At 46.2% G+C, this 140,926-nt stretch overlaps 1 protein-coding gene across 1 annotated transcript; it reads left to right on the forward strand.

Annotated features, from left to right (window-relative positions):
- Positions 1-15,611: 15,611 nt before the first annotated feature.
- On the forward strand, positions 15,612-121,330 carry MARCHF4 (membrane associated ring-CH-type finger 4). The gene is made up of 4 exons (XM_048309473.1): positions 15,612-17,872; positions 85,137-85,292; positions 94,163-94,355; positions 112,925-121,330. The coding sequence occupies exons 1-4, from the start codon at positions 17,411-17,413 to the stop codon at positions 113,284-113,286; spliced, it is 1,173 nt and encodes a 390-aa protein (XP_048165430.1). The 5' UTR covers positions 15,612-17,410; the 3' UTR covers positions 113,287-121,330.
- The last annotated feature ends 19,596 nt before the right edge of the window (positions 121,331-140,926 follow it).

Here is a 140,926-nt window from a genome sequence, read left to right on the forward strand (position 1 = left end):
TAGACTGGAGGGGGGATCTGTGAGATGGGTAGGAAATTGGCTCCCAGGCCACAGCAGAAGGCAGCAATCAATGGGTTTTATGCAGGCTGGCAGCCTGTCACAAGTGCTGTCCTTCAGGGAACAACACTGGGTCCCACGCTGTTCAACAAATTACACTGGAAGAGGTTTCATCTTGATATGAGAAAGAAATTTTTTACATTGATAACAATCAATCATTGAAATAACCTCCCCAGGGACATAGTGGGGTCTCCATCACTGAAGGTTTTTAAGATCCAATTGGACAGGGTGATAGATAAAACCTCATCTAGGCTCCGTTTCCCACAAAGGGTAGGATGGTGTTTCGAGGTGCTTTCCAGTCTGGGCTGGTTTATGATTTTGTGAACATCTTCAAAATAAGGTGATTACTCATATTTGCATCAGTTAAAATAAAAGGGCCTCCCAGGGTTTTAGTTTTACATGGGGCTTCGTTATACACATCGAGATGCCCTTCCTGAACAGTCATGTTTACCATGTGTGTGACTAGAGCAGTAATTGAGGAGTAACTGCCCTGGGGAGCACCATAACCCCCTCCCATCTCAGAATTTTACTACCCTGCCCAGTGGCAGGCCCAGAGCTGCCATCCCTGTCCCCAGATACAATTTTCTCCCACCTGACTGGCCCTTTTGCTCGGGACACTGAAGTCAGCTGGCTGTTTCACAGTTTATTCATTCTTCCCTCTGCTGGTTAATTAGAAAAGGTTATCATTAGATTGCTTCCTGATTAAGTCGCAGTGACTGCCATTAGTCAGCAGCTTGTCAGCTCAAGAAAGACAAGGCAAGCAGGAAGAGCGAGGTGCAACTCAACACACACCACAACCCTGGGAGTGCTGTTCCTCACCTGGGAATCACACACAGACGTGAGCGCACCACATGCACACAGGCACTTGCAGACACACCATTTTTAAAGGAAACCACAAGCTAAGGAGACGTCTGGGTCCGGGGTTTTGTCCCAGCTTCTCTCAAGCAAAAAAATCAAACCTTTTTGTATGTTCCAGGTCCTCTCGCTGCAGAGTGGGTTTGCTAGGAAAGGATGCACAGCCCCATGGTCTCTGTCCAGATCTTCTGCCTTTGCCCTTTCTTCCCTTGCATGCCAGCAGTCTCCAGGTGGCTACACAGCAGAGAGAAAGGAGCAGATGAGAGACCTTTTTTCTCTCTTTCTTGTTGCACTTTTTACTGCCCAGAGCTAAACCAGATCCCAGTGTCACATATGGACAAGAGAGAAAGGGAACATGCAGAGCATAGCCCCCCAACTGTTTCCAGACGCCTTCTCCCTGCCAGCAGCTATCCAGTTCCAGGTGTCTGGCAATGGCTCCTTATGCTTTGGGAGATCTTATGGGGGAAAAAATAAAACAATTTGGGAAGAGCAGAGAAAAACCCCATCCAGGGACTGTCCCCAGCTGATGAAAATGTTGAGAGCAGAGCATTGTTTGCAGGGAGATCTTGAGTTGCACAGTCAGACAGACATAGACAGACATTGAAGCATTTGCTCCATATGGCACAAGTTCAGCAAGACACAAGGAACAGCCCGGCCATGCAGAGAACAGACCTACAAAATGAGAGGCTGCTTGCAAGCAGTTTGCTGGTGCACTCCAGGTGTCCTTTCAGTCACAACATGCTTCCAGCAGTGGCTTGGACTCACCCTCCACATACTGGGTCAGGGGGCAGAGATGCAGAGTGAATATCCTGGGAGGAGTGGGAGGGACAGCACACCCCAGCTCTGCTGCAGAGGAAATGGTTCACCCCTTCCGAAGAAATGCTCCCATCAGTGAAAAAAATTAAGAAAATGGGATTCTCAAAGCTGTTCTTACCAGAATCTTTCCATCATTTGGATCATGCTCTAAATAGCCTCTCATGGACTGGGCTGGATGACTGCTCGCTCCAAATAAGGCAGAACTGCCTGTGTTGTACATCTTATATGAGCAGCAGCTAATATTGAATTATGAGTCACCCAAAACTCCAGAGCCATTCTGGAATCTCATGGATTATCCTTTGAGGGGTCTTGAACTGCTCTTTAGAGGTCCTACTACTGTCATATTGACTATATTTGTCCCATTTCACCACCTTGCCAACACACCTTGGTGGTTGTCCACATGAACAGAGCTGGCTTCCTTCCTCCTGGATGTGTGGCCAGCCTGCACTCTCTGCTGGGGCTGAATTGCATGCAGGGCTGCTGTGTGTATCCAACAGAGGAAATCAGCCCAGGCTAAGGGTCCTGAGATGCCCCAGCTTCTGGGAGCGTTTTGGTAGCCCACACCGAGCTCAGACACACCATAACCAGTGCCCAAATGCACCAGTCTTTGACTGTGGAGAACTTCTAGTTGCACCTTCTAAAATAAATTAATCCCATGTTCATGAGCCTTATCAGTTCCTATCCAGCTAAGACCAGTCCAGTGGTTGGACTAGGGATATACAGGTCAGCTTTTAAGAGAAGGTTGTGGTGCAGGAGAGTCAGAGAAAGGCTTCTGGACTGTCAGAGCTTCTTCTAGTTGGAGAAACCTTTCTTTTGGGCTGCTGGGGTCTGACCTGAATACATATTACAGGACCTGTCCTGTGTAGGCTATGGGGTTGTGCTTCCTCTGCTCTGGTTTGGGATCCTCAACGAGGTCTAAGCTGCCTAATGGGGAACTCAAGCCCTGGGCTTGGAGGACCAGGATGTGCTTGGGTTTGGGGAGATGCTGATCCTGCATCCCCTACCATTCCCTGGATTTCTTTTCTTAGTCAACAGTTAATCCCCTCTACTTTCTCTCTGCCATTGAGGCACATCAAGAACCATGGCCTGCTGGCCCGTTTGACAGCTCAGGCCCTTTCCCTGAGCATCTTTGTAGGACCAAAGACAAAATTGAGAATTTGCTGTGTCCTGCTGTCCTTGAAACTCTGATAAAAGAGCATCTGCAGAGGCTTTTCTGTGAGTTTTTCTAGCATGAGAAGGTTGCTCCCCTCCTCTGACTGCCAGCTCAGTGAAGACCACTTCTTTTTGGCTTTTTGGACACCCAGTGCAAGAAAAATTAGTCACCCTCCATTCTTTTGAAGCAGCCTCTTTTATCTACACAGCTTGTTCTTCCCTGGCATGCTGAAGCCTTCCTGCTCTTGTTTATAGTACAACCCCTCCAACAGATTGCAGGGTCTCTTTTCTGCCTTCTGTCCTTCTTGGCTGGATTCCTCTCCACAGTTCCAGTCCAGAGCAATGGTCTGCACAGCACATGGCCCCCGCTTCGCTGCCAGGCCACTGCCTCACTCACAGAGCTGCTGCAAAGCTCAGTGTACTCGTGATATTTTGTGTGATGCAGCCCAGGTGTGGGGGGCAGCTCACTGTCACCCAGAACAAAGATTTATAAGAGAAAAACCCCCACATCCTACATTGAGATTCAAACAGCGTTTCCAAAGCTCCTGTGTTGCCAGCATTTAACACAATGTGAGCTGTGATCCAGCTGGGGTGAGGGCACTGGCAATGTGGACTCTCCAGTATCTTTTGCTTAAGGTCAGGGCAGAGCACACCCCTCTGCTCTACACAACTGGTTGGGATTTTTTGTTCAGATGCTCAACAGAACTTTGTGAAACACAGTTGAACTGGTAGAAGGGTCCAAAGTTAGAAGGAAAGGCTTGTGTGCACACAGAGACAATTCAACTGCATAAGCTTTATTTCTTTAGGAAATGAGGTTAAACAAACCAAAGTTGCATTCCTAGTTCTATTCTGGAGCTTAAATTATTGGCCTGGTTTTCAAGCTCAGAATAAGCAGCTAATCCTATGGCCTTAGTATTTATATGAAGCCAAGTTTTGAGATCCTATTTGTTAAAGCTAGCCACAGTTCTCTGCCATTTCTCCTCCTGGAGCATGAGGGACCCAGAGATATGGAGATACCCTTGAAGCAGTAGAATCAGAGGTCAGTGGTGTGGTATTACACCAATGTAATATTAATGGTCCTTTGCCCTTTCACAGGAGCAGCATCTTTCCTTGAAGGATCTCAAAGCATACTCCAGACCAAAAGGAGTTGGCAAAGTACCTCTGGAGTTCTGTGGGGTGCAAGGTCTGATACCAAAGGGTCTTCCAAGAGACAAATCCAGACCTGTGGCATGCTCAAGACTTTCCTAAAAGCCCTGAGCTTACAGTGGGGTCTGATAAAATTGTTTGCCATCATCTGCTGTGACTTAGATGGGAGCAACGTAAGACCACTGCTTAAGTCAGGAATGTGGACTCAGCAGAGAACTCTTCTACCCCAGTCTTCACTCAACCAATGATGCAGGAATGTTGCTCTGATCTTAGAAACCTCTGTGAATGCAGTTCTTGGAAAGTGAGCCAGAATCTGGCCTTGACAAACAGCACTCTTAAGCACATGCTCAACTTCAAGTGTGTGCTTAAGATTGTTAAGCCTGCTCCTTGAACAGAGAAGATTTTCCTTTGTGTTGGGAGTCTCATCTGCTACAGAAGGGGGAAGTCACAAGGTGATTTGTTTATTATATTTTGTATAGCAGCCTGATCTAGAAAACACTTGCTATCAGCTGCAGTATTTTGCTACCAGCTTGTCTCAGTGACTTCCACTGGGCTCCTTGGGATAGCAATTATTCCACAACAGGGAGTGCTCTTGAAGTGTCAGGGCAGTGTACTTGTGAGGGAGGTACTGCTGCAATCTGCCCATACGTTTCCTATTATAAACAACAAGGGTCACAGGCAATGGGAGCACATGTGCTTTGTTTAGGGAGGGCATTTCCCCTTTTTGATCATAGTAAAAATTGTAATAGCCAGATCCTCAGAAGCAGCCATAAAGGTTCTGTTTAAAAAAAAATGTGACTACAGAAAGCAGATGCTCATCAAGTTAAATAAGGAATTTAATTAGCCAGCATTTTATCTTGTTTTCAGCAATATGATGACAAATTGCATCTTAATAAAATAACATTAGGGAGCAGCACAATTCCAGTGCTTCAGGAAATGAGAAGCAGTATAAGTTATAGGCCTGTTCCCACCAAAGAAGTCATTCCCATTCAGAAATCTGACATGCTGTTAAGATGGATAGTGTTTTAGCAAAATGGTCCTCTGGTGTTTAGAAAGATTTACACCACTTTTGGCTTTAAAAGGCTTAATACAGGGTGGTGGGGGAGAAGGAGTGGCATGAATAGCTCAATGGACTGGTAGTGCAATTAATATTTTTTTATTCCTGTGGTGGCACAGGTATGCAGGGTTCTTCACAGGTGAGTAGAACAAAGTTGTACTTTCCTCAGTGGGGCTATAAATAAACATAGATGTTACACATTGTACAATAACTAACAAATTTAGTGTTTGTCATGTAGTCAAATATGTCTAAATTCAACTACAAGCTCTCATTTGATGTTTTGTGTAACACCCTGCTTCTTGCCTAACTCTGAGAAAGGTATATGAAGGATCCACAGAAAGTTTGCTCATGACCTGGTTTGAGAATTGAAAAAAGTCTAAGCTCAACTTCTGGGACCCAAGAAACTACAGTTGTTTGGGATATTTATGTCCAGTAAAAGGATTACAAAGCATAAGAATGACAACACTAACAGATGAGGAGAATTAGCTTAGTTATACAAGAATAAAGGAACTACTTGTCCCATTCAGCATGGCTGTCCACTGAATCCTTTCTTTTGTCTGTTCCAGGGATCAAACTCATGTTTTAAGTGACAGATCATGTGATTATCACATAGCTGTCTACTATAAAATGCACATTTTGATCCTAGATGATATATTGAGGCAATACATTTCCCTTGCTGATCATATGTTTTAACAACAGTTATTTCTGATGGTCTATTTGACATTTTCCATTTTTCATATTCAGAAGTTGCTCCATAGAAAGGAGAAAAGTGCAAGAGTTGTCTGATTGGATCTCTTTGTCATGCAAGGGTGCACACATAGAGCGACAGTACAAATACTGAGTTTATTGAATCAAAGACAGTGCAGAAGTGTGGGTTGGGAGTGGGTCTCCTCTTTTAACAGGCAAGAAATTCCTTTTAAGATTATCTTACAGGAGCCTGATTTAAGACTGAGTGTGGAAGAGTGAGGTTTTCTCTTCTCTCTTTCGGTGGAAAAAAAATTGAAATGTATTGACCTGGAAAATCCAAGCTCAGAAGCAGCAGCTGGGTTTACAGCAAGTCCCTTGATTCTTTCCCTGTCATCCATCTGGATTCACTGTAACACAGAGAAATCAAGCACTGCCTCTGAGGTCAAGTGAAGTTTGGAAATGGCCACCATTTCCATGTAATTTTGCCAGGATGGGGGATGCTGCTCCATGCTCAGAGAACGCTGCTGGAAGTCCAGGTCTGTTCCAATGGTGGGGATGACTTTTCTCATTTGCAGAGCTGTTTGCAGAATTGGACCCTAATCCCTCCTGGAGCGAATTGTGAGGCAATGCACAAATCAAATCAAGATGCTGACTGAGATTGCATCACGGCACAATATCATGCTTACAGAATTTGAGGCTAAAAGCAGTAACATTCATGTCCTGCAACATCTAATGCATCATATGGTTGTAAAGTGACAACTGAGTCCTGGAGGACAAAGACTAACCCTCGTGTGCCCTGCAAATACTTTCCAGTCCACAGGCAAGTTAAAGACCAGGTCTTGAAAATCTTGTGATCAGCGCCTGAACTTGATCTCTTAACATCAGAACAGGTAGTTCCCTCTGAATTTGCAGATGCTGTCAGGTTTTATTCATGGGCATGACACCTTGCAGTATTATTGTTCCGTGTGGATGCAACAAACTTTTTTTTATAGATTTTCCACACTTTCATTAATTAGTTAATTGGCACACAGTAGTATAAGAATTGAAGTGTATTCCTGTAGGGCAGTCATACTTCAGACAGGCACCAAGCTATGTGCAAGGTGAATTAAAAACAACTGGGAAAAACATTTTCAGTTGTCCTTGCTTCATCCCCTATTTCAGCAACAAAGCTGATATATTTCCAGGTACTAATCCCACTACCTGGGATTTGTCCAGGTTGAGAACTTATTAGCATTTATTTGAGGAAAGAGGGAGAGAGAGGGAGAATACAGCTTGTATAAATCAGATTAAAGTATTGACAATTCCTAAGTAATGCTCATTCCAAGAACAAGCTCCCTATATGATAACACCACTGCTATAAAAGAAGTGTATTTTGAATGCATGCCACCCTGCAAATACCTGGTGGGTCATGAGTTCTTGAGGCTCAGTTCCTAGAAGAGAAAACAGGATTGCCGAAAAAGGTAAATACTCTAGATGGAGATTGTCTAAATGATTTAATATGTGGGAAAATTAACACAGCCACTGGACCCTGCTCTAGTTGATGATTCAGAGCCATCTTGGATCAGAGTAAAGTAGAAATTATTACAGGTGATACAGACTAAATGAAAAAATCCAGGTCTTGGCCCAAGCCTAGTGAGCAAAGAATTCCACTGTGCACCATGATTAACCTTGGCTTGCACATTTCAGTGGGAAGGCATGGTTAAATGCAAACCTAAAAGTACAAACTCCCATCTCTTCTCTCAGTGTGGCTGCTGGATGTCACAACCATGAAATACAATACTCAGGGTGTGTTAAGAGTCCTCCTCTCTGCCTGGTCCACAGGTAATGTACATCTGTCTTTGATTTCAGCCACAGAGCTCAGCTCAGGCTGCAGACACAGGTGCTTTTCTCTTGGGAGCCCTCAATGCAACCAGCAGCAAGGCAGCTTTGACACTAGTGTTGAGTCAGGGCTTGGCTTCCTGACTGTCACCCTGGCATCTTGTATAAGCACTAAAAAGCCCTGTGTTATTTTTATTTGATGCCTTTTTTTTTTTTTTTTTTTAAATTGCCACAAAGCAGAACATGAGCAATGGATAGCAGGGTAGTAGGAAGGAATGGGTACAGCTACAGTTGCAAGTAGAGAGCTCTTTGGTGGCTCTACCAGTATTCCAACCCCTTTCCCCATCCCTCTTTCACACACACACAGAGGCAGCTGAGCAGTGGCAGATGGGGAAAGAAAATAGATAAATAAAAGTGTCAGCAGGATGGATTGATTTGCACTTGGTCTCCTCTCATCTCTCTGCATATGTCTGCTGGTATGTAAAGATCACACAAGCAAGGGACTTAGCACTGACCTGGAAAATTTATACCACTGAACATAAAAATGAATCAAGAAGAAAAATGTAGGAAGGAGGTGGCCAGGGAAGAGAACAAAAGGAGATTACTTTTTTTTTACATCAGGATTTCATTGGGACAGTGATTTTACGGGATCACGTGGTGCCAGTGCTACTTGCAGGTGCAGCTCTGCTTCAGAGAAAAGAGACCATGTAGGCAGTATCCTGTGCTGAGATCCCTCAATCCTTTTCTGCCTAAATGAGGGTTTCCCAAAGGACATCAGAGCTAGTCAGGGGTGTGCTCAGCAACAGAGTCCCAACACATGATGGCTTAAGATAGAAAAGACTCCATCTCTGTCTGCGAGTTCTCCTGAATAGCACACACCCAAACAACTTCAGGGAGAGCAGGAGAATATATCTCAGTGTACTCTGGGCCAGTTCTCCTGTGATTTTCCAGTTTTTCATTAAGTCTTGATGCTTAGCATGAAGCCATACCCAGGATCACACAGGTTTAACAGTGGAATGAGGTTCAAATTTGGCCTGTGTTTTATGCACGGAAACCTTCATTTTTAGAAAATGCTGGAAACTTTTTTCCTAAGGCACTATCCTCTCGGGCATCCTTGCCTCCTTTTCATTGCTAGTTTCTACACAAATGCAGGATCTTTGGTGCTTAGTCACTCTACTGTTCCTGCTGTTTATTGCCTCCAACGGGCATAATTCTCTGCTTAGGAGACCTTTGTGATTTGCTGTGGAGGAGCCGTGGGCTGTTGTCATCCCGTTTCCAGGGGGCAATAAACAGGAGCAGTCAAACTTGCATGGAAGAAAGATTGTGCGATTATTCAGTCATAAAAAGAGGGAAGAAAAATAGAGATATATTGCATGCATTCTTATTTGCACATCACACAAGGATGTGCAAATTGCTCTCAAAGAGAACTGTGCTATGAGGTAAAAGAGTTACCTACACAGCACTTTGCTGCTGACTCGAAGGGAGAATTCACCTGCCTGTGCCTCAGTTTCCCAACACAAATCAAAGGGGTTGTAGCTCTTCCCATCTAGCTTAGGTGCTTTCAGGACCAGGAATTTATTCACATCCTTACAGGACAGGTCAGGAAGGCAGGGTTGTGAGTTTGGGGATGATACAGGGAAAGAAGTGTTTCCTGGGGTTGACAGCTTGTGTTTTCCCCCTCTTCTTGAATGAGAGCAAACATTTGTCTGGGAGGAAGATCCAGAGAGACCACACTAGTCTTAAGATGGATAGGGCTGGTATTAGAGTCAGCCCATCACCACAGTCATCTGCATTATGGCCTGAAGGTTAAAAAACATCACCAGAGAGAGCCCAAGCCTGTCAGGAAGGAAAAGCCCCTTTAGCAGAATGGAAGTGCTGCCTACATGCAGACACTGGCTCAGAAGCCAGTGCTTTTGAGGGTTTCCTTTTAGGGTCTGTGAGACTGAGTATTTCAGTCTACTGGGAGCAAGTCATTAGGAACTTCATGAGCCCAAAGACCAGAGGAGATTTCCAGCTCATCAGCACTGAGGATTCTTCCCACAGAGAAACCCAGGCACTCACTACCTTTATGGAGGTGTTCAGCTTGTGGCAGCATCCATCCCTAAAATGCTCCCCCACAATAAAATGTAATTACAAAACTCTTTAACTACATAAGCTTCTAAATCAGTTAATTATCTTGGCAAGAAAATGTGTATGGTTTTGAAAACTCCCTTTAATTAACATAAAGTGCATTAGGAAGCAGTAGATCTGGGCCATCACTTGGATGTAGCAGTCTCTCACTCCTTGTGCTCCTGAGGCCCTGGGAGAGTATCAATGTGATGTTTAAGCTCCCTTTCAAATACTGTGTCTGGGCTACATGCAAGGCCAAGACCTCCTTTTCAGGACAGTTTCCATTCTGATGTACTATCAGGGGATGCTCCTTAGAAATGCAAGGGTCAAAAATCAATTCCTGTTTCCATGGGTGTAAATCCACTAACTTTTCCCACTCACCGCTCTTCTATTTCCCTGTTCTTTCATTGTCTGCACCATGCCACCTCCAACAGCCCTGCCTTTAAATCCACACTCCTCTCTTTCTGATGGAATCTTCAGTTCATTCACTGACAGACACTACACTTGTGCCTTGTGCAAAGGTGCAGGGAGAGGTCACCAAGGAGAGTGACACCTGCCAGTGGAATCTTTGTGCACTTATTAGCAACAGTTGGGAGCTTTCTTGTGTTTCTGATGTGCTTTGGAGCATACTCAAGGCAAGAGAGAAAGACAACACAGGATCTTAACAGACTGTGGGTCAGCCCAGTGTTTTGTACCTGACATTTCCAGGCAAATGTGGAAGCCTACTGCCTTCTTCTGTGAAAGTGATGTGGAGCCGGTGCACATGGTGGGTAATTCTTCAGCACAGGGAGACACTAGGATGTCCTCCTGCAATGTATTTCAGTGTGCCTTTCTCTGATCTCCAGTGTCTCTGCTCTTCTCAAGACCCATTATATGCAATGGAGATCGCTTAGGAGGCACCTAAAAAGGTCTTCTTCTCATGTCTGTGTCTTGGCCTCTGCCAACGTGGAAGCTCACCTACTACTGATGAAACGAAGAAGGTTAACTGGCTGTAAGCAACTTCACTACCTGCACTCTACTTATGCAGTATGTGTGTATCTGCCTGCTGATCCAGAAGCAAGCTGCTGTAGATGGGGAGGTTAGCTGGGCAGCCTAAGATATTAAATCCTAAGATACATACTGGTAAGAATTTGGAGAAACAGTCTCAAATGTCCAAAATGTTTATTATACTGAAGGAGAACTGTTGCTCAAGAAGGATCTCAGCTCAGCACAGGATTCACAGTATTCATAGGATCAGCCTCCTGGACATCCTGGTGTGGTGTATCCATGCATGACCCCTTTATGCCAGGTATGGGTCCTCCTGCAGACAGACATTCAATCTTCCTATACAAAACTGTTGCTTTTTTCTGAGTATGGCAGTGTTGTGCCAGATGATGGTCCTAGAGGGAACATCCTCAGTGTCACTGTGTCTGATGATGAATCCCAGTAACTAAGCAAATGCCAGATGACATGCTAGATCCTTTCCATTCACCTGGATTTGGAGAGCCAGGAATATGTCTCAGGATCAGCCCCTAATGGGCTTGTTTAACAGCATTGTTTTTTCTCTAAATCCCCTGTCAGACAAGTGTAAGCTAGTTCTAGGACTGTTGTGTGTTGCTAAAATAACACACATGTGAGAATGCAATTAGAGACTTGAAACAAATTTGACTTGACTTAGGAGAATACTGGAAATATCCAGGGGACTTTTGATTACATACTTTTTTTTCTTTTTTTTAATGTCTAATTTCCAGGTCCTTTTAGGCTTGCGATTTCATGACAATTACAACATTCCTGGATAGTTAAAACCACTCAGCATTTGGCTGAATGCCTTCTGAAGATATCCTGAAACACACCATCTATTGCAGCTGCTCTATTCCAGTCACAGTTCTGACTAGTCATCCAAGGGGACAAGGAATTCCTTTTGTAGGAGGTAGTGTAGGACTTGTTACCAGGAAAGCTCCATATTTGAGGTTGTCTAGTCCTGAAGAGAAGTACTGTGGCATTGCAAGTTTGAATTTTAAATCCAGAGCCTAAAGGAGGAAAGGTGGGGGCTGTCCTCATCAGCAATAGTATCTTCTTACCCACATTCTCCTGCACATTGACTGGCCTCAAGCCTGCTTGTAGGGAAGGCTCAATAAAACAAATACCTGGATTTCTTCCTGAACCCAGGGAAAAAGATGTGCAGTTGTACTTTGCTTTGCTTGGGGTCCTGTTGCTGGACATGACTGATTTTTCAAAACAGAACCAATCCTTTTCTTCCCTTTGTTGAGAGCAAGCTGCCATGGAAGTAGAAAAAATTTCTCTGTATCAACTCAGAGACAGACCATGATTTTTCCAGGAAGAGAGCAAGTGGAAGTTCAGTCCCTGTTTGTGGAGAAAGCAATAGCACAGGAACTCCCTGTGTGCAGAGTGTGATGACTTTTGCTCCAGTCCAAGACAGCACATATACCAAGGCACAACACAGTAGAAATTATTTGTGATCTCCTCTGAGAAGATCATTCCAATCAATATGTGGATTATTTCTGAATGTTTAGAAGATGCATAACCCCCACCTGCTCAGCCCAGCTTTCCAGCAGCAACATCCTTTGCATCAGCACTTTGCAACTGCCCAGAAAGAAAGAAAGACCCCAAAAAAAGTGACAAAGCTCCCTCCAGCCCCTGGCTGCATCTGCCCACAAGCTTCCTCAACTGAGTTATGGTAATTACATCACTTGAGATTTCTTTAATATCTCCATCCGGGAAAAAGAACTAGAAAAGTCTGGCTGTGACAAGCAATCAGAGGGTACTCAGCTGATGAGCAGCTCCCCATCACTGAGAGAGCAGTAGGAACCTTTGATGTATTGGATTTAAGTAATGGTTTGCCAGAGGGATGGGGCCCACACCACGGCAATCAAAGCTCCTCCACACCATTAAGGAGCTGTAAGTGGAGCAGGAGGCGCAGTGCAGCTATTGACCGAGTAGGTGGGCATGAAAATGGGTTTAGGTAACTGTTTACTTCCTGAGAGATGGAAAACACAAAGGAATGTTTCTCTGGCAGCTTTCTGGCTCCCTGATCCTCTCTGTCCACATCAGCATTTATATTGTCTGTCTCTCACGTGTTTGTGCACAATGACTGGTGTGCTGAGATCGAGCTGTTCAGCTGCAGTCCACATAATGCTTTCCTGCTTGCATTTGCCCTCTCACTATCTCTGCCATTTTTTTAAAATCCCTGACCCAACAGCATGGAAAAAAAATTTGCTGGTATGATTTTATATCAGGCTGCCACACAGGCAGATCAAGTATTGATGCAGCTCTAGCCACTCTTTTTCTTCCTTCCTCCACCCCCTCTGCACCGAGCGATGGCTTGTACAGAGAGGTGAAGAGGAGGCACATGAATAGCAATACTTTTTTCGTCCTTGTTGAGGGAGTAGCTAAGGGCAAATGGGCCAACACTGTGCTTTAGATAACCAGTGTTAGTGTCTGCTGTGAGACCGACCTGCAGCCTGACACCTGAATCCTTTTATAACGAACAGGCCTGCAGGTCTGCACCAAGATGCCTGGATGTCTCCCCACCTAATTTCCCAGTCAGTAGCTTTGATGTAAGCAACCAAGAGGAACGAGCTCTCCACTCTTAGCTGACTGAGTTGTGTTTTTTCTTCCTCTTTCTGTACCTGAGGAGGGCAGAGGTAGTATCTGCCAAAGCTGATGCCTCCCATACTTATCCTCCCAATGTTAACCTCTTGCCTGTTAGTGGGCTCAAGAGACAATGGATCAAAACTCCCAGAAATAGGCCCTTCTGCAAAAGAAGGTGCTGCCCATCATTTGCTGCACATTGCTTCTTGTGGAGAAAAATGAGGAAGGCTGAACTGGCTTTCTAACAGCTCCTGACTCTCACTGGGATCTCACCAAAGTGTCTTGGGCCAGCTCTTTCCAGTGCAAGTGTTTTAAGCAAGGCGCCTTGATCCATACCAAGGAGCCTAAATGCAGCATCCAAGTGTGAAAACATTGGCAGCTGTCCCATTTACCAAAACAGTAATAATAGTACCCACTCACCTCTGGGAAGCATAAGGAGCACCTCCGATTTATTATTTGTTTTATTTATTTTGTCACATTTATCAGCCATTCAACTCTCTGGGCACACAGCCCATACATTAAAACCCAGAGATCTCCTCTACCCTGAGAATATCCTTTCTGTAAAACCAGGCATGGGCAGGAGAAAAGGATGAAAGATGCTTTACACAAGCAAAGGATGACAACAATATTTTTTTCTCCAATTCTGTTATTGATGGAACCATTCTGAAAATGTTGGTGACACCAAGACAAGAAGATGAGAGCAATAAAAAGCATGGGGGGTGGTGGTGGAAAGCCATCCACCAGCCATGTAGCATGGACACAGAGGCTCGGCCTCTAGCCAGCCTGTCTCACACACAGGAAGTCTCTAAAATGCTCTTTCCATTATTATTTCTCTAATGACCCCATTAGACACATACGAAATTCTGAGAAGCCTTAAATATATTGTAGACAGCCACACTGGCAAATCTGCCCAGCTTTTCTGAGGAATGGCAGGCTGCCTTGATGAATGTTTTAAAGCATCCCAATGTGTAATTTATTTCCTGGAAATCAATTGTATATGCTGGTTTCATTTTCCTGTAGCAAATAATCAGTCTGCTCCTTTTTAATTAGGTAACAACATAGATTCCTCTTCTAATCATGACACGGTGGTTTATGCACGTCGTGTCTTTTTCTACGGGAAACAATTTTAAATCCTTGTCCAGGGTCCAGCACAGCTTTTAAGAGACATGAGGTTATTTATCAGTGGTATTGCCTGGGTCACTGCCAATGAAGACCTTGTGTACAAGACCAGCTAGAGAACCCAAACTGGTGCGTGCAATGGCCTCCTGAGGGAGAAGTTTAAGGAAGAAACCAAATTAAGGAGACTGAAATTTCAATGGCATTGACATGATGTCAAACCCAGGCACCAAGAGGTGTGTCCCATCTCACAGGTATTCACTGGTTCCTGAGCTGAGACATTGCACTGACATTAGCCATATTGCAAAGACTGACTGTATCGATAATCTGTATCAATAATACTTGTGGTCCACATCAAACTCAGCACCTTTGTCAGCTGTTCCAGCTGGAATGGTAAATAGCAAGCCCCAGTGGAGACCTAAGTATCCCCTTGCATTCAGAGGCTGCATGGGTCTGCATGGACACATATAGTTGGATGGTGTGGGGAAAGCCACTTCTGCTGATGATTGCAGAGAAAAACTAATGGCCTCCAGCAGCTGCTACTTAAAATTTTCTAACAGGCTGAGAGAGTAAAAACTATTGGCCTTGGCATCCATTCATTACTTGCAGCAAAACTCTAATTAAGCAATAGTGTTCAGTCATATTTACCCTCCATTGGGCTACAAGGAACCCATATTTCTACTGAAATACATGCTACTGAAACAAAACAAATCTATCAGCAAAAAATGCTGCTGGAGTAAAATGTAATAATAATATCATAGCTATTAGACCGTGAAATCCTCTGCAACAAATTAATCTGCTAGGGAAAAGTTTGTTGGGGGGATTTCGGCTTCCTGCTGGGAACCTGTAAAACCCGCACCACTCCCCGAGACATCGCCGCACTCGCGGCCTCTGCCTCCTGCCCCTGGAAGTTCCCGTGTGTCACAGGTCCCCGCAGCGGCCGGTGGGAGGTGGAAACCCGCCCGGAACACGCCGGGGCGCAGAGGCTTCGCCGCCTTCCGGCTGCCCCTCGGCGGCGGGGCCGCGTTCCGCAGGGCCGGTGCGGGGCTCGGCAGGGCCGGTGCGGGGCAGGGAGGGGGCGGCGGGCGGGCCCGGGCGCAGCGCCGGCGGAGCCTCCGCGCCCCGCCCCGCCCCGCCCCGCGGAGCTGTCCGCGCCCCGTGGTGCTGAAGCCGCAGCGCCCGCCCAGCCCCTTCCCCGCCCCTCCTCCCTTCCTCCGTGGCGTGGGCTCTCGCAGGCAGCCGGCAGCCCGGGGCATCAAAGGTTGGGAAGGGCTCCATTCCTCGCTTTGATTCTCCCCCTCTCACCCCGCCTTTTTGCTTCTTCTTTCTCTCTCTCCTTTTTTTCCTTTTTTTTTTTTTTTTTTTTTTTTTTTTTTAAGCCGGGGGAGGGAGAAGAGCGCGGCCACGTCCCACCCCTCCCTTCCTGCAAATCCCCGCTCGCACTGCAAACAATCTGCCTTCCCCATTGCATCCAAGGGAGATAGCAACAGCAACATCATCACGGAAAGCCGGATGGGAGAGCGGAGAGGAGGCTGCTGCTGAGGGAGGAAGGCACACACGCACACACCAGGTCGATGTTGCCAAAGCGGTAGGAACCGCACGGAAAATAAGCCATGCTGCCCCATGTGTCTGGCGCATTGTGCTCCATCCGAGCCTTTTAGGAGGAAGAAGAGAATTATCTGCTCGGATTTTTTTCCCTGCCAGCGAGAGTGCGACAGACTTGCGATGGTTGAATGTCAATGCCTGTGAGAGAGAGCAACAGTCAGAGCAGGAGGAGGACAGAAGGGGAGGAAAATGAAGGTGGGGACGGTGGTGGAGAGAAAGAAGGAGCCTCGTCCAATGCATCAAAAGGAGGTCCCTGCAATTGCTGATAGAGCCCTGACCGCCTCGCCATCCACAATGGTCTGTACAAGCTGCCAGTGCGTTTGATGACGTTCCTGTTTTGTGAAAGGAGGAAAGGAAACGTGACCATGTAAGATCCACGTTTCCCCGGTCAATTACATGCGAAGAATAGATCCGATTTCGACGTGGGTTTTTGGTCCAGGATGGTAACAGCTTAGGGAATAATATAGCCGCCTTCCCTCATCAATTTCGCTCTATTTTTTTTTTTTTTTTGTGTGGTCCAGACAGCTGCTGGAATAGAGAAGGTCAGAATATATAAATATATATAAAATATATATGATATATATATTATATATATATAAATATATTTGTCTCAGTACATCTGGGATTAAGCTCGTTGAATGCTAATCATTTCTTTCCGGACTTTTAATATTTACAATGAAATCTTTTACAGGCAACGGTAAAATCTGAAGCCACCTGGGAGTACAGTGTTGAAAACGTAGGGTGTTTTCCCACAAACAATGTGAAGGTCTTTTTTGTCAAAGAGGCAATTTTGATAATAACAACAGCTACCAGTTTTGCATTTTGATAGCCAGACCAGCTGCTATTTTGTCTGGATGCACACCGGGATTCTTGTGATCGGGTTTTACTTTTTAATTGAAAAAAAAAATTATTATAAAATAGAAGAAAAAGAAAAATTACTTGAGATGCCAAATACTGTCGAGAGAACCATATTCTCCCTCCTCTCCACACCCACCGGAGACGTGGACCCTTCGTTTTTACAGGCTTAGGAGTTGCGAGAGCTGATCGGGGGCTTTCTCCCGAGCCCGCCGCCTGCGCCCCTGGACCCTCGGGCGTGGGAGATTTATTTCCTCCTCCCGCTGATTTCTAAGCAAACTTGTGGAGGGGGGGAAAGGATCCCCCGGCAGCACAGAGTCGGGTTTTTTTTTCTGGTGTGGATTTTTTTTCAATTGCCGTCCCCGCCGGGTTGCAGCGGGCTGCCGGGGACTTGGCCCCCTCGCCCTCCGGCTCTGCTTTTGTGCGTTCCCCGGCGGCCAGCGCAGCCCTCCCGGCACTGCGGCCGCCGCGGAGCCCCCCCGGCCGCGGGGCGCCCGGCTCCTGCCCTTTTCTTTCCCCCCGTGCCCGCCTGCCAAGGAAAGGCACATGTTAATACCACCCGGCGCGGGCATTTTCTGCTACTGCTGCTGCGGGCTCCTCCGTCCGAGACAGATGTTGCGAAACCAAGGCCTCCTCAAGTGCCGCTGCCGCATGCTCTTCAATGACCTGAAGGTCTTCCTGCTGCGGAGACCCCCCGCGCCGCCGCCGCCCTCCCCGCCGCCGCCGCTCCCCATGCCCGGCGGCGCAGAGGCGGCGGCGGGGGCCGCACCGCCCGGGGGGCGCGGGCCCGGCTGGCGGGCGGCGGGCGGCGGCGGCGGCGGCGCGGGCAGCCCGGCTGCCGAGGAGTGGGGCAGCCCCGCCGGGGAGCCGCCCGCCTCCCTGCCCAGCAGCACCTCCTCGGATGACTTCGGCAAGGGCAAGGCCGAGGACCGCTACTCGCTGGGCAGCAGCGTCGACAGCGGCATCCGCACCCCGCTCTGCAGGATCTGCTTCCAGGGGCCCGAGCAGGTGAGCGACCGCGGGCGGTGGGCGCTGGGGTGGGGGCCGCGACGGGCCCGGTGGCAGCGATGCTCCAGCCTGAGGGAACCGGGGCCTGGTGCTTGCGGGGGTGTGTCCCTGTTGCCCGGAACGGGACCCCAAACTCAGAGGGGGCTCTGCCTTCTGCCCGGGCCCCGGGCTCCAGGATTTTGCACCTCGGTAGTATTTTCCAATAGGTGTGGGGTGGAGGCGTGCTCCATTCTTTCTGCTGCCAGCCTTGCCCCGGGCACTCATGCCCAGCGTCAGAGCCGTACAGCTGTGGCATGGGAGGAGGGACACGCTGGCACCTTCATGGAGCAGAGCACATCTCAGCAAGGGAGGCTGTTTGGTGCTTTGTGGGTACCCGGTTGCGATGATTCCAAAAGTGATGCAAAGGAGGAGTTTAATGTGCTCTTTGCTTTTAAAAATACAACTTCAGTCTGTACAAAACACGTGGCAGGAGACAACCCCACTTCAGTGGTTCCCGGGGGATGGCTAGTAGGAGCTGTGCAGGTGCTCCACTGCTCCCATGCACCCAGTTGCACTATCTGCAGGAGAAACACGGCTGGCTACAATTGTACCTGCTGAAGCTGCAGCCTTGAGATGCACCGTGGTACAGATTGAGGTTAGGCCAGTGAAGTTTCCCTTCACCACACAGGAGAATGAAACAAATGCAACCATAATAGAACATAAGATGCTGCCCTAGAGCATTATTCTCCATATTTAATGACAATTAAAAGCATCTTGTGTATTTTCAGGCTGGCAACTTCCTTACAGTGAGGTACGCAGCAACATTTGTACCTGACATGACACAGCTTGCAGGTGCAAGGAAGGCTGCAGACCTCTGCTTGTGAGATCAAGCCCATATGCGCAGATAACCATTATTACTCAGGATAATTCCATTACCTGTCATAATAGGGGATCCTTGCATAAGAAAGGGTTGGAAAGTTCAACTTGACTATTTCTATTTTGGGCACAGATTCTGGCATGTAAGGTGGTACATTGAAATCTTATGCCGAATGGATTTTACCTCAGGTCTTCTTTCCCCTTCGTGGACCTGTGTGCTCTGCTAAGGAGAAAGGCAGTTCTCATTTGAAAGTGGCTGTGCTCAGGTACACATCCTGCCTTTCCCAAAGTTGCCTACACCTGTAATGCAATGATTGTGCCTTCCCTTATGTTAGTTTGAGGATAGTGGCGATAAGTGGGGAATGGGCTTCCATTCTTCCTTGGGAGAAGCCAGGCCTGCCACCAACCGATCCCAATATCCACAGCCCTGCTGGATGTGTCATACCAAGGGTTCCATAGGTCACAGCTCCGTATTAAATGGACTGTAGCCTTCTCTAATGGTTTATGCAGCTGGCAGATAGCTGTGAAACACAGTTTTCACCATAGGCTTTCAGATGGGAGTGGAGGAAATAATTCTTTTTTGGAGATACTGTATACCTTCCTCTCTTGCTTGTCTTGTCCTTGTCTCTTCTAAAAGTTGGAAGCCATGCAATTCACTTCCTGGGAATTTGCATTATTTCACATTTCTAGTACCCTTCCCTGGCTTGCCATTCTGCCTGTGTACACAAGACGTAGCACCTGCGAGATTGGCTTACGTGTCAGAGCAAATAGAGCCTAAGCAGAATTAAAATAGAGGTAGCTTGCTTCCTTGGAGAACATTAATGCTTGAAAATAATTGGATGCTAATTTTCACACTGAAAACCAGTGTAGGTTGCATTGTAAAACTGAGACTATTTGCTGACCATCTGCCAGTGTACCTGAGTGAGGAGCTGAGCAGACGTGACTGGCATCTCATAAGACTTTTACCAGGATTTCTCTTTTTTGATTCTCACAGTTCCTGACCAATACAATAAGATACTTGCAGCTGGGTTCTGCTACTTGTCCTTGAGCAGTAGCTTATTCCACAAATAATTTTTTCTTCATCAGCATGGCTTGAGAAGTATTTGAAACCTTTTGCCCTGCAGCAGCTGGGAAGCACAGGTCATTATGGAAGCCCACATTGTGGGGTTTAAAGCACAGCCAGATCCTGACACAGCTTCCTGGAAGTACAGTTCAGAATAACTGAGCACTGAATTGGTGCAGCTGATGTCAAGACCCACAGTTTGGTTTATTTGGCCCTTATGTCAATAAAACTCCAACAGGGCTAAATCCCACATTCCTTGTTCCTTTTTGTTATGGTGTTTATTACTGATTTAGCCTTTTATTTCCCATTTGTTTTACAACTCAACAGCTGACCAAAGACTTTCATGTTTTGGACCCTCACAACTGTAAAAGTCGCAGATGCACATTCTTCTATACCACCCCTGCCAAGACCATAATGAAAATTTATCTGCTTGGAAACAAAATATAATTGCTAGTTCTTTACTCTGCAGATGAATAACAATGACAGATCTAAACAGTATTTTATTTACCTGTCAAAACCATCTGAATTTGCTGCAGCTGTGGGCAAATTTGCAGGGCTGCATCACAGTAACAAGAACAAAAGCCTTCATTATAAATTGACTGTTAGGCGCTCTAAGCTTATTTACTCAGATAAAATGACAGTGAGTCTCCAAAAGATGTTTTAATCCTGTTTTGATGTAAAAAAAAAAATCCCAACCAAAACAGCAGCCAAAAAGGTTTCTTAGTAGTCTGGCTTTGCAAGTAGGGTTTTATTTAATATCTAATGCAAAATAAAATTGGTAGGGATTTTTGCTTTAAATTTATGATCTCCCAACATGCATGATACTTCAGGCTACTGAATTGCTTATATCTTAAGCTCCTCGTGTTGGTTTGTGGCTCTTACGGGTAAGCTGACTCTTTCATTTAAAAATGTACTGAAGACCCTAGGACGGAGGAAAGCTCATTATTGTGAGACTGTTCTGATCCTTGCATGTTAGTCAAGAGAAACCATGGATGCAGGCAAGAAAAGAGTGGATCTGATGACCAGGGGATTGCAGCATCTGGGCTCCTGTTTTGAGGGCATGAAGAGCAAATTCTGTTCAGGTCTGACAGTTGAAAAAGGCAGCTGCTTTCATTGAAAATGAGAGCTAAACATCGTGAAAGCTGAGGGACTGAACTCAGCACTTGGCAATAGCATTTCCTTTCGGGGACTTGCTCGGCATTTTCAAAGGTTTCAATGACTGAACGTCCTGCACCATTGTGTCAGCAAATTCTGAGACCCTGGATTGAGCAGCAAAGCTCTGGGGAGAAAGTGAGAAAGAGAAATGCTGGAGTATTTTCTTCTGTTTTGCTTAATGCTTAGTGTTTGCAGAATTTTGTCTGCTTTCCTGGATCTCTGACAATGTTCTGCAAGAGAAAGAAACTAAGATGAGCTCCTCTCTCACAAATGTTTTACAGTATTTGGTATGATTCCAAGCTGAAAGCAAGTCATGGGGATTAGCAGGAGAAGACATGGGTGGAAAGTCCCTTTGCATCAGGGGATAAACTGTCTCCCCACGTCACAAGGAGTTAGCAGTACTGTGGAGTTTAGGATCTCAGAAGTGGTGCTAGCTGTGCTGGAAATAAATAGAAAAACATTCTTAAATGAAACTGAGATAATTTGGAAAGCCATATGTTTCAAGGTTTGCTTGTTACATTGTCAGTTAGAATATGTGCACATCTCTCCTTACCTATCATTTTCAGTCTGCGTTTCTCTATTTCTCGTTTTGGGGAAAGATACTGTAAAGATGAGATTTGAAAAATCAGTAGGGATAGTTTGGTTGGCTATGGAGGATCAGAGAGAACAGATTTTGGACTCTAACGTGCAGGCTGATAGCTTGGACTTAGTATTCAATAGAAATGCTTGAACATAGACTATTCTTCCCACCAAAGTCCCCTCTAGACTTTTGGGGCACCAGCTCCTTAATATGGGAACATGAAGACTTTCAAGAAAATTGGAAGGGAAGACAACTTACAATGGATATTAAGACATTCATTTCTATGTGATATGTGGTTGGGCTGTGGAGCTCCTTGCTGCAGGACAAACAAAGAGCTAAAGTTTAATGAAGGATTATAAAGCCATGTGATTATTATGGATATTTAGAGTCATCACAATTAATGATAACACTTCTGAAAGTGAAATTCATGCTTCACATCTGAAGCCAATCCAGAGATCCAGGTAAGACTGGCTAGGAGCAGGGCCGCCCTGGGACTGGTGTCTTGCCCCACAGCTCACCAGCCTCCTGTGCCTGACCAGTGAGATCCACCCCTGCAGGTGCATGTCTGGATTTCATGCTCATGTAAGGTAATGTCTTCAGTGTGTAGGCAGCTGCCATGTTCAGGACTTCTCTAGAATTAAGTTTACCCCAAATTACTCAGTCTGTAATAACACACATTTTTGGGGGCCATGTGTAGGATCAGGGAATGGTCAGTACCATTGAAAGGCTGGCCATTAGCATGTGTGTCTTGACATAACTAGTGAGAATCTCAACCCCTGCCTGGTATGGACACGGGCAAAGAGCATCATCAGCTCCCTGCATGGTAGGGTCTGCAGAGATGGCATGAGCTAAGGTCAGGAAATACTGCTACTTTACAGACTGGTCTCTCAGCAGCACAGAGGAGTGGAGGTGGTGTCTGGGATGTCTGATTTCTGCAAAATTGAGGAAAATGAGGTACTAGAGTGAGACAAAGAGGGAAAGAGGCAGTCTGTGTCAGAATTCATGGCACAAGTATGATAATGATGAGTGAAAGAAGAAACAACTGTGCAACCAGCATCACAAGCACATCCAAAGCCCAGAACTTGGGAGTAGAGATGCTGGTATTTCATAGGGTCTGTCCAAACCAGCTAGAACATCAGGACACTGTTTTCAAACATATTGAATCATATAATGACAGTGCAGTCATTTTCATAGGTGTGTTCCCTCAGTATTCATTTACTTGATGTTGGAAAACAGCCAGTCCTGCTAAAACCAGAGAATAGGAGATACTGGGCTGCAGCTGTTCAGATTTCAATCAGTATGTTGTAATTTATGATAGAAAGGAAGAGAGGATGCTTCCTGTGACATTCAGTCCACCTCTCTGCCTCCCAATCTTTGAATCTTAACACCTCTATAGCTACCTCTCCTGTTTCACCTGTGCCAGGATCAAATCTGTACTGTGCAGGCAGAACATTCTTGGCTTTGGCAAAAGCTTTGTTTGAGCCATCAACTGAATGGAGCCCAGGATGTCATCTATTCTAGATTTAGTCGCTGTTGCCACAGAGTTGATTGGCAAAGCTCCCATTAACTTCAACAGCAGAAGTGTAGGCATCCAGTAGCAGGGACCTGACCCCTGTATTTCAGTAATGTTGTGCACACAGCAGGGCTCCTATAAATAATAGTGAAAGCCACTAATCCCATTGACTTTTAATTGCTCTGGAAGACAAGGTTTTCACCTTTTGTGCCTGCTGAAACTCTGATGCCTGACCCATTTATTTCAGTGCCACTAGCCAGCCAGAGCAGCAGTTTTTCTTTTCTTTCACTTTTCCCCATATAAAAGGCTTCGTGAAGGAACTTGTCTATGTTTGTGTCACTGTTTCTTAAATATACATTTCAGGCCATGATTAACAGTGGTTGATGTCAGTTAGTGACAGAACAAGCGATGCAAAAGCATGTAGCTCCATTGTTTGCCTCTGTAGAGTCACTGTTATTTCTACAAAGGCAACACTTGCTTCTCGAAGGGCTCTGTTCATACAAAACTGAATTGCATTCAGGTTGTCTTTCAAGCAAAAATTCATTCCCAGCAAGGACCTCCTCTGTGGCAGCCTTTTGCTCACATTGGTGTTTTTCCATTCAAGGCTGGCCCAGTCCAGAAGTCAGAAATGGTTGTGCCAAAAATCCATGATACTGCACGTCCTATATGTCTGCTGCACGTCTCCATTCCTCCTAGGCCTGTAGTAAGACAATAAGATGTACTGTAATTGTTAGTGGTCCATATTTGTGGCCGTCCCATCGTTTTATTATCTGGTTGCCAAAGGAATAAAGCCATGTGATGGTGTTAGCTGTTACAGGTTATGCTCATCAGCCCTCCTCTAAACCTACTGGCTAATGTCAGCCACAGCTGGCAGAGAGTGGAGATCTGAAAGGCATTAAATTCCTGTATGTTTCATGAAAACTAGCTGGATGAAGAAGAGGAAAGCTAGAAATGTCCTGCTGAGGGAAAGATTATAGCATTGTCTGTGCTAGACACTGCAGAGACCATGGAGGACAGAGCTTCAGATGGAACAGCAGCTGTAATAGGAACGTGTATCCCATTAGACAAAAAAAGAATAACCCCATCATGATATGGTTTCCATGGGAAACCAGACTTACAGAATAGCTTGTTAACTTTTTATCTTTCTCCTTTTCCTTTGTTAATCAGGATTGCTTACCTAAAATGAATTGCTTGATGCTGAAGACTTTCTTATCTTCCCCCATCTTTTCACAACCTACCTTTTATCTTTTTCTGATTTATCACTGGTTACAGTAGAACAGATTACATTGTTGGCAGTGGAGAGTGATGAGTGATGACTTTCTTCTGGTGAAGAAAATAACAGCAGGACCTGGAAACTTATGTAGATAATAAATGGATTGTCCCCATGCCCCTCTGTGAAAAGTGATGAGATAAGGCAAAATCAAGGTGAGCAGACTGGTTCCAGTGACAAGGCCCCTATACTGAAATTCTCACACATCTTATGTCATGTCATTTCTTGTTCTTTACAGTCTTGGGTGGTTTTATCTCACCTCCTCTTCCTTCTCTTCTTCTTGGCCAAAGTCAACTGACACATCAGAGCTTGGTTCCACCCATCCTATCTGGCTCTATCTGCACAGGTTCTCCTATGGCCTAAGTACCATCAAATCCCAGCCTCCTCTCTGTGCAGCTGGAACAGTGGTGACATCACTCACAACAGTCACACAAGTTTAACTTGCTTGCCTGGGTGATGAGTGAGGGGTGGGATGGTACAGAATGGGAGAATGATAACCAAAAAAAGGGGTTACATACTGTTTTATTATTGTTTTATTATTTCCTACATCTAGTGCTTCATGTTTATCAGAGAAACCAGCCTGTGCTTGGGGAAAACTGTGTAAACCCCATGGAGGATGGGGTAGTTCTATCTTGAAAGGATCCCTGAGAAGGTTTTGTCTCCTCTGTAGAAGAACTTTATAGGGAACTTCCATTTTGGTTGGACAACTGGACTGTCAGACATACTTTTTTCCATGGAGTCACAGACACATACAAAACAACTTTGCAGAACAGGACAGAGAAAATAAACTTGATATTTCACCAGTTTGGAGATCAAGGACTGCTATGGACTTTGTGGTGTCTTTGCCACATTGCTCTTCGCAGAAGTTTACCAAGGACTGCTTGACTGACCCTGTGTTCACATAAAAGGTGAGGCCATGAGGTCTCCTTTCCCATGCAAAAAGTATGTGCCATTAGCCAAGAGGGCAGTGCTAGAGGTACCTCTAAGGTTTATAGTGCACTAAGCATTTGGAGGTGTTTGCCCTCACCATTTGCAGACAGTCCTGTGGCTGCAGTCTCTGTCAGGTCATTCCCTGGGACTGCCATTGTAACCTCTGGTACTGTGTAGGTTTAGTCTCTGTTTATTAATGCATGCACTGATCGTGCCCAAGCATGGGTTAATGCCGAGGCCTCAAGAGATCTACCCATCCAAAATACTGACAGAGGCTGATCTAACCAGTTCTTAAGGGTGGGCATAGTTGGAGAACCCATCTTTCCTGCTGCAGCTCATTTCTTCTTGCCCTTTCCTTTTTTTCCCAAGAAGTAAGTTACTGAAAATGTTTTCCAGTAGTTACATGTAAATATAGTGAAAATTCATCCTTTCAGGACTTCAAAGTTTAAGTGACAACTGAAGCCATAACACTCCTTGTTCTTCTCTAGGCCAAACAATCCCAATTCTGCCTTTGCTTTTATGACGTGTTTTCTAGGCTGCTAATCATCCTTGGTGTTACCCTCTGGACTCTTACCAAATGGTCCATATTTTGCTATGAATGCACTGGAAACTGAATCCTTGTCAGTTCTGAGCAGGCAGAAAGGTTTTCAATCCTGTTTAACGAGTAGCAGAAGTCATCCATTCCAGGCTAATGTTTGCCCTCTTTATTTATTCATTTATTTAGGGAGCACCAGATGATTATTGATTATTACTCAACTCATGATCTCCACGTCCTTCAGAGCTGCTTCTTGGCCAGTCCTCCATCCTGGCTCTGTGCAGTTGGCATTGCTGCACTGATGGAGGAGCTGCATTTGGCCTTACTGAATTGCATCCATTTTTCCCCAGTAGCAGCCCCTTCCAGCAGGGCCTGCAGATGCAGTAATCATTAACTCTGTTGAATCTTCAGGTCATTAATGACTTGAGCTCTTCTGCCTTGCCTCCGGAGGAGAGCTGGGAGGAAAAGGCTGGAGGAGCAGTTGTGCTTTTCCTTAAGGATCCCTTGACTGCCATAGATAACACTTATGGCTGGGGCTGGTCCTGTCACTGCCCACTTACAGCCATGTGGGGGAGGAGCAAATGGATCCTCATTACTTCAGTTCAGGTATCTGCTCTCTGTCCCAATTAAAGCCACTCTCAGCAAGGCTGAATATGACTTTCCTGACAGATTCAGGCCTCTAGCCAGTCCTGCTTGAAATGTTGCCCACGCCACCCACTTCTCTCCTGCTTCTACAGTCACTTTTTGGATGGGGTGGCTCACATTTCCTCCGCCTTCTTGTGCTAGCACTGTCACTTGGGGCATTAACCCTATGCCCAGCTTGAGCTTATTTTCTTTCATATCCCAGCTGCGTAGTCATGTTGTGCCTTATTTTCTCTCATATCCCAGCAAATGTGTACTCATTTGCTTTCTTTAGGGTAGCACAGACACTTGCTCAGATCCTCATTTCTTGCTCTCATTACTGTGATCCCTTCCTCTCCAATTTCCCAGCACAGGCATTGTCCTGCTTCAGTGGAGTCAAAACCAAGAAGCTCACTTCTTTGACTGGTATCTTGATGAAAGAAGGGGTTTTCTAAGAACTTCCATGTGCATCTCCATCCCCTTCAGTGTTCCCTGTCCTTACCCAGATAGGTCCTGTGTAGTTTTTTTACTCCAATTCTCAGTGTTTGGGAGAGCTAAAAAAAGCCACGTGGAAGGATCTGTTGAAGACATAACACACAGCAGCGGTGTGCAGGAATCCTGCTGGCACTTCACCCACATCACATCAGCACCTACCCTGGCAATTTCCTGCAGGTGCTGAACTAAAGCTCAATGGATGGTTTGCACTTCCTTCCTGCAAGTACAGGGCCATGGGCTAAACCTGCCCCTCCAAACACCCCAGTGCTTTTAGCTTTATCAGGTCTTCTTCTCTGTCTGATGTCTTGCATGACCTTGCACTGTCTGATGAATTAAGCACTTCCCTTTTCTTTTTCTCCTTTATAAGCATACTAGGACCTGTCAGGGCTTAAAGTGCTGCAGAAGTACAAGAATATTATTATCCCATTCCAAGTGATATTAGAAGAACATTAAGATGGATCAGATGAGCATTCAAGAAAAATAGGTAATAATAAAATACTGTATCAGAGAGAAATAGCAGTTAAGTAATTAAAGAGAGGGTTTCCACAAGAGGCAGAAGGAGAGTTATGGGTGCTTCTGGCCTCCTGACCATTCTTTATTTTAATACTATGGTAACCTTTACAGGATGTCAATATGTCAAGCGTTGCACCAAGAAGGCTTTTCTTGCCCTACAGAGTTCACATTTCAGGACATAAAACCCCAACATTTCCTTAACATTGCAGAGACGGGCATTCTTACAAGATTTAGGGCCAGAGGGAGTTACTGGGGTAGTCTACTCTGAACCTCTCTGTAATAGCAGTGAAATAAGTTTCCTCAGTGAAATTCCTGCTTGAAGCTTAATAGCTGTGCAAGGACTGGAGAAGAAATATTCCTTCTTGATTTTCAGACCTCCAATAATGGGAAATCGTTGCAGTGCCCAAGGAGAAAATCTGGGGAAACAGAAAACTGAAACTGTCTTTGCATATCACCTTTTGTCTTTTCTGTCACAGAAAGAACTGTGTACTGTGTGCATCCCTAGAAACCAGCTTCAAAAACCCTTGGGCTAGCTGGCAGAAAAGATTTCCTGCATGGAAGAAGTTCTGTGTTTGAAGACAGTTTTATTCCACATCAGATTAAAAGCAAGAAACTTTCAGCTTGGAAAAACACTCACGGGATTCAGCTAGTTAGGAAAAAAGCAGTTCATAGCCTCCTCTGACATATGAGAGCAGAAGTGCTGTCACCTACATTTAACCCACATTTGGAAAATTTTTCTTTATAGACTGGATGGCTACATCATTTCTAAGAAAAACATTTTTAGAGCCCCCATAGCCTGAAGTAAGGACTCCTTCATGAAGTCCAGCTTGCTAAACTGTCATGACCTGGCCCAGCTGCCGTCGTTATTCCACTTCCCACTCCTTATGATTTATTTCTTGCCCTTATCACAGACATGTGAAACCTGCGGGAGAGTTCTTGGCCTTCCCATCCTGCAGCATTCATGAGATTTCTTCTCTCATCTTCTTCTTAGTGATGCCAGACAAGAGTTTCATCTCTTTAAAGGTGTGCTCAGGCATGTGGTGCAAATGTCAGGTGATGGTGGCAATTCTGAGAGTAATAACTCAGGTCAAACAAAATCACACAACCTCAGAATATTTTAGGATTTTAGGGAGGCTCAGGAGATCATCTTGTTCAACTTCTACTCAAGCAGATCTGACCAAATCAGATCTCCAGATACCCAGAGCTGGATAACTCCAAGGACAGTTATTCCACTCAGGTCTCTGGACACCAGGTTTAATATTTTACCTCCCTTGCAGTGAAAGTGTGAGGGGGTTATTTTTGATTTTTAATCATAATTTCTTGTGTTTCAAATTTTATGTTTCCTCTTGTAACCGTACACCTTCGAGAAGAGTCTGACTTTTTTGGTGTGCCTTTCCATGAGGTGGCTGAACATAGCAGTAAGATCTCCCCTTAGCTTTTACAGTGATTTTAGGAGGAGCTGTGTAAAAGAAAGGATTAAATGTCTGCTCTGACTCCCTGGAGTGGATTTGGACAAGGGCTGAGATTTTTGTAATGGTAGTCAGATAAACACCAAGGGAAAATAGCTGCCCATCTATAGCTTGAAGAATGAGAACAAACATTGCTAATAATAGCAAAGGCTCAGTTATTTCTCTTTGTCAAAGCCAGGACGTTTCTTGGTCCAATAATCACTAAACCTCAAGGAGGTGATACTATGTCAAATCTGAGTCTTACAGAAATACTAGTTGTAGAAAAGCTTGATGGAGCAAGAACCACTTTTGTTTAAATTGAACAGAAGGATGAGCAAAAAGAGCTCTGTAACTAAGGTTTTCAACTTTACAGAGGCAGATTTTGAAAGATTTGGAATTTTAAAAATATGCAATATAGCAGAAATTTATTATACATTGTCTTATTACTACCAAAACAGCCATTTGTGTCTTTATAACAAACAAAAAGTGTTCTGTTACAATTGCTGCTTTCTGGAATCTTACAGTAATTCTCCCTTCTACAGGCCATTTTTGTTTTCTGCCTTCAATTTATTTGCCTGGAAAGCTCTTCAAAACCTGTCCCAAGATGTGTTTTAATACAAATGAAAAACTCTTCCTCTTCCTCTTCCCCTTCCCCTTCCTCTTCCTCTTCCTCTTCTCTCTTCTTCCCTAAGCATCAGTACTTATCCATGTCAGTTCTGCTTATAAGTTGTTCACAGGATACACTCAGTGACATTTAAACTTCTCTGCCAAACCCAGCCACCTTTGATAAATAAAGGCTGCAGAACTCCTAAGCTCTTGCGAGTTGCCTGAAAATGTGTGGCCAGGTGGGGCGTACTCCCCGCACTGGGTTTGTGATGTCACAGAGGGGAGCTGTCATAAGAGGCCCACCCCTACTAGACATCAAAAAAGCCACCTTACTACCAGGTACAATTCAGGGGGAGCCTACACACTGTTTGGCTTCATTGCTCTGAGAACTTCTGGTTTTGCTGTTGTCTTTGCTTTTAATTCTCTTTACAAAAAGGCAAGAAAAAGATCCACCTGCCAGCAGAAGCGGAACTAGCAAGTTTGAAGTCAGTACTAGAATATTTCAGAAAACTGTACATTTAGGAAACCCAGGGAACTGTATAGTAAAGGACCAAGAGGCTTCTCCATTAACCCTAGTCCAGGATCTGTTATTTCAGTTGGCCTCTTTCAAGGGCACTTCACAACAGGGTGGTCACACACAGCCAAGTGGGGGGACTTGCCTTTCAGGCAGCACGAGCAGGGAGGATGTTGATGCAGCACTACCTAGGACTGCTTGAAAACCTGAATGAGCACCTTTGGTAGTTGGCTGATGGCAGCAGCTCCTCCTCAAGCCTGCAGAACCCTATGTGTCACTCCATGACTGTAGAAAACTCAGCTGGAGTGGAGAGCCAGGTGATCAGGGGGAGGACTGTAGTTAAGTGATCATGAATGGCAGGGAGAATATCAGAAATAATTCTGCGCAACTTAACAAGAGGAGGAACTTTGATCAGAGGCATCTGAAGTGCGTCTGTCAGTAGGAAAGCAAACTAAGCTGCAGGGACTCTTCAGAAGTTCTTATTGCTGTAGTAAGCCAAAGGGGATGAAGAGGCTGCTACAGGCTTATGGATTTCCACGGAGCACTCCAAGAAGCTCCACATCAGAGATTATTTGCAAACGCAAGGCATACAAATGTGTATATCTGTGTAACTGAGTTGCTCTGCCTGTGTTTAGGAGGATCAGAAACATACGGAGCAAATGTTGAGATCTCTGAAGGTGGCAGGAGGTTTTCTACCATAGCATGGCTCTGCTTCGTGTTTGTATTGGATCCAGTTATTTTTCCCTGTAATGGATGTGAGAAGGCCTCTGAGATTGGGTTTCTATGATGAAACAGAAGATGGAGAGGGATGATCTTGGGATGGATGAAAGCTGCAAAACACGTGCTCTGCTTCTCTGATCAGCACAAGATTCTCTTGCACCTTATGGAGCCTCATTCATTCATTCCTGCAATCCCATTGTCACCAAAAAAGCCTTATGGCATTCATCAGCTCCTTGCTTCTTTGCATCCCGATTCTGCATTGCCCCATTTGTGTGTTTCCTTCCACAGGATTTATAACTTCATCCCTCTCCACTTGGTGTCTATCCAACAGGGCAGGGTAACTGTCTTTTCTTACCAGATAATCCTTTGCCCCTAAGCACTGTGACTGGAGCAGCAATACCAGCCCTCCTAGCCTACAGGGGAGATTTTCACCTTCTCTAACTACATCCTGAATGTTCCCAGTTTTTCAGCATGCTCTGCATTTTGGCCTGATTAGGCTGTTTGTTCTGTTGTATTGCAGAGACGAGGAGTGGTGCTTAGGCACAAGAGAGTATGTTCTCTCTGTATCCTGTAAAATAAGAGAAAATTTGCTCAGCTGGAAATGAAACCACTTTGAGTTCAAAACTCACTTCGACTGACAACTGCTTTGCATTTTCATACAACCATCAGTACAGGCCAAGGTCTTTACCCCTATGTAAATGCTCCTAAGGCCCTTAGCTATTTGTATCCCAGAGATATTGACGAGTCAAAAAGAGGCTGTACAAATGCATGGAGATAGGGAAAACCATCCAGATCCCCCCCATTTGGTCTGCCTTAGAACAAATACTCACCCCGAGTCCCCTTTCTCAGACTGCCCTGTCCTCGTGGTCAACACTGTTTGGTACCCTCTGACACAGCTTCACATGTCAGGGGTGGGTTGCAGCATGAATAACAGCCCTTCCTGTGACTTATATCCTAGAGAGAGAGAGGGTTTTGCCAGATATCCATCTACCTATACATGCATATGGCATAGCTACTGGGACACAGCTGCACTCATGTGACTGTCTTTAATCTGTTTCCTTTTAAATCACTGTGTCTACATTGCCTTGAGCTGTTTTTCTTCCCTCCTGAAATGTGCACAGCAGCATCGGCGGTCGGTATCTCCAGTGCACTGCTCTGCTTCTGGACTGCACAGCCTTCGGGGCTCTCATGAGATGGTCAGAGGGCCATGGGAGTCAGGGACGCGGGCTCCCATTAACACACTCCATGACCTCTCTGTTTTCAGAGGTTCTGTGTGATTCCCAGGCAGCAGCCAGCCCGCAAGCACTGCGGCAGCGTGTGCTGATCCCAGCGCTCACCACTGAGCAGGGACTGGCTGTACGTGTGTTTGTGGCAGTGTGGGAGAAGGCAGATGCCACGTGGCTGAGCCAAATTGGATTGAGAAGGAGATTAAGTGGTCATTTGTGGGTCATGTTTTCCTGCAGAGGGCAGATTGATGCCATGATGCACATCTGGGCTGTGGAGCAGATGCAGCAGTTTCAGCTGCTGCGAGGCACTTTCCTGGAGATTCTGCAGCGCTCACTACACGGTTGGGAACACAACACACCAGCCAAGAGCCCTCCCAGCCGGGGATGTCCCTGTGCAGAAAGTGAGCCTTTGGAAGGTGGTTGCTCTCTGCTGTTATTGGTACATTTGTAGTGAGAGATCCGCACTTCACCTGTTTCTCCAGTAGTGTGTGCATGGCATGGCCAGTGCAGTGTGGTGATACGCAGTGTATCACAACTGTGCTGAATCACAATGGCTCACAGATCAGGCCTCCATGTCTCATGTTTTTTCAATCCACTTACCAGTGTTCTGTGTCCATCCACTGAAAAAGATCTTTCCGTCTGACTGGTCAGCCGTAAGTTCACCGGGTCGTGGAAGCAGGCTGACCTGGAAAGATTCGGGATATGAAGATGGCTCAGAACTTGATTTAGGCTGGAGTACTTTTCTGACACTGGGGTGTCAGGGCTGTGACTGTGAAAGAGTAGTGAGCCCTTGCTGGATAATACAAGTAGTAAAGAAAACTTCCACAGGCATGGCAGTATTTAGCCCATGTCAGAAGATCTCTAAGCAAACGGCACACTGTGATATGGAGGAAAACCACATGGCCTGCCTCCATGAGTGTGTGGAGAGGGCACCTCTGCTTTCTGCAGAGCCAGGGTTTGCCTTTCTGCTAAAGGAAAAGAAGTAGACTAAAAGTGTGGGGAACTGAGCAGCTAACACAGTCCTCTCAGATGAGAGTTACCCTAGGAGATCAGAATTAGCAAACCCCAGATTTTAGAGTCAGTGTGGCAGCTGGGTCACTGGACAACAGGTCCGAACCCAGCTAGAGGGTTGGTCTCTGGCTCTGAGAGGACGCATTTAGAATATTTCTCCCACTGTGATGGCTTGACTAGAGGAGGTTCCTCTTCCAGTTCAAGTGAATGAAAGTGGATGAGCAGCAACCAAGGATCTCAGCCTCTCCTCTGAGCTTTGTAAACAAGCTATGATTCTGGGCACATCACCAAGGTGGGACACAGCTCTGAATTGCAGACACCTCAATGTGAGTGTCACAATGTAGGTGTCTGCATGTGGACTGGGTGTCTAGGCAGTGAAAAATCAAGAGCTTGAGTCATGCCCACGCAATGATTTCTTAGTGGAAAACATCTTGAGGTAGGTAATTGTGCCCCTAGTGAATGCAGGCAGTGGAGCTGGAGAGCCAGACACCTACATTTGCTCAGCTGACTCACTCCCAGGACTCAGCTGTCATCATTGACTAGACCTTCATCGATTCTGCAGGAACAAGGGCATCCAGTGCACACAGAGCTGCTACATCTACATACAGTACGTAGGACCCTTTCATGCCTCCATAAAGCAGACTGGAAACCCTTCACTTCTAGGAATGCTGTAAGGGATCCTTGCTCATCTACAAAACACTGAAACCACTTCAAAGCTAGGTGCTATGCAAATGCTGAGTGTTCACATTATTATAAGTAAACAGCAATTTGGAAATGCGTGCACAACACTGAAGAGAAGTAAACAGATGGGAGAAGTTGCCAAGTAAGGCCACGCTGAAGCGATGAGCAAAAATAAGTGTTAGAGACAGTCTGACATTTTTATAGCAAGACAGACGCAGCCAGGATTTGAAGCATATAGCAATGAAATGAGATCAAGGAGGTGAGCTGCCTTTTCTTGGCCAAGCTCTTCTCGTGTTGGGCAGTCCCTTCTGTGCTCAGGCAGCAAGTGCTCCTCATTGTTGGCCTGTCTAATCAGGATAATCATGGTGCAAAATGGCTCCAGTGGACAAGGCAGGAAAAGTGATACTGTTTGTGGTGAGCTGTCGTGTGGGAGAAAAGACATTTTAAATACAGCCTTGAAGTCACTGAGTGACACCAGCACTGGGCTGACTTGAACTGACAACTACTAATTACTGAGAGAAAAATGACTCACTAAAAAACAATAATTGTCTTACATCTAATGGATGACTTACAGTCAAACAGAAAGCTACAGTCTTGGCATGGGGGACATGCATAATGTGGCAGACAGCCTGCAGCCTCACATATCTTTTACAGAAATAGAGTTCAAAAGTTGTGCAAGACGTGCTGTATTTTAATTAACCAAGGCCCAGAAAAGCTGCTGTGCAACCCTAGGCAGAAACTGCATGAGGACACCTTTCTCTTGGCAAAACACTGAAAATCCAGTCTGATGTTGATAACAGCAAAAATCCCGTGGCTTCTGAAAAGTCATTGTTTTCCATTTTACAGTATCCAACTGTAATTGCTGCCAGAAACTCTCCTGTGGGGAGGGGAGAGCATCAGCAGAAGGGATCTCCAAAGAGAAATAGTGAAAGGGAGCAATTTTTGGGAATGATGCAATACATATGTGACAGGCACTTCTGAAAATTCACATTCCTGTCAGAATTGATGAAACTATTTCCTGTTGGTGTGATAAGAATGTATTAAATATTTGTCTGGGTTTACATAAGCATGGATTATAAGGAAAGCTCTTGTATTTTAAGGGATTATATACTTTATTACAGTATATGCTACCTAAGTAATACTGGGAACAGTTCTCACATGTGTCTGTGCTACAGGGGAACAGTAAGCAAAAGGCAAATGGTTGATGGTGGTCTTAGGTGTAATTTGGATGAAGCCGCATGATTTTCCTATTTTTGGAATTCAGAATGATCTTTTCACCTTCATAAAGTGGCCTGAAGTCAGTCTGAAATCTGGTGGTGCTGAAGCTCTCATCATTTGGGTGTAAGTGGCTCCACCACGCTTCTCGGGCATGGAAGCACAGGGGATGTGTCTCTGGTTCTCAGATCACTTTTTATCCTTCAGCAGGTCATTTCCGATCTCTGTTTGGGGAGGGACAGTTCAGCAGACCTTGGCTCTGAATTTCAAGCTGCTGGGCCTACTCAGCAGACAAAGATGTCTGATGGGGAGCAAGGCAGTCAGCGTCTCTGGAAACAGCACCATCAGTTCAATGTAATTTTTATTTCTTTAAAGAAAAAGTTGGCTTGGTTGGCGCTTGAGTTACTGTTCATTATTTTCCCATGTGCATGTTATTAATTCCTTGTTATTGGATCATTTCTCTGTGTAAAGCATTTTGAGTACAGTTCAACACCAGGACATGCAATTCCCTAAGACAGTGGTGGCCTCCTGTTCACTTCTCCTTCTCTTTTCCTCTTTCTCTTGCAATCACTTGAAAGCTCCCTTGAACCCTTGCTTAGCTGGCTCACCCTTGACTCTAAATAGTAACAGCCTTAATCCAGGGGACTTCTCAAATCCTGGGGTTGGAGCGGGAAGCATGAGTGATTGCTCTGAGCAGCAAACCCATTTATGCAAAGTGTTCCACTCTCTGAGCAGCATTCTGAGGAAGGATGAGATTAGAAGGATATCAGTGGCAAAGTGACTAAGAGATTTATCTTATTCATAGGCTTGGCTTGTACTTAAGGAATTTACATTATTGAGATTTTTTTAAATCTGAGCTGGCTGAATCTATCAGGCTTCCAGCTGTGTCATAGATATCAAAGGCTTGTTGTTTCCTTCCTGGTTCATACCTTGCAGCATCTACACATTCCTCCCACTGCTTTCTCTTGTTGCTTTTCTACACCTGTTTCCATATGCCAGGAGTACCAGAGCCTCCCCCAAATCCCTAGGAGAATATCATAAGGCAACTCAGTGTCAAGACACTTTCCCAGGTATTCAGTTTGTTTTTTCTTTTGCTTAATTAATTTCTTCATTATTTGTCTAGTTAATAATTAATTATTAATGATTAAGAGGGAATGATTAAGAGGGATGCATCTCCCTCTGATGCGGATATGTCTGGATATTTATAATAAAGAAGAGTTAATGTCCTTGAAGCTTCTAAATCAGTGATTCCCCTCTGGAGCAGGAGCTGAAACAGATCATAGTATGGAGAAAAGTATTTCTGTGCATTTGTCCTGAGAGAAAATCCTCAGGAGCTCAGACCTCAGGGAACCCCTACCCCAGCTGAGATTGGCAGTGCCAGCACGAGTGCCCCAGCCCACAACACTGAGCAAAGGCCCGGAGTGCCTTTTTTCCACTACAGCTGTGAATTCAGCCAGACTACTTGGGAAATTGTATCAGCAAAGCCCCACACTCCTCTGCCAATGAAGACTGACACCTTGCTGGGGGCTGGATGAGGAGGGGGAATGGTTGGCACAAATGAGTTGCACTGGGTAAAGGCTGCATCAAACCAGACATGCAATGCTGGAAGGCAGAAAGTCCATGGCGAGCATAGTCAGGCTAAAGCCAGTTCAGAAAACATGTCTTCCCAACGTGGTGTCTCCCTGCACAGCAATTCAGACGGGAGCAGCAGGGATATTCCCAAGGGAAAGAAAGGGGCGTTACTGAGGTTGAAAGAGAAGTCAGTGTCATTGAAAGAAGGTAAAGTTTTATCTACAGACCTTTCCTCATGGTAAGGGTGATTGTCCAGTGTCTTAGTGATGTGTGTTTGTGAGCAAGCTGAGCCAGTTCAAGACCTTGCAGCTATAATGAGCAGCAACCTCAGCTCTGCATTTCCGCCCTCTCTAAGCTCTAGCACCAGCAAAGCACTGGTAAAGGGGCAGGGCAGCACACCTGGGAGGGCAGTGGGAAGGGGGAGATGGCAGCACAGACTTAGGCATAAACTGTGCATAGAATTGCATCCCAGTACCAAGAACTGGGCAATTCCCTTCTAGCAACAATGAAGTATAAGGCATTTGAAGATACTCTGCAGCAGTTTCAAGGGGATTATTCTATATTCAGCCCAGAGATAAAGCAAACTTCAAGCTCAGCTCTTGAAGAAAACAAGCTCCTTGCCTGGTCTGACATCTGAATATCTGTCCCAGGAAGGAGTTCCTTTTATCTCTGTAAAAGGAAAAAGCCAGTGACACTTTTAGGCATGGAGCCATGCCATTTTTGTTCTTACACACTTTGCAGTTTTTCCCAAGTGACACTGAAGTTGTTCCCAGCTCAGGGATGCAATGTCTTCTGGTCATCCTGGGAAGAAGGGCTGTACTAGGGCTGTATGAGGTGGTTGCAGGCTGCGGTTTCAGAAATTTCTTCCCTGGTGGCCAAAGACTCCCACAGCACAAAAGAGAGATTGACAATCTGGGCTAGTCCAGTGCAGGATGCTAAAGTGCTAAAGGGACAGAAGCACATTATGTGTGAGGAGAGGTAGAGAGATCTGGACTTGTTCAGTCTGGCAACAAGAAGATGAAAGGGGAAATCTGCTGACTTCTTCTACTTAAAGTCAGAGTATAAAGACCACAGAGCCAGAGGGCACAGCAAAGAACTAGAGGCAATGGCACAAGTTGCAGCAAGGGAGGCACTCATTGGATATACAGAAATGAAGTTTCACAGTGAGATCAGAGCAGCCCTGAGACAGGGACCCAGACATATGGTAGAATCTCAGTCCTCTGACATCTTGAGGGTTGGGCAGAATGAATCCTTGAGCAGCCTTGAAGCTAGTCCGGGTTTGAGCAGAAGGTTGAACTAAAGAAATCCAGGGACCTCCCAACCTAAATTCTGTGACCTTACAAAAACCAGTGGGTGAGGGGACTGAGAAGTGGTTGCAATGTCGCTGCTCATGGGTTTTAGCCTCCTTGTTCTGAGGAACGGTGTTACAGGGAGAAGATCCTTACACACAGAGATGTGAGTCCACCCACTTGCCTGCCTTCAGACATGACTGTGCCTGCAGCCATCTCAGTGTGTCCCAACTTCTGTCTGATTGACCTTTGAACAACTGAGCTGGCCCAGCATGAGAGCCTGTCCTAATGAGCACAGCAAAGCCACGGCCCCTTGAACTGGTGGCAGCAGTCAGTGCATGACTGATGCCCAGGAGTGCCTGTGCTCCCCACTCATGTTGCAGGGGCTGGTATTGCCATCCTTTACTTGATGCACCTTGAGATCAAATTAATGTCTAACTAGTGAAAATTTGGGCTGGAAAAGGCTGGACAGATGTGTTGTCTATGCCCACCATCTGCCTTACCTGTACCTCTGACATGGCTCCTGCTCTATTCCCTGGATAACTCCCAACCTCCCATATCATCCTGCTTCTCTCCACCCCATGGCCCCTAGCTGGTTCCCCATCTCTCACTTTTCTACTTGTTTACAGGCATTACTCATTTTTCATCCTCTCTCCCTGAGACCTGGTGCTCTGACATGGACAGAAGATCCCTTCTGTCCTCCTTGGAAACAGCAGCAGAGCCTCACTTTGGCATCCACTTAGATCCCGTAGTGAGACCCCCCTCTTGTGAGCATGAGGACACATTCGGTGCCTTGTTTTCCTGATCCCCTCACACACAGCAGAGATGGAAACAGTGTCCTCCAATCTTGTGTCATTCGTGGGACCCTGGAGTGCCTGGACAAACTGTGTGTCCATGCCTGTCCCAGCACTGCTTGCTGCCTGTTTTTCATCAGGGAGCAAAGAGGGGAAATCAGCCAGGAATGAAAAAGCCCCTTTTTGACCAACCTGGTTTACTGTAGGTTATGCCAGGTGCCTCCAGTGTGACATCAGACCCCTGCTCCCCAGATATCAACCTCTTTACTTTCAATATTGTTCTCCACCCCATCTTGCTGAGGCACCCCAGCAACCTGTCTCCAGTGACTATCACCTCAGATCCCCACTTAGCAGCACCTTTCTTACACCCCCACTTCCCAGAGCCTTCCCAAGCTCAGTACTGCATCAAACTCGTGACCACCATCACACAGGGCTTTTTCTCCTATGGCACATCCCCACTCCCCTTTTCCAGTAGCTCTCCCAGGCCAGCCTCTAGAAACGGTCCTTGCAGGTGCCTTCCCTTCATCTTCACCTTCCTCACTGGCAGGAGTGTGGGAGGAGAAGGCAGGCAAAACCTCTCCCTTAGAGTGGGTGTGCTTAATTTGGTGTTTGTTTTCCGTGCCGTCTGCTCATCACTGCTTAATGGATTTCATTTATGACGTTCAAAAAATGAAAAAAAAAAGAGAAATATCCCTGCCTCACTACAGCACCTTCTTCCAAGGGAAAATACCTTCCCTGTTTGCCTCTGGATGCTTGTTTCCGTCTATGGGGTTCAGCTATCAAGAGGCATGAGTGTGGTCACCTGACTCATGCATTGAAATGCTGCTCATTTTCTCTCTCAAGAAAGTAGATGAAAGGTTTAAATCTGGTGCTGTTCTGCCATGGGAGAAAGTGATGATGAAATGCAGCCTGCCCCAGTGGAGGAGCCAGGTGAAGAGGGAGCTCTGGACAGGCAGATGGACTCAGCTGGTCAGGTCTGGCTGCCCTGTGTCCCCTGAGCACACCCAGTAACTGCAGGAAGGACCTTTCTTCCCCACCTCCTTTTGCTGGGGACAGAGCTAGAGAACCCCTGCACTGGGGATGGCCAGGAAATCTTGACCAATTACTAGCCTGCCCTCAAGTCCAGGCTACTTGAGACTTGTTTGGTTTTGTGTCCACAAAGTCCTTTATTTAACCAAAATCAGGCCTCCAAAAATGTGAAATAATTGATTCATATTCCTTTAAATAGTTACTAATTTCCTCTTTTAAAATTTCTCTCCTGTTCTCCTACAATGAGTTAGGGTTAGGTGCCATAGCTGGACAGGGTAGGCTTTCCCAGCCTCCTCATGGGGCTTGGTATCACATTGCTGGTTTGCAGAGGAGCCATTTTCCTGATTGTGGCACTGGCTCTCACTCTTATTTAAGCTGCTGTGAAAGGAGAGGCATTAGGGAACAGCTATCAGGTCTCCAGAGAGCCAGACCCAAGCAGAAGTGTGAAACATCACTGTGCCTGTGGGTGAGAAGGAAGAAAGTGTGTTAATGCTTTTGAGAAGCACCATCAGGCCATAGACTTTATTTCTCAGCCATCCACCTCACAGTCCTCTTAGCAAACCGCAAATAGTAACACCTCCCTCCATCCCTCCCTCCCTCCCAGGAGCTGGGAGGCAAAATTAACTATTGGAAAGCCCTCTGGGTGCATGAAATAGAGTCCAAAGGGTCTATGAAAAAGCCTTTCCACAATGCAAATTCTCACTTGTGACGTACTTTGGGTTTTTCATGGGATTAAAAATAAAGCAAGACAAGCCTCCTCCCAGCGCTCGGAGCTGGGGTTGTGTGCAGGGAGGATTTTGGGCTCAATGCAGATACTGCTTTCCCCAGCACGAGTGACTTGAAGGAGTGAGCCCAGCCTCGTATTGTGCTTTTAGCACAAAAGGATGGATTTTGAGGCTCAGTGCAAAGAAGCAGCGCTGCCTTTCCCTGCCACCCTGCTCCCACCTTCATTATGGCACAGTGTGCTGCCAGGAGCAATTAAGGAGAACGAGTTTTGTTCTCCCAAAGAGCAAGAGCTCTCTCATGGAGCAGTGCTTCTCGCTGCTAAAACGTGGCTCAGCTCAGGAATTTGCCATGGCTTTTGAAGGGGTGTTGCCAGGCGGGGTAGGACCAGCTGGTTTCATTAGAAAGGGGCTGAATGCGAAGCCAGAGAGGGGCATACAGGCTGGTTAAAGGAAGGAAGGATGGTGCCAATACGAAACCTCTCACTTGGCATTTGGAAGCCTGTGGCAGAGATCTCTGCTCTGCCAGTGTGTCCTCCAGCAAGCCTCTGCCCACACACCAGCTCCTGCCTGGGCATGGGGGACACTGTGCTGTCCCTTCTCCCCAGGGAGACCATCAGGGTGAAGGCATTGACAATTATACCCCCTCAGACAGTATGAAAGAAGGAGATACAGGCGTACATGCCCAAGATAGCCGCTATTCACTTAGCCTCATTTTATATATTTTTACAGCTGCTGCAGATGTCTCGGTGTCTCCCTGGAGGGATGTTAGGTACTTACAGCCCTTTCAGCTCAGACAGAGCTGCCTACAGGAGCTGACGGCTTTGGCCCCAGCTCCGCGAGGCTCCCTCCTTGCCGGGAGGCTGGTTGAAGTCAGTTGAATTGTCCCTGCTCTGAAAGGGACTTTGCAAGAGTGCGGCTTGGTTTCGGCAGCTGGGTGAGGGCTGGCAGCTGCTCGCCCAGATCTGACTGTAAGCTCGGGACAGAAATAAGAGGGTAAATAAGAAAGGATGTGCTGGGAAGCCCTACAAGAGGAAATAAGGATATTATTATTGACTAATACAGATAATAACAATAGTAGTTATCGACTCGATCTTGCAGCATCGGGCACACCGGCCATGTTGTGCTAATGCAGGAGAAGGGAGAGGTGCCGAACCCCTGCACGCCAGTCACACAGCTCATTTGCTCTCGCCCAGCAGAGCCAGAGAGAGCACGTTTGTAAAATGTAGCCTGAATATCATAAGCTAAAGTGACCTGTAGGGTTTTTACAGTACAGTCAGCTGGGGAGCTGTTGGCAGCAGTAATCCAGAAGTATTTTTCCATGGCATCAGCCCAGAGGTGGTGGCATTGCTGGGAAATGTGCTGAATTTGGGAAGCTCTGGAGCTGCTTGGAAGTATATTGCAGGAGATGGAGAGGAGTTGGTGTTTGGATTTATGGTAGTGCTGGTGCCCAGTCCCAGGCTCTGGAGCAAAATGGTCTCCCCCTTTAAGCTATCCCTGGACTCACTGTAGCTCCCTGAGCTCAGGGCTGGCACAGCCATCTGTGGAAATGCTGCATGATGGGATGTATCCATCCCAGCCCGGCTCAGTTCAGCCTTGGTGCCAAGGCAGGGGATGCTCTGCATGGAGCCAAACGCTAAACGTATTTGCTGCCCTCCAGTTACCTCTCCACCTGGCCCCTTTGCAAGGCAGGTAGCTTTTAACTGGGGAAAGAATCACCAGGGTGCTGCTGCTGCTGCTGCATCCCAAGTGAGAAGATGCTGAGCTCAGGTGACCCTAACCCACGGTGCTGTGGGGTGGATACAACCCTGACTCAGGTAAGAGGCTTGTGTTATGGAGGGCATGTGCCACTCTGCACAAGAACAGCTCACATTTGCTTTGTCCTCTCACCCCCTAAATCTGATTTATGGTGGCCTTGTCTCTGCAGCCTCCGATTCCTTTAGTCTGTTCACCCTCCTGGCCACCCTGCTAGTGTGTGGATGTATGTGTGTGTAGTGGGGTGTTAAGCCCTTTAGAGCATGAAATGTGATAGCTGTCCCTGCACGCAGTGAACTCGGGCTGCAAAGGGAGATGGAATTAATTGCACCAGCAGTAGCAGTTGATTGGCAGTCAGCATCGCGGCAGCGGGGAGGTGAGTCTGCAAAGGGGGAGCTTTATCAAAAAGCTGGGAATCAGCTTAATCAGGAGGAGTTTTCTTCAGCTGGTAGCTGGACAGAAAACACATCTGTTGGCATTAGTGCCTGAAGGCATCCACTGTGTTGGAGGAGCGGTGTGGAAGACCATGGCAGTCACTTGTGTGTCAGCCCAGGCTCCCCAGGGGTGCAGAGAAGGGCTCACAGGACAGCAGTTGGGATGTGCTGCATGAGAAAGCTGGTTTGATGTGATCACAGGAAAGCAGCCACAGACAAATCCCTGGGATGTGGGCTCTAAGTGAGGGCTTGGGACTGATTTGAAATACCAAATTTAAAAGTGAATTTTGGAGCTAGCAATTTTCAGAGGTAGCTGTCCCTGGCAACTAAGTCAGAGGATAAGGGACATTTAGCTGCTCATCCTGCGTGAGATTCAGCCTGGCATTTCTACTCCCCAAGCATGGAGCTACCATGAACCTGCTGTGCCAGGGCAGGGTGAAGCCCAGTGCCAGTTAAAGTTGGTTTTACTGTGTCGTAGGCAACACTGACAGCTAATCTCCAACCCCACAGCTCATCTCCGTAACCCCAAACCTACTCTGGACAATTCAGAGTCTCCACTAGGGCCAGATTCTCAGTCACTGCAGCTTGGTGTCTTTCCCTCCTTGGTGCCATGGAGAGGTTTTATTGCAGGCGTCAGAGATGCGAGCACCCAGGCTGATCAGTCCAAGGCTGATAGTCACCATAATGACAAATTACCCCATGGCTCTGCCTTTAGTTACAGGGCTATTGCTACCATGTCCATGACATAGAGATGAATCATTCTGCCCAGCGGTAGTGCACAGCCTCCTCCGGAATGGCTGCTGGTTACTCATGCACAGCAGGAATACGTGCTGGCTTACTGTTCCAGGAGGGTCATCTCCAGCTGCCTCTTCAAAATGCAAGGAGATTTGCCCCATGCCGTGGCTGAGTGGGGCTGATAGCCTAGATGGGCAAAAAGAGGGGCAGCAAATGGTCCCTGTCTGGCTATGGGAAACACAGTTGTGCAGTCTTTTCTGAGCATTAGGAAGAGCCAGAATTCCCACCCTTGCATAGAGTCATTTGAGCTGATCTCAGTAGGAAGCAGGGCTGGGTAGCAGGGCCTTGTGTTCAGCTTATAGCTGATTCCCTGCCTGACACGGGAAAATGAACTGGGGCCTGTCTGCACCAGAGAATTTCCCCCCTGCACTAATCTGGTCTGGCAGAGGAGGCAGAGTGAGGTGCCAAAATGGTTTTTTTTCCTTTTCCTTTTCATCCTCTTTTTAAATAGCAGTTCAGCTGATGGGCAAAACACAGTCTAGAGCAGCATTACAGGCAGCAGAAAATTAGTTCAGCTTTTACCCTCATTAGCTGATTGCCAGTAATTAACATTTTGTCATTAACTACAGATGTTTATGGCCTGGAAGAGAAGTTTGGGTGTCTCCACATTAGCTCCTAGAAATGCACTGATTATCTCCATTTAATTGGCTGCCTGTGCCTCAGTTTCCTTATCTGCTAAGGGGAGAAAAAGGTCATAATGGCTCACCCCTATCCTCTGCTTTACAACCTAGCCTATAATGGCTGTCAAAGGAAAATGTGCTGCCTTCAGATATAGGTCTTTTTAGGAAGTTTAGCTTCAGGAAATCCAGTTTTTCACTCTTTCTAGCTTGCCAGCCCTTCCGTTTAATGAGCCTCACTGTCCAATAGATCATAATCTTCTTGACATTGACTTTTCATTGTGTCCTGGAGCTTTATTCAAACTATTATCTTCAAATAAGCATGGATGCCCACAAGTTCATTCATGCCTGTTTTTTGATGGCACCTGGTTACAGTAAGGTATGTTATAGAACCAGAGCTGAGAACCAGGTGGAACCTGAAGCTGAAGACCCAGCTCCTGGTCTGTAAAAGCAGGCAGAGCCCAGCACTTGGGTCACAAACCCACTGGCAACTAGGGATGGATAGCACTCGTTCATGGGATGCCTCTTTGACAAGCTCCTGTATCTCCCTGCGTTTCACAACAAATCCTTCCATAGCACTTGGTTTCTCATTAAAATAAATGCATTTATGTAGCCACTTCTTCCAGAGGAGTAGCCCCACAGTAGCAAATTCATGTGTGCAGCCTGGCATTTCAGAGGAACAATGTAATGGCAAAAAAAGCCAGCTGGACTTTCATCAGGAGAACCAAAAGAAACCTCTCTCTTCTCCCCACTGCTTATGCCTGGGGCACTGAGCAGGGCCCAGCACTGACCTGGTTGTGGCTCTCCTCCCCTCTTGTTCCCACTGCAGCTGCCACGGCCCTGGAAAACATGAAAGGCAGCAGCACTCTGTGCAAAAATGTCTTTCCAGGAGAGAGCTCTAAGTGTCACTGAGTGAACAGGGAGAGGTAGGAAAAACTGGAAAAACATGCACAATACTCTGCCAGTTTCCCTTTGAGAGTCATTGCTGTTTATGTCCCCAGCATCCCACTCTCTGTTCCTCCCGCTGTGCTGGGAGCCCCAGCACTCTCTGCTTCCCAGCCCTTCCTCCTCCTCTGCCTACGTAGCCATCTACACCCTCTGATGCTCTTTCTGTGAGCAGGAGGATGCAGAGCACAGATTGACAATGGAGTTCAAAGGCCCTGGGGATCAAGCAGTGACGCTTTCTCGCTGCCGCAGTGACTCTGAGTCTCTGTCTGGTGGTTCCATGCACAGGGTTGTACACCAGTGCCTCTCCCAGACACTGCTACGGTCTCTGCAGATTGAGACAAAGGCTCTGGCTGTATCTGGAGTCACTGGCAGTCTTTAACAGAAGGGAACATAGGTTTTCAGCAGAGCTAAAAGCAGCTGGGTGATTTCTGGTTCACACACTAGGCCCAGAGCTTAGCTACCCTCTGCACAGACAGGGAGTTTGCCTGTGCCAGCAAAATGCACGTTGATGCAGCCTCACACACCGACCCCTCCCACGCAGCAGTGTTGGCTGCCGATGCATTCCCATCGCTGGATTTATATGCCAGCAGTGCCCCGGCTGCGCTGTTGCTGTTAATAGGTGTCAGCATCAGCACCAGCAGATTTGATGGTCCCCAGGCAGAGCTCTGAAGGATAGGCACATTGAAGCGTCCAGGCTGGGGCTGCTCCAGCACAGGATGGGAATATTGGCGAGGGAGTCTGTGGATGGGCTGTCACACTGAGGGAAGGAGGCAGCAGAAATGGGCTTTATGCAGCAATGCCCAGTGCTTAAGTTTTCTTGCTTTCACACCTGTTTATTTTCCTCTCCTCCTCTATGGGTGTCACCTGCAGAGTCTTTGGCACTGCTTTTCTCTTTGGCATGGCCCAGCTTTGCACAGATTAAATGCAAGTGTGGCTGACAACGCCTGGAGTAGCACTGGGAAAGCATGACAGCACAGAGCACACCATCCCAGGAGCAGCCAAGACAAGCAAATTACTGGGCATCTGGATAAATCCAAGGGGGAGTCCAGGGATTGGCCTCAGCAGGGACAGTATGTGGCCAGAAGCCATGTCAGAGCCACACATAACACCAGGTCATTAAGAAGGAGCAGGACCCCCGAGGCTGCCCAAGCTGTGCAGAGCATATTTGCACGCAGTAGGAGCTGTGTGTCTTGGAGCACTCTGTGCTCTTGGCATCCCACTCATACTCAGGGCATGGGATGGTCACATCTGATCTAGTGCCAGAGCAGTGACCCTCTTGGCATGACTTCTAAGTCCCAGTAGCTGTATTAGCTGTTGCTGGACCCACTGCTCAGCTCTCCAGCTCTGCCCTGAGAGAGCTGTCCTGTTGGAGTTGCTTTGCACAAGGCAGGAATCCTCAGTCCTGGATTTCCCTCTGCTCTTGGCAGATGGGCTTTCCTCATGTAGTAGAAACCTCAAACACCTACAGGTTCCCTGTGGAGGGAAAATTCCCAGGCCATCTTTTGGTGAAGCCTCTGCCTTCTCTGCTCCTCAGCACTGTCACCCAGTCACACACAGTGACATAGCTGCTTTGCAGGCAGAGAGGGAGCTCCAGGGAAGCCTGGAAAATGTGGTCTTCCTGCTCGTTATATGTCTTCAGGATGGGAGGATCCTCCACCAACAGCCTTGGCAAACACTGTCTCCCATGCTGGCTGCTCAACCTAGCTCTGTGGTTTCCAGGAGTGGTTTCTGGGGGTCTACAGGGAGGTCTTGAAGAAAAGATGGATCAAGGCTGATGAAGACGGCTGTCCTCTGTGTCTTGCAGTCAAATTCTCTGTTGCCTAACCATGTGAACTGAAGCAATTTCCAGGATACCAAGGCATTTCTGACCCTGTTTTTGTGTCCTCTCCATTTTGTGTGGGTACTCCAGAGTCTAATAAAGAATTCAGGTCAGTGCATTGATTTTCCTACTCTGACAGTTTTTAATAAGGTATCTCTCTTCTATGCATTCACTTTTTTTCAAGACACATAAGCAATTTTATCTTAGAACTCTCTTGTCCTTGCCAAGTTTGGCTGAAAGTGGCTAGTGACTAAAAAATTATTTATTGGGGGTTTTACACAGGCCCATGTATTACCAGCTATGCAGTCTTGCAAGCATCATTCCCATTACAAACCAGGCTAAAAAGGGGAAGAGCAAAACCTGGTGCAGCTAGTCATGGTGGGGGAAGATGCAACACTATAGAGATGGCAGTGATGGCAGTGATGGCAGAGGGGAGGTAGCTCTGACTGCAGGAGAGAGGAAGAATTACATTCAGCAGTGCTGCTAAAGCAGTTGGATATATTTCACGTGCTGAGGTGATCCAAAAAACTGCAGTTCTGAACAAATGTTGATACTTCAGGTGTGGCTGAGCATTGTTTTGAATGCCTCCATGCTTGTGTATTTCACAGAGTTTGAGCTGGAGAACTGCACAGACTGTTGGGGGTGCCTGGGAAAACTGGGGCAGGTACAAACTGGTGCGTGCGTTTCTACCAGCATTAGAGCACAAGCTTCTTGTGCCCCAGAGAAGGGCTTCAGGGCTGGACTGCCAAAGTGTCTCAAAGGGTTTGGACAAGAAGGTCTCTGGCAAGTGCTCGGTGTGCCAATGAGAATGGAAAAAGCCCATGGGACAGGTCATCCCCATCACTGCAGTAACTAGGAAAGTCCTTGATTTTCTTGACAGTGCCCATGTGGCCCTTTAGCCACCAGATGGATGCCAGTGAGACCTTTTAGCATGTGGAACTTTTTCTGTTATTCAGAGTGTAGCAGCTTGGGCAGAAAAACTGCATCCAGGTGGGGGATGGAAAGGCATCTGGGACTCAGCGTGAGCCTGAGCAGCACAGAGATCCTCCTCATGTCCCAGCAAGCATGAAAACGGGGAGAAACACATTCTAAAGTGTGAGCCAGATGTTCTGGCTGGGTTGAGATGCATTTGCAGCCTCTGAGAGCATCCAAAGGAGAGACAGGGAATTCCTGTGCCCCAGAGATTCAGGGAGAACACAGTAGAAGAAGAGAGCAGGGGAGTCAGCTGCAAGAGGAGGGAGGTTATTCTGGTCACATATAGTCATGGAGCTGAGGTCATGAGTACCTCAGAACACTTGGAAATTGAAGTGGGAGAGGAGGAGTGTGTGCAGGTGATCAAGAGCCTGATTAACGTTTCCCCCTGGAGAATGTGTGTAACTGCACGATGCACAACTGGTGGCTGGAATGTGACAGCTATTAAACAGACATGCAGAAGCCTTTAGGGAAACAAAGGTAAATTCATGTATTTCTTTAAGCAGTTCTTTTATAAAACAATGCTCCCGGTTTCTCTGTGGTGTGAAATTCTGTCAGTTTTTCCTCATTTCAGACCCAGTGACACCTATAATTTCAAACATAACTAGGTTTTGCTTAAGACTTCAGGAGTTGGGGGACCTAGTGAATCTCTCTGTAAGTTCTTTAATAGCTAATTGCTTTCACTGCTTCAAAAAATGCACTTTATTTCTAGACTGTATCTGCTCACCTTCATCTTCCGTCTACTGGATCTCATTCTGCCTGTCTACTGGATTAAAAAGCCCTCCACTGTTAAAAGCCTTCTCCCAGTGGTAGTACTTAACAGATTACAGTCACGTCACGTCTTCACCTTCTCTTCATTAAGCTAAGAAGATTAAACTTCTCTCTCTACTCACTAGAGAGAAAAGTTTTCCCAAACACAGACTCATAGTTCTGCTTTTCACCTCTGAAATTGTAGGAGGTTTGTGCAGTCAGGCTGCTCTCCAGATGGTTCAGATGACCAGACTAACCTCAAGACATGAGGATAAGGTGTAGGCTGTGTTTGAGAGGCTGAACTCACTTCTGAGGTGCTGATTTGCCAGACTCTGGTCCATGGAGATGAAGCACTGTACAGTATAGTCTTGGAGACCTCTCCTCTCTGCTGTATCTTCTTCCAGGATGTATTTACAGGAATTGGAGGTGGAAGAACATTTCTCAACTTCCTCAACTTAGAGCAGCTCCTCTCTGCATCTGGCAGTCCTTGGGTTAATCTTGCACTTAGAAGTTTACTGATTTGCAGAAATTTCCCATTTACTTCTCGTGTGCACTTCGTTAAGGATAGGCCCATATGTCCTGTCTGCTTATCTAGTATGAAGAGGATTGACACAAACGAATGGTGCCATCCACAGCCTGATCATATTTGGCATCCTTGAATTTGGCAGAGGCTGGGGAGCTAGCTTAAAAAAGAAGAAAGGAGAAAAAACTGTAAGATGCTGTCAACTCCGTTTTCCTAAATGGTTTATTAGAAAGTACGCTGTAAGAATCTGCTCAGCATTTTTGTGATTTGATCAGGAGTACCCGGGAGGGAGGAGTGAAGCAATCTGGAAGGAATAAGAATTGATCCAAAGCTCAGCCTGAAACTTACTGGAAGTTCGTAAGTTTGAGCAGCTTCACGTAACTGTTCCTAATGCTGCTTTCATGATCTCTTACCTTGCTAGCACTGGGACCTGATTTCCACATAACAGAACTGCTCTAAAGCCATGCCTGACCAGACTTGCCAAGTCTTGAAGAGGATCTCTGCCTCTGGATTTCTGGCCAAGCCACACTCCTCAATCACTGGTTCCTCCCTCAGTGTAAATGCACAGTTTCTCATCTTGGCAGTCTGAGGACATTCTGTCATTGCTGTCACCCAGGAGCAGTGGGTGGGATAGGCCTCTGAGTTGGGGACTGAAGGATGTTCAATCCTGTGTCTTTGCATGATGCTTTGTCATGTTGTCTGTGAAACGTGAATTCCTTAGTAGCTGTTTTGGTTTAATGTGCTCAGATTGTTTTGTGTCAGGTTCTCGAAGCCTTTCCTGTCCTCTTTTCTCTGGTGTGTGGAATAAGGAAAGGGATGTCCAGCTTTGCCGAGGACTGAAGAGTCCTTAAGACTCGGAAACCCTCAATGGGACACAGAAAGATTTAGTGTGGGACAAGACTGAGGAGAAAACACCTCCAAGCTTTAGGGGGAGTAGAAAGAAAAGTAATTATTGGAAATGACCCCAGTGTCACCACAGTCTGTCTGCTGCTTGGGGACCCTTCCAGTCCAGACCCAACAGACTGCCTGGAGCAGTGTTGCTGAGTTAAGGATCTCTGGTCCCCAGAGTGATGGAAAAGCTTGTGTTTATCTCCAGAAGCTTGCTTTCAGTCAGAATGGCAGCGACTGTTCCCACTGGTGGGAATGAAAGTTCTCATGATGCTTCTGGAAAGGGCAACCAAACAAGTGTCTGGGCCACTCGCCAGGCTGGGGAAATCACTGCTTCTGTCATCTGCCTAGGTCTCTCCCCAGAATTACGAAATTGTGGTAGGTTTGCCAGCACCAGTGGTATTGATGGTAATTTACTACTTTCACTGGCAGTCTAATGCCTCCCTGCTTTGGGCTCTAATCTTCCACATTTCCAGTTACCTATACGGACACCTCCTCTCCATGTGTCAAGTAGGTGAGTTGTGCATTGAGCGGTACATTTGATGCCTTTATGTGGCATCAGACTTCGCAGAGCAACAGGACTTGTCCAGAGGAAGAATCTGCTTTCCCGGGAAGGTGATACAGGGGTGGTTGATGATGAAGCTTAGCAGATAAGGGTACGTACTAATTGTGAAATTGTGCAAGTAGTTTCTGTCCTGTGAAAGGCCTTAGGTAGCAGATACACTCAGTTACAATGTTCAGAGTAAAAATAATAAATCCTTAAGAATGCTGAGAAAGAGTTTAAGGAGACTCCTGTCTTTTTGGTTATAAATCCTAGCTAAATGCATTCACCAGTCAATCAAACACACAACACTGACTGCATTTCTTAGCAAGCAAGGAGATTATTAGCTGGCTGGGCAGGGAGAGTGGATCAGAGTGCTGACCTTTTGAAATCAGTGCCCCTGTGGTTGTTAAAATGTCCCCTCAATATTCCCCTGAGCTTCCACAAAACACACATGGACAGGATGTTAAACTGTTTGTACTTAAAGTCATGGGTGATAACTTCAAGCCTCAAGAATGCTAATCCCATCCAAGACTACCAAAGGAACTGTGAAACACTGAGGAAATTTCCCATGCAAAGATTCTTTTCTATGCAGCAATCATGGGTGTTCGCTGCGTAGAATCATAGAATGGTTTGGGTTGGAAGGGGCCTTAAAGATTTCAGGTTTCCAGCCTTACTGCCATGGCCAGGGAAACCTACCAGAGACAAGGTTGCTCAATGCCCCATCCAACCTGGCCTTAAACACTGCCAAAGATGGGGCATTCACAACTTCTCTGGGCAAAATATACATGTACAGGTTCACATTTCTTTTTGTACCTTAAAAAACAAAGAACATGAGAAGGTTGGGAAAACACAGTCTATAAAACTAAAGGATAAGAAAAAAGGGGGAAAATCCCAGAATTATGTGTAACTGAGGAAGACCTGCATTCTCTTCAGCTTTCTTCATTTCTGAACACTTCCAGAATAAGCTCCAGAAGTGCAGTCCCCACACTGCTAGCAGAGCCCAAGCCACGGCTGCTGCATAGTGGTTTTGGCTTATTGGGGGCAGGAAAAGCCTGATGGAAGGACAGAGTGGCTTGGTGGGCTATTACTGGAATGCAGTACTGAAATCTGCTGATGCCATGAGGTTCAGAGGCATCATCTGTGGAGAGGAAAATGAGAATCTCAGCTTTGGGTTGCTCTGCATAAAAGAAATTACATGAAACGTATTTAGAGGTACAGGGAATAACAACTTGGACTTTCAGTGTTGCAGCTGGAAAGGGCAGTGCTGGACCTAGCAGGCTGGGTGTTTCATGCAGAGACAGGAAAATTATGATCATGGCATTGGCAAGCTCTCCTGGGGAGGCCTGGGCAGAGGAGGATTTCTGGGATGGTCACAAGCTTGGAGACCCACTGGATGAGAGGAAGACACCAGCCATGTGTTTAGCTTAAAAAGGTAAAGTCTGAAGGAGAGATGCTGGGCTATTCCAGCTCTTCTGGGTGGGAGGTGGGAGACCACGGCATGAAGGAGCAATGTCCACTAGCAGTCAGCATGGTTCTCAACGAGAAAAATTCAGAAACAGCCTCTCAATAGGAAAGACGTGAAGAGAAAAACTACTTTAAAAAGCCTGGGTCCTTTACTTGGGATTGACACTTGCCTTGGAGTCATGCAGCTTTATCCAAGTTCAAAGTCGTCCCTATAAAAACAGTCTGTTCAGAAAAGTTTTGTGTAAATCAGCCACCATTTTATATCCCAGAATCTGTAACCCTACTATTCTTCACACACTCAAAACTTACTTTCCAAAAATAATAAATTAGCTGGCTACAAGTAAAAAGAAGGTGGCATGAAACTTCAGCTGCAAGAAAACTTGAGATTCCACCAGTAGGTATACAATTCTATATGTACAGTTTGTTAATCCCAGCTGGATTTGTTTGTTTTAGTCATTTGAGACTCATTCACTAGCAAACTAAAAATAACTTTGAACTTATGACTATTTCATCATCTCTGGTTTCTTCTCCCTGCTCAAAAACTAGATCTATAAATCAGACAGTTCATCTTTTATCTACATCTAGTTGATGAAACGGATCTTAATCAGAGTAAAGCCTCCTTTGAACTCAAAATATCGAATCTGGGCAAGGTCTAGATCTCCACACACATTCTTCATCCCACCTAAGTAGCCAGGTCAGCTGTCAGAAGGCAGAGAGAGGAGATTTGCTCTGGTCCAGCTCCTGCTCTCTTAAGATGCAAGAACAGACATGCTGACCTTGGTTTTGTCTCATCTCTCATGGCCTTGTGGTGAGATGAGAGAGAAGATATCAGTCATTCAGGTCAGTATTTAAACTTCCACTCACTGTCCAACTGGTGGCTGTCCAACATGGCTATGTGAGGACAAATCAGCTGATCAGCAGGCAACTGGGGTTGGCACTGGCTGTAGCTCATCACCTGTAGCCAGTGCAGGCTTCTCAGAGGCACTGACAGTCACATCATACCTGAGCCATCTGTACCAGGCACTGCAACCTCTCCAGCACCCGAAGTTACCAATGCACTTAATGCTCTCTGCTAGGAAAAGGATCTTCCCAGGAAGTGCAGCTGGGAATCAGGCTCTCCTCCTGAGCCTGACCGAGGGACAACAGGCTTTCCAGCTGGTGTTCAAAGGACTTAGAGCAACTGTGTTTTTCCACTGAGAAATTGCAAGGTCCACTTTGAATGGATATCTTCAGCTTTCCTGAAATCTCTTGAAAACATGGCAAGTAAAAGGTAAGACTGTCGTTGGGGTGCGTGGTCTCTATGAAAAACAGTCCCCTGTTGCCCCACACTATTTGTCAGACCTCTCCACCTAGAAGTGTCCACAGCCCCACAAATTAGGATCTGGAAAAGGTAGCAGCAGGGCAGCTGAGCAAGGAGGAGTCTGGCAAGGCTTGCTGGTCCATCGCAGAGTGACTGCTTCGCATTTCTCCTTCACTCAGAAGAGGCTGCTGGCCTTCATCAGCCCCAAAGCAAATTTTGTATACAATTACTCCTTCAGCCTTCACATGTAATAGGGCTCTTCAAATGCTCCTCACTCACTATTCTTGTGTGACATCCTTTCTCCTGGTCATAAGAGACTGTGCTTAAGCTCCTGCTGGGGCTCTCCAGCCTGCTCCTGCCCTGCTGGCACTGCCTTCCTGGGGAACAGCAGACCTCATGCACAAGCTGCGTGGTTCCCCGTCAAAACCCAGTTCCCAACCTGCTTTGTCATGGCCACAGTGGAGGTAGAAAGCCTCCCTCCAGTCCGAGTGAGCCCAGGAGAAGGCCTTTAGTTCTTCAGAGCCAAAACCACAGTGGGTTTGAACACACCCTCCCTGAGCAACCTGCCCTGAGACCATGCTGTGAAGATGCATAGATTACCTAGCCAGTAATGCCACCTGCACAGAGACCATTAAATGACTCACTGGGCTTTTCTGCCAGTTTGTTGGGGGTTTTAAAATGTTTTTACTATTATTTAGCTTCCAAAAGCATTTTTCACATCCTCTCATCTGCTTTTAATGGATTGCATTTAGTTTTCTTTTTTCTTTTTTTTTAACCCAAGATTAAGGCATTATTTTCTGTTTTTAAACCTGGGCTGGTCAGTAGCTTTGTCAAAGTATTTGGTGTGTCTGGGGTTTCTTTTCCATATGTGTTAGGGAGAGCAGGACGTGAAGCAAGAATAGATGTCTTACAATTATTCACTGTGCTTGCCATGAAAACCATTCTTGTTTGAAATGAAGTCTTGTTATCTCAAACATGCCTCTTACGTCTGTGGTGGCAGCTGCCAGAGAAAATGCATTACTCTTCCAGCTTGTGCAGTGAGGTTGTGGCTCTGTGTGTGGGAAGGGAGGAGTGTTTTTTCTGGAAGAACCCTTTATCCAAGTGCAGATGCCTTTCCATCAAAGAATTTCTGCTCCTGGGATGAGGGACACCAGGAGAAGAGAAGATGGAGTTTGTTACTCAGGAAAACATGGGGAAGAGCTATTGAGATGAATGGTGTGAGCACATTGCATTTTTAGGCAGACTCTGCTGTCACTCAGCTCCAGCAAAGGCTAACATGCTTTTCTGGTGGAGCAGAGGGCCTCCGAGAGGAGCAGCACAGCCCGCACTGCCCACCTACACAACAGCACATCAAGGTCCCAATCCCATCCTTTCCCAAAGTCTTCGCCAGCTCTGGAGATGGAGGTGTGTGTGGATGAGACGGTGCCTCTCAGAGCAGCTCTCCAAATTACGTCATGGGAGAAAAACAAGGAATACAGGCAGGATGGAGGCAAGGGGGAGGCAGGCAAACTGGAAGGGTGAGCCCAGAGGCAGGCAGGGGAGAGGAGAATGGTAGGATCTTAGAAGCAGAGGCAAAAAGAGGGTTTGATACTGTCATCAAGCCAGGAGGATCAGGGGAAGAGCATGGACATCTCAGGAACTGTGTGTGGCTGTGCTGGAATGTGTGGGTGTATTTGCTATCTGACAGAGATTGCACAGCATCTTCATCATCCCTATCTAATATATTGATTGTGATTAATGCCATTACATGGTGTATCTGATTAATTAACAATGGCTTCCCACTTGCGACTGCTTCTCGCCCAGAACTGCGTCAGCTCTTACCCAGCAGATGCTGGCACTGGTATTGCTCATCCCGACAGTGTTGAGGCCAGGGTACAAACAGGAGGGCTGGAGGGGATGCACAAAAGCACCCCACTGGTGGCAAATGAAGCTTTGTCACAGAGAGAGCAGGGTGGCTTGTGACGGCAGAAATTATAGCAAAAGGGAGAATGTTTGTCTGGTCAGATGGAGCAAGAGGCTTGGAGAAGTCAGAGTTGCCTGTATGCAGGGCCTCACAGCCCCAGTTGCCATTTCTCCTTGTGACATTTCTCTCATGGATGGTTTTTGATAGCTGATAACCTGTTTCCATGACAACCAGCCTCTGTTTTGACATCGGTCTTGAAACAAGCTCAGGCTGATGTTTTCAAAGTTCCTGCATGTCTCAAGCAGTCAGAGGGCTGCCTTTGTGCCCTCCGTTCATTGCTGGCAGGCCTCCGAGGCTGGGAGGAGGACGGTAAAGTTTCCCTCTAATGAGGGCAGTGGGTGCCTGGCTACATTTTTATGCATTAGTGAACCAGAGAGAGATTAAAGGGTAGAGACTCCACTAAAGGATTAGAAGATTTGGTTATTCAACTATCTCTTTAAATTATTATCCCTAATTATACATATGATGAAAGTCCGCTTGGTGAGGGATTAGAAAAGAGCCAGATGCAGCTCTTGGGGCTCTTGTGCTAGAGCCTGGCTCTGAGGAAGATCCCTGTGTTGTGCTCCACTCTGGTCTTTCTTGCCTGGTTGGAGAACAGCTCCCTTAAAGGGGAGCTGGGGCCCTGGTGCTCCCTTTCCTCCCCTCTGAACCCAGTGAGATGTCCCATGTATAGGAGAAGCCAAAGGCAAACAGGACCAGACCCCTGTCTCCTTTTTGGCTCTTCACCATCTCCATTTGCTTTCATTTCTGACTGTACATGGTTTCTTTGCCTTCCCACGGCACAACACAATCAGAGTCTCACCACTGCTTCCAAAACGTTTTTGGGTCCTCACATATGCTCCAGACAGAAAAAGTATTAGTATTTTTAATCCACACAGTCTTTGCTGCAGACAGATCTTTTGCTTCTGTGACATTATTTTCACTTAAAGGGGTCCATTATTTTCACTTAAAGGGGTCCTTGCAAAGGCAAGGCTTGGGATCCTGCTGCTGGAACTCATGGTGGGAAGGGAAGAAAGTCATTGCCACCAAAGGTGCAACAGCTTACATGGGGCCAGACATTCAAAATGCTCTGGGAAAGGGTGAGCTGAAGGACAGGGGCTTCTTCCAAGGAAGAAGGCTGAAATTTGGGCAGAAACAGGAACTAACCCACCTACACCTATGTAAAGTTTACACAGAGAGGTTTTAGGCTATTTTGGATGTTATTTTGTGGGTGCTGAGCCCCAGTTTTCCTGGCAAGCTAGCTTAGTCTTTGCTGGCAGCCTGCAGGGTCTGGATTGAGAGTCTACCAGGATGTAGAGCTGAGCATTTGGGACCAGAAAAGGGTCTAAGATCAAGGGGTTGAACTAATTAAGCTCAAACATCATCTTGGGAAGGGGGAGAAGCAGCTGGCATCCATGAGCCTGGGTTATGCCAGGGTCTTGGAGGTACTAATCCCATGGGAAAAGCAGACCTTGCCAGCAACTGGGAGAGAGACCTTACAGCCATATGTGAACCATACCTCAGGACAGCTCTTTGGGAGCCCCAAACCCAGCCGCAGCAGTCTGGGTTCTCTTGTAGCTGTGGTGTTGTGCTACAGATTTGATTGAATAATTTCATTTTTGGGGGTTGGGTCTTTGGGGGTGGGGGAGAGTAAATTGCTGGCAAGAATTCAAAACACGGCAATTAATAGGCTTAAAGTGTCATGTTTTACAAGACTGTGTGCACAACTTACAATAATGGGAATTGTAATTATAAGTTCTCCCAGCTGACGGGGAAGGCACAGCTTTGAGAGTTGGAGTGCCTTATCCAGCCCACCCCACAGCATCTCTTCAGGATGAAGAAGAAATGAGCTGCAGAGCTTGGGAATGGCATTATTTTAAGGAACAGTTGTTACATAGGCTCCTAGAGGAAACCTGAGTAGTTCCAGGTGGGGATTGGAATCCACATGCAACGTGGACATCACTGTCACTGCCAAGGTCACAGGGCTTGAAGTTATGTGCCAGTAACTGCCGCAGTATTTACCCCCAAACTGTGGTAACTGTGGCTTTGCTGAGCTTCTTGCTGAGGACAGAGGAGAAGGAGATCAGAGGGGAGGTGAGAAACTCAGTGGAGCCACGTGCTCTGCCAGTTTGTGCATCTGGTGGAATAAGGTTGCATGACATGCAAGAAGCTCTGCGGAGTGAGGGCAGCAGTGTGGTGAATTGAAAGGGGCTCCATGTACAGGGCTGGGGCAGTGCCCCAGGCATCTGCCCACCTCTGCCACTGCCCTGTCCACAAGGCATGGTGACTCCATGGTCCATGTGTCAAATCCAGTTTAGGAGAGAATTTTTTCTTTGTTGACTCTGAAACTCATAGCAAGAACAGCCAACACAAAGGCCTAACAGGAAAAACAAAACCAGCACAGGTGCGCAGTTCATCATAGGGGGTTTATTCCCTATTGTCAAGGAAAGTTGGAAAGCAAACCTCCTCCAGCTCCTGATGTGCCCACCTTCCTGCCAGGCTGCATTGTAAAATCTCTGCCCACAGCCAACACTGGTCTGTGCAGTTCTTGCTCCTACACCATTCCAACCTGGACCTCTTATGTCATGTTTACGAGGTGCTGGTGGAAGCCTGATTCACAGCTCTCAGCTGAGAGGCTGGGACTGCACCTAATGAAAAGCAGGAGTTAGGAGCAAATGTTGCCTTGGATGAGTTGGTCAGAATGTGATGTTAATAACACCAAAGTTGTGGGTTCAATCCCTGTATGGGCCATTCACTTAAGAGTTGGACTCGATCGATAATCCTTGTGGGTTCCTTCCAACTCAGAATATTCTGTGATTCTGAGATCAGTTGTTACAGTTTTATGTGGGATTTTTCTGCTAGATTTATACCCCTGTCCAGTCCTATTCTGTGTCTGGGGGTTACTGCTGCAAATTATTAATAAATAAGTGCAAACCTGGGCTGGGATCCCTGCATTTAAGCAGAAATACACTTCCTTTTGGACTAATTTTCTCATGGCTGGAAAGGAACAGGACATCTCCAAACTCCCTGACCTTTAAGCTGAAGGGTTTTTCACCATGTTTCAGCAACAGCATTCAAAGTCACCTTATTGCTGCTTTAAATGGTTCACAGCTTGCAGGGCCTTAAATGAGTTGTGTACTGTGAAGAATAAATTACATCACAGTGTGTGCAATTGGCTCCGGCTGAAACATGAGCCCTCCTTTTCCTGAGTCAGTGAGTTCTCCCAACTAACTTTTAAGGCCATTAATGTTTAAATATCATCTGCACAGAGGACCTGGGACACTCTTTTGAATGCTGAGGTCAATCAATGCCTACAGACTGCCCACAAAGCAGTAGGGATTTTAGTTACTCACACTCCCTCCTTTTGTAGGGAGATTATTTGTTCACAGGAGTATGGTTGGGGGTCGTACAGGGGAATGCAAAGTATGACAGGAAGATGCAGTGCGTGATGGCTGGAGCTCCATAGTGGGTCCTGAGTGCTGGCTTTAGCTCCTAGGTTCACATTTAGTCCCCTGAACCATCTGTCCTTCCCATGCCTCAGTTACCTTAGCAGTAAATTGGAGACAGTGGTCTCCCTACCTATGAATCCTGAAAAACAACTCATATGAGAGGGGTTATACTCTCAATGTGTTGCTAATAAATACTGCAAGATGCATCATTCGGTAGCCTTACATATAATTATATACCCTCCTTAATTATTGAACAGCTGCTTTAATAAAACATGCAACAAATAATTCAAAATCTATTCAAAGAAAAAGATGTGCAAAAATTCTTCCTGCAAATATGTGCAAAAAATAATTTGCGTATTATTTAAAAATCAGAGCAGTCCGTTGCTCTATCTGTAGAGAATAATTGAATAGAAAAATATTGACGTTAGTAAACAGCAAATTAATAATTCACGTAGTATTTACAGTCACAGTACACTATATTTTCCACCAAGTGCATGTTCTCTTTTCGCCAGTCGACCAAAGGGATGCTGCAATCTAAGACACTGTGTCTGGGCACTTCTGTGAACTGTTTGGTGACAGGGGGATGCTGCTGTGAGTGAATTGTCAAGTCCAGCTGACACTGGGGTCTGTGAAAACCTGCCAAGATGGAAAGCCAACCTCTGTCCAGTGATCTGCAACATTTCAGCTCCAGATCCATGCAGTGACCTCATTTGCATGATCTGCATCCTGGTCCTGTTATCACAGACTGAATCCAGTTTATGGCACACAAGTGCATTGATTTTGTATTATTTCTCTTGCTCCTAGCTCTGCAGTGGTCAGTTTTGGAGGTGACTGTCCTATGTTAACATTAATTCTTCTCTAGAATTGTCTGAAAATCTATTGGCTGGCCCGTACCAAAATATATGTGTTGCACAGGGAAAATAAAATGTCATTCAGTGTTTTCTTTTTCAGAGGAGATGGGGATAGAACCCAAATTTTGCCACAGACCTCCTGAGAGATTTTGGTGAATTACTCGGAACCAACCTGAACTGTCACTACGGTGTGCAAATTTGGGGGGGAAAAGGAAAAATGTTGATTGCCTGCTTTGCTGAGCCCCCCGCCTGTTTCTGTGGGGAGCAGTGCTGAGGTGAGCACCTTCAGTACTCGCATACTAGGTGCTCAGGGCTTCACAGTGTTGAGTCAACAGTGCTGCAGGGGGGGTTGAAAGCAACTGCTCTTTGCAGAAACATGAGATGGTGTTTCTGGAACAGCTTTGTGGACCACCAGGTTGTACCCCCAAAGACAGCCCCATCCAGCAGTGCGGCATCACTGCTTCATCCTTGTCCCCAGCCATGACAGGGAGAAGGTGTCCTCACACTTCACACACACAGTGGTGCAGGAGGGGACATCCCAAGGGCAGCGTTGGATCAGCCTCCATAGGCAGCTGGGACCAGGCCGGGAGATGTCATAGAGTCACAGAATAGTTTGGATTGGATGTAAAGGTTAGCTAGTCCAACACCTGTGCAATGAGCAAGGACATCTTCACCTACATCAGGTTGTTCAGCTTCATCTAACCTGACCTTGAACTTTTCCAGGGATGGAGCATCTACCACCTCTCTGGGCAACTTGTCCCACTGTTTTACCACCCTCACCATAAAAACGTCTTCCTTATGTCTAATATAAATTGATCCTTCTTTACTTTAAAACCATTACCCTTTGTCCTGTCACAATAGGCCCTGCTAAAAAGTCCCAATTTTTCTTAAAGGCTTCCTTCGAGTACTGACAGGCTGCAGTCTGGTCTTTCTGGAGCCTTCTCTTCTCCAGGCTGAGCAATCCCAGCTCTCAGCCTGTCTTCACAGGACTGGTGCTCCAGCCCTCTGATCATCCTCAGGGAACTATTTTGGACTTGTTCCAGGACATCCATGTCCTTCCTGTGCTAAGGACCCCAGAGCTGGATGCAGTACTCCAGGTGGAATCTTACCTGCTTGCACCTGTCTGCATCTCTCTTAGAGACTGAAGTCTGAGAGTCAGACTGATCTAACGAGGGCAACCCTCCAGGGGAGGTTTTAAACCTGAATTCAGCTTTTGGGTCACTTTGGTTCAGATCAGCTCCAATCTTCTGCTTTTTCTAATGGCACTGCCCAGGGCACATCTCTAGAGTTCGATGCATTTAAAAGTGCTAACTAAATGTAGGGGGAGAGGGCCTTTTCAGGGGCTCTTTGAAAAGGTTTTTCTAAGATCTAGATTAATGTTGTGTCCCTTCCCTTTCTTCAGATCTGAAGCTTCAGTGCTGCCTGACTTCTCTGGGAGTTTATTCCCAGTGTGGTCAGGTATTGCTTCCTTTTTAGAAAAAACAGAGCATTCACAGTATCCAAGTGCTCAGGGGACTGGAATCAGGAAAAAAATAGTGCTCTTTGCTTTCTACATCACTGTTCTAAATCCTGGTCAGTGAATGCCCATGTAGGGTGGTTCTGTCAGGAGAAGAGCTGAACTTTGTTTCTGGGCCATAGCCCCAAATGACGTGGTTTTGCAGGAGCAAGATGTCGAGATGTCCTCACAGCTATGGGTTAGTAGGGCTGGGTTGGAGTCAGGGAGTTTTTGTTAGAGGGTAGGTGAGTAGGTGAGAGTAGGTGACTCTCCAGCATGGGCCATGCTCAAGGAAAGGCCAGGAGCAAGGGAACTAGCCTTCAACCCAGAGTTTGGAGTGATAAAGCCAAAAGGACAGAGGTGTCAGTGCTGAGAAGGGAAGAAGGAGCCACATTGACACAACTCAGACATCAGCCCCCAGGGGTTGCATCTGGATCCTCTGATGAGGATGGGGAGTTAGTCACTGGAGATCTGCATCAGGGGTTATTTTTTCAATCAGGATCCTCCCATTTCCTCACTCTTTCCTCCCAGGAGGCCCTGGCTGACAGCTCTCCAGCAGGGATCCGTGCAGCGCTGCCAGTCATTCATTATTGTTACGTGCTCACTGCAGCCGCTGATGGGGCTGTGAAGGAGCGGGGGGTGTCTGAGGGACAGGAGGTACATTTTACTCCATCCATCATTTCCCTTCCTTGCTGGGGCTTGCGTGACTTCATATCTGACAAAAACAGGGGTGTTATCTCCAGCTCTGTGACCAGATTTTAATGAGGCAATTCTTTTATTTCTGCTTTACATTTATTGAATACCTGGATGCAGAGAGGAGACATTGCATGAGGATTAAACCATTATCAAACCTGCCAGCAGTGGCAAACTGGAGCTGCCTCTGTGTCTCCTGTCCCAAATCTCCTACAGAGAATGACAGCCACCTTGCCTCAGCCCACAGTCATGAATTTCAGCAGGGGATGGTCAGGTGGTTTGGGTTGAAAGTTGCTCATGAAAACCAACTTCCTACCCTTGAAGGTTAAGACTATAAGACCACGGAGCATAACAGGCAGCCAAGGTTTCACAAATGTTGCCTTGCCATCCATCCCATCAGCTGAAGGGTCTGGATACAGGTTATGACTGGAGACTCCACCAGAGGATCTTCCATGGTGAGGGCTGGTGGGACTGAGTGTAGAGCTGTGCTCAAGCACGCACTGATGCCAGCAGGAACTGGCCTTAGATTGCCTCATGTGGAAGCAGGGAACATGGGTTATCCTGATGGTGCAGCATGGATGTGTCATGTCCATCCTGGCCAAAACAGCTCTTTTGATTCATCTCTGTTCAAGAATTTTTCTTAGACATTCACATTAGGGAAAACAGAGGCAAGGGAGAGGATGGGATACACATGGCAACACCTATTTTCAGTCCTCCATCCTGTCCCACATTTTTAGGTCCCATCATCTCTTAACCGCCTGCTCAGGTGAGGTCCTCAGTCATGGCCTTACCTTGGTTGCAGGGCAGTGCCTAGAGAGAAGTGCTGCAGGGTTTGTTTCTCCTGGTACCCCTGCAGTTGTGCACTCATGGGAACAGTCCTGGTACTGTCCCATTCTTTAGGTCACACACTGCCTAAAGTTAGGGCCTGACTGTTCCTGGAAGCCTTATCTGTTCTACCACCCAAGTGGAACTTCCTCATTTTTCAAGGGGATGCTCTACTCCTGTATAGTTTTATTTATATCTTTATATCTGTATAATTATCTCTACTCCTTTATATATATTTTTTAGAGATAGATTCCATTGCTACCATGAGTAAGGACCCTTTTCTAGGTCTTTGGCATGCATTTATATATTTAGCATCTGCTTCATGCTAATGCTGCTGTGCTCTTTGCTCATGAGGACACTAAAAGAAGAGCTGAAGTGACATATAGATTTTTCTTTTTTGTTCTGTAAAAAATATGAAGTGCATTATCCACAGTAAAGATATGTTTAAATCAACCAAAAGAGAAGACCGTCTCCCCTCTACATACATATAATGCAATTTCAACTACAATTTAAAAATAAGGAGTTATCTCTATAAAAGCTAATTCTATTAGCATAAATGAGACATCAACTGATCAAAAATATTTTTGCAGTTATAAAAAATTTAAATTCTAGTCAGCATGATTGTGCAGCAAAAAGACTAAAAATACCACATCTCAGATTTTTTGAGGCATAATTTCTGCCATTGAGATCAGAAATTTTCAGGTGTTCAAGGGAAGGTGAGCACACTGCACCCCAAATACCTTCAGAAACATTGAGAACCCAAGCACTGTCCACATGGATCAATAACAGATACAGCCCAGAGAGGAAGTGGCAAGACGAACTCATTTGCTGTGGGTGGTTAATGGTCCTCTCTTACCTGTGTTGACTTGTCCCTAAACCAGGAGCTCAGGGAGCCAAGCTCAGATGGAGAGTCTGCACGGGAGCATTGCACACTAGATGTGATAAATCCCACACTCTGTCTCTCAGTCAAACTGTTTCTCTTGCTGTCACTGCCTTTCTCAATGTTCCTCTCCATTTCAGGTTTTAAAAAAGGCTGATGTTGCTACTATCTATAGGTTATGCAAATGAGACATTTTTCCCAAAAAAATACACCACCTTCCTTTGGTGTGTTTCTAGAAAGCAAGAAGCTAAATAGCTAGTTCACCTTGGCTCAGCAAGTGAATGGTAGTGGGGACTTTAGGGTAGAAAGCTATAAAATCCAGCATCAAGAACAAGGAACAGTTAATTACTCATCACTGCTTCCACTACAAGAGCCAGAGGGTGCCCAGTTACCAGATCGAAAAGCAGCACAAGGAAGCACAATGCATCAGCTGGGCAGCTCACTTCCTTGGGATGTTGCAGGAGGAAAAAACGCAATAAAACACCTGAAAGAGGGATTAGGAGTTACTAAACTCAGTGGTCCAGAAGCAGTTTCTTTCAGTGAGCTCTGGTCTGACCCTGTTCTTACGAAGGCTGTGGCTGTGAAACATTAACCCCAACCACTGCTGCAGCCCCAAGAGGAACGCTAATTAAAACACTTGTCCAGTGCAGCACAAACTGTGCCCAGGAGTGATGGGAGGAGATTCAACAGATATTGGTGGCCTTAGAGGCAATATCATCTTCTGTCAGCAAAGGGGCCCAGCTGGACTCTAGGAAATGGGAAGCTGATCTGCTCCACAGCCTCAGGAAAACCATTTCCTTGGTATTGCTCCTGACTCTGCTCTGTCTCAGTAATATGATTGTCACCTCTGCAGGGCAGGCACAATCTTTTACTGTCTGTCTGTTCCCTTCTTGGGTGAAATCAGCCCATCTCTAAGGCAGTGCCTCTCATTGTGCTTGCAATAGAGACGCAAATGGGCAATAATTATGTCTATTCTGGAAAAAAAATAATCCATTCCACTGTGTATTTTACTCTGCATATTTGAAGCTGTTCCATTTACAGACACCCTCCATGTGTCACTCCACTTACAGACTCTGATGCAGATGGTCCAATTATTTATTAATCTGGTTTTAAAATATCCCCAGCATGTTTCAGCAGGAGACACTTTCTTCAAGGTCCCAATTTCAGCAGAGTCAAAAAGAGGTTTCCTGTTGAATTTGCTGCAGAGCAAGATTGAGTCTTCTTTTATCCTTTCTGACCTTCCCTTTCACATACTACTAACATCTCTTAGACCTGGGAGAAGCAGTTATTCTTGTGGTGCATTCATATTTTTTAAATGTCTGAAATTGAAGGGATTATGTCTTAAATCTTTGCCTGCATCCCTAGAGTGCTTTCATACTCTCACAAGCCATGGCAACATGGATGAGAAAAAGCATAAAAATTTATGTGAATTAAGTGTTAAAGAGCTGGGTTGGTTTTTTTGTTTTGTTTTTATCCTTTCTGCCACACGTCCCAGAAGATTCAGAACATCTGGAATGTTGGCTGCAGGCCTGAATGAACTAGTTTTAGTGGCAGCCCCTTGGATTTTGCCCTCCCTCTGTACAATTGTGTGAAGCTGACCAGGTTATTAATCCAATCCAGACATCAGAGCTGAACGAGGCGTCACCATGACTCAGGGTTTTCCCTTGCTGGGGCATCGAAGATGTCTCACTGCAGAATAAGCCACCAAGCTGGCCACCAGCCACATTCATGGGCTACACTGAAACCCAAAGGCCAAATTCACCAAGCCATGGGGGATTTCAAAAATCAGATGGGGGATTGTGCCTTTCCTCTGCAAAAACATCAGAAGAAAGGTGCTAGGAAATGCATTCACAACCTCATCGCTTTTCTAGCACTATTATTTGAGTACTCTTGCTCATGTGCTCAGAGGGGTGATACACCAAAGGGGTCCAGAAAGCTCTTCAAGATCTCTGCCTGCAACCTCCCACTAGCTTCACAGGATGAGGTCTGAAAATAGCCATAGACTTCGAAAGATGTCGAGCAGAAATTAACCCACTCCAGACTTCCCTCTTGTGCATCCTGTGAACCTGAGGTCATGGTGTGACTCTGCCATTGCCACAGCCAGCCTGAGCACACCTGGGAGAAGGACTGCCTTGTACTGAAGGGCACCGAGCGTATTTTAAAGGTCTGAGCCTCCAGTTCAGTGCTCTGCCCTATGTGCAGGAACAGCTGGAGGCATAGAGAAACAGAGCAGCAGATTTCCCCAGGACAGCTCCTTATTTGACCTCATATCCTGACCTGCCTCTCAAAGGTACCCATCATTCAAATCACATCATTGCAAGATTAAGCTCCCTTTTGTTGCACCAAGTGAGTAAATTTAGAAAGTTAATCAGTATATTTGTCTTACACCCATTAAATTCTTTTGCAGCAAACAAGGTTTTCCGGGAATAAAACTATTATTGTGGAAAATGAAAGGAGATGTTTGTTTAATGCCCTTTTGTAATGATTTGTTTGGACAATGCAACTTTTGAACCTGATGAGCAGGAAGCATAGGAATTCTGCCATTAGAGAGAAGTGGAACTCTCTCCAGCACTCCCCCCTCCCAGCTCTGTGGGTTAGAACATCACTGTGTGCCTTGAGCCTTGGAGGGAAACACAGGCAGGAGGGACACTGAGGGCTCTGCTTTGCTGAAGGAAATCTTCAGCTCATCTGGGCTTTTGCTGCTGTGCTCCTTCATGTTTTTCTTTCATATTTTTGGCTTTTTGTAGCTAGGGGTTCCCATCCTTTAAAGACCCTTTGGCTTTAGGAGTAACTTGTGAGGCTTCCACCTCAAACAGGCTGGTCTCACAAGGCTCCAGTATATGCCTTCTGGTACAAATAATATTCCTGCACTTGCTGCTGTTAAGTCCTGCACACATCAAAAGCAGAAAGATGATGGTTCCTTGTGTCTGATATCTCTACCCCTGGAAAAGGGAGAAGGTAACTGAGCTCCTTGAGGAAGTCTGGGATCTGTGTGTCTGTAACACAGACTTGGTGTTTCTGCTGCATCTACAGTGATTTTGCGTGACCAGAGTGCTTCTGGGCTGAAAAAGACAAATGTGATCCTGCAACACAGTGGAAAGCAGGGTCTCCCTACCGTTCTCTGCAGTATTGATACCTGTATCTGGCTGCAGGCAAGGCTGGGCCAAGATAGCACAGCGAGCACACCACCCGTGCTTGGAGGGCTGTTTCAACCCAGCAACAGGGCAGAAACAGGCTACACACAAACCCAAGGGTGGCCTCCTGAGCAGGAGCTTGGGAGCCCAGGGAAAAAATAAACTGCTGACAGGGGACCTGATTTGTCCCTGTAAATACACAGGAGAGAAGTACTGTGGGTAGGGAAAAGAGCTGTTTAAGTCCCCCAAATTATTCTGGAACAGGAATATTTAATATACATAGAGCTTGAATGAATTTAGGGTGAAACTCACAAGTTTCCAACTGACCAAGTAGGGAGCTATTGGAGGAGCATTCCAGAAGGAGCTGGGTCATTAAACTGAACTGATTTTATAATGAGGCAGAGCACATTTGAGAGCAAATTTATGACATGCAATAACAGGAGGCTGGAGCTGGTGGCTGAAGTGATCTCTTCCATCTTACATCTTTCTGCTCAAAGCAGGCTCCAATTTCCGAACCCAAAGGCATTCACTTCAGTTAGCAAGGGCAGATGTGTGGCTGGCCACCAGCCTCAGAGCCTCTCCCCACATCCCAGAGCTGCTTGCCGTGGTCTGCTCTCCCTAAGGAGATACTGTCAAGCTACTGTGCAAGGCAACAAAATTGCAGCACTGAAACTCCTTCCTCTGAAGTCAAACCCAAATGGGCTCTCTTTCTGGAAGAGCCTCCGTTGAATACATTGAAGTTTTTTTTTCTCTGACTGCAAGGGTAAAGGTGTGTTATTCCTAATACCCACAAAAACAGTAGAAGCATCGTGGTTCATGACACATGGAGGCTGGGCCAGAGTCAGTGTGAGGGGAAAACCCTTCCCAGCCCAGAACAGCATCATCCAGGCTAAGGCGGACCCTTGCCACACAGGGAATTTTTGTTCATTTTCTCCCACTGCTTCTCTTTGAACTTTGCTAAATAATCACTCTCCCTCCTTGACCTTGCGGCTTCCATCAGGCCACACACACAGCAGGCCGACCTGTGCCTCTCCAACCTCTTTTGCTGTTTCTAGCATGGGTATTCCCCTGTGCTAAACCCCCTCTGGGTGTTACAAATCTAAATCAGGACAAGCAATTCTGAAACCAGCCACGATCATTGAAAGCAAGCAGCTCCAAACTCACACACACATGAGGGAACAAATAAACCTCAAATTAGTAAACAGCTTATCACTCATTTAACATTATCACTCAAAGCTCCCAGCTTGCTAATACACCTGGGTGATCTTCTTACAATTACTGGAGTATTGCAGAGGAGCATCCTTCAAAATAATTCCAGGTGGAGAGAGCTTGCCTGGCACACAGCTCTGAGTATCTCCCAAGTGAAATAAGTACTGTTTCCACCTAAATAGGATCTAATGAGCCATTCAGTAGAATAGAGGGGAAAAAAAAGTCTTTGGCCTGAGGAAAAGCATCCCAAAGAACTCAACAGCATCTCCAGCCTGCTGCTGGCAGTGCTTGTCTCTCAGAAAACAGAAGCTAGAATAATTTTCCTAAAGTATAAATGAAAAGAGAACTGCAAGAAGGAAATCAGCATCTTTAGAATACTGGTTTCATAATTGTTCCCCAGAGTCTCAGTCTTCAATTTCACCATACCTTATCCTGTCACACTTGCAAAAATGATTGTTAAAGACCTATTATGGTGGATGGATTCTTGCTCCCTGCATTTGCAGGGAGCCCGAGAACAGGTTAGAGGTGAGTGATGCCTGATCACAGGTTTACAGCAACACAGGGAACAGTAGCAGCACTCCCAACAACCACTGCACAACTCACAAACCCACAGAATTACAGCAAAATCACAGAAATAAGTAAATGCCTACCTGAAAGGCTGCTGGGTTGCAACGGCGTGTTTATGTGAGCCTAGGGATAGGGCAGGAAGGAGGTGTAGGTGCAGTCCCATAGTCCACAGCAAGGTTTGCAGAGAGCTTTCATCAGCTGACCTGATACAGGTGAAAAATTGGCCTGACCCACAGGAAAAATAAAACCAAAACAACAAAAAAAGTATGTGAGCAGACCCATTATTCCAGTCCTTAAACATGAGAAAAATGGTGGTTCATGGACAGAAAACTTATTTTTAGACCCAAGACCATATCAAACTCTTGAAGTTCAAGAAAGGAAAAAAAATGTATCAGAACTCTATCAGTTCTCTGGTGAAAAACATTCCTTCCCCATTGGCTGAGGGTCTGTATTCAGGTTCATGATAGAGGAAACAAGTCTGGAGTGTAAAACACAGCAAGGGTGAGGTATGTGAGACATAACCTACAATCTTGACATCTACAGCAGTCTCATTTTCTAGTCCTGCACTGTGCAGAGCTGAAAGTCTCCTCTAGGGACTGGAGTACTATGAGGGGCTTCTGTGAGGGGCTTCTGAAGCACAGATGCTTAAAGATGAAGTGTGTTTAGCATCAGGTTAAAAATCTCGTGCCAGCTCCCTACTCGCCTTCAGCCATTAACCTGCTATTGAGAAATTCTGTACCTGAGAAGCGTCCAGAGTAAATAAAGGTGGATGCAGGAGGAATCCCTGTCAGCTCAGTTCAGAGCTCATGTTTCCATTTGTACCTGGCTGCACTGAGGACAAATCAGTCCTGTAGGGGCTGCCCAGCCTGAGGCAGGGGCAAATTCCTTCATGAGAAGTGGTTTTATGTGTTTTCTGGTCACCACAGGCTGCCAGAGGATTTTTTTTCTTCTTTTTTTCCTTCTACATGACAATAGCTGTGTTTTAGTAATAAAACTAGATTGCATTTCATTATCAAACACTTCCAATCCATGCCTGGGAGTGAGCTCACAGAGCACATGCGGGCACTGCATGTCCACGGAGACAAGGAGAGGAGACAGGAAAGGGGAGGCTGAGAAAAATCAGTGGTACCTGCTCCCCATGAGGCAGCAAGACCAGTGAGCTAAATCCTCCTGGGAAGGAGGTGCAGCCTAACATTTTCACTGTCCCGGGGAAATGAATCCTGCATGGCTCAGAGAAACATACCACAACGCACTAATGCCAAACAAAGGCCACAGCATTGCTGACTGAAAGGGAGCTCAGCCTCCTTCCATCCTGCTTCTAGGGACCGGCTCCATTCTATGTATCTCTGTCTTCCCTGGCCCCAGTCAAGATTTCAGGCTGGTTTTCATCAGAGCTGGTCATGGACACAGCCACCCAAATAGCAGCAGCAGCAGCAGCAGCACCACAGACCCAGCAAAACCTTCCCAAGCTTCCTATGTGACCCATAGCGAACCCATACCCAGACAGCTTTAATAGACTGCTTTAATAGAAGCTTCAAAAGTACCTCCTCACAGCTGCTCTGAGAAGCAGTTCAGCTATGGACATTCGCCTCCTGGGGACCCTGGGATTGCTCTTGGCCACTAGCCCAAGAAGAGACTGCCTTTTCCAAACCCTATACCAGCCTCACTTTCCACCCTTAAAAGATGTGCTCAGGATACTCAGGTGTGTTTGATAATGCCCCCAGCACTGTGGAAATGAGCCCAATGGCTTTCCACAGAGGTCTTCAATAACCAATGTGAACAGAAGGTTTGGGCAGAAGTTCTCCTGGGTCGGTCTTTGGAGAAGTGGAATGCTGCAGCAGCTGCAGGTAGGCTGTAAAGATGCTCTGTGGTCCTTGCAGGGAGAGGTCTGAGCTGGGGGAGCCCCAGGGTCTCCCCAAACTGTATTTTTGGAAGTTAGGCACCTGGAAATATTTTTTACTTTAGACAGGATGTTTTTAGGGTTATATTAATAATTAAAGACTGTTAGTAGGACTGTTTCATGTTCTAGGGCACTTCAGGATCCTCCCTCTGCTGCCTGGTGAGAACTGGGAAGCTTTTCTATGTGTGACAGTCTCCGTAACTGACTACCAGTGTGTAAAAAGCCTGAGTAAACCCACACCAATGATGAATAATGGCATTTCCCTTGTTGGCCCTCACTCCCTGTGTCTGTCCCAAGGTATTGTCCCATCATCTTTCACAGCTGTAATATATAATGTTCCTCCTGAGACAACACTGCTGGTGGACATGACATAGGATAAGCAGCTGTCTGTTGCCATCTCCTCCTGACAGTCTGGAATGAAGAAAGAGAAATTCATGCGTGTAGAGAGGTGATGTAAAGAGCAGACAGGGAGGAAAGGGAAGCTTATGGCACAGTGAGGCAGGTATGAGTGACTGCCTGCGCATATCTGAGTTTGCTTCATAGTTAATGCAGGGAATGCTCTGGGTTTGCGTCTGGAAGTCAGTGTGCAAGGATCCGTGCAAAGCTGGGGACAGTGCAAAGCCCGGGACAGCCCTGCTTGGAAGGGCTCGTGCCCTGGGACGATGAGCAGATGATCAGCCCTGAGATCCCTCCACCCAAAATCCCAAGGCTCGAAGCAGAGAAGCCAAGCCTCACCCAGGTTAAGGCAGGCCTGGATCTGCCGGCAGTCTCGAGGTGGTGTGCCTTTAACACGTTCAGTCCTAGCAGTGGTTTGTCCCTGCCTCGTAGGGAAAAGCAAATAACAAATCTCCGCAGGGTCCCGCCTGGCTCTCGGTGCCCAGCCGGCCGCTATCGACTGCCGGCAGCCCGGGCCGGGCTCTGCGCTGCTGCCAGCCCGCGTTTACTGCTCGCAGCACAGCTCCCGCGGCTCAGTTTGCTTTGCAGTTTCACACCTCGCTCCCTTCTATCACATCACATTACGCCGAGGTGACCGCTTCCCCTCCGCCTTCCCTCTCCTGTGCTCCAGCCCAAACGCTGAGCCTTGCCTTCACGTGCCCAAGTTACCTGCAGGCTGTGCAAATAAAACCATTCCCGTGGTGACAAACATGCCCATGTTTTTGGCTCACCTTGGGGAAACTGTCATTCAGCTTATGTCCCTGTTTCCTTGAAACCTAATCAGGTAAGGAGGGAGGCAAGCTCCCCTCTGTAATGATGGGCAATTCTAATAGCTGCAGGCTTGGATTATTACTTTTTTCCTATTAAGCAATGAATTTAACCAAAAAATGAACTGGTCAGGAGGGACCTGGACACCTTGCTTTCAATTTGTAATACAGCCAGCCCTAAAACACGTGACAGTGCAGCAGAGCACACTTTAAGACCTTCCCCCTGTGTGCTTGTGTTCCTCAGCACTGTTACCAGGCAGACTTTCATCTCCGATATCTCCAAAGAAATAAAGAGAAGGAATTAAATTAAAAATTCAAAACCCACTGCTCTCCTCCCAGCAGCAGGAGGGCAAAATAGCTGGAGATCCTGAACAGTGAAGCCCGGGATGCAGGTCCCACCCAGAGATCTTGTTCAGCTTCCCTGGCGGCTACCACAGCCCAGGAATGTGGCCAAGCACAAGGAAAGGGTCTGGAGGACATGGAGTGTTTTCACCCTCCAGGCCCTGGGGCTGTCAGAAGTTCTCCAGCTTCTTGGGATGATTGCCATACCCTTGCCAGAGGCACCACTGCTTTCATTTCATACTCACTGCCCTTCAAAAAGAAAACCTTGAAGTGTATTTACTGCCTGTGGAAATGTGTGGATACAAGAGATGAAGGCAGACATGGCTTGGGCAAGATCTGTGGATGCAGGTGTTGTATCTCTGGTAGGGCCCCTCGACCCTGCTCTGCTACCCCTGCAGCGAGGGACCACTGAGCCCTGGCCCTTCACAGGTTTGCATGGTAGCTGGAGGTACTCGTTTTGGAAACAAAAAATCCTCTGCCACTGCCCATTGTTTTCCCCTAGGATGCAGAAGTCAGACTGAGAATTTGTGTATAAACATACTGAAGAAGAGAAGCCCCCCTACTAGGAGGCTGTGCAGTAGTAAAAGACTGCTTTTTCCTTAAAGGTTCAGTTTGCTGTCACAGAACATTGGCAGGGCCTCTGAAAAATAAGTTCCACTTAAGCACCTCTGCAGGTGAACAGGGCTGCTGCAGGGATGGGACCTGCCTCCAGAGCAGAACTGGCTGCCCCAGTCCTTTAGGCTCGGACATGCTCTGGCTGCCAGAGCAACAAAGACACACCTGTGAAGATCGATGTCCATGCAGACAGGTGGGCAGCCATGCTCAATAATTTTCTCTTCAGCAGCCTTGTTTTTTCAAGATGTTTACACCCCCTGGACACATGCAGATAAATGAAGTCTGCAGTTGTCCCTGGGTGGTGGTTAAGAGTCATTACCCTGATGCACGGAGCAAGGGTCCCAACATGGAGACTTCCCCAAACCCTGCAGCAGGACATCAGCAGAGCTGTAGGAGGGAGAGCTGGGCCCAGGGCCCTCTCTGCCCATGCCAGCTGCAGATGGCTGTGCTCCCATCACACTGCAGCCCATGAGGAGCATCTGTGGCTGCTGCAGGTATTTCCCATTCCTGGTGCATCGCTGTGGAGGGTGATAGCTGGGTAATGAGTTTCTTTAGTCTTGCTTGAATGCTCTCAGCTCTGCAGACACAACTTCTCAGTGTTTGACGCCAAAGAGCAGATGAGTAGGTGATTACACACTACCCTGCCCTGAACACAAATAATCAATCGTTAGTGGGACTTCTTCCAGGTAATACACGTGTGGATAGTGATCATTTCTGTGCTCATCTCTCTACCAACCCCAGTTCTGCAAAGGCAAGAAAAAAACCCTAGGAGCTTTCAAAAACCTCTTAAAATCTTTCTGGCATAACAAAGCCCAGGAATGTTGCACTAAAAGAACTCAGCTCTTGGGACTTGCAGCCCTGTCCCCTTTGTACCCATGGCACCCAGAGCAAAGCGATGAGAACAGCATCCCTCTTTCCTCTTCTCTCTCCAGTGACCTTCTTCCATCCCAGCTGCTTGCAGAATGAACAATAGGGAAGGAGTAACTACTCTTGCCAGAATACAGCAGGTCACTATCAGGGAAGTGGGCTCGGCATTTTCTTGTTGTTCCTGGCTTGGTGCACCAGAAAGCGGAGTAGAGCAGCTGGGCAGATGTAAAGGACAATCTCATTCTAAAAGCTGAGTGCAGGTTAGAAAGACAATAAAATCTCCACCACTGGAACTCAGGAACAGGTATTTGACCCTTTCTGTGTGGACACACAACTAGCTGAGAGAACTGTGAGTTGTTACAGAGGAGATGTGTTGTTTCGGAGGAGGGCAAAGGACGATGCTGGGAGGCCACAGCCCCGTCTGACTGGACATAGTTCACCGAGCTAAGCTAATCCAGGTGTGGTAGGAGGGATCTTGTTTGGCACAAACAGGTTCTGTATCTGATGCAGCAAATCCCATGGGGAAAGAGCAGGAGAACCAATTTGACAAAGCACAATGAAGACCAATAACAGAGAGGCAATAATTCATATTTCAATAGGGCATCTTTCATGCTGAGGGATACAAATGGTTCAGCCACTGTTTGAAATTCAGCCACCTCTGGAGTGAGCATAGCTGTGCGTAGCATCTGACATTGCCTCAGTGTTGATGTATTTGTTAGTATGTAAATTGCCAATCAGTGTATCATCTGACTCAGCAATAACCTTTTGAAGATAAGTCAGCCCTATGTAATGCTTAATATCTGTGCACTGAAATCTCAAAGCCGTGGCACTGTATTAATGCACATCTCTGTGTGTGTATTTCACTTCTACACACACAATAAACATGGTCTTCAACTTGTGCAAAAGACTGATTAAAAAAATGGCCTTTATAGCCCACTTGACTAATGTTGCAGCTATTCTTACATTTATTTCTGCTTTCTCTCCTTTCTGTTTCGTACTCTGCCTGTGAAAGGGAAAGCTGGATTACCCAGCTGAAGTAGGAGAACACAGGATAGCTTTCCAGGAGGCGTATGCAGGCAAAGACTGAAATGCATGGATTTATGCAGCTTCATATACAGGAAGCCTTTTGCCAGGGTAGCCCTGAAAAAATCATAATTAAGGTTGTGCAGCTTCCCTGGGAACAGTGCAGCCAGTGCCACTGGTACCTCTGGCTCTATCCGATTGAGCTGCTCTTGACTGGAAAGTTGTCACACTAGGCAAAGGGATTTGGGGATTGAGCTGCCTGTTCTTTTTTCCCACGATGTATTTTTGCTGCACTTCAGCTAAGTGAGCCTGTGGGTTTATGAGCTCTGGACCAGGCTCCTGTGGTGGCAGGGAGGATGGTTCTGAGAGTCAGCAAGAGTGTGCTCACCCGCCTCCTAATCCCAGCCTTTCCCCAGGGGACTTCACCTACTTTCTCAGGATGCCTTGAAAATAGAAAGCAAATGAAAGGGTAATGTGACCACTCTTGCCATGACCAAATGGTGCGAGACCTGCTGCTTTTATCCTCTCCCTTATCCCATCACTTACTCAGGCTGCTCTGTGCTGCCTCTTGCTCTTCCATCTGTCTCGCAGCCCCCTGAGTCCTGCAGGGTGACCCTGAGCTGCCAGCCCTGCAAACACCCCCACCAGAGCCCACAGGAGAGGTGCTGCTGGTAGTTCTGCCTGTTGGGCTCCTGAGTGGTATCCATCATCACGGCACAAGTGCATCCTGCAGTCAGCTGCTTTGCTGCTGCTGGCAGACACCTGCAGAAGAAACCCTTTATATTTACGGCTGGTTTTTAGCTCACTGACGGTAAAGGCAGTTCAGCTTCACTCCGTAGCAGCATTGTTTCCAAAGGAAGTGCTTCTGCCTCCAGTGCACGTTTGTTCCAGCAAGCATTTTGACTTTCTGCCAAACATTTAAGTGACCTTATGGCAGGATTGGAAGGCAAGGCTCTGAAGCTCCACCACCCTGCGGACCCTGTGGGCCTCTACTCTCCCCTCTGCTGCCCCGTCTGCTGCCTCCTTCATGTACTTTTGTTCAACATCTCTGCTTGCAGGGTTGCCCGAGACAATAAAAAGAAATGCCTTCACCACTAAGACGATAAGGAACTTGGTCTCACATAAATTGGGATGTTCTCAGAACCATTTTAATTTCTGCTAATCAACAGATGAAGAATGAATTACTTCAGATGTCATGTCCTACTGCACGAGTCTTGTAACATTTGGAAAAGCCATAACAGAGTTACCCAGTAATTGAAGGGCTCTACATGAGTGAACTTTGTAATTGCATATTCTTCTCCTTGAGTCTGGGAGGCAGAAAGGAAAAGCGGATCAGGCCACGTCTTAATGAAACAGCTCAGTCCCGCACCACTAGTAAAGCCAAAAGTAAACAAACCATGCTCATTATTTTACATCACAGCTCCCCAGCCACTGCAGCAGCCCTGTGTGTGTTCTGTCGTCTCCCACCTCACTTCTGCTTTCAGCCCCCTGCCAGGCTGTCCTCAGCCTTCACCCCAGGTGCAGCCAAGGCCAGCAGCCCACATTCAAGTTCTACCTCATGCCACAGGAGACACAAACAGCTTTGGAGACAGATGTGGCTTTGCAGGGTTTCCATCTCTGAGCTGCCAGTCTTGACCATCCCAAAAGGAGCAGAAAAAGCTCCTGCATAACCATTCCCATCCAGACCTGTTGGGACAGTCCCTCCTGTCATGTCCTCATCTCCACTCCCAGCTGGGAAACACTGCCTTTGAGTAGTGGAGATGCGCTCTGTGCTTCTGTTTGCACCTTATTACTGGCTTTCACTTACTGAACGTGCATGTGGCCCCCCCAGTTCCCCACCATGCTTCCCTCAGTCCTGACTGGGGTCACTTGAGGGTATTATGGCAAATGACAACCCTCAAATCCTGGCTGCCATCATTTTCTGCTCCCCTCCACTGATGAGCTGCTGGTACTAGGGCGAAGCAGCTCCTTAGCAGTTGCTGCACTTTTGGAAGGAGCATCTCACTGCTGTAAGGCTGCCAATAGCACCTGGCCATTTTCTCATTCGTGAAGAAAGCAGGAAGATCAGGCAAATATTACAGAGTAAAGATTTTCTCAGCTCTAATGTTGAAGGGTTTTTTCAGCTTTCTCTGAGAAAAAAAAAAGGTAAAAAGACAAAAAGGCTCTTGCTCTGTTTGTTTCACTGTCTTTACAAGTGGGGTCTATCGTGTGGAGAGTCAAGCCAGTATCCATTTCTGTGGATTTTCCATGGCTGCTCCTCAGCTGCTGATGGCATAATGTTTCCTGAAATGGCCATTAGCTGAATATCTTTATGAACAGCTTCCCAGGGAAGTAGCTGCAAAGTTCAATTTGCTGAATTATGAGCACATCTCTGATAAGAATTGCATTGTATGGTACTCGCATTCTGAAAGCATTAACTGTATACTTTGAACTTAGAGATAATAAGGAATAATTGCTATCTTTTTTTTCCATGAAAAAAAGAAGTATATTTAGAAAAATTTTATTTAGCTGAGGCTTTCTCTAGTGAAAAAGCCATTTGTACCAAAAAAAAACCCAACCAAAAAACCCTCTTTAATTGGTTGAAAATTTATTACAAGAAGCTATAACTTATGGGTACTTGATTTGTGCTGAAGAGTTGTTTGACTTCATGGTATCGCATCAGATTTATCCCAGCATCGCATCCTAGGGAGAAAAATTGAATTCATTCTTGTATCACACACAGAATAAATCTAAGTATTGTCTGAAATACTTCTAATTTAATTAAGAAGAGCCAGAGTGAAACAACAGTGAATTTCTTTTTCAGAAGTAACTAGAGTGCTCTAGCTCACAAAAGGGTTGTGGTCTATGGTAAATCTCCAGAAGCTTAAAGCCCTCAGTACTTTGGGTGAAAGCCCAGGAGCTACAGACTAGGACATTTCTTCTCTGGGATGCTGAAACAGCTCCACTCTGTATTCAGGACAAGTCTGGAGCTGAACTCGCTGCAACACCGGAGTGCTATGGGGTATTCAGGTATCCTGATTTCACATGTGCAGCACTGTGATTTCTGTGCACTGAAGGCTCTTCACTTAATCGGTGCTATTATCACACCTGATGAGGCACAGCAGGTGATATTTGAGACACTTGCCTTTTGATTCCTTGCAACTGAGCAACATTTAGTAAGAATTACTTAAATCAGCTAATCAAAAATGTGTTCAATGACATTAGGATGAAGTGGGCTGTAGAACACACAAGTCAAGTAATTTTTCTTGTGAAAATCTTTCTGTAGAGAGAAAAGCAAATAAATACCTTATATTGCAACCTCTCTGCTCCTTGCGCTGTTGATAGTTAATTCCTGATTTCTTATTCCATATTTCAGGTAAGGTTTGACTTTGTTCTAGTGGAACAATTTTTCAGGATCAGTCTCAGCTTTTTCATCATGGATTCGCTGGTGGCAACAACAACATGGCAGGAGTGCTTGCAGGTCCCTGTGTTTGCTGAGGAACTGGTTTGCTCTGAGGACTGTCTGGTTCTGATTTGCTCTCATTTGCTCTGAGGAAAACTGCTGGGTCTGGATTCCTGTTCAGCGGAATCTCCTCTGAGAAGGGCCTGTCTGTTGGCAAGACCCACACACAGAGATGGAGTTCAGCATCTTTCCTCTCAGTTACGGGGACCCTTAGGGACAGTCCTTCCCTCTCACTTGCGCTGCAGTGGTTGGCTCAGGTGAGAACCAATCCCCAGCATCCCTTTCTGTGCTGTCTCCCTTTGCTGGCCAAGCAGGACTTAAATCGAATGGCTCTTTGCCCTTCACCTTCCACTGGCCTGAAACCAGGTGTTAAAGGACTCCATAGCTCATTGCACATAAAATGCCCTGTGATTCTCTGTTTCTCACAAAAATGCATTTTTTCCGCCCTTTTGAAGGGAATTGGTGTTAAGCCATGAGACACTCAGCCCTTCCTGAACCAGCTGCCTTTGGCCTTTGCCAGTGGTGGCAAAGAAACACTCAGAGCTGTTGGACAGTACCAGGCTGTGGGCAAACACATGACTGAGTTACTGTCATATAAATACTGAAACAGCCCCAGCCTAGATTAAGTCCTTTTTTTGTTTGTTTTTTATAGTGAAATGGGATTGGGTCATGTCCAAATATTTTTTATTAAACTCAACAACTTTCCTGTTTTCTCTTCTGTTACCAAGTCAAATGCACCCCAGCTCCCTGACAGTTCACATTAAGCTCAGCAGAGCTGTTTTCAATCACCTTCCCCTGGAAATCAGTGAAGGAGTGAGGGCAGAGCCACCACTCCAGACTGCTCCCAGGATGAGTCACCGCAGCGAAGGCTCCTGTCTGAGGGAGCCAGAGCTGCCTCTAATGCGCTGGGCTTTCTGCGCCCAGGACTTCTCAAGCCTCTTCCTCCTTCTTTCTTTTCTTCATGAGATTTTATTCCTCGTCTTCATTTCTCTCTCCCACCCTCCTGCCCTGCAGAACTCCTTTAAGGTTTTAGCAATTATGGGAGGAAAAGAAGCCATCCTGTTTCCTGCTCCCTGGCAGAGCTGAGAGATGATCTGTGTGCAGAGGAAACCCATCACTGCTCCTGCCTGGCTGAGTCTGTGGCACTGTTGCTTACCCTGTTGGGAAAGGTGGAGTGTGGAGGTTGCCCTCAGGCTTTTCCGACGTGGCACCCATCCCTGTTAATAAGCAATGGGGATCCCCTGGGGCCACATGGACAGTGCAGTGAGGGGTCTTGCTTTGGAACATCCTACTCAGAGGTGGCAAGAATAGGAGCAAGGCTGGTGCAGTGGTGCAGCTCAGGGCCCTCTTGGGACTTTGCTGTTCTCTGCTGACCAGGGCACAGCCTTGAGATGGGACCAGTCAGATGCCTCTGCCCCACATCCCTGCACTGTTGCTGGGCGTGAGGGTGCAGGGATTTGACCCGCTGTCTGCCTCCAGCACAGCTGAGACTCTTGAGTCATCTGCTTCAAGCAAAAAAAAACATGTTTTGACTTAAAACATGGGCAAGCTTCATTCCTACCCTCATGAGCAGCCAGATGAGGTGATGGTCCCTCAGCTCTGCAGTGACAAAAGAGTCCCCAAGGGGAATGGTAATGCTCAGAAAATGGAAAGTCTCCCTTCCCACTTCTCCATCCCACTCCCAAATTCTGAGCTGACACCTCTGTCATTGTCTGTCTCAGCAGTGGTGACAGGCACAAAACACTGCAGACGGGAAAGAGCAGAGAAAACTTAAAATTTCCCTTGTCTGTGGTAAAGCCAGAGGCTATGGGCATCAGCTGCTCAGCTGGGAAGTCATGTCTCTTGTGGCAGTGGTGGGATGAGTTTTCCAGCAGAAGGAGAATGCGAAGCAGGTCCCACCTTGCCCTCCTCGCAGCTGTGGCTGCAGCCTTTCATGTTTTCTTCGGAGAGGTGCAGAAAAAGCCTGAACAGGGTGGCAGCCCCGGTGCTCCTTGCAGGTGCTGCAGCAGCAGCAGCCTCCGTGGGCGGAAAGGCAATTTGTGTTGTTTTTGGAGCATCAGGAGCTCTGCAGACGTGATGGCTTTTCAGACAAGACTCACTGTGGAACAAACATTGTGTTTCAGCTCAGGACCTTGTGAGACACATCCCTCTCCCGACCAGCGCCCACACTCCCAGACATCACCAAAATACCCCTGGTGGTCCTGGAGGGGTGTGTAATGGTTTTGCTGGGTGCACTAAAGCTGAGATCCCTGCCTGCTCACACCCAGCTCGTAGGCAGAGATGCCTGAGGCTTGTTGCTGGATTTCTCATCGTCCTGTGAGAGATAAGTGCCCCATTCACTGGGCTGCCAGAACAGCTAATACCCATCAAAAATTGCAGAAAACCATGAAAAAGCAGAGCTGTGCCCCCACCACACCCATCTCAGAGCCCCCAGCCTGACATGCCCAGCTGTGGCTGCTTCCTCGTAGTGCCAAGGGACAGAGGGACCTACAGAGGGACCCACACCTCTACCACACCTGAGCCCTGCAGAGACGTGATCTTGACCCAGGGAGCTGCCAGGGTCACACACCAAAGACTTCAGCCAGGCAGCCACAGGCTTAAAATCACAGCTGAGCAACAGAAACAATTGTCCAGAGCTAGATTTTTCTCCAGTCCTTTATGGGGCTGCATTTCCTCTTGCTGTTGGGATGGGGGTACTCATAGCACCCCAGGGCACACAGATCTTGCCTGCTATGGGCAGTGCTGCCTCTGCATGCCACAGGGATACCAGGTCTTGCAGGGGAGCTGTGAGATGAGCCAGTCCTGGTCACAGAGATGGCAGTCTGGGTGATTTCTTTTTATAATCACTTGCATAGATTTTCCTATAGGTTCTCCAGATATTAGGGAGTGCCTAGTTGGGGTATTCCCCCAGCTGGGTCAAGAAAAGTCTCTCAGCTGGTTGCTGCCAAGATGGAGATTGGGATCAGCACCCAGCTCTGCTGAAGTGCCTGGGGAAATGCCATCTCACCAGAGCCCCATACATAACCATGTCCTGTGCTATCCTGACACCACAGGAGACCTAAGTCCTGTCCTCTCTGGGTCCACACTCTGTGTCAATTTCCTCCAGTGCTGGAGAATTTCATGCAATGTAATACGTATATATACACACACATACACACTGATGTTCCATGTCCCTTGTTGCCTGTTGCTGGCTGGCACAGTGGCTGGCACATGCATGAGGAAGCATTTGAGATGCTGGTAATAACATGTGTTTAGTTCAAAAGGATTGAAGGGCAGCTCTTGTCAGTGTGTGAAGAGAGTGGTCATTAGTACATATTTATTCAAGTTTACCAGCTCTGTAACAATGGGCTTCTCTTTGCCATTGGACTTAATTTGTCCGTAATTATGTTCCTAATATAGAAATCATTTGGCATTTATTTGCCATAATAAAACTTCCCATTGCATTTAAACTCAGTGTGAAGATTTAAGTATATTTAGGAGACACAGCTGAAGATATGAAATTAAATGACCCTGGCTTCCTTTTGCAAACAAGACAAACTCAGATAAATGCTAGCAGTCAGATGTGTGCATGCAGATCTGTGAGCAGCAGCAGCTGCATGTACACACACACACAGAGATGGCAGCCCTTGTGATGGGACAACTCTTTCAGCATCCTCTCATTGACCTGCTCTGGCCCAGGGCACTGCTCCTGTGACTGATGCTTGTGCTACTTTGCATACCTGAGCAGGGAAAATGCACAGGTGAAGAAAAACTGCAGGTCTTAAGATCACCATCAGCTATCTTGGTTTTCTCTACAGCTTGCGCTGGCATTTAAAATGTTTGCTTTAATGGTTGTGGTAGCAGGATGCTGGTAACATGGCTCTTTCCAGCTGAACTGGTGCTCAGGAGCAGCCCAGGCACCAGATGTAGGTCAGCACAGCTGGGCCAACCCAGAAGACCAACCACATCCAGTCCCAATGACACCCTCATCCCCAGCCCTGCCCTGTTTAAAGTAGACTGGGCGGAAATTTGCTGTACTTGATTTGCAGTTAAAAGAACAGGCCTGGGAAACACACCCCACGTCTGCGTGCTGGTGGGTGAGCAGCTGCAGCTGTGGTAGCAATGTGTGGATGGGCTCCCAGCACTGATAAATGACAGATAAAAGCCAGGTGAAACACTGCCACCAGCACTCAACAGGGGTGACGCTGCTCCTGACGTGGTTATTTTCTCCCTGGATGTACCAGGCACCACAAGCACGTACCAGCAATATTTTTTTTCCATCCTTTCTCAGCACTCCTCCCAGTAGGCTTTAAATAGCAGGGGCCAGATAATCATTAACCACTTGGATGTATTGCAACGGGTACAGATTGGGAATCCAGACAGAGAGGACAGAGCTGGAGCAGAGCTGCATTACCGGTGCATCTCCAGCAGTATTGCCCTCCTCAGGGTAAAGCCAGTTCAACCTGGCCTTGCCCTTGCTGCTCCTCGAGACAAGCTCCCATCACAGCCAGAAACAGGGAAGAATATTATATATAATTTCTTAATATATTACTCTTTCCGGAAGTAGGGAAGAGTATTACATGCTTATGTTGAAATGGTAGTGGCTGAGTTAGAGCACCCTTCCCTTTTTGTTAACTCTGTTTTTTTCTAATTTAGTTTTGAATAATAGCAAAAAAATAAAAGGCAGGTGCCCTGAATCCAAAGCACACTTGAGTATTTCAGAAGAACAAGATGGTACTGAGCAAGCTGAGGAGGAAGCTTGCAGTTGGGGAGCATTTCTTCACTAGTTGCTGACAAAGGAAAAATGCTGCTTAGGCTCATCCCAGTGATGATAACTCTACAAAGGGAAGTTGCAAAAATAAGTGTTGTGAAGTAGGGAAATAGCTCCTTCAAAGGGTTTTTGGAGAGCAGTCCCCAAAGGGAATTGGTGGGAATGCTGCTGTTTGAGCACTGGAGAATATGTTGTGCAGAGCCGTCTTCTACAAACCTGCAGAAATGGGCATGGGGATTTAATTTCCATCTCTTAATTGTTGTGATCTGTGTCTCACTTCAGGTTTGCTTTTGTGTTCCTGTAGCTTTTAGTGGCAGAGGACTCTGCAGTAAAACCTTCCTGTGTATCACAGCTGATGGTCTGTCCTGATCTCTCTGTACAGCCAGCAATGAGACTCCTTCTCCTTTGCTGTACAAAGGATTTATTCCTTTCATATGCCCCTGGTGTTTGTTTTTCTGCCGGTACAGGAGTGCATGTGCGCGTGTGTGCATGTGGCAGTGTTTTACAAATGCCTGCTGTGGACAGAATTGGGCTTCACAGTATGCAAAAATAGCTGTGTGCCACATGCAAGGATGTAATATTTCAGACGGCTGGAGAAAATGTGATAAATTGAGTTTTTGCTAGATTTGCTAAAATCAAGTTACTGGGGGATTCATCTCCACAGTTGAATCCTGAGGTCGTAGGAGCTGGCAGGACTGACTGAGCATCTGCGTTAGGGAGGGAGACTGGGTCCCCATGGTGCTGTAGGACATCTATGAACATCTCCTGGCTCTGAAGAGAGAAGCTCAGATTCATTTATTACAGAGCCCCAGAAGCCAACATGAGTCCAGGCTGTAGCTACAGCGTTTTCCCTCTGCCTCTGCCTGGAGGTTGTTGCTCTGAGTTCCTGCTCCATTCTGCTCCATTCCTGATCCCTCATCATCAATGCCTCCAGCTGCTCGTTAGACAAAGCCCAGGTCCTGCACTCACCGTTTTGAGCCCTCCAAGAGACCCTGGTGTGCAGCGAGGTGGAAAGGCAGGGATGCTGCAGAGCTGGGAGGTTTCTGCATAACCTCCTTGGTGCTGGGGCCACACTTGTGTGCTGAGGAGTGAAGCTGTTGAGAAAATAAGGCACCAGGGACTGAGATGAGAAGGGCAGAGCAGAGGCACAGAGCAGCGGTCCTTGTACCAGGCTGGCTCTTGGCGTGACAGAGGTTTGGTGAGCAGGGAAGCAGAGGAGCTGTGCCAAACTCTGATCCCTCCCCTTTTGCATCCTGTCTGGCAGTACCTGCTCTTCTGGGCTCCTTATCACACTGGTGATGCCCCACCCCAGTCTCAGCAAAGGGCACAAACATACACAGCCAAACCAGAGCCCCTCAAACTGGAGCTCACATGGAGAGTTGGAATGCCAAATGTCAGTGCTCATTCCCACATGCACCTTTCTCCCATCTAATCCTTCCCTGCTTCCCTTCTTCTGGTTTGTCATGTCACCCCTTTCCAGGTGGAAAAGGTTCACGGAGCCTACAACCCTCCTTTCTCCCCCTCTCCCTTTGTATCCCCTCCAATATGTAATGAAAACAAGTAACAAGTAGAGCCAAGGCTGGGTTTGTAACATAAACAGTTATTTACAGTTTTGCTAAAATTTCATGAAAGATGACATTTTTAGGTCACCTAGCTGAAACAAATGAAACGATTAACATGTTCGCATTAGGTTTCGTAAAAAGAAGTACCACTGTTGCCCAGTGTGGTCCTCAGTTCCTCAGGTCCTGAGACCTGATGTAGTGACCTAGAAGCTGAGACAGTTTCCCCCAGGGTTAGCAAGAGCAGGAACTGGTTCATAACCCAAGGCATGGATGTCTTTTACCATATCCAGCAGTGTCCAATGCCAGTGTCTGTTATCCTGGTGCTCTGTCATGGTAGTGATGAAGCTGATCTGGGGCTATAAGAGCAAATATCTTCTCCCCAATGCTGAAAGTATGATCCAGCCTCCTCTGTCCCATATATATTCTTATTCTTCCTTTAAAAGCTTTTTAATCTTGGAGCACAGCTAAATATACTATTGGAGTCTATACTGTGGCTTTTAAACACTAAACAGTGAGGACTAAAATGTAATGGCTGTCTTCTAACCTAAATAGACAATGGCAAACAACTGTAAAGAGCTTCTGAGCTTGTGTGCAGAGAGGAATTTAGTCCCATGGTGAACAGGATGATAGCAGATGGATCAGAATAATATGGGGTTTTCCTGGATACCCTGTTAAAAGCTACACCAGAAACAAGGGAGCAAGCCAGGAGGTTCAGTGTTTCGGCCACCACTCATAACCATCTGTGTCACAAGCCAGGACACGATTTGTTCTCCATCTTGCTTGCTTGTAGGGTGCAGATAGCCAGCCCTGTAGCTATTCACCAGTATGGCTGTCTGGGGAAAGTGGACCATGGGGAAAGTGGGAAGAAATTTGAGGACCTTTTTCCTGACTGGGCTTGAGGAAGCTGCCCTGGTCTGAGCAGGACATCAGTCTGCAGCAGGTGGTCTCACAACTATCCCCACCACCAACTTCACTTTCTAAAATTGGTAGCAGAGAGATAGAAACCTGAGCAGTGAACCAGTGGCGTGTCCACTGGTTGGGGTCAGTGTGGGTTCTCTGGAGTCTGGTAAGAGCTGTGCTCATCTAGCTTTTCCTTCAGTGGTGACAAGGCATGTAAGACCCCAGTGTCTGAGACCACTACATCCCTGCCAGTCTCAGCTCACATCTGCCAAGCATTATTAGAGGGAAAAGGGATGGAGGCAGCATGATTGCCTGAGCCAAACCACGTAAAAAGGAAGAAAGTTCACACGGGTGGGTGAGGGATCTTGTGCCATGCTGCGCCACGTGTGCCGTGCTGTGCCGTGCCTGTGGGAGGAGGGAAGCCTTACTGATGCTGTCTGTCTCTTTCAGGGGGAGTTGCTGAGCCCGTGTCGATGTGATGGATCTGTGAAGTGCACGCACCAGCCATGTCTGATCAAATGGATTAGCGAGAGAGGCTGCTGGAGCTGTGAGCTGTGTTACTACAAGTATCACGTCATTGCCATAAGCACAAAGAACCCTCTGCAGGTAAAGGTACTAGAGACATTTCAAAGTCTATTTATTCTTGTTTCAATTTTTGTTTCTGGGAGCAAGTGGATTTTACCTATGTGGTTTTCCCTCCCTGTGCACAGGGATCATGTCTCAGACACTTAGAAAGGGTTGCAGGGGGCTAGTCCAAAGAGGCCCCATGTTCTACTCAGTGGTTCTGGGCGCATCCCTTGGGAGTCTGCTCTTTCTGTCCTTGGAAATTTCTGTATTCACTGCCTATATTGCCTCCTGTTGAAAATTCCCCAACAGTGCTATAACACCTCACAGCCATTCAAATGTGTTCATCCGCTGGAGACCACAGGTATGCCTCTGTCTCCAGGGGCAGGCAGGGACAGAGCCACTGTGGGATTTGCTGCAACAGAGCATGCAGTCTGTGACTGAGCAGTATGTTGAGACTCCATGTGTTTGTAGTTGCACCATTAATCCTTATCTCCTCCTGCTGAGACTCCTGTGTTGGCATGAGGGATGGAGGAGACAGATAGAAGCTTTTTAGAGCTCTCCTCTCTGATCTCGCCACCTTTCTTACTTTACTGCTCTTCCGTAATCATGGCATGGCACAAGAGGTGTTGACTCTGATACTCTGGTCTCTCCAAGCCTGATTCTTGGTGGACTTTTGCAGATGTGCACACAACAGGTAAAGCACATCTTGATGTAAGTGGCTGTGAAAGTCATCCAAGGACACACCTTCTTTCTTATCTGAGTTCAAAAGCATTGTAGTTGAATAACTCCCAGTACAGACTGGTGATTTAAAATCAGGATTCATAATGGAGAAACCTGTGTGACTATTAAAAATGGGATAAATTATCCTTAATAGCTATTGATTTATTGCGGGGGCAATGCCTGAAGATGCATTAATTGCTGCATGCCTTTGCTGAGCACCATTAGTGCCTTGGCCATAAGAAAGCACATTACATCCAGGCACTACTGCTTAATCAGCATCATCTGGACTGGAGAGGCATTACAGTGGTTTAGAGCCCACGGTCATGTCAGTCTGTCCAGCACCTGGCCCTCTGCGGGTCACTCTCTACCAGGAGGCAGGGACAGTGCTGGTGATGGTACCCAGTTGTACAGGGGTGTGGGGGAGTGCAAACTCCTGCTCTCTCTTTCAAACTGCGGTCTCTGTGTGGTTTTTTCTAGGCCTGAGGTCACTAACCACATTGAGGGAAAAGGGACAACCCATTAGGACTCCAGACTTAAATGAAGTAGTGAAATTAGGGGGACATCATGGGGAAACTTTGCTGAGGGGAGGGAAAAACATGACTGCTCTCTGAGAGTCCCTACAGCTTCTGATTCAATTTTTCATGAGCCATGGGCTGGAGAGATCAGTAGTTCCATCCCAAGCCTCAGACCCAGAATGTTTTAATTTCTTGGCTCTAGTAACTCAGAGCAGACTGAAACACAGGAGGGGAGATGTGGACAAAGCAGCTTTTGTTTATTTCTGGAAAGCTGCTCCATGAGCACCCTAATGCTTCCTGTGTCTCAGGTTGGGGGTGCAATGCAAGGCAGCACTGAAGGTTTATGAGTACAAATTTGTGAGCACTTGTGTCTCCAGAGCTGCCTTTAATGAATGACTTCCAAATGCTCTGCACTTTCAGGTGGCTCAGGGCAATGGGTCAATGGCTTTCTTCCTGTTCCTCACTCAGCTAAAATTTGTTGGAGCTGTTCATGGACAAGCTCCCACCTCACCCACACACATTTCAGAGCTTGTGCAAAGCTTCCCTCTCTCTGGGCTCCCTGTCAGAAAGTGGCCTGATCTGCTGGCCTTTGTCATGAACACAAAAACTGAGTGGCAGAAACAGCTGAGTTAGAGAGCTCAGCTCCAGGAGGAAGGGTCCCAGAGGACTGTGCAGATCCGGGGCTTGGAGCCTTCACGTTGCTGGCTTAGACTTCACAGCACTTCTCACAGAAGCACTGGGAGATTTGGAAGATGGGAAGAAGCAACTGGAGTGAAAAGCCACTTGGTCCGGAATAAATGCAGTGTGTAGAGTTACAACTGCATGCCTGGGTGCCCTGTCTGGTGCCAGCACAAAGGCACTGCTTGGAAGCAGATGCTACACTGGCATTAATTTGCAAAATCCTGTGGGAACTGGCTGATGCACCTGGCCAGGTCTTCCCACCAAGACTAAGGGCTTGAGCTCCCCATAACCCATCACTACAAATGCCTCATGCCTCAGTGGCTCTCACCATCTGGTGAGGTGCTGGGAAAAGGAGGCAGAGAGGACACAGGAGTTACGATGCCCCAACACTGTATCCCATAAAAAGTCACAGCATGTGCAGGTGGGAAGAGCGTCATTTCTGCTTGGTCTTCACCCCACATGTGGAACTTGGGCCCAGCTTTATTCTTACAAGAAGTCTCTGGATTTCTCAAGCACAGTTTTTGGAGGGCAAATGCTGTAGGAAGTCAACATCATCTGTTTTTTCCAGACCAACCATAATACAGGCAAGGACCACACAAACCTCATGTCCCTGTCAAATGAAACCTGTTTGGGTGATTCTCTGAGCCTGGCTAGATTCTAACCAGCAACATGGCCTACCTCTCCCCTGTGTCCTCTCATCTGATAGGCTTCTGGGAAGCCAAATCCAGGCAGCTGGCAGACCCTGGGCTCCCTGAAGCATGTCCAGTTGGTCCGAGCAGAGCAGCACATCCAACACCCACATGGGGCCTGCATGTTTCTCTGCCTGTTTTGACATCTGCTGCACATTTTTTTGGAGTGCTTAGAAGCACAGCATGGGCCAGATGTGTCTGGAGACTCATGATGTGGGCAGAGAAGTTACAGCCGGGTTCATGCATAATTAACACAGGCTCCTTCCAGCCTCCTGGCTATTATGATGGTTCATACCAGAGAGAGACCTTTAGTCTGCTATTTTGGCAGAATTAATCTCTGTAAATTAACCCTCCCCACTCCCTGCTCCCTGGATTGCAGGCATTTAAGAGCAAAGGTCTTAAAGCAGCAACACTGCTAACCTGCTGAGACTGGGGGATTAAAGTTGTTGGACAACACAGCAGGTGTCCTGCCAAGCAGCAGTCAGGCAGCAAATGAGCAAAAATATTCCATCAGCTGTGAGCAACCAGGAAATCCAGAGCTTTTGTCTTTCTGTTCATCCATCCATCCATCCATCCATCCACCAACCCATTCTCCTGCTCTCCAGTTTGCCAGTCACCAAGATGGGAGTCATGGGCTTGGAGACTTTAAATGCCTCCCTCCATTGTAATATTTGTGTAAAACCCATTTTAAAAAGACCCTGAAGGCACAGGGGTTTAGAAGCACGTGATAGTACTGCCTGCACTCTGGTGGTGATACATAGTGGAGTAGGTATCTGCCTTGATGGGACTCTGCAGTGTATGTAATTTCTACAGCTCCTTTGTAGTCACTCCTGAGCCACATCCACTCTCATGCTCTGATTTTAGCAAATAGAAAATCTGTTTGAAACAACCTTCCGAACAACTGTCTGCAGTCTTGAGGAGTTCAACTCTGATTTACAGTTGTTCTCTCTGACTCTTCCTGCGCTGTGGGCTGTTTCAGCTCCAAAGATCCCCAGTTATCCAGTGCTGGGGTTGGGATCTGGTCTCTGTTCTCCTCTGGCTCTGTTTTGTTCATGGTGATGCTCTGTTAGGAGCTAATGAGTGCTCTTATATGGCCTCTTCATCAGGACAATCACATCAGCAAGAATGGCTGAGCTCACAGGGTGTTTGAACTTCAGCTTGAGATCCTGAGCTATAAAGCTTCAGGCAAGTTTACTGATGTCTCCTGGCTGTCCCAGCCTGCTGGATTAGTTGTGTTGAGTATGAGCTTTGCTGGTCCCTGCTGAACTTCAGCTGCAGCCTGCAAGCAATGGGTGCAATCACTGCAAGAGGGACTTCAGGGCCTGTGCGTTATAATGGGAATTTTCCAGGATACCAGTGCTGTAGCCTGAGTCTCACCAGATGCTCTGGCACATGGAGGAGGGGGGTTTTCATCACTGCACGTTTCTGTTGCATGACCCTAATGGGCCCTCCCTCCTCCTTGCTGCTTTTCTAGTATCTGAATAAGCCACAGCATCTGTAAATGTACAGCAGGGAAGCTATGCCACAGCAGTGGCTTAATTTTGCTTGGCGCATTTATTAAAAAAAAAAAAGCCATCATCCAGAAGATAACTGAGGAGGATGGCCAGGGTCTCGGGATAGCAGCAAGGGGAAAGCCACACCTAAGCAGTGCTGGAAATGATCCTCTCCAACCTTCTAGGAAAAGCCTCCTCTTGCTTGTGACCCTGGGTCTGAGAATTAAATTGCTGACTAGCACACCTCAGGATGTTAATGATGCGTATTAAGGGGACGTGTCAGATACAGCAATAAAAATAAACTGAACTGCCTGAGGCAGGCATGGAGGAGCTCTCAGGGGAGAGTAGGAAGGCTTTTCCAGCAAACAGACTTCTTTGCAAGCTGCTGCAGTAAGACATAAACATCTTCCACAAGCAATATCTGCCTTGGATATGCTCATGCTGCTGCTTGGGAACCTTTATAGACTGCAGGTGCCAAAGAAAGAGAAATACAGATCAGGCCTTAAATACTATAGTAATGCCATTATTCATCTGTGTTACATTAGCAGGTTTTCACTCAAATGCCTCCAAGCAGAAACACTGAAGCAAACAGGGAAACAGGTTTGTTTCAAGTACGACTTGCAGGTTATGAAACAGTGCAAGAGAATGAGTGACATGACTTGAAGGCGCTGGTCCCAGCTTGGACCCTGATTAAAGTCATCACAAATGTCAGACCTGGGCTCCTAAGAAGCCCTTTCTGAGGCATCTGGGTTGCAGAGCTTTGCAATTTGAGCAAAATGGGGAAACTTGGAGAAATCAGTCTGAGAGTGGTGTTTTGCACCTGCAGACCTGGGTTGTGTGCCAAAGCACTTGCCAAGGTGGGTGGTAGCAGAGGACAGACAGACAGCTCCAGACAGCTTCTCCAGAATGGTTTGGAGGATTGGAGCCTTTTTCCAGCACGGGTGGCAGAACATCACAAAGAGCTGCTTGGGCATGCCCTGAAGCCATTGTGAGTCTGGAGCTCACAAAGCTGCTCCTGTTACCCTGCGGGAGCTTTTAAAGCTTGGTACCACTAAGTCCTTAGTTCTGCTCTGTTCAGCACTGGCAGAGCATCTGTAGAGCTTTCTACCTGCCTAAAGGTCACATCCCTGACTGACAACCTGGGTGAGCTGAGTTGTTAAAGGTGCACTTCAGTGCAGCTCAGGTGGCTACCAGGAGCTTGAGTCATTATCAGCTGTGGGGAGAAGGGCTCAGCTTTAGGTCTCTCCCCACAAGGTGGGATTGCTTGACGTTGTGATCTTGCTAGAGCTTGAACATTTGAACTGGAGATTTGGAGGGAGGGGGCTGTGTCTGCTGCCAGGCATTCAGACAAAGAGCTTCGGGAGTTTCAAGTGTGCCAGTAAAGGGACTGCAGAGTTGCTGAGACCTCTCTTTACAGCTCTAGTGGTGACCCAAGGATAACAGACAGGGTCACCTGCCAAATCCCTGGTCTGCTGGCCATAATGAAGGTGGAGAGGGGTTAGGAAAAGGGGTGATTTTCTAAGGGCTGTTATGAAATCTGAACGACACTGTGCTGTGATTGAGGTGAGATGCTAAGGCTACCAGTGCAGGGACACATCAAGCCCAGCTCCTGCAGCTGAAATTCATCAGCACATTCCAGCTCTGAACAGCTCTTGAACCCTTCTGTCTGAGCACTCACGGGGGTAACAGGCTCTATCTTCTGTCTCCCCACTTTTCTCTTCTCTGTGCAAACCTCATACGCTAAGATGTGTAGCAAAATGAAATTAAAAGATGAAAAATAGTAACTTGTTATTAGTGGCTCAAGCTTGATGTAGGATGCTAAATTGCAGTTCTCAGGGTTGCCAGAGAGAAAATACAACATTTATTTCTTACTTTTTTTTTTCCTGGAAAATATTAAATTCTTCTGCAAGCTGGCTGTTTTCCCCAATGTTCAGCTTTGACCCATTTACCTCCTTGCCAGAGGGTAATCACACCCCAGTGCCACCTTCTGAACAGAGTCAGGACTGCTGCTGCGTGTGTCATTGTCACTTAGTGCCAGATGCAGGGGGAGAGCCTCCTACCCCCTGGCACAGCTGACAGGCTCCAGGCTCTTCATTATCACCACAGTGAACCTCCCGGCAGCGGCTGCCAGCTGAGAAGTGTCAGGCACTGTCCCTGCCAGTGTTTCAGCTGCTCTGTTCCCAGCCAAGGGGAGCGGGGTTTGAGGTTTGCATGTTTGCTCTCAGGTATAACTCCTCTGTTCTCTGAGCCCCATCCCCTTTGACAGTGTATTTAGTGTTACACCTAAGCCTCCCTTTCTCTGCAAAGCAGTAGTGTTGGTTGTACATGGTTTCTGGTTGTAGAAAACAGCTCCTTTTTCTCTTCCTGTCTCTAATTGCTACCTTGGAAGGACCTGTTGCTACCAGAGGCCTTGCAATGTGCCAGACAGATGGTGAGGAGCCAGTCCATTACCTCCTCAAGAGAGAGAAATGATGCAGAATGATTTGGCTGGCACAGGCGCACGTGGGTCAGTGTGAGAGGCCTGCAGTAAAGCCTTCGCACGCAGCACTAGGCTGTGTACCGAGCTCCCGGCACTCCCATTCCCTCAGAGTCACCCACATGCAGTGGAAGGTGAGATGAGGTCTGGGGAAAGCTTCAGGGACAAAAGTGCAGCCCCACACAAATAGCCAAGCTCCCTCCACACCACATGAATTTAGTCCTGGAGCTCTGGGCTAATGGCACTGCTTGCAGATTCATCCTGCATTGGCTTATGGTGCTGTTGAGAACAAAGCTGAAGAGTTGATGGGAGGATGGCAGAGCTGCTGATCCCACCTTCCTAAGCCAGATTTGGGGGTGATGGGTGCTAGGTGGCCTTTGCTCTGCTTTTATGTCGGGAGAGGAGTTGCACCATTGTGCCTCTCCTGTGGACTCCAGCACCCCTGCAGCGTTGGGACCTCCAAGCTGTTCACTGTGTGACCTTCTCAGTGGCACAAAGGGCCAGATGTTGTGGTTTTATTTGGTGGAGGCGTGGAGCAGGTCAGACTGTGGCAGAGTGGGAATGGGCTGTTGAAAAGATTACTGAGTGTCCCCAGTGCTCAGTGTTTGCCTTTGGCTGGGCCAGCTGCTGAGGCAGGTGGCAGGAAGGGGACTGGAGTAGCTGTGCCCAGGGAGGAGACTGGGTTTAGCTGAGCCCAGTCCTGCTTCAGTGGGGGAGCAAGCTCTCTCTCTGCTTAGCAGCTCTGTGGCCATTTCTGTGGCCAACTACCAAATAAGCTGGTACCACCCACCTCACTCATGCTGCACATCCATGATAGACAATTTGAGGGCTGTCTGCCCTTGCAGGATTTAAGCCAAGGAGCAAGGCTGGCAGAGGCAGAGCAATCTCCTTCCAGTTGCAACCTGCAGAACTCAGCCTCAAGCTGAAGCTGTTGTCTGCTCCTCTCCAAATGCAGCCTTTTTCAGGGGAGTGCATTTGGTTCAGGGGTTTGGTCACTGGACTGGTATCAGTGCCATGAATGCCTGTACCAGCACAAGTCACCTCTTTCCTTCTCGCCCTTCAGTCAGGGTTTGAAAGTCCTTGCAAAAAACATTGCTAACTCCTGGCTGGCTTGGGCATTAAAGAGGTACCCAGTACTTGAACTCCCTTCTTGCACTGCAGAAGGATGGGACAAGGCTTGCTGGGTGATCCTGCCTTCCTAGGATGTGTCTGACAAACATGCAGGGCGCTGAGGTCTCACAAGAATGTCACTTCATGGGAACACTGAATTTGGACTGAATCTAGGCTGAAGATTTTCAGTTCTTCTGAATCCTCTGTATCTGCAGGAGGCTGAAGTCCATCTTTGTTTATCCTCCTGCCAGTCCCACTGTGATTTCAAGGGCATGTATCTCACAGCTAGAGGTGCCCTATATACTTCAATGCCAGGAGAGACTCTCTCTCCTCAGCCTGTTTATGCGCTTGATTTTTTGATTTGCAGGAGATGCTATGGACCACATCCCCAAGTCTTGTTAAAGACACCAATTTCTGCTCTTGGTTTTATAGGGCAGTTTTCTCAGCAGTGTAAATCTGAGTGGGGAGGTTTTATTCTGGATGACAGAGAGGAGTCCGGGCTTAGAATATTTATAACATAGCTTATAGAAAGCTATTTGACAAAGTGAATGGATTTGGGGGAGTTATTTCTATTTTTTAATTTTTCTGAGGAAGAAGCATTGACGTTTACCTTGGAACACAGCCTGAATATGTCATCATCTAAATGCAGGGTGTCCTGACCACAGCAACTTGTGTTGTTTGTAGTGAGTTCTGTGGGATGTGCATTGCCACTGTGAGATCCCACCTAGGGCTGTGATCATGTCAGATCTCACAAAGTGGCTCAGAGCCAGCTCATGTGAGGCCTTCAAAAGAAAGCTTGGCTCTTTGAGATACTTATGGTACTAGGATACCCTGGTTGAGGATTCTGCCTGGCCTCTATTTGAGGGAGCAACTGCACTTTCTGGTTTGTGATGGCCATCACAGATCTACTGTCATGGGGATGTTATTTTTGGTGTCTTGCCCTCATTCATCCAGCCTCACTTCAGGTCGTTGTGCTTTCCTGGTGAAATGCAGGATTTCTTTCCATTGCCTTTTCAGCAGTGCTGTCAAGAAACCCAAGGCCATGCACTATTGAACAACTGCCATGCTCCATCCCAGATGTGGACAGGGTAAAAGGTCCTATGCCCATAGGTGCTCTTTGAGATCTCCAAAGCCACCACAATGGTGTAAAACAGCGATGTGCTCCAAGTAACTAATCTCTACTCTTTTGTCCTTCCTCCTTCCCTCTTGTCCCCTCCCCATGCAGTGGCAGGCCATCTCTCTGACAGTCATTGAGAAGGTTCAGATAGCAGCGGCCATCCTGGGTTCCCTCTTCCTCATCGCCAGTATCTCGTGGCTCATCTGGTCGACTTTCAGTCCTTCAGCCAAGTGGCAGCGCCAGGACCTGCTCTTCCAGATCTGCTATGGAATGTACGGCTTCATGGACATTGTCTGTATAGGTGGGTGATCGCATCTCACAGTGCGGCCACGGCCGCCGGCTCACTCACCTGTGGAGAGGAGTGGGAGATGGCATCGAGAGCCAGCCCATACAGTTTGGCTTGGATTGAGTGTCCACAGCTTTTCCTCCTCTTTGCTTTTGTGGCCCATTTTTCACTGTTATCTCAGCTCATCTGGGCAGCCCCAGAGTGTTTCTTCTGCTGGGCTGGCAGAGGGACCTGCAGAAATGCCAGAGAGAAACAGATGTCTCTTCAGAGCAAGAAGTGGGTGGGAGTATTTAGTGGGTGGGGAGGCTGGGGAATGTAAAGCTTTAGAGAAACTCCTTTCCTCCTGGAGTAGCTAATTTAGGGACTGCCCCACAGTGGGCATGGCAGGGTCTCTCCATACACAGCTCCTTGGCTCTCCAGCCCAGTCTCTCTGCCAGGCAGGAGTGGCTTCCCCTATTTTGGCCCAACTTGGAGCTCAAGTCCCAACCAGGTCACGGGCCAGCCTGGGGTCCTTGTCAGGTTGCTGGTACAGAGCAGGTCTGAGGATGCAGCTGCCTCACTCACACTGCACAAGCCCAGAGAGCACAGCAGCTGCCTGACCCCAGCAGAGTGTCCCTGGGAGCTCACGCTGTGGGACCAGTGCAGGCCTGCAGGATGGAGGGACATAGCTGCCAATACCTGCAGCAGCTCCTGAAACACTGGTGAACACCAGCCACCTCCAAACGTGCCCCTGAGCAGTGTGCACCTGAGCACAGGCCATGAGGTAACTTGTCGGTTCAAGTGACCCTGACAGGAAGCAAAGAGGGAACAGAAAGCTGGGTCCTCCCATCACTGGTATGAAGTTAGAAGAAGCCCCTCAAAACTCAGTGGGAAAAGGCAGTCCTCTTGACGATGCGGGTATGTGTATGTGTGGATAGAGCCATTCCAGAGGGAAGAAGAACAGCCCCCATTTCACCCTCAGGAGAAGCAAGACAGAGCAGCAACTGGTGAAATTTGGGTACAGAAGTAAAACAGACCCAGTGGCAGGGACAGAATTCTGGACTGCACACCCTGGTATCCAGGTTCATATGGCTCTTGGCCTCAGCAGCCTTCCAGCACAGAACTTGGGCCTGCCAAGACTAAGGACAATTCCTCCCACTGTTGCCATCACTGTGCTAGCAATGAGATGTGAGCTTGGCCTGTAGAGATCATCCTGCTCCTTCATGAGATGCTGGTGGAGCTGCCACATCTCCGCAGGATCAAAGGGTGGCAAAGGGGGTGAAAGAGAGGTGGGAAGCACCCACGTGTTGGCACAATAGGCGATGTCCTCTTGCTGGTGGAATTGAAAGTGGAAAAAAATATCCCTATGCATGTGTGGTGTGCACATATGTCACCTTGTTGGCAGGGGACAGAAGTGGAGAGCTCTGGCCTGGGCAGACATCAGTAACATGATTAACTGGCTTTGATAAAGCTTCAAGGGCTGAGGGGAACTGATTAGCTCATCTGTCAATAGGAACTAAATCCTCCCACATAGCAGAGAACATACCATGCCAGCCTTGAACTGAAGGGGAACTGGGCAGACAGATTCAGATTTGAGGTTCATTTTTCAAAATTTTTTGTTAATTTGTCTAAGGACCTTGCCTCTATTTCTCTTTTCCACCTTCTCTGATGGAAAAAGAAGTTTATTTGCATTTCCACTGATGTCACCATTAAGTGTAATGACTTCAGCTGGGAGCTTTGATTTTTTTTTCCAGCCAAAGAACATGCAGACATTCCATTCCCAGGAACGTTTCAAGAGTCGTGACTTGGGGCATCCCCTTGTCTCATGTTCCTTCCCGCACAGCTGGGGTGCCAGACATGCTGGCTTTCCCACAAACTCAAAAGCCAGTGGGAAGCATTACAGATGCAGTGAGTTAACATGTCTGTACGTGGGTTCTCTTGCCCAGCACTCAGCAACTACCCAGAGCTGGCTCCACTTGGGCTGTGTGCAGCACGTCTGCCTGTGCTGCCAGGCAGCCCACCCATGCTTGTCCAGGAGAGGGGATATTCTAGAGCACATGAGCTCTGTCTCCATTCCTGTAGAAAGGCTCATATGCACATGCTGCCAGCCATCTGCCCCTGCCACCCTGCAGTGTAAAACTTGCTTGTATAGTGCAATTCTTGCTCTTTTCAATCCCAGCTGCTGTTGCTGCTGCTGCTGCTCCCGGCCCAGCAGTGAGGGGAGAGGAAATGAGCTCTGAGCAGTACTGACATGCTGACAGTGTGAGTTCGCTCTCCTCCCCACCTCGTCCTCCTCCTCTGCCCAGTTCGAACTCAGTGACCAATGAGATCTTCAGCGGGAGCTGTGACTCCCTGGCTGTTGATGGGGTCAGCTCTCTTTTCTGAGGGACTTCCCCTCAGCCCTGCAGATTTTAGGGGGCTGCATAAGCAGTAGCCGAAAGGCTGGTCTGTTCCACTGAGAGGCAAGGCCAGGTTGGGCCAGGGGAAAGGAGTGATCAAGGGGATTTCTTTCCTATGAAGACAGGCTGAGGTTGTTGGGGTTTTTCAGCCTGGAGAGGAGAAGGGTCTGGGGATACAGCTTTCCAGTGAGTAAAGGGGCCTACAAGAGAGCTGGAGAGGAACTTAGGGCAAGGGCATGTAGTGATGGGACACAGGTCATGGCTTTAATTTGAAAGAGAGTAGGGTTAGATATTAACAAGAAATTCTTTGCTGTGAATGTGGTGAGGCACTGGAGCAGGTTGCCCAGAGGAGTTGTGGGTGCCCCATCGCTAGAAGTGTTTGAGGCCGCACTGGATGGGGCTCTGAGCAACCTGGAGTAGTGGGAGGTGTCCCTGCCCGAGGCAGGCAGGCAGGTTGGAATGAGATGATCTTTAAGGTCCCTTCCAACCCAACCCATTCTATGAACACCACAACTGAGGTGAATTCCTCATTCATTTTAACTGTGCAACTGTGAGGGATGCAGCAGTGTCTCCCTAGAAGGCTTGCAGTGAGTTCCTCACTGTGGAACAGCTTTTCTCCCTCTCTTAATCTTCTTCCAAACCTTGCTGCCTCATGCGGGGTCTTTTGATCACAGATGGTGAAAGGCAGCTCTGGAGATTGAAAGTTCTGCTCCTGATTGCCAACATGGCCCAAAGCCTCTTGTTATTCCTCCGTGGGTTTTAGTTCCACTTCTGCAAGTTCAGGATAAAACCTCTCATGGATAGTGGCAATAGATCTTGAAATACTGGAGTGCTGTCTGTGCAATTCAGTGTCTCCTCCTCTGTGGTAGAGACCTTTTCCTCTTTTGTTACCTAGCCTGTGGGTGGGTAGGAAAGATTTAGGAACTAATAAATGCTCAGTTTTGGGGAAAGAGCAGGACATTAGGTGCACTCAGTTCTACCACACTTGGTTTTTTTAATGTAAGACACTGTCCATACATTTTTTGGTAACAGGATGGGCAGCCTTAGCTAGCAGAATGTTATACCATAGGTCCTACAGTAACTGTATGAATTTCAATTGTTTCTTCCTCCAGTTTGACCCCCAAGCTTTTCTTTCACTAGAAGAGGAGTAGAGGTTTGAAAGACAAGATACTTACTAAAGAGCAGATATGCTGAAAGAGGGCTTCTTTGTAGTTCCTGCCAGTTTGCACTTCAGTTGTACTTGGATGTCTCACATCCATTGGGTAGCCAGTGACTCTTGTTCAGGAGGCTGGTTTATACACCCTGTCACTGGAGGTGCTCAGCAGGACCCTTCCTCTGGCACTGGGGAGTCTCAAAGCTGGAGAGTCACCAACTCTGCAGAGGTGTGACTGACATCAGACAGGAAATACACACCTAGTCAGCAATTGCCCAGCTGTTTTGTGTGATGTCCTCTCTACCAAGTCAGTAAGGGATTTAGGTAGCAATTTGCCAAGATAGAGATATCCATGGCAATTTACATGGGCAATCCCATGGCAGCATTGATCTTACCAGTGCGGAGTCAAAGGTGGGGACATGATTGCTTCCTCACACATATTTTTCCCTAGCACAGATCATTTGGTTGTTGTTGTCCTCATTTGTTCTGAAATGGTCAGATCATCTCCAAGCTGAACTCTCAAAATATGTCTGTTAACTCAGAGACTATCGATCCATGCAACAAAATCCAGGGGTCTAGATTTCACCCTCAGTCACTAACCTTCAGTATACTAGTTTTCTTTGGACTTTTCTAGATCCTAGCATGCTCCACAAAAACAGTTGGAAGGGACAGACACCATTTGCTACCTCTTCACCCATGATGAAAACAAAAACCACAACCAAAGTAAAACCAGTCTGCTCCTCATGACCAGCGGGACAGATGGTATGGCCCCAAGCACCAGAAGCTACATCCATCTGGGCAAGATGTGTAAGATGGCCTTTCAACATTGTTCTCCCCCTTGCTCTCAGACATCTAATAGGAGGGCAGGAAGCACTGGAAAAGATTGCTTGAGATTTGTGGGAACCTCCAGTACTGGATTTTTTTTAAGAACCTGTTAGAAAACATATGTCAAGAACAGGTTGCAGAGAGATGATCCCAGTTTGAGAAGGAGGAACAGATTAAATGCTTCTTGATATCCAGCCAGCCTCGATGTCTTTGATTCTGATCTCTCTTTCATCTGTGCTATCTCTCGTCATGTCTGTAGGACAGATATGAGAGTTGGATTAAACTAGAAACTGGTGATGGTGCCAGCATAGGTATTGCTCTGCTATGAAGTCATCTACAACACAGACATCTGAGATCAGGAACCATGAAGGGAATGAGAAGTGAGATGGGGACTGTTCATTTGATTAACTGCTCTCTCCATGGTCCATGAGAGGTAAATCCAGGAAGCTGGCATAGCGAGAGATTAGCAGAAATGCAGTTATTGAAATGCACAGATAAATGGAATGAGGACTCAGTTACTGCATGGAGAGAGTAGCAGCTTAGAGCTGGGCTGTAAATCCTGAGAGATACCTGCCTGTTAATTAAATGACGGTCCTTGGAGGGGAAAGGAGGGATTTGCCTCTCTCTCTGTCAAGGTGCAATTAGGGGAAGTCGACATTTGTAGAATAAGGTGTCGTTTGGGGTCAGGAGGACAGGAAAGCATCTCCTGTTAAACAAGGAGGAACTCTGCCAGTTAATGAGAGCATGTCACAGAGTAGGCTCAGGCATCCCCAGATGGGCTCCGAGGGAGAAACGTGTCCCAGGAGGGCCGTTAGCAGGCTGTGTGCGCAGGGCTGTGCCCATAGGGTTTGTGTGTGCTGGCCTGCTTGGGATCACACAGGCAGGCTGTGAGGCTGGCATACTGGGGGGTTATCCCCAGCAATGCAAAAGTAATCTGATCTGCCTCTCCTTGGATCACTGACTGATGGGCACTCCTGCTTTGTCCGTGGCCAGGTCCCTGCTCCCTGGCTCACCCTGCCTCGGTGCTGACAGCAGTGCACTTCTGCAAGCACTAAATCCTCGTGCTCTTTGAAGCTTTTCCTGCTCTTTCCCTGGCTGGTCCCTGATGGTATTTGCCTTCATGACTGCACTGCAGCTCAGCAGCACAAGGCAGGCAGAGCAGGACCATTCATTCAGCCGACAATTCTTGTTGGCACACCATGGCAATCCATTACAGATCAGGAAATGTCTGCCTGCTGTTTTTAATCCTAGCTGCCAGAAAGAATAATCAGAAGCATCCAGCACGTCTGACAGCATCTCAGCACAACCATAGGTAATAACATAAGAAATCAATAGCCAATTAAAACTGATCCACAGCATTTGATCTTTCATAGTGCAGTGGGAATAGTAATTAATGGAGCTTCCTTGAAACAGTGACAATTCAAGCTTCCTGCCAAGACTAATGGGGTTTTGTTTGAAATGAGCTTTGCTTCCTAGAGGAAATGCCAGGCTGAAGTAGCCTTGGGGTGTTATCTAGCCAGGTCACTTGGGCCCTCGGCATTTAAAGGATTTAGGAGTCAAAAGTCACAGTGAAATAAAGAGAAACTGAGAAATGAGGTGTCTTCGGGGTCTTGGTCTTCATCTGTATTGATCCAATCCTCAAAGGGAAAGCAGATGTTTTCATTCAGGTCTACACAGTCCCCCAAAGTACAAAGCAGGAAGAATCACTACCGCAGTAGGGAATCAGTTTTGAGGAAGCACCAAACCTGCATGTTGGCTTGATGGCACCATAAAGGCAGAGCACAAGGCAGAGAAGTTCAGCAAACGTCTTTGGAGGAGAGACTTGACAGCAGCCCACACAGCAAATGTGTGTGGCTTTGACATACCTGGAAGAGATCCGTGGGAATATACAGAAGTCTTCTGTGCCTTTCAGCTTGATGCACTGCTTGCCATGCTCTCCATGCACTTCTTACCCAATTTGCGTGTAAACTGGACCCATCAGGAGCTAATTGGAGTGGCTAGATCCAGGTCCTATCTTCAGAGCAGGCAAATGGGATAAAGCTAGGCAGCAAAGTCACTTTTTCTTCACCATGAAACCCCAGTTTGCAGACATTCAGCCACAATGTGCACGCTTGAAAAACCACTGAGCAAATCACTGATCTATCAGCTGTCCAGAGGCTGTATAGACAGGAACGGTCCCCACAGGGCATGTTATGGGACTCTCGATCCAGCTGGGCAGGGTCCCTCCTGGGGAGCAATCACTGTGGGCCCTGTAGCTGGGCCAGCAGCAGAAGGAGCAGCGCTGCAAAGCTGATCTGACCACCGACTCTTTGGCTGCTATCCAGGAACAGCGGATGCTCGGCAAAATTGAGACAAGCCACCCCTCTGCCCCTGAAAGATGGAACCTATTTTTATCTACTGTTGCATTGATTGTTCCATAAGAGAGCAGAGGGGCAGCCAGTGTGTGTGCATTGCGTGCTCCCAGCAGCAGGCAGGGCTGCAGGGGCTCCGTGTGCCCACAGGGCCCCAGCGCAGCTCCGGCCGCTCTCTGCAGCGCCAGCGTGTCGCTGCTGAGCAAAGAGACACAGCTTTGGACCCTGTGGCTCTGAACCCTCTCCCTCTTTGCAGGGAAGGAACTTGGCTTCCAGCACAATCAGAGCAGCACCTGGGCTTTCACACGTGTGCGTTCAGCTCCACACTCCTTCTCCACATCCATCTCCAGTAGGGTCCCACTGTTGCAACAGGGCTCCAGAGATGTATTTTGTCGTGAATAACCATATGGTGCTGTCTGCTCCAGTGGATCAGTGTGTTTAGCATTTAATGAGGGCAACATAATTAACATTTTTTGAGGGAAAAAAGAAATTCTTTTGCCTTGTGAACTGCATCTTGTGCTTTCAAGTGTGATGCATTACAATCAGAATGGTGCTTCCCTGCCACTAAATGCCTTGCCGAAATCAAGTGCCGGGTGTCTCTGGGTTAAGTTTCCATATGTGGGCAGAGGCACGAACCCTCACCTGCCTGTCACAACCTCTACACTATGGCAGGAAATTCCCTTGTAGGCATCTGGTAGGATCTCCCATGCCAGCTGCACAAATTGTGCTATCTAGTAAAGGATGAAAAAAGTCCTCAGCTCTGTGCCAGGCTGTTTTTCCCACTGCCTTCTGTCCCATCGCTCCTCCTACTACAGCCTGCATCTTCACAGACACATTACTCCTGGAGGTGGGAAGCTGTGGTCCATGGCAGGCTGTTGTGGCTGTAGCAAGAGAATTCAACTCCATGGACAAAGATGAGACCACAGGAGGGTAACCCCCATGAATAGTGAATCAGGCTGCTTTTGGTGTGTCCCCAGCTCAGTGGGAAGCCAGAAGCAGAGGTAAGAAGAGATTAATATGAAGCCACATTAATCAAGCTCTGGGATCACCTCTTAGAGACTGATTGATGATGGCTACCTACCAGCAGAGCCATCTTTCAGCCCAGATACAACAGGCTGTAATGAAGAATACTGCAAACAGGCCCATGGACTAAGTTGCTAAACTTAATTCTTCCTGAAAGTTACTTCCTGAAGCAGTGCTTTTCTTCCTGCACCAAGACCCACCAATGACATCCACAGCCTGAGTCCGTCTGCCCCATGGCAGAGCGGGGTCCACAATATCCGCACTGTGCCAGGTGGGACAATTCATTCTGCTCAGCCACAGCCACATCAAGGACTTTTCTCTGTTCTCCAAGGCTCTTCTCCAGACCTTTGCTGCAGGCTTAGCCACTCTCAGCTCCTTTTACTGCTGTCATACTTGTGAGCTCAGCGTTGGCAGATCCCATAGGCGCAGGAAAACCCTTACCTGCCCCTCAGCCTCCATCAGAATTCACTCATCTGGATATTGCAGCCATAACGGTCTTCAGCTCTGGTCAAAGACCCTTGTATATTCAGAGAAGCAAGGATCAAGTTTTACCTTCCTCGAGATCCTAGCTAGTAATGGACCAGAAATAACACACCCTTGTCCTCTTGGCTCCCGCCACCCTTGTTAATTTTGAATAGTGCCTCTGTGGGAGAGGTGAACGCCTTTGCAGGGGAGACAGTGGGGTGAGACCTGTGGGGACACTGTCAGGGAGCAGAGAGAGGCTGCAGCACCCAAGCTGAAAGGCTTCTGGAAATCTTACAGAAATCCTGGGTTTGCAGTGAAAGTTTTTTTTTGTCATGGCTGTGGAGGACAAAGCAGCACAGGACAGGCTGCACCATGCTGTATCCCAGGATGACATTATCCCAACAAAAGGCTGGCCAAATTGCACCATGAACACCTTCTGCCTCACATCCTTGGGATGCCTTCCTGCACGTTGGAGGGGAAAGATGCCCACATCTCACTCCAGTGAGGCAGTAGAAGGAATCACAATGCACAGGCCAATGTGTGACATCAGAGGCACTCTCAGGTCCATTAATTTAGCCCATGTACCCTACATTACCCTGGGGGATGGCAAGGGTAATCTGTACTCACCTCTGTGTCTCTTCTAATTGGTTCCTATTCCTCTTAGTGGAACAGCACTTAGGTGACTGGAGTAGTCTGGAGGAATTCGGCTCAGACAGGACCTGCATCTCCTAGAAAATGAAAAAATTGTGAAACTATTCTCATTTTTCCTTACAGAATTTCATTTGCTAATAAAAGCAGAGAGGGAGGCACTAGTTCTACCTTCAAAAAGCAAATGTCATGTTTTGATCATTCTTGAACAAAGCATTCTGATTTAACATTTAGAGATGACTGCTCATGCTGAGTATTTCAAATTCAGTGTCAGAATTTGGAATACAACATTTAAAAAAATTCCGTTCCAAATGAAACATTTTCACCTGTCTGCAAATAAACGTGTGTTCCTCCATTCTGGAGAACAATGCGACTTTTTCAGGTCTCACTCCAAGCAAGTGTGAAGGCAGAGTCCCAAGCCCTGCACAGCACAGTGGTGTTGTCCAGCTCTCCTTTTAAAGGAGTGTCCCTGGATTGGCTGAGGATTATCATGATTGCACAGGCAGTGCTTTGGTAACATTAGCTATGGCATAGGAAGGTTCAGGACCCAGACCTGGAGGAATGATTTCCATTGTGCAAACATAATGAAGTGGAAGCCACATGCTTTTTCTCTTCTCACCATGAGTGTTCAAATCCATGGACTTCTGCAGGAAATGTCTGGAAATCTGAAGGTAGAAAAGACCCATAAAATCACCTAGTGATTTTATCACCTAGTGATTCACTGGTGAGACCAGTGAATTTGGCCAGTGCTCTGTTCAACCTAGCTTGAAATAATAATTTACTCCCTTCTTTTAAAGACCTTGCAGTATCTGTCATGCACACAATGAGTGTCTTTCACATCTTGAACAAAGCCTTTTCATGATGTGGGGTGTTGCTGTTATATCCATCTTAAATTAGGAGAAAAATGGTTCCAAGAGGATCTACCCAGTCCTAGCTACAAAGCAAGGAGGGGAAAATTTAAGAGAGCAAGAGAGTGTGTGAGTACTGCCTCCAAGCTCTATCCCTCCTGTCCTGGCACAGTTATGGGTAGACTCACAAGTGGGAAATGGTGCTGGAGCGGCATGATTCAGAAGCAAGGGGTTGTTCTATTGGTAGAGCTCCCATCTCTATTTATTTACTTGCTTTTTTCAAGAAGAGTCTCATTTATTGCTGCCTGCATAACTACAGACTGCCCTTTAATCCTCTGCTTTATCGTGCACTGTGAATTAAATACCACAGGAGTACAAGAGTCCTTTAGGGTACAACATCCATTTTGCTGTAGCTGTCCACAGCCAGCTGAGTTTATAGGAGTACTTCAGTTTATATTTTCTCTATTGCCTGAGCAAGGATTTCTTTGGGTTTCATTTTACTTGTTTTCACTGTTATTACTTATTTTGGTTTAGGGTGGTTTTTATCACTGTTTTGAGGCAAGGGGTAAAAAAGTACTGGTCTGGGCAGTGCAGGAGGAGGAAGTTGTGGTGGTTGGTAGCTTGTATGTTTACAGCTGGAAGTACTGTGGCATCTCCAGGGCCATGGTGTTGCTGTGTGCAACTTCAGGGGTGAGTCCAGCTCCTCTGTCACATTTCCACAGGACACCTGATGTTATTTTCCCCTTGCAAACAAACCACGTGGGAATACTGAATGAAATGAAACTTCATTTCCATTGGACACCTCTTGTCAGCTCTTTAATTTTGCCAGCATTTCCTCATTTTGGGTCTTACCAGCTCAGCCCTACAGGGTCCAGCCTGTCTGTTGTGGGGGACATGGCTGAGCAGGGCTGCCCTGGGATGGGGGCAGCACCTCAGAGAGAAGATGCATTACTTTGCAGACATAAAAGCTCCCCAAATGCTCCTACAACACCCTGCCCCCAGCTCCCATGAGTCAACTCAATTCATCCTGCTGGATAAAGCCTTCCTCCTCCCACAGCTACAAATGCCACGTCTGTGGGGTGGACTGCTCCCACTTCCACGAGGAGCCCATGGCATCCTGTGCACACAGGAATCACTGCTGCATACTTGTGTTACATGAACTTGTGAGATGCTGCAGTGTCACAACCTGGAAATTATTTCTTGCCCTGTAGCTTGGCTGCATCCTGCAAAATCACACTGCTGCCTGGGGGAGGGATGCTGCCAGCTCCACACCAGGCACTCCCAGCAGTAATAAAAGTGCTGCCTATTCTCCCTGGCCCCCACACTCTGCGCCAGGATCACTCACCTGGTGGAGCAGCAGCTGTGGGGACTCTCTGAGGTGCCAGCACGCTGGATCCATCTCCCACCTGGCAGAGCTCTTGCTGCCTCTGGGGGTGGGTGTTAATGGCTGCAGAGAGCTTGGGACACAGCGTAATCACCTACCCAGGCAGGACCTGCTGCTGCCGTGGCTCTGCCAGATGGAGTGGAGGAAGCAGGGAAGGAGAAGGGCTCTTGCTGCACTTGCGGGGGGTCCTGGCTCACCAGGGGCTGAGGAAGCTTTGAGGCACAGCTGCCTTTGAGCGAGGGGAGACAAGCTGTAATAAACACAAGGTTTTCTGGTTAGTCAGCAGTTGAAGGTTATGGGCCAGCCTGTTTGTGCTGTAATGATCCAAAATGGAAGAGTCCAAACCTCCATAAAATACTTCCTCAAGTCTGGGAACAGCTTCTCTGTGCACACTGGTGGGAGCTCTTGCCTGACCATGGAGGTCTCAATCTCTGAGGGGCTCAGTTTCAGTTTTGCTGCAGTCGTGGCCCTGTGGCCTAGGAGATCCAAGCATGGCATCCCACTGCTGGGAAAGCTGTGTGGCAGTGAAGCCTCGCTACAGTGAATGCACTTAACAGAAGGACTGTTCTGTCTTCCCCAGATCCATGGGTTCCATGATAGCCATGTCATCCAGTGATCAACTGCACTCAGCAGAGTCCAGCCATGCAGATGTCCATCCAGACATCTCAGTTCTGCTGAGCCAAAACACAGTTCAGATTCATACACAATCAGTTATTTAGACATTAAAAAAAAGTGCATTCAGAATGATTGATAAGAAAATGCCTGATTATAATCAGCTAATTATTTTTCCATATGTTAAGCATTCACTCGAGCTCTAATCATTATGAATACATTTTAAATTTATACTTTATCTCATTCAATGCTGGCAATTGCTAAGTTTGCACACCCTCCTAGTACAGTTCCAGCATTATTCATAGCAGACCTTTGCTAGATGTCTTGTGGACTAGAGAAATATCGCTTGTCTGGTGTCTTGCAGCTTCCAGAAATGTCTAAAAGACAGCACCAGATGTTCCAGGTTAACCATTATGAACTACTCCTGTATGCAGAGTAGACTGTTCAGCTCTTGAAACATTCTGGGGACAAAAATTATATTTTGGAGGGTGGAGATGACAATTGTGAAGGAATCTATACTTCCTATTCGATTTCCCCAGAAAGCAAAGACTCCCTGAAAGTCTGAATGTATCAGTAGTTTTTATGGGAAGTGACTGTTTATTGAAAGCATTCCTGAGCTGAAGAAAAAGTAAGATATGAGGATAATGGACTGCAGAAAAGCAGCAGCAACAGCCCCAGGGGAGCAGAGCAGCGAGTGTCTCTTGGGAAGAGAATCTGAAGGATAAAAGAGCTGTGAACAGCTCACAGCTGCCAAAAGGGATGATACTAAAGGCACAACAGCGAACTGTGCCTGTGCAGGGGAAAGCTCAGAAGCGTGGGAAGAGAGCACTGAGGCTGCATCAGGAACTCTTTGAGGACCCAAAATCAGAAGCTGCAATCACACAAAAGGAAAAAAGAATAACCTTCAACTAATGAAAAGCCTCTAGAAATCCCACATGCATGGGGACCTGTCAGAGTTGAAGCCCAAGATGACCATCCAGAGATTCAAAAGGCAGAAAGAAATGGGTGCATAAGCATACGTGAAAAAGAACAAGGCAAGTCTAAGAGCTCAAATAGTATTTGATACACAAAGGGCCAAATAGTTAAATGTTGCTTTTGTTTCAGTCCTCAAAACTTAACTAAAATAATTTTAATGAGGAGAAAGGAGCCCAGGGCAGAATCTGGAAAGAACAGCCTCAAAAATATTCAAATGAGTTAGCTCTGTCCTTGCCAGCACGTCCTAATGAACTTCAGAGGAAGCTGCAGAAACAGTGGCTGACCCATGAGCATTTCGTCATCAGGAACTTGAGGAGGATGCAGGAGGTGCCAGGAAGCTGGGGAAATGCAAGCAGAGTACTTAGCTTTAGATATAGTCTCTCACAGATAATGAAGGTAGGCACTAGGATCAAGGGCAAATCAATTTAACTGATTCATAGAAGGATATTGAATATTTTTTAGCTAACCAATTGGTGAGCACAGGAGTATAACCAGGTGTAATTTGGAAGGGTAACTGTACTAGTGGCTAAGAAGGAAGCTGTTAGTTTGTTGTGCTGTGACTTGGACAATGCTCTTGGTGCTTTGCCTTTGGATTCTCCTACCAGAGAAGCATGCTCTAGATTAAATAACTCTAATGCAGGTGTACAGCCAATGAAGAAACTGCTTTCTCAGTAGTTGTGAGTGGTGTGCTGTAAACTGGAAACACATTTCAAGCAGAGAGTCTTTTGGACTCTGCTCTCTTCAATATTTTTATTAATGACTTAGATAATTAAATAGGATGTGCTGTTACAAAATTCACAGATGACACTAAGCTTGGAAAGGCTGCAAGCACTTAGGAGGATCAGATCAGCATTTCAAATTTGAAATTATCTTGGCAAATTGGAGGAATCAACAAGATGTAATTGAATAAGAGAAGTGCAAAGTATTACCCTTAGGATGAGAAATCAGAATCCCAAACACAAGCTAGACCAGGCAGTCACACTGCTGAAGACAGCAATTCTGTGACATATCAGTTTATTTCATCAGGGAATCAAAAGGCAGGTGAGATGTTACAGTGCTGATTCTGCGCCTCTCTGGTCTGGGGACTGCACCCTGCTGGGGAGCTCACTTGGAGAAAAAGGGGATGAAATGAAGAGGTTCTGGAGATGATGAACAGGATTGAGGAGAAGAAGGACATTACCTCATTCCCAGCCTGGTCAGCTCCGGGGCTCACAACTCTCCTGCAAATCAGCCCTAGTGCAGAGTCCCATTGATGCCATGATGTTGTTTTCGATTACAAAACTACCTCTCCCTGCTCCTCAGTTCACCCTCTTCCTCCTTTCCTGAAGAGTACAGCTCTGCAGCCTTGAGTGTCAGCCACAGGAACATCTAAGTATGCCAGGTTGTTCAAAGAACTTGTCATACTCAGCTGGAACTGACCTGGGCACAATGGTGAGGGGTGCCAGATACTAGGTACCCCTGTTCCTGTATTTCCTGGAACAGATCCTTCTGGCTCTCTTTTCCTGGTTTATCATCAGCCACTTTCCTGCTCTTAGGTCAAGATAAAAGGTGAGCAAGGATGGAGCAAATAGGATAAGATTAAGGCAGAAAGATAAATGAGGGCTGAGCTGGTGGAGCTTCAGAAACAAAAGTGGAGAAATTTGAGATTGTCACAAAAGATAAAGGAATTCACAGAAAGGGAGGGAAGGGTTTGTGTATGCAATGATGTCAATGGAGAGAAAGCCTGGCAATGAAAGTATTATCTCCCAGAAAGCTTGGTTTACCTTGGCCTGAGTCACCACTGCTGCGGAAGCAAACATTAAGCTTTGATCACAGCTGCCATAATCTTCCCCTGACACCCAATAATGAAAGCAACAGAAACAGGCTGAAGCATGGCAGCTGTCTGGCTGAGATGAAATTGCATTTGAAAAGGAAAACAAAAAGGCAAAGTGATGTTCTGCTGAAGGTGGAAACAAGAGATGACAGGACAGGGGCTTTTTGAGAAGGTAACTGGCTGGAATGGACTGTCATTTTTCCTCCTGTAGATGAGTGTCTGTGCAGGGGTGAGGTGCCACCCACTGTCAGCAGAAGCCCTGTTTTGGTGGTTTTCTTTACTGGCAAACAGGTGAAACAGATCCTGCCCCAAGAATTTACCCGTTTCTTTCAAGAGAGTGCATGGCAAGTGTTGGAATAAGAGGAAGGTTAATTTGAGGCTGAAAGTTCTGGGGGAAATATCACTTGGCAGCATAGGCTGACCATGTTCAGGAGTTCACTGCATGTCATTTCTGGGAAACTGCTGCTCCAAAGTTACTTTAAATTGGAGGCTCACAACCCCCTGGGTTAATCTCACGGGATGGTGGTACAGCAGCTGATCCCTGCTTCCCCATCCAGAGACATGAACCCAATTCCCTTGTTACATCTGCCAGTGTTCTTCCAACAGCCCTTCTGGCCCTTGAGCTGAGGACCTTTCTCTTGATCAGTTTTCTTACAACCCCACTGACCCAATTCACCTCTGTCTCGTCTAATCCCAAGAGATTGCAGCTTTTAGAGATTTTCAAATCAAGGAATTTCATCCAGTGCTGGTCCAGCCAGATCTCTACATGACAAAATGGGAATGAGAGCAGCACATCATCAGTGCCCACATTCCATGGGAGTTTCATTTCACCAACACCACAAACTAGGGATTTCATGAACAAGGCAACAATCTGGACTAGCAAATTTTGTGTACAACTCACAGAAATTTTCCTTCTGAAGAGGATGGTTTTCACAGAGGATCCACTGAGAACAGATTTTTTGAAGCAGAAGAGGGCGAGATAAAATGGAGAGGATTGGAAAAGGACCAGGACACTCCCAGTATTCATCTGAAGCTGTGATACAGACATTTCTCTGTTTAGAACTGTACAAAGAGAGAAGTTCACACCAACATGCAGTCTTACACACTCAGAGGATTTGGCTTATGGAATAATAGCTTCTAAATGGACACCTTGAGTTGAATACAGTCCTTCCTGAAGGATTTCCCACCGAATTCTGGCCTTTAAATTGAAAACTTCACCTCTGTCGACAAGAATGATTCTTGAGGGAGGGGTGTTTTTGTTAGGGGATGCACGGAGCTGAGTGTAGGAATTCAAATCTAATTTATCTGAGGCAGACTAAATTTGTTTTGATGAGAGCATTAAGCATCCTGAAGCTTGATATTAACTGATAGACTCTTGCTTGCTCTTGGCACTTCCTCTTGTAAATGAATCACTGTTACTTCCGCTTCCATGCCCACCCCTCCACTTGGTTCCTTCTTAATTTTACAGCTTCCTGAACTTGACACTGGGAAATCGATAAGTAATTTAGAGCCCAGTAAATACAGATGAAAACAAGTTATTTTGTACTTTTATAAATATTTGGAAACCAAAACTATCTAAGAAAACAGCTGCTCAGTTGACTCAGCAACCCATCCATCAGCATCACACAGTTAATTGCATAAGATCATAAACATTTATAATTAGAAGGCAAACAAACAAGAATTTTATAAACAGCCCTCTTGAATCAGGCTGCGTGTTAAATATTTGTGATAAGGTAATTAAGAATAGATTTACAATCCTGGCTCGGTGTTTAATACTTTGTAGAATGGATTTGATTCTATGGAGAATGTTCTACAGCCAAAGAGAAAACATTTGATTTCGGCTCTTTTATCCCAGGCTTAAAGTGGTCTCTGAGAAACACTGGCTCTGTCATTATCAGAGTGGAATTTCATTCATTACAGATCAGACAGCTCATTTAAATATATGTCTAATGTCCCTTGTCATGGGCTGATCCACTTCAGGCCTGCTTCAAAGCTCTGTCTCTGTGGCTGGATCTGCATACAGGCTTTCTCTAAGTCCTGCTTTTTATGGTTGATGCTTTGATCAGACCACGTCAGAATTCTCAACCGTGTTTCAAAGCAGGGAGGAAACCCCACATTTTTCTGTTATGACATCACAGGGTTTGGTTATGAAAAGCCAGCAGCACTGCAGGGTTACAGCTGTGCAATCTCAGTGGCCTGTAGGATACAGAGTAGAGCTCTCTCATACTGTAGTGCCCTACATCATTCCCTATCCCAAAATAGTCAGATCTGCATACAAGCTATCCAGTGGAGTTACTTCTACAGCCAGTGACCAGGCTCAGCACCCCATTTCAGTGAATGTGAGAGTCCCCCCGAAGCTCATCTGTGATCAGGTCAGCAGGGCTCCTAGTTATGCCTTAAACCAGGGAGGCTGGAAACTCAGTCTGTAGTGAAGCAGTGATTTAAACACTTTAGCATCAGATGCTGACCCTAAGAAACCAAGTGGCTGCATCCCATCAGTGAATGATGGGGAGATCAGCCCTAAGGGTAAGATAACCTTCAGATATTGTGGGGTCTGATGAAGCACAGGTTTATTCCAGTAATCATCTGCCATCAGAAACTAGAACTATCTGGAAAAGGTAGGTGATGGGTGAAGCTGTAGCATTTGATTAATCAGAAATAGCTGTAAACCACTTTATTCTGTGGTGCCCATCATCTCTCTACACGTCGTTGGTCAAGTCAGCCCCTTTGTTTAGGCACAGTTTTGATTCTTGTGAGTCTTTTGTTCTTGTATTTTTATGTTTGCAACAGGAAGGCAAGAGAGCTACTCTTCTTAGAAATGTTTTTGATAATGATCCAGACCCAGAATGGTGAAACCATCATCATGAAGGACAATGAAGCCATCCCTGTGCTAGCTCACCCAGTCCTACCTTCTAGTCTGGCTTCAGTTCTGTGGGACACAAAGGCACTTTCGTAAGAGACAGATGGCTGCAAAGCAAGGACACTCAGAGCCCCCTCATTGCACATAAATCCCATTCTCTAGCAAAGCTTGTGAGTTATATTACAGTGTGCCAGCTAAGCCAGTCTACAGATGTTGCAGCTTCCTCCAGCCAGTGGAGAAGAAGACCTGTGTTGCAGCCACTAGTGCTTCCGAAGAGTCTAGCCACAGTCTGGCAACTCCAATAATAATAACAGAGCTTAATACTCAAGTACTGTCATCATCCAAGCAACTAAAATTATTCAATTCCTTAGTTCTCTTGCAAGGGTGGGGAGGATGATGGAGATAGCTGGGAGACAAGGTGACTGCTGGGTTACTGAAGGGCCTGAGCTGCTCCTTCTCTTATGAACACAGAGACCATTAGCAGTGCGGTGTCCTACAGCCCAGAGCCATCCCCAGACATCAGCTCTGTGCATTTGGGTGGGCAGCAGGACACAGGCACTGCCTGCACACTCTGCACACACTGGGAACTCCTCTGCCCTTTCTGTCAAGCGTGCTGAGCTCCCCCTTGAAAGGAGGCAATGACATTTGATGAGGTACCTGCTCTGCAGGTGAGCAAAACTTTGCCTTGGGTAACAAACTACTTCAGGGTATAGACAGACTTTTTTTCCACTCAGTTGCTGCCTCTGGCCTCCACGTGTGTGTCTGCTCTGCTGCTGTATGTGTGGGGAGAGATATGGGCTGTGCACACACTCGGCACTGGTGCAGCAGCCGTCACTGCCACGTCAGCTCCAGTTACACCCCCTCCAAACACACGTCTGGGCTCAGTGAATCATGCCTATGCAGCATGCAAAATTAGCCCAGTGAGAGATAAACCTTGGGCATTTGTTGGTAAACAGATACTCTTTTGCTGTAAGAGCATAATTCACTGTGCTCCATTTACGATCCATTTATCGATGGCTGAGATAAAACTGAAATCCCTTTAATTCAGGGAAAAGGGGATCCAGCAAAGGAGGAGCACCAGTGCTCTGCCTGTAAGTAATTAAAATACAGGATTTATCATTGAAAAAGCACTGGCTGAAGGAGAGCTGAGCTTAACCAGTTAACTGGGGGAAGATGCTGGGGTAGGTTTATGGTTCTTTCTAAAGTTTTGTTTGTGTTTTATGTTTATTTCTTCCCCCCTTCCCTCCAGGTCTAATAATACACGAAGGGCCCTCGGTTTACCGGATTTTTAAACGGTGGCAGGCGGTCAATCAGCAGTGGAAAGTGCTGAACTATGACAAAACAAAGGACATGGAGGAGCAAAAAACAGGGACCAGGACAAATCAGCGCCCCTCCTCCCAAACCACCCACTCGTCCTCCGCTGGTGGTACAGCCACTAACTCCGCTCCAGCCGACAGCGGGGCACGGGCTGCCGGCCATGCCACAGGCACCCTCTCTGACCACCACTGTGCTTATACCATCCTGCATATACTCAGCCACCTGAGGCCTCACGAACAGAGGAGTCAGTCTAGTAGTAACAGAGAGCTCGTCATGAGAGTCACGACGGTCTGAGCCGAGGAATTCAGGAGGCCTTAACACGAAGCGGAGGAGACAAAGAACTCATAAAGCAGAGGAGCATGGTGTGCCTTTTTCTTTCTCTTTCCTTTTCTTTTTTCTTTTTTTTTTCTTCTCTCCTTTTCTTTTTTCAGTAACTGCACAAGATATAAGAGGCGGCACCTGGCCAGCTGAGGAAAAAAAGCAGGTGGAGGGAGAGCTGCACACTCATGCTAAAGAGGTTAATGTTTTCCAGCCTGTTTAAAAAAAAAAAGAAAAAAAAAAAGAAAAAAAATAACAACACAAATCACAAAAAAACCAACAAAACAAGTGCAATACAGACTACAAACTGAGTAGGCAGAGTTCTGGGGAAGCAGAGGAACAGACAGTTTAGCATGTCTTACAAATCCTATTACCTGGAATAGGTAACGCTCTGTGCACACCCCCCGTACACACACGCACGCGCACACAAACACACACGTAGTGTGAGATTTATGAAAACGTGGAAGGGAACGAAATATTTGGAGTGGTTTTATTTTCCAGACTCCGATTAACCAGGGCTATGAGTTGTTTTGTTTCATGAGTCACTGGAGCCTTGTTTGATTTACCATGGGGTATCTGAAGTGAAATGGCTGGGGATTTTTCAGTATTGATTTACAGAAGAGAGATTGAATCATCTCACTAAGAAAATCTTAACAAAATCCAGGCATACCCAAATTTCACCAAAAAGCCTGTTTTTTTCATAATGTTCCTGACAAGGGGTTTGTGAGGGTAGAACTGGGAGGGGGGAGGGCGCTCCATGACCTTTATTCGACGTATAGGCATTTTTGGCAAATTTTGTACAAACGTTTCGCAGGTGTTTCAAGCACAAGTACTGGTGTGATTCATGCCTTCGTAACCCCAAATCCAGCATCTAAACCTTGCCACCCACACACATCATTTTCCATGCAGACATTCCAGGTTAATTTCCTTCCATTCTACTCCAATCACAAGAAGCTGACCCATCTTTGGTGGGTTTCTGCTCCCTTGCTGATTCAGACACTCATGCATTTAGAGATGTACTTTTTTGTTTTGGTGTCTGTATCCCTGCTGCTCAATTTGCAACAGTCTCACTCAGTCTTGTAGGCTGATCCTTTCACATCCAGTCTGTTAGTTTATTACAGAGTCTATTCCATTCAATCATCCAAAAGAGAGTTAGTCTGAAGAGGGAGCACAGTTGCTGACTGACTGTGTAGCACTTCTAATAAGCCTCCTTCTCTGGGATATATCCTCGAAGGTATCGGTTGCTCTTCAGGAACATTCTCTTTCAATGCACAATGGCTGAATCATTTGTGGATATTAAAGGGACACTGTCAAGTACTTTTTAAATAGTTTTTAGGGTTTGGGCTTTTTTTACTCTCCATTGTTTGTAATATTCTCTTACAAGCTTGAAAATAAAATTTCTTTCCCTACCGATTTTGTCCTTTTCCATTTGGGCACGTATGGTTCTCTCCACTCACCCCATTCCTTTCACCATCCCTGTCCTTCTCCTCCCCACCTTTCTTCTGCGACAGAAGGAAATCCATATTTCTGATTTCCTGCTGACTGTCCTCATTCTATGGAGGGTATGTCCCAACTCTACGGGGTTGAGTTATTTTGCAGCTGCCACAAAGGAAGCATAAGAGCAGGAACCCTAAAAATATGGAGGTTAGCTAATTGAGGAGCAAAAGCTCAGCTATCCCAAAACAATGACCCCATAGTGATCAAGCCTGAACCCAGCTCCCCCCAAAATCAAGATAAGGACTTCAGCCAAACTGCATCCATTTAGCAGCAGTGCCAAGCAACGTTGCACAATGGCTGAATGCAGCTGCCCTCCATCATCATACCAGCACTTCTCACAGCTTCTGTGGAGACAGGGAAAATGTGGGCTACCAGCTCCTATGGCAGCCAGGCTGTCACAGGTCAGGTGTTTCTGGACCGGAGAAGGTGTCAGACTTCAGCTTCTGTGTTTGAACATGGCAGCCATTCTGCAACGTTTAAGATGCAGGTTAGCAGCTTAAGGCAAGGTCATGTTTTTCACCTTGATTACTTGACAGTGTCCCTTTAAATATCAGAATGCAACAGAACAGGTACTTCTCTGGCAGAGAATGTGGGAGGTGAAACACCGTCCAAGAAAGTCAACTTGCTGAGGACCAATGTGAAACAGCATGGTTTCTGAGGCCACTGTACCTTTATCTGACCAGATTTACTATCTACCAAAGAGTGCTTTTGGCAGAGGGGAGAAAAGAGATGGTGGTGGGCAGAGGGAGAGGGAAGGGGCAGTTCCAGTCATCTCTGAAAGTAGCTACCCCCAGAAGGAAGGTGTTACAATGAGTGATCTCTGGAAGAACTGCTTCAGTGGAGAGAAACCTGGCCAAAGTGAGCAATCACAGCAGCCTCTCACCCCTATGCCTGTTCTGGAAGCTGTCCTCATTCCAAGAGATGAGTAATAATAGTGTTTTTGGGGAGGGGGAAGCATACACAGATGAAGGGACAGCTGTCACCCATGATGTCGTTTCCCTCCCTGCCCTCCACTCATTTAAAATGGAGAAGTCAAATTCCTTTAATTTGGCTAACATAAAATTTTATGAGGTCAGAAGCACAACTTGCTGTGGAAGAGTGGTGTACTCTGAGCACACAGGACTCTGCATACTCTCACTCCAGCTCTGCCACTGACTCTGTAGCCTTGGGCTGTTTGGCTCAGTCCCGCCTCCACGCAAAGGGGGAATAACAATACGTACCTACCTCACAGGGGTGTTGTGAGAATCCACGTTGGTAAAGCCTGTTGAAGTGCTAAGTCTACCACCGGTAGCCACGAAGTGTGTGGTGGGGGTGAGCAGCGCTGCCCTTTTGCTGGTTGCAGTCTGAATCACAGCGGGAGTTCCATCGGCCTTCTCCTGCTTGGAGACCCTCCTTGATCTGAAGCGGAGGCTGTCGTCCGAGTGCCCTGTCCTCCATTGCATGACATTTTAAGCGGCTGTGAGGTGCAGGGTAGTGACAGACATGAAGTCCTACTTGACCAGGGATTTGCTACAACGTTTTCTATATCTGTGGGGTTTGTTGGTTTGTTTTTTCCATATATTGTGCTTAGAAATAAACTTTCCACTTAGGGCTGGCGGTTTGGGGTCTATTCTGTTGCATGGCAATGTATACAAGTCTTATTGTCTGTCTTACTGTGCAAATGATCCCGCAGCCCAGTTTCAGAGATGGGCATGGTCTGAGCCTTTTCACAGTGGCGTAAGACTCAAAAGCCTGTCTAGACTGTTTAATATTTAAACAACACTATGAACTTGTCAATTGTATGTGTTCTGTGCAATACGAAGCATGTCATTAGCTGGCTTGATGGGCAGAGGGGCTAAAGGAAGGTCAAAACTTGTTCAAAGAGCTTCATACATGTGCCAGCATGGAGCCAAAGGGCTGCCACCAGCAAAGCAAACTCGGGGAAGCCATTGGAAACTGTTTTCAGAGCAGTTTATTCCAGAACAAGGTACTTCTGAGTTTACAAACTTCTAGGCTGCCAGCCTGAGAGAACAAGTGCAAATTTAGTGTGGGGGTTGGGGTTTTGAATTCCCTTTTTCTTTCCTCCCCAACGTTTTGATGGCAGAAATACTGACGAGGATCTCTTCCTTCCATAGCACAGTTCTCTCATCTCCCACAATCTCCTTGTGCCGTCCCCTTTGTGCTACTATGCAGGACTTTCAAAGGTGCAAATGGAGACAGTACGCTCCCGAGACATGAAAAATAAGTTCTGTACTGGTGATTCTAGCAGATAGAAGAGATGGGGCAGAGCCATGCTACAGAGGCATCTCTTCTTCCCCATGTCTTTCTTCTGGTCATGTCTGCTAGGTCCCTGAAGAGACGTTCTCTGTACTGTGTTACAAAGCTGTCAGATCACCTTCCACTGACAAACAAAGCTTGCAGAGTTTGGCAGCTGTTTCTCCCAGTGGAGAAAATTCTGGGTCCTATCACTGTGGAGACCCCTCAGTTCTTGGGCTTTGTGGTCCTCCAGCATTGTTTGGGGGTGGTCAGTGTGGAGGACTGTGTTCAGCCATCATCGGAAATCGTGTGTGTATGGTCCTGCTCAATCTTGTGATTTCTGCCAGTTCCCTGATTTTCTGTCAGCTTTGACAGGTCTTTCTGGTAATGCTTTTCTGGTTATGCTCTTCAGAGGTGTTTTGCTCTGTGTCAGTTGCCAATGCTATTCTTGCCTACCAAAACATCAGTGCTGGCCTCCAGCTTCCACAGCTCTTCCATTCTTGCCATCCCGTTTCTTGGTAAATACTCACTGCCAAGTTCAAACCCTCTTCCTCTGTGCCTGCAAGGGGTCAAGCACATGCTCTAACCCAAGGGTCATCAGAGAACACAGGGACTATTAAGAGTCTTTATCAATAAGCCAAACTCTATAACTCTCAGTCTTTGATATATATTTACTTTGCCAATCTCAGTGCCTGCTGTTAATTGGTTGCTACAAACAAACCACTAATGCTGGCAAAACCCATAAACCCAGATAACACTTGATTTCCAGTTTAAAATGTAAGAAATTATTGGCTGTTTTTCAACCAAATTGGGTGTGTTCCCTGTTGTGGTTTCCCAAGCAAGATGATGAAGAGGTCCTTGTTTTACCTTACTATGATGAAATGGTCAACCCAAGGAAAGAGGAACTCAGCAGCCTTAGATTTGAGTCAAGAGAAGTGTCGGCTGTCCTGTTTTCACTCAGGGAGACAGGAAAATACTACTCATGCCTGCTAGGTCCCTGGCCCTTCTCAAAGCCCTTGATCTGGCAGCAGTAAAACACCAGAGCCAATGGCTGTAGCTGGAGGACAGTTCTGAAGGCTTTCCAGTTTTGAAGACCATCCTCTGTCCACAAGTGGTGGTCAGTCATTCAAGCATCCTCTCTTTGCTTTCCTTGAGAGAAAAAGATTGTTTTGACTTAGCAAACCACTACTGCTCTTCAGTGTAGGATGAGGCTGCACCATTAGTACCTCCAACCTGTGGTTCATCCACCAGGATTCCTGTGCATCTCCTTGTGAGAATGCATGGTCAGAAGACCTATTCCTTCCTTTTAACTCTTTTATGTTGGTCAAGCACTTGGAGGAGAACAGTCAGCAGTGCAATTGCCTTAGTGACTACTGGCTGAGTATCCTGATCTCGCCTCCACTGTCACCTCCCCTGTGACTGCTCCTTCTCATTCTTGAGGCAACAGATGCCTCATCCCCTCTGCCATCCCTCGACTCTGGCCCTGAAGATCTCCTGAGCAGACAGAGAATTCCTCCCAGACTAGTTTTTAAGTCTTCTACATCCTTCATGTTTCCAGACAGGCAAATTCATTCCACTGATAAACAATGACATTCGAATCCTGAGGGGACAAGCAAGTGTAGGAGCCTGTTGCATTGACCTTCACCATTTCTTACATATTGAAGGAAATATGGTGAAAACACCAATTGGTTTCCTCCATTTGGCAGCAATGGACCAGTGGCTCTAGGAATATTTCCCTCAATATTGCAAGTCTGACATGCAGCAGTTACTGCAGGTAGTCTTTGATCTCACATCTATCATGTTGGATGCAAGGAGAGCAGAATGTGATGGTTCTGTGCTGTTTACACAAACATCTAACACTATCTTAGTTCATTATTCAAATTACCTCCAGGTCAGTGGGTGAATTTCTCCTTTGATGAAAGAATGATGTTTTTTTCTTCCAGAAATGGAATTGCAAGATAAAATATATGTAAACATACACATATATATTTATAAATGTTATCCTGAAAACATAGAGAAAAAAACCTAAATAAACCTGAAAGAATACTTGATTTTTTAATAAGTCTTGACAGGAGCTAGGGAGTTGCTGTGTGGAAAATGCGACTTAGGGTTTTACTTCAGGCAAAGAGAAGACAGAAGAGGGAAATGCTTTTATGCTACTTTCGGGCTATCTTTGGTTCACACTCATTATTGTGTAGCATTTAATTAAGACAGAAGTATGTGGAAAGCAGACACTCAGCTCCAGCAGCAGGAAACAGACTAAAGACCCCTCAAACTTACCTGAGCCATACTCAAACAAGCACAATGATGCAAAAGCACAAACACCTGCCATCACAACTGTTTGAAAAGAGATGGATTTCTGAATGGGACAAGAACCCAGACAGAAATTCTTTTCCAAGCCACATTGTCAGTATTTTTCCCATATTTCTTATTTTGAAAAGGAAGAAAAAAAGAAAAAAAGGAGGGTTCTGATACCCAAGTCTTAAAGAAGTAAGTAACAGTAGAGAAGAGGTACTAAGGGAAGATGCTCCTTTATATGTTATGTTATGCATCAAGATGTGCTTTGCCAAACAGAATTAGGACATCACATTCAGTTCCCTGATTGCTCAAAGAAAGTCTCAGTGACTGAGTCTGCTCAAGGAGACTTCCTAGAGTGTAGCCTTCTCCAGAGCACCAGAACTCCCTTCTGGATGGGATAGCTGGCATCAGGCTGTTTGCCTCCAGCTGCACTCCTCTGTGGCAGGATCACCACCTGTTGTTAGCAAGTCACTGTTGGGCAACTTTGATCAGCTGATATAGGTTATGATATTAATAATCACAAAAATGGCACATGCCCATCATGGCCCTGCAAGTGACCTGTCTCACCCTTTCACAGCTCAAGTTGGTGAGAGAGCTACTCTGCTCTTTGGCCTTCATCACAGGACAGCTTTTCTTTAAAATCCAGCCTGTCACACTTCTCTGGGAGTTTTTCTACTACACTTTACAGAGGTTCTTTTTCCTATAAGGATGAACAGACTTCTAACTAACCCACCTGATCTTATTTTCCAGCTAGAGAGACAAAAATCAATGTTCTCTGACCAGCTGATCTTAGTACCTGTGCTCTTAAAAGATTATATTTCCCCTCCCCTTTCACTCACTGCTCCATAATCTTCTCTTTCCTTTGGAAAGGGGTGATTCATTGCTACCAAATGGTAGAACATCTCTCTGAGATGGGACAGCCCTTCTACTCCTTGATAATAGGCACACAAACCTTCCTCCCATCCCTCTAGACTGATGTGGCCAGCAGAAGCCTTTTTCATGGAGTTTCGCTTCTTGATCCAGAAGAGCAACTGCTTTCAAGCATCTCCTTCACTGCTGTCAAGCTGTGGGATAATGGCATGGGGAATCCTTTGTTTCTTAGCCTCAGGGTAACTACAGTGGATGATGTACCTGAGCCAAAAACACGGTGAGGACAAAGCACTTGTGTTTTAGATGGTGGTAAACCTGGGTGAAGCTTGCTCTGATGACAGGAGAGCAAGAATCTTTGTCAGCTTTATACAGTAGCAAATAAAAATGGCCTTGTTCCCTTGTGTTTTTAGCTCATATACATCAGCTCTCCATTATAAACAAACCCTTTTGTAGGCAATGCAGGCCAGGCCTGGGGAGGAAATCTTCCTCTTTCCAGAAGCACAACCAGCCCATAGCTATGCATCAACCCCTTCAGGACTTTTGCCCGTGAGAGGCTGAGCGCAAGAATGGAGGTAGCTAGCAGGGATGGCAAGAACACGTCCCTGGATCTTCATCCCCAGTGGGCAAATTTTGCATTTCTACATGTGAGTCCCCTTTGAAATCACTCCTAAGGCCTCCTTCACTACTACAGGGTCTGCCCAGGAGAGGAAGCAGTGTCTCTGCATGGATCCCTCAGGTCTGTTGCTGAGGTCCTCATTCAGGCCTGCAAGAATCACTATGTTCACTGAAGGTTGAGATGAGTCAGTGATGTGTCCATGCAGAAATACTCTCTTTGAGACTGCTACAGAGATGTCTGTGGGGTTGGGAGGGAGGGGGTGGTTTTCTCCAGGGCAGGAAGCACGGGGAAGGGAAGGCTGCAATGTAAGAAAAAATCAGCCACAAGGGAGGGGTTGACTAAGAGGAATGACCATGTCGACTGTGTTACTGTCCCGTCATTCTCCTGAACCCAGAACGGAAACTTCCAAGTGCTCTTCATGAGCTTACGTTTATTAGAAAACTATTCCTGGGTGTTCAAGATTGTTTTCTAATGAAAATATACATAATAAAAAAATAAAATTCATGACTCTTGGTAATCTTTTCCTTTCCTCTCTTCCATTGTAACACATTGTGAAATTCACCTTCTTTCTTGTTTGTTTGCTACAAATAAAAGCTCTTTCTTTCTGGTCACAATCCACACAGGGTCTCACACAGTAAACTTTCATCTTCTCTTTACACATCAGAGGCCAAGACTTCACATAAGGAGATTTGAACAAAATTTCAGGGCTCAGCATGCATTGCACAATGTGTTAGCACTTTGACTTATCATTTGTTTATGGCATTAAACAGCAAAAATCATGTACCAAACATCACTGTAAGGTTCCTGTGTAGTGTCTTCCCTATGTTCAATGTTCAAGAGAGAAGCTTGAGGCAAGCATGGTAAGTACATGCAGCTATTTTCAGAGTACCCACCCTGATGTGCTGTGTCCTTCCCAGGGACTGCACAGAACTGCCCTCAACAGAGAACATCTGCTGTCCAAGCGGTGCTGGAGTCAACTTCTGCTCCAGGGCTGTATCTTCTACAGGTTGCTGTGGGAACACCAGGACACAGGGAATGCTCAGAGCAAGTGTGCACAGGGAAAGGGAGGACAGTGGAAGCAATCACCAATGACATGGTTGGAAGGGGATGGTAAGGAGCTAGGCTAGATCCACAGCTCCTCTCCTGAGTGCACGTGGCAGCCAAGCTGTACCCCAGGACATCTTCTGAGGCTGCCCCTTGTTTCTGAGATGCCAGGTGAATGCCTAGAGCATCACTTGTCAAGGTGATGTGCCCAGAAGCCCAGTGCCATCAGCCACACAGCCCTCCTATCTCAGGAGGAAAGCAGGGACAGTGTTTCACCAGAAGATGGTCACAAGAAGCTCTGAAAACTCTACTTGTGCCAAAAGATCACAGAACTTTCCCATGCTTGCACATGTGAGGATTCTGCTCTGGAGAGTTAGGCAGAGTCTGTTCCTCATCCTTCCCCTGGAACCAGATAAGTCCTTTTCTTCTCTCACTTTTTTTTGTTGGGTTTTTTTTTTAATACAGGTCTATTCCAGTAAGTTTATTGAAATGCAGAGAGAGACAGAGAGGGAGAAAGGAACAAATGGAGAAAAGGAAATAGGCAGGACAAGGAGGTGCCTGTAAAGAAACAGCTGTGCTAATCAGAAATGGGGGACTAAACAGAAGAAGAAGGAATATGACAGTGGGAGAAGGGTAGGACTGGTAGAGAGAAGGAAGATACGTGGAGTGAAGAGGTTGGTGGCAGCCATCCATTACTGCAGCAGTAACACTGATGGTTTGGAATAAAGAGAACAAGACAAGCCCTAGAGGATCCTCAGGGAAATGAGGAAGAAGCCATGAAACACAGGCAGACTGGACTTCAAGGAGCCCTCTCCAACCAGCCTTTCTCTGAGTCCAGTACCAAAACTGGTTCTTTCACAGACTGCAGCCTGACAAACAACCTTCTTACTCGATCATATCCCCTGATTAACAAAAACCTGCATCACCCAGGCTAGACAAACACAAATTACTGTACCCATCATCTTACCTCTAACCCAATGATTCTTTATAAAATGTATTATTCCTAATTCAAGGTGGCCTCCAAGGGCTAGTTTTATTCAGTGCACACAGCTACATTGCTAAAAGCCATCGTGTGCCCTGCACCTGCTCAGACCAAAAGTAATTTCCTATACCAGCCAACCACGGCTCTGCTGAATTGTTGCAGCTGTAACACGCTGTGGTCTTTGCCAGCTCAGTGGATTTCAAGAGAAGAGGGATACTGAAACACTGGGTTGCACTACAGAGATGTAAGGTAGTCTGTAAAACTAGGAGGTTCGAGTGATATTGCAGCCTGGATTCCCTCACACACAGGCAGGAGTGTTGCCAAACATTAGGATCTGAGCTCAAGCTGCAAAATTCACAGCAAAATTGCAAAAATCACAGGCTCGAGAGTAAAAAGCCTTTGAGGCAAGGTGATGGCAGGAAGATGTTTTAACCCCTGGAAATATGAAAGTATTATGGTTTAGAAGTGGGGGGAGATTTCAAAACCTATACTACAATGAATTTAGGTATAATCTCAATGGGAATATATTTACCTGAATCTTAAAGAAAAAATAATCTGGTTTGAGAAATTCAAGCAGCAAGTCAGTGCCTCCCATCCTGAAGCTACTGGCCACTCCTAGAGGCAGTACAACAGCTGTCCACTCAATGGCCAGAGAATGCCAATCTCTAAAGAAGATGGCAAACAACTGTCTGCAATTAAGTCGTAAAATTCCCGTTGTAATGTAAGTCTATCAGACAACAAGTTTATTAATTTTAAATGAGATCACCTAAGGGGCTGACATAAACCTGACTGAAATCAGCAGGATTTTTCCTCAGGCTTGAGTGGGCACATAAGATCAGGGCTGTGCCCTTGGGGCATTTTGTACTCCCAGTTCCTCAGTACTCAGTACTTTTCTGGTTTTGCAATCCTTAAGCAAAAGCACAGGAGAGCAGTTAGTGGATCAGCTCTGTGAGGTCAACTGAGCCTGTCTTGCTGCAGGATTTGTAAAAATTACTATTTTTACCATACAACCTCCAAAACCCCCCCATGCCTCCCATTTAATTAATAGCCTTTAATTTTAAAGCATCATGTTTGCAAAAACAACTTGTGTGAATTGGCATACTTATGTCCAGTCATGCCTGTGTGTGTAAAGATGTGCCTGTGGGGGGTGGCACTGCTCAGGCAGACACAGTCAGTGCAAGGCCACCTGAGATGACTCCTAGCATGCGGTGTCTTACTGCCCCATGAACTGGCATCAGCCAAAGTGGAAACATAGTTAGGTACCTGCATCTGCAGGGGAAAAGGCCCTGTTGACAGGCAGTTACAGTAGATCAGCTGAAATGTTGTGAGTTCTTACCAAGGTCAGTTACATTTGTAAACAAGACCTCACATCCTCAAAAATAGCCAAAAGTAACCCCATGCATCCAGGCAAGAGGCAGTCACAGAGTTGCACACCTTAGAGAGAATAATTAAAATATTCCGCTCACTCTCATTTCAGGTTTAGTTGGGGCAACAAGCATTGATTACTCAATGTAAACAGTGCCCTGGTTATTTAATAATAAATAATGTTATATTAAATAACAACAGGCATCCATAAACTCACTTATTTTATATACTTTTTTTTTAATGCCCAAGCCTTCTCTAATTTGTGAATGCTGTGAACCTTATTGCATCACTAAAGCCTTATCAAACCTTAGAGCAGTCTCAGGTCAGAGCATAATGGATCATTTTCAAAGCTACAGCTGGTGTACAGGGAAGCAAAATCATTTCACTGGAGTGCCACTTTCACATACAATCCATGTGTTTATCTTTTCCATTCAGATAAGGTTTCTTGGTGGTGAAAGATGCCAGATCTGGAGCTGTCTCTGTTAACAGCGCATGGAGTGACCCTCGAAGCTCTCTCTGTCCTCAATCTCCAGTAACCACCTCTGCAAGCTGAGCAATGCTTAAGGCCATCTATTTCCACCTGCCTTTGTACATATTTAATGTAGTCATCTACAGCTACAGCTCACCCAAATTTATACATCTAAAGGCCACTTGTCAAATTCTAAGCTTCCTCAGTAATTATTAGAGAAAAATAGGTGCCTCCTAGGGATTATTCATCCCAATTGTATTCAGCACCAAACTGCCTACACAGTTGTCTAGTATGATTTGAGATGCTTGACTGGCCTCCACTGTCTCAATTTTAAATTGACACTTATCTCTAAAGTTGGGAAAAAAGCACCCACCCCTCTTCTGCATGTACCAGGTATCCAGCAGTTGCATCAGTCATCTTTCCCCTGACTTTATTAATCAGAGGGAACAAGTTAGGCTGCCCAAGCTGTGGTCCCCAAAGCAGTTGTTTCTTCACTTATCTTACTGAAAAAGGGAGAAGGAACCTATGGCAGCTGTGAGGTTCTCCTGCCATCCACAGTCAGTATGAGACCTGAGCTAGCAAACCTCTCAGCCCTGCAGTTAATTGTGCTTAGGGTCCACAGCTCATTACATCTGTTGATTGCAACCTGCCTCCTGTTCTCAACTTATGTTCTGAATTTGCGAAAAGCATTAAGTAAAATACTGTTCAACATTTCCTAAAAGTAAAAAAAAAAAAGCTTTTTAGGCCAATTTAGGGCCTCAAATTACTGTTACCTCCTGAAAATTCAGGCCTGAATTTCTAAACTCTCAGGGGAAACCCAGCATTTTTAAACAGCAAATTCTTCAAGGCTGTAGATGAAGCCTGGCAAAAAGTTGTTCTCTAAACAGCAAGGCAGCTAGTCCTATGCCTGTCACTATTTGTGACTCTCATCATTACAGCACATCTTGCAACAGAAGCATCTTTCAGATGTTTTCTTGTGTAAAGCCTGCAAAAAATCTTGAGAAAACAGAAAAGGAAAGGTAGAAAGAGGCTGAGTACCCAGGCAAAATGGAACAAGTAAAGCCACCACAGCCAACAAGCTGGCCTGATGGAAAGCACAGCCTCATGCTAAAGGATAGCCCCTGGATTAGAAATCATGCCTGAAAATGTTTAACTAAGGCATTTGCCTGACAACCAAAGCAAACAAGAAGAGGCACATGAAGGTGTGTTGAGGCTTTAAAATACTATTTGCAAGGTTGAAGGAGATGAGAGGCTCAACAAGCCAAAGCTGCTGGTGCCCATTAAATTTTCCAAAGTAACAAATCTGTGAAAGGGAATCACTCATGATCTCACACAACAAGGAACTGATGTCTCTACCCAGGAGACATTCCTTGGACTGCCTTTCTCAGCTACCCAAACAGCAATGCTCCTCTCCCATCATTTGACCTGCAGCCTGTCTCAGCCTCCCATTCTGGAAAGCCAAGACATGCTGTTCTCCTGCAGGGCAGGAGCAAATGTCACTGACTTCCCATCCCCCCCCAGCAAGTGGGCCATGGGCTGAGCTCACAAGCACTGGCACTGGTGGGATCAGCCCTGACCTGCATGTGCACATCAAAGGGTACCAGCAACCCTGTTCCTTGCCATAGACTTGATTTGAACACATCATGTTACACTAAAACTACAGCCCAGGAGGCATTTGAAACACCCACAGTATGCTCTCAGCACTCTGTTTCTGAACATGTGTAAAAAATCCCATTACTTTACCTCCCCAGAAAAAAAATCCACTGTTGCTTTTGGCATCTGTCTCCACACTTTTCTCTGCCTTGTGGTGGTGGTGGTATTTGCTGCTGTTACTGAGATGCACAAGATTATGCAACTGTCTAGCATTTTGATTTAATCAGCTACGGGAAAAAAACCTGCTCCAAATTCTATTAATAACTACCAGCCAGCTCCCTCCATCCCTCCCTCTCCAAATTCCCATGGAAGGAGGATCACAGGCAGATCCCTGCAAGCACAAACTAGCAGCCTGACTGGATCAATAACATCCATGGTGCCAGGAATCTGCAATGAATTCTGGGTAATTAATCTGCCAGGGAAAGACAATCTTAATTAAGAACAGCCAAGCTGTTCTTTGCCCAAACCTTTTGCTTAATAAAGTCACAGTATTGGTTTGGCTGAGGTTTTTGGTCTAAATTGTAATGGGTTTTTTGTTCCTAACAAATGTTTTGAAAGCAACCATGCAGGCAGCAGTAAAGTCTTCACACAACAGTCAGAGATACAAACTCTTTACTTTGCCTTCTTGACACCACATTAGAGGTGAATGATCTCATTATTTAGGATGCCTCAGTGCTGGGGAGAAGCACTGGCTTCACAGCTGGGATGGACAGTGCCATGGAGAGGTTGCCTCCATCCTCATGTAAGGGGCCACAGTTGAGATAAAGCTGTGACCTTCCCCCCACTTCTTAGGAAGAGCATCCAGGACAAAAGGTTTCCTCAGTAGGCCAAAGTCTCTGCTTTTTCACATCCCTTTCAGGCAATCTGGGAAATACCATTTCAGCCATACCAGGCTGCAAGTAGGCATTTGTACAGGTCACTCCAAAGTTCCTGAAGCAGATGCCATCACAAGGCAGTCAGAAATCCTCCCAGGCATCACGTGATGATTGAGGAGGAGTACTGGTTATATTTCAGATACGCAGAATTTAAGTTCTTTGTTCTTTTACTTCTGGTTCTACTTCAAACTCTTAATGTCATGCATGATAAGTATATCTATAGCAACACTTACTCCAGTGTGCTCAGGACCTTCTCCTGGTGTCAATGTCAATTGGTACAGACTCAGCAAAGCCCAAACTCTTACTCCTCAGGGCAAAAAAGGCCAAAGGGTGGCCACATCCAAACTGTCTATTGCTCCTGACCTGTGTTAACTCCTGAACCTTGCTGGGTACCCTCATGCAGACAGCCTGGGCCAAAAGCATGTCAAAAGCTGTGTTAACAACTTACCAAGATGAGCCTGGGAGCATTTCCTGGGCATCCATTCGAGATGAGGACATCTCAAATGACCTTGGCAGGGCATATTCAGAAAGATCCAAGAAATTCCTCCCAAGCTGGCACTATACCCCAGCAAGGAGTGGTCAGCTGCAAGCAAAACCGTCCTGAAGCAATTTGCACATCTAGTTTTGAGGGCCTAAAAAGGTGTGTTCTAGAGACTTTCAAAGGGATCTCTAATTTCACCAGCCCTGCTCATTTTTGCAGGCCAAACTCTACTCACCTGTCTAAAGCCAAGGAGGGCCTCCATATTTATTGGCAAAAATCAGCTTTTTTGCCTAATGGCATGCTGGACACAGAGTAATTACAGTAAAGACTGATGAAAATCATTTAACTCCTACTATGGGGACAGCATCATGACAGCTAGATTAAAGATGTCCTTTGTAAACCGTCACAGAGCAAGAGGACATGATAATGAATGAGTTAATTACACCAGCATTTGAGGCTGATACTACCCATCTGCCACTTTGATTAATTAAAATTCTGATGGACAACAATGAAGCCTTTCTCAGGTCTGAAAGCACTTAGTTGCCAAAGTCCTCAATAAATCTAACAGCATCACTGACTGAACTGGCAGAAGATTCCACTTTGAACAGCCCCAGAACAGAGGCAGCAGAGCATAGCATGGAGTTTGAAGCGTCCCCAACATGATGCATTAATCTTTTTGTGTCACTGGGAGTTGGGACCTAGTAATTTTAACTTATTGTTTAATCACCTCTCTCCCCTTTTCTTTCTTCTCAACATCAGAAGGGGTAGTCTAAGTAAAGGAGATGAATTGCTGAGGAAATTAAGGAGGTTTTGGCTCTTTTTGTCCTTTGTCCAGATTCTCCAAGCTGTAATGAATGGGTTACATTTTTGCTCTTGAGTGTCTGTTCTCCTTGGACTTGTTGTAACCAGTCCTGACAAAGAGGGATTTTGGAAATGCAGTGAGAAGCCAAACTCTTCCAATGCTTCCTGTGTTGGCCAATCAAAGAATGACAACAATCAGCAGCAGTTGCTCAGAAAGTGGTGGCAAATTGAGCACCTGTGGGCAGATCATGGAAAGACTCTGAGAAACCAGACACAAACCATGTGTCGTGATTCCATCAGAGCAAAGATGGCATGACAGAACCATAGAATATTCTGTGCTGGTAGGGACCCACAAGGATCATCAAGTCCAACAAGATGAAGCTGATCAAGGCACTCTCTACTGTGAGAAATCCTAGACTCCAGAACCACTTTCCGAAGAAGGGAAAAGAGGAGAGTCCTAGTGCACAATCATTTAAACACAAAAAATGTTGTCACTGTACTGGAGAGAAAATGCCCACAGCCAGAGGGGAGGAATTAGTGCTTTTCACTTTTTGTCTTCTGTCTGCACAGAAGTTTTACAGACTAAGCACAACTACAACACAATGGGATTTTGAGGGAACCCCACAAAAGACCACTTTCTTGTGCAACAAACAGAGCTAGAGGATACCAGATAATCTCCAAAGCCAGTGCAGTTCACACATGTGGTTTGGAGACCTTGCAAAAGGTGCTGCTTTTTCAGAGAGATGGGGACAAAGAGCCTTTCCTTTCATTTTTATCCTACTTACACATTGTTAAGCAGTTCTTGCATTTCACCTCAAACAGTAATAATTGAGGAACTAAAGCTTCTTCATACTACAGATCTAAGACAATGATGAATAACAATTATCAGCAGTGATTAGTTAATATGGCCATAAAAATACAACAATCCCACTGCCTGTCAGTCAATTGGAGGCATCAGTGCATTGGATCATGACAGCTGCTCTCATTAAACACTGCCTCACTCCTGAGGCACACAAGAGAACAGTCCTCTGCAGTCTCTGAGGGACAAGAGAACAGTCCTCTGCAGCACCCCAGCTCAGCTCAGCATGATGCAGCTGCAACTTTCCATAGCTTCCCAGGCTGGATGGGACAGGAAACAGTGAGTTTAGACATGCTGAAGTAAACACAGAGACCACTGCTTTATGATCATAGAACAGTTTGAGTTGGAAGGGACTTTAAAGATCATCTCATTTCAACCTCTTTGCCTTCCAGGCCCCATCCAACCTGGCTTTGAACATTTTTGGGGATGGGGCATCCACAACAGGCAACTTGTTCCAGTGACTCGCCACCCCCACATTAGAGAGAGGGTGGTTATATCCAGGGTGCATGGCTCTTGCTTATTGCTGGGTCTTTAGCTCAATAATTGAAAAGGAACCACATATCAAGGGGTAAGACATGATCCAGTTAGCAGAGGAGAACAAACCAGGTTTACTCACAGGGCTCTTGTTTCAAATTACAGTACCTGGTTCTTATAGTGTTTCAAAAGGTTTCGCTACAGAAAGGAACTTCTAACATACAAGTAAAGTAACAACAGGCCCCTTTTCCAGTTACAGAAAAAGAGGAAAATAGTCAAGGAAAGAAATAGATCTGAAAGGGGGAATGCACTTTCCAACAGATGCCATGGCCATTTGCAAATAGTAATAACACTCTATCTCCATCTAAACAAAGGAGGGTGAGCAACAGATGCCACATGCATACCTGTATTTCTCAGGAGAAGAATGGAAGAGAAATTAGGACAGACCAGATGCTCAAGGATTAAAAATTTTGAAGAGTAACTGAAACACACAAGGAGCTGTTATTGCTCAGGTGAGCCCCAGCTGCCTCAAGGTATGTCTGTATCATGCAGAACAGAAGCATGCAGAAGTGCCCTAGGCATCTCAGAAAAGCCAGCTAGGTCAGAGCCATGTAAGTATCTCCTCAGAACACTGTGCTCCCCTGAGCCCAAAGGGCAAGAGGAGGTTAATCTTCCACCGGTGCATTTTAAGCCATCTTCAGGAAGCAGATAATGTGGCATGTCTCTGCAGATCAGCTGACGTGACAGATAGGTACAGACATGTGCATCCACTGTGGACTGAATCCATTACTCAGCCTAAGATTTGGGTCAGATTTTCTGACTCCACCTGCAACTCAACTAAAGACCACTCAAAAAACCAGAGAGCAAGGATGGGGTGGGGATTTGGGTTTTTCACATCTTTTTGCTTTCTACCCCTTCCAAGTATCACATATTTAACTCATCGAACTCTCCAAGAGCCCTTCCCTTGTTGTCCAGCCCCTAAAGACTGCACATTCAGGAAATGTAGGAGAAACCATGCTCCAAGGGCAGGGATTCTTTTTCCTTTGTCCCAGTTTTAGGTTTAAGCCCATTTCACATATTGACTTTAACATTAAAAGTCTTAGCTCCCTCCAAAAAATCAAGTTAGAAGAAACACTTCTCATAACAACATTAAAACCTTACTGCACACTGAAAACAGAACCATCGTTCCAGGCTCCCTGCAGCATTTGGCCATTACAAGGTAAGATGGGAATGTGGGTATAACATTAGCTTCAAATTTCTTTCTTACCACTGTCAGTTCAAGGTAAGCCCCAATGTTATTTTTATCCACTGTATAGATCAGGTGCTACAGAAGAACTTGGTGTAACACTGCAAAACAGGTGTCATATTGAATTAGTGATTCTCTACTACACTTCTGTCCTGTTCTTCCACAAGCAGGCATGTAGTAGAAGTGTAATAAAAAAAAAAATCACATTCAAACTCCTATTTTATAAATCAGCTAATACCTTCAGTTACATAGCATTATTGTCATGGACAGTCAAGAGAAGCGCTAATTAGACTGGCACAATAGACACTTGTTAATTACATTCTCAGTTCTCAGTGTCAGGAGAATGCCTCATTTGTACCTTTAGAAACTGTGTGAGAAGGAAGAGGGGAAAGCAAAACCAACTCCTCTGATGAAGTATAGTTCTTGACTAACTCGTTACTGCAGTGTTGCTGCCTTATTTTTGTCATAGACCCATGTATGCATCTGGATATGCACAGGAACTTATTTTATCCACAAGAATATACAAAATAAGCATCTCTCTTATGAAGTCAGTGAAACTGTATTGGTATGCAAACCAGCAGAAATAAAATCAAAACGCAACACACTGCTTCTAGCATTTTTATCTTGATCTGAGATCTGCAGTTACAACTGATGTCTCAGACCATTCACATATGGCTGGAGTTGAGCAGTTTGGTCTGGTTCAGCTGATAAAAAATTGGTTCAAGAGACAAAAATACCATTTAGGTTTGAAGGAATTAGAGATAATTTTTTATTCAAGCTCAACTTTAACTTAACCTGATTTTCCCTTCATTCATGTGAGGGGAAATATTTTTTAATATGTTCCTCTCCAATAAAATTATCATACTTTTCTCAGGCCTTTCCACCTCATGTACTTAACACTGCATTTTCACAGTTCCTTCACAGGTGGCCTCTGAGCCAGGTATTTCTTCTGAGGTACAGAAAGGGAAAGGATGGCTGTCCAAGAAACTGTAAAAGATGCTTTGAATCTACCAAAGGGTTCAAGAACTGCCCAGTAAGTTGCTCTCAAACAAAGCTGCACTGAAAGGGCACTGTCCCTCCAGCATGAAAACTGAGCAAAGCCAAGGGTGTACCAACACTGAAAGACGAGTTTATGTGATAAGCAGCACTGAAAACTGAGGTTAAAGTCCTGCTCAAAGCTCTGCTCAGAGAATTGACCTAAACCACTTCCCCTGAGGGATAAAATCAGCAAAATTACAAGTAAATCCCATAAGCCCTAATCACAAGTATCACCAATTAGCCACCAGCACATAAAGATGTTTGCTAGCACGTAAGATCTTTGAAATGCCTTTATATGCTTTGTTTTGCCAAGCAGAGAGCAACACCAACTCCAATGACACATTCTTGCATTGTCTCCTCCATCAGCCAAGCTGCAGCTGACAGCAAAGAGCGCATGAACAACCCCTTGAATTGAAGCAATTGTGTCTGGAGCCCTCTTGCAAACTCATACGGAATTAAGCATAAACAGATGATTAGCTTCCTTTGATAGCTTTGAAAATGTTTTTTGAGACATTTTGAAAAGCAATCAAGGGAGTGAAGGCCTAGTTTAAAGGGATTATGTTCCCTTTGGAGCAAGGATCTCAGGCAGCTGCATGAGACAGCAAACGCCTACACACTGGGCTACAGCAGTGTCCTGGTTTTGGCTGGGAGAGAGTTAACTTTTTTCTTAGTAGCTGGCACATGGCTGTGTTTTGGATTTACTATAAGAATAATGTTTATAGCACACTGATGTCTTAGTTGTTGCTAAGTAGCGCTTACCCTAAATCAAGGACTTCTAAGTTTCTGATGTTCTGCCAGTGAGCAGGTGCACAAGAAGCCAGGAGAAAGTATGGCCAGAACAGCTGACCCAAACTGACAGAAGGGATATTCCATACCACAGAACCTCATGCTCAGTATATAAACTGGGGGAATTGGCCAGAAGGCGCTGATCAGTGGTCAGGAACTACTGGGCACTGAGTAGTGCACAAGCCAACTCAGTGCCAACAAAGCAGGAAAGTCCTACAATGAGTTTTCTTAGGATACCAGACCACCACCGCACTCTGCTAGATGAACCAAGTGCAGCTGCTCTCTTAGCCACACTACACAAACTCAGACCCAGCTCCCCCCAGGCAACAGTGACCCCAAAAGCTCCAGTGGCATGGACTCTGCTCCAGGCCATTTCTTTTGCAGAATAGGTGGAGCAGTGTCATACAAGCAGGTTGAAGCTTTTGCTTTAGGATCACGATTTTAAGTTGACATCTCTGCAGCCTGCACCAGCTTTTGGTCTTGAAAGCATAGATGGGTGATGCTCTTTCCTTCCTCATGCCGACGTATAGATCAATATGAACCTCTTTATTCATCTAATTATAGCTGCAGGGGGGCTCTTTGCAGCTCAGGTTCATTTGTCTCCCTGTGATGTTAATACAATCAGGCACAAAGATCACTTCATTAAAAGATCATCTATGCTTGATCTTATCTGAGCTAAAAAAATCACTCCTTTGTCATACAAACTGTATGATGAAAATTGCCAAGCTGGATGACTCGCTGTAACCCAGGGAGCACAGTTCAGCTCCAAAGAGCAACTGCAAGAGGAGCTGTCACTAAGTAAACACAGCACTTCCACCATGATTCAGATGGAGGATCTATCCACTGCACAGATAAATGGGCACTCTGCAGTCAGGTACAGGGAGAAAATGAGGAGTACATTGAATGTAAGGTGCAGAGTATCTGTGGCAGAACCCAGAGCAGAGTCTGGCTCTCCTTTACTGTAAAATGATGTCCCGTTTTATTTAGTCCACCTCCCTCCACCTGCCTATTACATATCCCTCCTGCAGTGCAAAACAAAGGGTTTGTTTATTTATAGTGTGGTCAAATAAACACTGTCCTCAGAGCAAAGGGGCTCTTTTCTAAGCAGCTGGTGGCACAGAGGGGATGGGGCCTGCAAAGGAGGCTGAGAGTGTCCCAGAAAATGCAGCTCTAGGTTGGTACTTCATAGTCACCTCATAGATGCAGCTTCCAGCTGATCACCCTGTCAATACACCCTTATACAAGAGCACATCTTTAGAGATAAAGACACAGATTAGAGATAAACATCCAAGAGGAATCAGGTAGAGGAAGGATTTCAATCTGAAGCTCTGTTATTGCTAGAAAATGCTTTAGCCTCTTGAGTAGGGCAGAAAATGGTAAGGGAACAGCACAACCAGCCTGCCTCCACTAGATTTTTTTCAGATCTAACCTATTTTTGCAGACATCATCTGAGGACACCTACCCTTGAGGCCTGTGGGTAAAGAACAGTTTCTTTGTTAATTTTGCATGGAAATCAATGCAGCCTTGGGACACTGTAACATGCACAAAGAATATGCAGGCAGAGCACAGCCTTTGCCACTGACTGTGCCCCAGCCCAAAATGGGCATCTTCAAAATCCTCCACAGGAACAATCTTTCCCTGCCTACATCTGCATTTCTACCAATACTGACCTATGTGCATACTGCCTCTCTACATTATAAACCACTCAGCTGAAAAATAGAAGCAACACTTAATGTTCTTTTGAAAACCTCAGGATGAAAGTAAGCTGTTACAGCACTCTCTGTGCCACTAAGTTATTAATAAACACACAAAGTCCTGAAATCTTTTTAGCAGATTCTCACTGAAAAAGCCCTACCACTTGTACATGCTAGAAATTCAGCAGCAGGGAAACCTGAATCCTGGGTTCATTACTCATAGAAGTTTCTGGACATGAATTGAATACATATGCTTAACACCATAATTGCTCATATAGCAGAACCATAATGCAAGTTTTCTCCCCGTATCATCCAAAATGACTTTCAGGAACTAGTCATCACAAGAAAACTCTGGGAGAGATAATTGTAGGTCATCAGGTTGACACTGGCCTCAGAAAGCAGAGATTAGCTGTACAGCAAGAACAAGAAAAACTATAATGGAGCAGCCTAGCACAACAGATTGGCAGGAGGTCTACCATGCAGCATTGGAGAAATAGCTATGACCCCAAAGAATGGTGCCTTGGAACCCCATTGGTACCTTTCTGGAGAGGTGAATTTTGGGTTTTGACTCCCGAACCTGGAAGTGTAGCACACATTGGTGATTTTATCTGAAGGTAAGAGCTGGGAATGAAGCACAGCTGCAAAACAGGCTGGAGGGGGAATTATATGGCTGGAGCTGCAACATAGCAGAACTGTTTTTTCAGTTAATATCTGATCTCAAACTGTATATGCTTTTTGAGTTGCCTTTCCCTTCTCTTCCTCTCTCAGCTCCCTTGATGCCTTTAATTCATGCAGGGAACAATTTGTGCTCCACAGACATGCCTGGTTTGTTGGGTACCAAACAAATCCCAGAAGTGTAGAGGAAGAGCATTCACCAAGTCATGCAAGCTTCCCTGCACCCTGCCACCAGAGCACGTAGAACCTGAGCAACCAGGCTGCCAGTTCTAGGCGTACCTGGGGATTTTACCTCAGTATCATCTGTGCAGTCACTGCTATCCAGAGGAAAACTGTAGTGCAATGAAGACATCAACTTCTGCCCCAGTGCCTGGTTTTGTGCTGTCTCTGAGAGCACAGGAAATCCTCAGAGACTTTAGGAAATTTTTGTACAACAAAGACTACAGCCAAGGGTACATTATCTTCAGATGCATTTACTCTTCTAGGAATTGTAAAGTGGGGTTGATTGTTTCTTTAAAGAAACATTGCAGAGGGGCTGGACTAGATGATTTTTCAAGGCCCCTTCCAACCCAAACTATTCTATGACTTAAAGCCTAACAAAATATAGAATTACATCCCAACAATTCTTGCCATTCTGCAGCTACTGAGTGAGTGATAGAACTGCATTTTCTTCAGTTGTGCTCATCCCATAGGATGTTTTTGTAGCAGTCACAAATCATTTGCAGCCTGGCCTAGAGCAATTTTTCAAGACCAGATACTGGCAACCTAAAGACCAGATTCCACCACAAGGAAATTCCTGCACAAAACTCCAGCAGATAAACTTAAGGAAATACTTTGCTTTGGATACCTAACATAGGTTTCTCTATGTAGTTGCAACTTGGCATTTCAATTCTTTTTACCCCTCAGTAAATCTCTGAAACTGCCCACAGCTCTTCTGTGAAGAACTAGATTCTACAGAATAATCTTTCCTTGAGGAGTATACAGCTGTCTAGAAGGTGAAGCTGGTCCTGCCTTCCAGCACACAGTCTGTAACATACACCTGTAATCTGGTTCCCTTGGTTTCCAGTGGTCCCCTTGGGTATGTGTCATTCTTGTATTTTAAGTTACAGTGACCTGTTAGTAGCAAAAAGTCATTCCTGCGTGTTTTTCTCTCATCATGTTTGTTTGTTCTTTTTCACATGTCCACTGTCTCATCACAGTTCTTACTTCTGAATCATCAGCAGCTTTAGGTTTACAGGGGTTATACACAATCTCATGTGTAAACCTTGAGCTGTGAGTCATTCGAATGCTAAAGCCTATATTGCTCCCATTTCCTGAGGACTGTGGAGAAATCTCTTGCATACAAGCTACAACCCAATTACAGATTGTCTTGCTGGACTAACCCTTTTCCTCCTACATTGATTTTGTCACTGCTGCCTGAAGGGAACTTTGCGACCATTTGCATTTTTAAATAGGTCAGTATGTGTGTGTCTGGGAGAACTGTAAGTAAATGATCATTATGCAAAACAGATCATTCTTTCTGGAATGTGAAAAGAGATATAGAAAGGCTGTTCTTTTCAATAATAAGCTTTGAAACCTCATCTGTTTCCTCTCCTTGCCTTTCAAAGTCATTAAGTGGAATAACAACTTCTCCATTTCTCCAGAATACCTGAGTCTTTGTCTGTTTAATGTCTGCCTCTCACATATTCCTGGTGCCTGTGAGACACTTAATGGAACTCCTACTGTTCCATTTCTCCTCAAGACTAATGATGATGTTCTCATGCCCAGGGAACATCACAATAATTCACTTTTTTTTCTTCATTTTTTCCCATCCCCCAAATCTTCTGTCATAAAACTTTTGCACTGACATACCCTCTGGGTATGAAGTCTCATCCAACCAAAGTCCACCAAAAAACTTTAAATTGCCTTCCCTAGGAGACATCATAACTAAACAAATTTACACAATTGCAGAGGGAGAATAATCAAGAGGCAGAGAAATTTTTGGTCAGAGCATGGTGCTAGTAACACCAAGGCTGTGGGTTCAATCCCTGTATGGGCCATTCACTTAAAAGTTGGACTCAATCATTCTTGTGGGTCCCTTCCAACTCAGGATATTCTGTGGAACTATGAATAAATGGCCCCTAATAAGCCTTCAACACAACTAGGAATAAAACCCTATTGTTGCTATCCTCTTCTAGTGAACCATATTAGCTCTCTTACATTCTTAGGAAATAAGACAATGAAAAAATTTTAATGCAGCTACAGAGGACAGCCTGTTTCTCTGTTTAATTTACAGGCTGATTTAGATGGAATCATTGAGGATTCACCTCTGATAGAACACACTTCATCTAGAATACCTCCTTTATCTCCCAAGAAGCCTGAACACCAGATCTCACAGAGTTTTGAACCACCCCTTGTGACAAAGCCACAGACCCCTTACAAACAACGTGCACCAAACCCAACCTTAGCTATTCTTATGGTCCCTGTAAGTGCAGGTGCTCTCCAAGTTTTCCTTGTTTGTTAGCCAGCAAAAGTACTAAAGACAGAAACCTTCCCTATCTCTGTCTCTTCAAGGCATTTCTGCAGTAAGTGCATTTATCCAAAGATAATGTTACTGTCTGCAAAGCACAACCCATACCAGATAAGCAATGGCTTAATAGCTACAAAACACACTGATAGTCCTGGTACTTTAAGTGATAGCACATAAAACAAAAGCAAGTTCATTAAATATATGCAATTTTCCTATCACCAAACCTATTTTCCTTCCCAAAATCTTTATTCCTCTTACTCAGGGACAAAAAGGATATACTTGCTGGCTGATGTTAGCTTTGATAAATTCCCCCCAGCCTGCCCAAGAAAACGAAGTGAATCAGCAAGTTGAGCTGCTAGAAGATCAGATGTTAGTTAAAGGTGGGATTCAGATGATACACAAATTTGTACAGTGCCCAGCACAGTTCTGTGAAAGGTGGATTACTATCACTTATGCTGTGCTCTTCTTGGAGAGGATTCGGCCTTCTAAACCTTGGTGTTAAACTGAAATGTAGAGATCCTACAGGTGGTAACTACTGAAAGATCTCAAGGAGTAATAGGGAGGAATCTACATCACAATCACTAGACAAAAATCATATGATTTCTCAGTGCACCTTTGCTGATCCATTTATTATCCTTTGCAGGCAGAGAAGTGACACCTTCTCAACATTCAGGACAGCTGTGGACTAGGAGATCAAATTCACACAGGACTTACATGCACAGTGCTAAGGCATCACAGGGAAATGCTCTTGGCTGGCTCTCATTCAGATCAGGCCCTTCAATACTTGCCTGCTTGGGACCACAGAAAAATTCTCTCCACCCCACTCCCTCCTTTCTGAGTAAGCAAAGGGTCCCTAAGCATTCTGATATAGCTCCTGTAACTCTTGTGAAAAGTCAGCATAGTACAGGGGGGCGTTTCTTCACATTGTAAGTGTACTCACTCCATGGGGAGAGAACCTTTGCCATTTGACTACTTGCATTAGCAGGCTGGAGAAGGCATTCTCATACATCCAAGTCAGATAAAACCCAAACAATCAGGTATTAACAGCTATTTTACCTTTCTTTACCTAGCATTATGTCTGATTCACATGCTTCAGGCAAAAATACCTGCACCACAGTTGGTCTCCTCAGGGGCTTGTGCTCCCTTTATGCATTGTCTCAGACAACAGATAGAAAATGTTTCTAGTTATACCCTACACTGGAGGCATTTCTGCTTTTTGTTAATATCTTGAAAGCTGCAAGATTCACTCCCTTCTGGAGGAAATGACAGTTATTACTGCCTATTACTGCATGTTAAAATAGGAAGAAAGGATGAGACAGAGTTGGAACCCAGTAAGACCATGAAGAAAAACAATCCTTTGGTTTGATATATTTAAAGCAACAATGAATATATTTCCATGGTCAACCTACTAATTCCATTATAGGCTCCCCAAACTTTCATAGCAGTCCATACAGCTGACTTGGTGCATATAGAGGGGTCCTAAGAATTAATGTACCAGTAAATATATATATGTGACCAAATCTGAGTACTTTTTAGTGCTGTGGAATAATTCATTATTTGGTAACAGCAAAAAGTACTGTAAGTATTTCAGTGTGCTGGCAAAAGAGGTGCTTTTGATGGTCAACTGTTGAGACTTGTGCTGGCAAGGCATCAGAAGGAACAGAATTAATTTTACTATGTCTTAGTCATGCTGTCTTCACAAAGTTTATTGGGAGGAAGCAGATTAACTTCTATCCAGCTTAAGTCATAAAAGTGCAGTATGCGCAGAGTCAGATGAGCAAAGACTCTATTTTAAGGCACTCATCTCACAGATGCACTAAAGTTATGTCTGGTTTGTAAAAACAAAACGGAGAGGTTTTCTAGTTCCTGTTTAGTTCTTTTATTTTCATAAGTGCAAACGCTATTCCAAAACAGTAAAAGGGGGAAGACAGGACACTAATCTTTCCACTTACCAAAACTTGCTGCATGGAAAAATACAATCAAGCTAAGATTTGTTCAAATGTTTTCCAAGTAATTTTCTTGTAAAGAGTATCTCTGCCTCTACGCCAAATTTTTATGCAGAGTTCAATGTGGTTTTTGATCCTTTGGGAAAGGTAAGAGAGACTAAAACACAGACTTTCCTTTTTAAATATATCTATTTTAGTTCTTCATATCAGATTATGACCGTATTACAAAAGAAAACTTCATCTATTCTGGTTTCCTTTATTTTCTTTAATATGTGGTAATCTATTCCTCTAAACTTTTCAGGTTCAGTAATCACAAGAGAAGAGTCCAAACTGGTGCAGAACTTCTCCTAGAGCTGCCTTCAAAACAGTGCAGAGAAATGCTATACATGAACTCCACCCCCCAGAAAAGCAAATCATCTCTTGCAGAAGTCAGTGCTGCCTTCCTTTACCAGCACCTTTAAGCAGTGAGGGCTTGCTGAAAGAACTGTTTTTTCTATGTGATAGTTCTTCAGAGCCTTTAGAAACACAAGCCTGGGTGGACCTCCAGTCCCCTGCTAGAACATTTTGGGTTTTTAAAAAAATCTTTGTAACCTGCATCTCAAAAGAGACACAAGAAAACTTGGAGGTTTCCTACATGTGACATTCACAAGTGCTCCCAGCACTGGGCTCCATTACTGTAAAGGTACCAAGAGCAGAATGAAGATGGAAGTGGAAAGGAAGCAAAGCTGAAAGTTTAGTGGAAATGTGTTTTCCACTGTCACAAACCAACAGCAGAAGTTAACTGCTTATTTCACACTGATGGCGGTGAGGCTGAACAAACCCAAACCCACCCTATTGCTTACAAGCACAGCAGCAACATCCACCAGTGTATTTGCCAGCTTAGCAACATGCAAGACAAAACTCTTCTTTCCAGATTATCCCCAACCCCACTGAGATCACAAGGGAATTCCTCCCCTGCCTTTCATCATGTGCAAATGCAAAATATAAAAATGGCCTATGTCTGTAGAATTCACAACTGAGATAACTGATTTTCCTTCCTCGTTTTCTAATTCCAAAGACCCTGCTCCAACATCAAATAGACAATTCTGTCAAAACCCAAATACCAGGAAAGTTAGCAAGATGCAAATCCACCCAGGCATTAAGAGACCAGAGTGCAGCAGAACAGGTCTCTTCACATTAGAAGTGCTTTGATGGTACGTGTAA

The sequence above is a fragment of the Corvus hawaiiensis genome, chromosome 7 (assembly GCF_020740725.1).
Source record: "Corvus hawaiiensis isolate bCorHaw1 chromosome 7, bCorHaw1.pri.cur, whole genome shotgun sequence".
Taxonomy (NCBI): domain Eukaryota; kingdom Metazoa; phylum Chordata; class Aves; order Passeriformes; family Corvidae; genus Corvus; species Corvus hawaiiensis.

Coding starts and splice junctions, on each gene's coding strand:
- MARCHF4 (XM_048309473.1), top strand. CDS start 17,411: ATGTTAATACCACCCGGCGCGGGCATTTTCTGCTACTGCTGCTGCGGG. Junction 17,873..85,136: donor GCTTCCAGGGGCCCGAGCAG/GTGAGCGACCGC, acceptor TGTCTCTTTCAG/GGGGAGTTGCTGAGCCCGTG. Junction 94,356..112,924: donor CATGGACATTGTCTGTATAG/GTGGGTGATCGC, acceptor CCTTCCCTCCAG/GTCTAATAATACACGAAGGG.